This window comes from Phyllopteryx taeniolatus, chromosome 5 (assembly GCF_024500385.1).
Source record: "Phyllopteryx taeniolatus isolate TA_2022b chromosome 5, UOR_Ptae_1.2, whole genome shotgun sequence".
In the NCBI taxonomy this organism is placed as follows: domain Eukaryota; kingdom Metazoa; phylum Chordata; class Actinopteri; order Syngnathiformes; family Syngnathidae; genus Phyllopteryx; species Phyllopteryx taeniolatus.
The window spans coordinates 20,606,221-20,749,941 of record NC_084506.1 but is presented as its reverse complement, the minus strand read 5'-3'; the positions used below and the strand labels follow the sequence as shown (position 1 = coordinate 20,749,941).

The window sequence follows — 143,721 nt, the reverse complement described above, 5'->3', positions numbered from 1 at the left end:
TTTTGGGATGTGGGAGGAAACCGGAGTGCCCGGAGAACACCCACCCAGGCACGGGGAGAACATGCAAACTCCATACATTATGAGGTAGACGCTCTAACCAGTTGGCCACCCTGCCGCCATGTGTTTTTCCTCCATCCATCCATCCATTTTCTGAGCCGCCTCTCACTAGGGTCGCAGGCGTGCTGGAGCCTATCCCAGCTATCATCGGGCAGGAGGAGGGGTATATAGTATTTCATAAAAATGTCGAGCAATAACATAATAAAAATGATGTTAAGAAAACAGTTTGTGCATCATTCTAATTCAATGGGCATTGTGCTGCTCAATCTGGTGTGTGCGCCTTTCCCACCAGGGGGCAGTATAATACTTACAGATACACTATACACATAGATTTGATGATGAAGCTCAGAAGAACATCTCAACTAAGCTGCAATAATATTAGTCGTTCTTCACAGAGGATAAATAACATACAGGTATGTCTGTGTTGTATAATTACCACCACATCAATGCTAGTTATGTTAGCTTCGGTGAGACAAAACACTTGGGCTCTTTTTCGAAGAATTGAAGTTCGCTGCCACCATATCTAGCAGTCATAACTAAAATATTTGCTTGCAACTGGACAAAAAGTAACAGCTGAGAGGTGGCTCATATCCTAAAAAACCCATAAGTCGGGTCACTCATAAGTCGAGGTACCAGTGTAATGGCTGTGGTCATGTAAATTAAATTAAATTAAACTGAAAATAAATTTGAATACCTGAGATTCCAGCTCAGTGACTTCCAGGTTCAACTTGTTCAAGTGCTTGTTCACAAAGGTGATGAGGGACTAAAGTGACAACAGTGGGATACTTTTATTAAAAAATGCCTCATTTTCAACTGGTTCAATTGCAACAAAAACAATTAAGTTTCTCACAGTTTTGACCACATTGAGTTTGTCTGGTGCGTGATCCAGAAGTGTGTCAAAAGCATCTCTTTCTGTTCAAACAGAGAAACAAACAACAATAAGATATTCGCCGATCTGTGTCACATGTTGGCCTTCGTTAATTAAGGGCTATACAAATAAACTTGACATTTTAGTACGAAAAGCCACTTTTATTTATCACATAATATATTTGTATAAACAACCAATTGTAAGCGTTGTTGCGGCTTTATTTGAACCTTTAAAATGTGGTTAAAGTTAGCGTTGCTGTTTTTTAAAAGCATTATTTTTTCTGCCGTCTTACCGGCTTATTGGGTTGCTCAGCACGCTTCGGAAGAGTTGTTTGTCTTCATTTTGGATAAGCTACCCTGCACTAATCCTGAAGTTAGCTAACGTTAACGGATTGAATTGGTATTTATTTTCCTCAAACAGCTGGACCACCCCTTGAATTAGTTTGCGCTTGTCTGGCAAATTGTGTCATTGCATATAGTTATGCTAAACCTTTGAGACAAAAAGTTTAGCTACAATGAATCACTTATAAGCTTCTAATCTACAAAAGAAAATATTGTATGTGTTTTTTTCCCCCCTATGTAACAGCCAATTCAACGGCTATAGAGGTGCATATCAATAAATTAGAATATGGTCGAAAAGTACACTTATTTCAGTAGTTCTATTCAAAAAGTGAAACCCATATATGATATGGATTCATAAAGCACCAATTCCTTCCTACTTTTTATATAAAATATCATTTTGATTGGTTCTTGTGTAATGTAATTTTTTTGAACATGGTGAATTTAGTTTTTTGCTAACTGTAAGCTGTAATGATCATAATTATACTAAACAAATGATGAAATATTTGTGTAGTGAATCTATATATGCGAGATTGACTTTTCTTACTATTGACAGAAACAAATGGACTTTTCCACGATATTCAAATATTTTAAAATGCTCCTGCATGTACATAAAAACTAACAAAGACTATATACAAAGAAGCAATGACAATAACAAAGACAATATACATAGAAACAACAACAAAGACAATAACAATCACAAAGACTATACATAAAAAAATAAATAAGAAAGACTTACCGAACCTTCCCATCATCATCCTGGAATGCAAACAGACAAAAAGAACTATTAATTTTTGCATATCACAATCCAAACACAGTGGTACCTTGAATCACGATTTATCCGACTTTCAATTTTTTTGAAAATCGTCGCTTTGAAAGTCTGCTAGCTTAATGGTAACACACAATGCATACTGCCATGCAAGGGTTAACTAAAATAGCATTATTGTCACGGTAATTATAAACCTTTAAAAACTTTTATATTTGAACACAAGCAGTGCAGCAACACAAGTAGACAGATACTAACAGGCATATATTTAGAGCTCCAACTAACAATTATTGTAATAATTGATCAATCTTTAATCAAGCAAGTGAAGCAAGGTCTCTAAACGATTAATCGGTTATCAAAATAACGGTTGATCAATTTGATAATTGAATAGTTGCTGATCAGTTGATTAATTGTTGCACCTCTACATATATTCTTTATCCTCTGCGAAAAATGACTTATTGCAGCTTAGTTGCACAGTCTTCTTTTGCGTTTCATCATCAAACCTATGTGTAGTACTGTATGTCTGTATGTATTATACTTCCCCCTGGTGGCACACACCAGAATGAGCAGCACAATACCCACTTATCATGATGCCACAAACTGTTTAATTCTTTACATTCCATTAAATTTCTGTAACACTGTAGAGTGCTATTTTTCTTAATAAAAACAAACGTCAAGGCACCACTGTGTTCTGGTACGGAACAAGAGTCATAAAAATATTCAGGTGCACTCATAAGAGGCGGATAGTCGTGCATGGATGCAAAGATGACAAAGGAGCGCTCACTCGGTGGTGCTGGTCAGCTCCTTGTTCACAAGGGCAGTCTGCAGGATGCCCTCTCGCTTCTGCTCAAACAACAACAACAACAGGAGAGTATTCAAGTTGTAAGTCACAGAACGTCATGTCAGTACGACGCCTCACCTTGACCACCACCACTTTCACCGAGACGTGCTCGGGCAGCCTGACGCTCGCCTGGAAGTGCATGGCCAGAGACACCAGCAGGTGCACGATGGCCACCAGGTTCTTGGAGTGGATGGCTGCAAAAACACAAACAGAAAATACATACAGTAGGCTGCCAAGGAGCGCTTTCTCATATGTTGCTTAGCTTATCAATTCGCACGTGAGGGTCAAAATATTAAAAACACGACGACAACCACGATATGAAAACAATATTTTAGTGACTATTAACTGAAACTGCATATAATCATGCATAGATAGACATTTTCAATTAGGGAAATTATACTAGACTTACTCATTTTCAGCTCTTTTCAGTTATATTCTTATACAACTAACAGACATTAGAAAAAGTGATATTTTATTTTCTAAAATATTTAATTTAATTTGAGTAATACAAATAATATACTATATATACTAAACACATTTAAATAAATAAGCCTGAAAGAATATTGTCCGTGATGGGCTTTAAAATACAAACAAATGTGTAGATAGTACATACAATTTAAAAATGTTTTTTTTTTTTTTTGCACATGGATATAAATTTAGTAGTAAATTTATTTGTCCATGTATCTTTAGCATAATTCTCGGCAGCATTATTGACACACCTCTGAGAGTGTTGCTGTACCTAATGAAGTGGCTTGTGAGTGCGTGCGCATTACGTGCCAACATTTTGATGACTTTCCCTTCTTTTCTAACATTCCACAAAGCTAACCACACAGTCTTGGTTGGTATAGTGGTTAGCATAGCTGCCTTGCAAGCAGTTGATCTGGGTTTGATTCCTGGCCAATGCATCTCTTATTTTTGGGCCAACACCCAAAAATATTTCTTTTGGTTGATATATTACTTAATTATTACTTTTATCAGGATTTCTTGTTTGTATGTCATTGTAGATACATGAATTAAATGGCAGTGGTGTACCTATTGAAGTGGTGTGAAAAAAAGTGGAAGTCAAACATCTGGAGGTGATTTTTATACTAAAAACTGTTAATGGTGGTAAAATGTTACTAAAAACATTGTCTGTACTGTAAGTAAAGGCGACAAGTGTGTCTGTGGATATTTGGATTGTTTGTTATGGAGGAAATAATAACCACGCAAACAGATCTGACCAATTTAGACGTGGAAGCGCAGTTTGGTGAAAGCAGCACTCACAGTCCACGCTCCACTCGATGGACCACCCGTGAGGACGCAGCAGCTCGTTGACCGCCTCCAAAACCGTCTGCAGCTTCTGCTTCTGGCCGATCTCCGACTGGGTCACTTCGGCCACGTTCAGCTTCCGACCCGACAGCTTTTCTGGCAGCAGGAGAAGGATGATTTAAATAGATAATAAATGAAAATACATTTTTATAGCATCTTAGCATCATCATCGTGCACAGGCTTCATGGGGATTTTCTCTTTATATGATGTGAGGAAGTGTGATGATCAAAACAGGAAAGTGATGTGTATGACTAGGTTTAATAACCAGATCAGAAATATTAACAAACAGACAGATAGATATTACTGAAAATGAAAATAAATGACAAATAAAAATTTAAAAAGTTGTAATGTTACAATAATTTTTTTATGCCTGAACCAAACACATATGTTTTTCTTAGTCGCCCAAAACCGGACCTGTCTATTATTACGAGAATAAAGTAATATTACAAGAGAAAAAGTGTTAAGAAAAAAAAGAATAATGCAAGAATAATGTCACAATATTACAAGAAAGTAGTTCATTCCGTGAAAATTAGTAGTAATATTTTGTGAAAACAGTAGGAATATTTTAAATGTATATTGTTACTATAATAAAGTTGTTGTATCACAAGAAAAGAAAATCATATTACCCAAAAAAGTCAAAATATTACAAGAAAAAAAATGTGTATTGTTACGAGGAAAAAGTTGTAACATTACAAGAAAAAAAGGTCATAATACAAGAAACAGGGTAATATTACAAGAAAAAAAACAGTTAAAGTAACAACATTACAAGAATAAAGTTGTTAATTTCAGCATTGTATGTTTGTGTACTATTAGGAAAAAAAGTTGTATTGTTCCCCAAATATCCATCCATCCATTTTCTGAGCCGCTTCTCCTCAGAAGGGTCGCGGGAGCGCTGGAGCCTATCCCAGCTATCTTCAGGCAGGAGGCGGGGTATATAGTATTTCATAAAAACATATTTTCCCATTGAAATGAAAGGAAATGGAATTAATCGATTCCAGTGCTCCCACCTAAAAAACAAAAAAACACCACAAACGCTTTTGTAATGTATTTTTCATCCATCCATCTTCTGAGCTGCTTATCCTCACAAGTGTCGCGGGAGTGCTGGAGCCTATCCCAACTATCTTCTGGCAGGAGGCGGGGTACACCCTGAACTGGTTGCCAGCCAATCGCAGGGCACATACAAACAAACAACCATACACACCTATGGCCAATTTAGACTCTTCAATTAACCGACCACACATGTTTTTGGGATGTGGTAGGAAACCGGAGTGCCCGGAGAAAACCCACGCAGGCACAGGGAGAACTTGCAAACTCCACACAGGCGGCGCCGGGATTTGAACTCTGGTCCTAAAAACTGTGACGCAGACTCTCTAAGCAGTCGTCCACCGTGCCACCCTAAAGTTGAAATATTCCACGAAAAAAAACGCGTATAGTAATATGCGGATAAACGCTAATTACAAGAAAAAAAGTAATATTACCAGAATAGTTGCAAATCTACAAGAAAAATAGATTTAATAGTATTAAATGAATTGTTACAAGAAAAAAAATCATAGGACAGTGTTCCCTCGCTCTTTCACGGTTCACCTATTGCGGATTCCGTACATTGCGGGTATTTTTTCATATTCTTATCGGCATGATCGGGTGAAAAAAAAAAAAACAATTGGTGGGGGGTTCACCAAAAAAAAATAAAAAAAACTGAAAAAGAGGACAAAAAACAAGAAGAAAAGTTCTAATGTTATGAAATGAATTGTTACAACACAAATTCGTCGTATGGTAAAATAGTCATTAATTACAAAAGTCATACTGTTGCCTAAATAGAGTCGAAAAAAGTCATAGTATTACAAAAAGGTAATGATAATAAAATAAGTTTACTAGAATAAAACTAATATTACAAGAAAAAAGCAATCATATTTTGAGAATAAAGTTATGATTCACAAGAAAAAACATGTTAATGTTACATGTATTAAATCGTTATTTATAAGAAATAAAGTTGCAAACCAATCAAATATGATGTTTTGACCATTGAGTGTGGATTCTTTTAGCAGTGACATATAATCGACACTCGGGGGAGTCCAAGAGCACACAGTCGTGAATGTGACCTGTTCGCTTCCAAAATAACTCACCAAACAGCTTCTGCAACACTTGCCCATCATAACAGTCCTCCTCCAAGTCTTTCACAATGATCCTGTCCTCCTCCAACTCACTGTTGATCCAGTCAATTAGCACCTGTACACATGTACAGTGGATAGCAAAAGTCTACATACCCCTAATCAGATGCTAAGTTTTTTTGTGATAGAAAAAGATGAGAACAAGATAAATAATTTTTAAAAAATTGCACCATTAATGTGACCTGTAACCTGTGCAACTCAATTACAAAATATATTTTTGAGAAGGGAAGTAAAAATAAACAACTGAGATAATGTGATTGCACAAGTGTGCACACCCTCTTATAACTGGGGATGTGGCAGTGCTCAGAATTAATCAATCACAATTCATATTAATTGGGAGTCAAATTAACCCCCCCAAAAGGTTGAGCTGCTGTTGCAGGCTTTTCCTAATATTTTTGTTGTTCTTTAGCAGAAGCCTGGCGATTTTTTGCCAACACTGATTGCTATTGGGAACTGTTCACAATTCCCTCCAGCTCCAGTTTTTAAGAGGGTGTGCACAGGTGTGAAACCACATTGTTTATTTTTACTTCCCCTCTTGAAAAGAGATTTTTTTTCCCCCAATGTTGTACACGTTAAACATCACATTAATTGTTGAAAAAGTTTTTAAATGATTTATCTCTGACTTTTTTCACAAAAACCTGAAATTTATACAGAGATATTGAGACTTTTTTTATATCCACTGTGCATCAAAGCATTTCCAAACTCTTCTTGCTTCTTTAATCAGTACCTTCAGCAGATCTTTAAACTTTGTGTTTTCCCGCGATGTCGGGTCCAGCATTATCCTCTCGGCGTTCTCCTCTGGTCAAGACAATGTGAGAAAAGGTTTTTAAAGTGTTGAATTTTTTCCCCTCCCATTCACACATGTTGAGTGCAGACATGTTTTCGTCCCTCGTGAGGATTAAGAACTGTCAGCCGTAAAAATGTCCAGAGCCATTTTGGCAGTGAGGGGAGAAAAAAGGCACAGCGTCTTCTTTTCATTTCCTGCTCTTCCACTTTCATCGCCACCTCCTCATCAATCACGCTCTTCTCTGTGACCTCGCACAGTCCACTTTAAATTAACTCAAAGTAGACAAGCTTGGCATGATGAATACATTCACAACAAAAGTTTAGTTAAAAAAAATAAATAAATAAATGAATGGGTGTAGTGGAGCATCCAGTTTATTCAGATTTTAAAATAGGATTCCCATTAGAAAATTTAAATATTAATAATGAAGAGATTTTTAACATTATAAGCCACTGTAACATTATGCGCAGGTTGAACATTAAATGTGCTTAAATTTAGGAAAACAAAAAACTGCACTCAAATAATGGCTCAATTAAAATGTATTTCACATAAAAGTTCAATAAAAAAAATACCTTTATCAATGTTTAAAAACAAACAAAAGAATAAATGCAAATGTACTTAAACTTTAAATATAACTGAGTTTACTTATCAAACGTACTGCACTGGATGAAGAAGAAAAAAAGGTTAAGCCACTGTATAGCATTATACGCACTTCTGAACATTTAATTCAGTGATTTTCTCACATACCGCTAGAGGGAGCCCGTGAACCACTAGTGGGCCCGGTACCACACTGACAACCGATTGTAATAACCATTAATTAGCATACAGGTAATTACTTAAGTAACATTTTAGTATTTCTGACGGTCCGCCGTCCTACTCTTCCATACACATTTACATTCTATCTGCATGTGGGGTGGACCTGACGACTCATTTGAACTCACTTCTGCAATGCCAAAATATGGTGGCCCGAGAGGGTCAATACTGTAACGACTGTACAGTAGTTGGAAGCTTGTAAGTACATTTGTGTGTTCCTACCCAGCAGAGTGTCCTCGGGATGAACATCCGTCCCGGACGGGAGCATGGGAGCGTTGATGGCATTCTTGCCTTCCTCGTGGAGGTCACTCACTAGTCGCACAAGAACGCAACACACACACACACACACATACACAAATACACACACAGGCATACAATGCACGATTAGTAATGTGACGTCCAATTGCAACAGCACGATGTTAATTGGGAAATTAAAATGACCATATTAATAATGATTTAGACTAGTTTCACCAATACTGAAACTTACATTGGTATCCATCAGGACTGTGCAAACTTTTTGGCTCAGGGCCACATTGACTTTTAAAATTTGACAGGCGGGCCAAGCCAGGACCACATGCTTACATATCAAAATAAATAAATACATAAAAATAAAAAAAGGCATTGAAGTGTTAATACTTAGATTTACTTTTAAAGGGAACAGTGTTGTTTTGTTGAGCACCATTTTTTGCCACTGCATCAGTCTGGTGGTAGTTGTGGCAATTCTCAGAACACATCTGAGGAGTTCATCATCAGCTGGGATCTGTAGGATGTTTTGTTGGTGTTCATCACACTAAAAGTCCGTTCACACACATACGTTGAGCCAAACACCACCAGCATCCTCTGTGCCATTTTCTGGATTTTTGGAAATTTCTCTGCGCTTAAAGAAGCATAAAACTCATCCAGTTTGAGAGTTGAACTTTTCTTTTAAGACAGTGTCACAGTGGAGTTCAATCAGTTCCATTTGCAGCTCCTGTGGCACTGTTTCAGGTTCTTGTGTGACTGAATGTTGGATTGCAGTTTGTCAGATAAAGGTGTTTTGCTGAGCCTGCAAGCTTGATTTTAACCGCTGAGCCATAGCCATCAGTTCCTGTGTTGATTGGCTGTGAGCATAATCAGCATGCTTGGTAGAAAAGTGATGGCTCATGTTATATTCCTCTAAACCGCAATGGTTTCTTAACAAATTAGACATACAGTCTTTGACCGGACTTCAGTAAAAAAGTCCACTCTATATTAAACACTCGGCACCCACTGTCAACTTTTCTTTTCTGTGGCCCACTCATGGTTGAAGAAGGGTTCAGAGCAGTAGCAGAGTAAAAACAGAACAGCCAAAGTCAGGTCAATGTATCACTGTATCTACAGCACAACCTGGTGGAACCACTCGGCATTACGGGACAAGGTCAAATGAATGTAGTCATGATTTTGATATGATTTGGGCGATTCTGTACCAATCTTTGGCGGGCCGGATTTAAATGATCTACGGGCCAGATGTGGCCTGCGGGCCGTAGTTTGCTCACTGCTGGTATACATAGTGTGTCTTCTTGCTGCATTGCTTACAGTTTTTTTTGTCCAATTAGATTTAAGCATCTATGTGTTGCCATGTCAATCTAATCTGCCTGTCCTAACACAACGTCAACATTTTTGCGTCCTCTGATTGGTTGGTCAGAGCAACATTTTTTACAGTCAAGTTTGACTAGAAAAACTCATCTGCACACATTAATACATTTGAAAATCTGAATATTTGGTGAGTATGATGTATTTTGTATTATGTATTTTTACATTATGTATGTGTTTCTAGATAAATATGGATTCTGAACTGCTCCAGATGATGCGCAGTTGATATAAAAAAATCTACGCATCCCTGTTTAAATGCCAAATTTTTGTATTATACAGTAAAAGCCAAAATAAACCATTTCAAAACATGACGTCTACAACCCAACTGAAAAAAAGAGAAAGCTTTTCAATCTTTGTGCACAAGTGTGCACACCCTCTTAGAACTGGTATGCAGCTGTGTTTAGAATACATTCAATCTCATGTCAGCATACTCCTGCCACCATGTAAAGATTAACCTCAAATCAAGTTCAGATGTTCTTGTAAGCTTTTCCTGACATTTTCTTTTTTGCCATTTAACATCACAAAAACCTGGCATTTGATCAGGGGCGTGCAGACTTTTCATATCTACTGTACATGAAACAGTTGTGTGCTGTATTTTTCATTGATGTGTAGTATTGATAGTTTCTATAATTGCAATGTGATATTGGTGGTATTAAATGCACAGCCCGCAACTGGTCTTGGTTATATGGTTATGTTTTACGTGTATATAATAAGAATTTTTTTTTTTTTTCCAGAAATGGACATTTTATGGTTATTGGTCCCTTTTTTTCCCCATCTTTATTCATCAGTATTGACATAACACTGATGTTTTCCCTCCACGTTAATGTCGTTGCTTCTGCTTTTTCCAAGGATTTGCAAAAACTGCTGCCAGAGAGAGACACTTGCTCACTTTTTCCACAGCCCACATGATGTTCCATCAACATCTTTATCTCTTCATGTTTCCTGTTTGGCCATAGAAACTAAGCCTTCAGCAATTTTGCTAAAAATCAGGACATTTAATTGCAGCTGAAATGGTGGAAATAAATTAAGTAACTGCGACCGAGACTGAAAGATAATATCGCCTTTCGTTTCTGAAAATTAGTCTTTTTCCATTAATGGACGTATTGATTAAATGATCCTCCATTTCAACCATCAGTTTCTATAGAACACAAATGTGCTTGTATTCGTTACATATTTAAAGTATGCAAAAACAAAAACAAAACAAACAAAAAAAGCATTTGTCAATGTAAATAATGTAAATAAATCACAACTTCAAAGCAGGAACTCAAAATTGCTCAGGGGGGATGGCGTCCCCACCACATTTCCTATCTGATACTGGAGACACTTTTAGCCTGGAATCTCCTCATGGATCGACATTTCGGCTGCATAATTACAGAGCAGGATTGCTGTATTTCATCCTAATTGCTCTGCTTCCTCCCCCATGGCCCATTTGCCTGCATTACGCCCGCTTCTCTGTCAAGTACAACCTGTGTCAAAGAGTTAAACTGTGCAGTGAAATAAAGCCAAATACCCTCCTATGGGCAAAAAAACTCAAATACAGTATATGCTCCCCAACAGCACAAGCAGTCACACAAAATTCCTGAATCAGAACCGACTTCCCGTTTCCACAAAATTGAATCGAAGTACCTGTTTTTTTCCTCTTGGTTCCACAAAGCAGCCCCGCCATGTCCCCCCTATAAACTCCTGATGGAAGTGAGTGCACAATGCAGTAAACGCATGCAGAATATTCAATGTGTGTGTCAATATTGGTGAGAGTGTGGATGTGTAAGTGAGGCCAAGCAGTAGCAGGAGAGGGGGGGCGTGTTTATTTCTGTCACAAACCTCCTCCCCACCTCAGAGGTCCAGTTACTGGAGATGCATTTGTGTGTCTGTGTGTGTGTTGGTGTGTGTATATATACAGTGGGGACGGAAGCTTTTCAGACCCCCTAAAATTTTTCACTCTTTGTTATACTGCAGCCATTTGTTAAAATCATTGAAGTTCATTTTTTTCCTCATTAATGTACACACAGCAACCCATATTGACAGAAAAAAAACGGAATCGTTGAAATTTTTGCTGATTTATTAAAAAAGAAAAACTGAAATATCACACAGCCATAAGTATTCAGACCCTTTGCTGTGATTCTCATATTTAACTCGGGTTAAAATGGTTCTAAACCTTCATTGTAGTTCAACTGTGTTTGATTATACTTCTTGGACTTGATTAGGAAAGCCACACACCTGTCTATATAAGACCTTACAGCGCACAGTGCATGTCAGAGCAATGAGAATTATGAGGTCAAGGGAACTGCCTGAAGAACTCAGAGACAGAACTGTGGCAAGGCACAGATCTGGCCAAGGATACAAACAAAATTCCACTGCACTTAAGGTTCCTAAAATCTCCATAATCCTTAAATTTAAGACACTTGGAATGACCAGAACCCTTCCTAGAGCTGGCCGTCCAGCCAAACTGAGCAATTGGGGGAGAAAAGCCTTGGTGAGAGAGTTAAAGAAGAACCCAAAGATCACTGTGACTGAGCTCCACAAATGCACTCAGGAGATGGGAGAAAGTTCTAGAAAGCCAACCATCACGGCAGCCCTCCACGAGTCGGGGCTTTATTGCAGAGTGGCCTGACGGAAGCCTCTCCTCAGTGCAAGACACGTGAAAGCACGCATGGAGTTTGCTAAAAAAAAAAAAAACACCTGAAGGACTCCAAGATGGTGAGAAATAAGATTCTCTGGTCTGATGAGACCAAGATAGAACTTTTTGGGCTTAATTCTAAGCGGTATGTGTGGAGAAAACCAGGCACTGCTCATCACCTGTCCAATACAGTCCCAACAGTGAAGCATGGTGGTGGCAGCATCATGCTGTGGGGATGTTTTTCAGCTGCAGGGAAAGGACTACTGGTTGCAATCAAAGAAAAGATGAATCTGGCCAAGTACAGGGATATCCTAGACAAAAACCTTCTCCGCTCAGAACCTCAAACTGGGCCGAAGGTTCACCTTCAAAAAAGACAATGACCCTAAGCACACAGCTAAAATACCAAAAGGAGTGGCTTCAGAACAACTCCGTGACCGTTTTTGAATGGTCCAGAAAGAGTCCTGACATAAACCCAATTGAGCATCTCTGGAAAGACCTGAAAATGGCTGCCCACCAACGTTCACCATCCAACCTGACAGAACAGAAGAGGATCTGCAAGGACGTGTGGCAGACGATCCCCAAATCCAGGTGTGAAAAACTTGCATCAACTTGCATCATTCCCAAAAAGACTCATGGCTGTATTAGCTCAAAAAGGTGCCTCTACTAAATACTAAGCAAAGGGTCTGAATACTTATGGCTGTGTGATATTTCAGTTTTTCTTTTTTAATAAAGCTACAAAAACGTCGACAATTACATTTTTAATTGATGAAAACCTTGTTAATCATTTTTTCATGAGATGTTTGGGGGCCCCTGGAAATCTCGGGGCCGTAGGCAATTGCCTGTGTTTGCCCCTGTGTATAACAGCGGTAAGATAAGTAAAAGACTAGCCAATGGAAGTTAGCGTGATGTAATGGAGGAGATGATCGCCACTGACCATAGTTGTCATGCAGCTGACAGAAATTAGTCTGTGACACTTTGTCTAGCGCTGTTTCTGCTTTTATTTTGGTAGATTTCTAATTCCGGTTTTGTTCCCATTACTGATGGCTTGATAGTCAATAGAGACCAACTTTTTTTGTGTTTAAGGAGCACTGGGTGAAGCTATCGACTGCTGTGTTAGCTCCTCGCATTAGCCACTGACTGGCTAGCTGCCATTTGCTTGTCACTTGTGGTTGATAGATTTTACACATTGGAAGCTGATTTATTTTTAGACTAGATGACAGTTTTAAAAAATGAGCTGCGCGAGGTCTGTGCAGGTAGTAAAGATTTCATGATGGTAACAGTTTGGACCCCAGAATTATTATTGCAAATAATAATTGATCTTAAATGGAAATTTGGTTTTGAAAGTCAGCCAAATACAAATTCAACCGGCATCATGGACAGGAATGTGGGCCAGCTTTGAGGTACCATAATGTGTATATCTAAATTTTCCGCACATTACACATGCATGGTCATCATGTTTTAATTACCCCCCATCCCACACACACACAAAACCCCCACGACTCCTTCATCCAAAAAAAACACACCATTTTTCTTCTTATTGTCTAGCTGACTCAAACTCAGCATAAATGTCATGTTTCAATGAGTTGCCAAATGAAACCTTTAATACATCTCACTGCAGCAGGCAATCAATCAGGCAGTGACTCTGTTACCGCTAACACAATTACACTAATTCAATCCAGAGCAAAGCCGGCAACCCAGAAGACAACAGCGAGTTTTTTTGCTGGCTGTGATATATGATAAACCACAGTTATGTTTTAACGGGAGGGCAATCACTCTTTCACACAGGGCCATGTAGGTTTGGATTTGTTCTCAACCCGACATACAAGGCGTGTCTATGACTCCTTTGAAATACTTCCTTGAGATCGGTGTAGTACTTTTTTTTATTAGGCAGAGCTCTGGCGCCATCTTGTGGAATCTTAGGGTGTTTCAGAACATGCACCAAAACTGCAAAAAGGTGAGTTTTTCAACAAATATCTGGAGATATCAGTGAATTTGTTAATAGTCAATAGTTATTTTTGTATTACTTATTTATTACTCAAATGAACACATCACAACATAAGACAAAGATAATGACATTCAAACAAACAACAACACTACAAAGGGGAAAAACAAAACCAACCACAATGCACAAAACAATCGTTTAATAAATATACATAAAAAAGATCAATAAAAAAATAAAAAGTAACTAAATAAATAACACAAAAATTAACAATAGCAGCACAAAACACCTTTAGCATTGTGCAAATGTCTAAATTAAAACCAAAACCAAAACCCAGGCTTGTTCACGTTACCTTTAATCCGGACCTAAACATTTCTTAAAGACTTCCCATATTCCTTTTACAATTTTTGGCTTCATGATTCATTCCAACCATGTACCCCTCCAATGTTTTGTATCGTCTTATAACATTTTGTTGTATCGCGCATTCGCTAACCAACACTAATGCAGTAGGAAACCCGTAATTACAATGAATAATTGTATGCAAAACACTTCTAGGCCATACATATTAATCACTCAAACAGAACAGTAAGTACGACACTAACCGAGTAGGTGTTGTTTTGTGACGTGACGATGTATTGTTACATGCTGCGCAAGGTAGTTCTTTCTACAGCGTTTGTAACCACAAAACGTCTTAAACTGAGGACCCCTATACAAAACACAAAACTTACTATTGGCAGTCGTCATCCCAGACCGTGCAAGCAATATGTAAGTCGTACAAGTGCGCGTCAACAGTAAAGTACGAGATAAGACGGTGAGGACGTGACCGCTCATTCCTTATAAAGCAACTCGTGGATGTGACAGTGTCACTTTGGCCTTGTCACAAAAACGCACACTTCCTGTCAGTTTGTCACAACTAACCAAAGAAAAGTGCAGCAATCTGGGCCGTGTGAGAGAACGTGCAAGTGTTCCCGATCAAGTTGCGTTCCAGATAACTCAAACTCAACAAAGGCCCGAAAACAAGAAGCTGACATGGAAATAAGACTTCAGCAAAAAGTTTCACAACCTTTCCTGACGGAACTCATCATGAGGGTGTTTCCTCTTGAGAATAAAGCCACCACGCCCGACAGGAAACCGTAGTACCAGTATCATATTAAACTGTACAAATTGCACCGGGCCCATAATACAGTGCAAGAGCGCATAATGTAGTATAATCCCATACGATGATGAAGGAACGTTATATTGTATTGGCCCATCCAATAGTGTAGGACCACAGTACAGTATACAGACTCGTTAGTATAGGTCCATAGCCTCGTAATTTAATTAAAAAATTTAAGTTACTGTATTCAATCACATTACTGGTATAAAATGTGATTAAATTATAGTTGCTTTTGGAAATTGTAGTGATTACGGTTTTAATTACATTAAAAAAAATAGCCGTCAAAGCTAGAACTTTTTTTCATTTCACGTCCTCCTCCTAATGCCGTCGCTTGTGATTGGCTCTCTCTGGTCATGTGCCATTCTCCTATAGTCTCAAACATGACATATCTTTCCAAATATGACCTGAAAGCACCACCTTGAGGTGCAATCTATCGGTTTATCTTTGATTTTGAAAAGGTTAGACTCATAGTTACACTTTTTTTAATGGAACATTCCCTTATCTGGGTTGTCATATGATGTGATATTGTCCAAATTGAACACATTTGTCCTTAGGTCAACATGGTATGCAACAAACATTTTTTTTTAACTATATTTACATTTCATCATGCTTTGTGTTTGTGTAAAGAACAAATCTGTGGTTAATTCCACAATAATAATCGATGGTTTTAAACCACTATTTTTTCCCCCAATGAAACATTTAAAGGTCCTGGTGATGCATTTATTCCAAATTAATAAAAGTAATTTAAATGTATTCAAAGTTGTATTACTGTGAGAAAGTAATTAAAAGTTACACTACTATGACATTTTCAAAAGAGTAACTTGTAATTGTAACCAACTACAAAGTCTTTAGGACCATATAGTCGTAGTGACATCTAATGTATGGGACTTTTAGGTGGTCCTCTACCAACTGGTGGACCACCTTTAGTGATTTCACACACACACACACACACACACACGCGTTAAACCTCACAGCTGTCTCTTTTACCACACACACACAGGCACAAAATCACTGCCTCAAAAAAAAGTTTGGACAACAACTGACAAGTGTGTTTAAAATGTAAATAAGTTTAACTAAAGCCAATGTCACTTCCTCTTGACTATACAGCGTGTGCGTCTATTTATGTATGTTACCTCATGTTCAACGCGCGCGCAGCATGCTTTGTGTCAGACATCTTGTTAGCGTTGTTACTAAATGAACGAATTGCAAACCTGACGTTACCAATTTGGGAAACGAGCCCGCATTCAATTAGCGTGCCACGTGATTGCAGCACATCAACGAAAACGGAAAACAAAACAAGGTCTATTATTAGAATAAAATGTGTGCGTGTGGGACAATGTATAATGCAAATAAATGACTTGCCTTCTTTAGCTTTCTTCCTCCGAACCAACGTGCCCCCCAGTCTGCCCAGAAAGGACTCGTCCTTTTTGCTTTTGACCGACTGCGAGCTGGCGGACATCTTCCACACTGTGTGTGCGCGTGTCTTTCTCACACACGCGATTGTGATGACAATCGGGGAACTGGGCAAGCACGCGCGCACGCGCACACACACACACACACACACACACACACACACACACACACACACACACACACACACACACACACGCCGGCCAAGTCAAGGGCAGATAAGCAGGAGCGACTAATGTGAATCACATGGAGCGGTGCGTCGGTTCACAGCGCCCCCAATAGGCGCGATGTGGAACTACACATGCGGTTTGTCCTGATGTGTCCTCCAAAATTTGGGACCACCAGGCAGACACATGATGGAATTCATGTGACGTATTTTAATTTGGTATACAAATCAGCTTGGCGGAGTAGTGCACTGTCAATAAGTCCCATACTCGAGTCTCAGCTCGTAGGATTTTGAAGTTTATTACAAAAACGTGCATGTTGGGAAGAGTGAAGAAAGATTTTCCATTAGTGTGAATGTGAGTGTGAATGGTTGTTTGTCTATAAGTGCCTTCCTCGATAAGTTGGCCGGCGAACAGTTCAGGGTTGGCGTTTGTATGTTCCCTTTGTGCTTGTGTGGGATGAAAATGAATGGACGGGACATTCATATTGAAGCTTCAGTTGTCCTCGCCTCCACTTTTTTGTGCTGTTTTAATAGGAAAAGAGGACAACAAAACACATTTTGTTAAATAAAAATAAAAATACAAAACAATAGTTTTCAATATAAAATACATAGGATAATATGTACAATTTTAATAAAAATTAAAAAGTGTCAAAATTACAACATAGCAAATTTATTCATTTATTTTAATTTGAATTGAAATTAAAACAAGTGAATAAATTCATTTGTTAAACAAGTAATACAATTGATATATATATATATATATATATATATATACACACACATAAATGCAGGATATAAAGAAATATTCAAAATAATATTTAAGATGTATTTACAATTTTATTCTGATTTATTGTACTAATTTAACACAGCGAGAATAAAAACGACTTAAGTCAGAATGCATAGTAATCTACCATTAACCCACACTAGTAGTCATAATTGCAGTAAATATTTGTATGAAAAATAAAACAGTACGACAGTAACTGAGCACACCTTGTGCCGCTGTGCAAATGAGTTTGTCTCTACTTATCGAGTTTTAGGTCTTATGTTTGATTTTTATTATGCACAGTACTCTGGTACAGCTGCCTTTCTTTATTTTTCCTCTGGAAATAAAGTTGAGTGAGTTGTATGGATTAGGCAGGTGTACCTAAAATTGTGGCTGACGGTTATTTTTCATTCACCTGAGGTCCGCAGCAGCAGCCAGTCGACTTGAAGTCGGCGTCTCAATCGCTCCAGTGCCTCAACATCTTCCGCTAGTGGAGCAGGAAGTCGCCCCAGACAGGGCAAGGGACTCCCAGACAGGGAGGCCGACGTTGGGCTGACCAAAGCCTTGTCATCTCTCTAAAATTGAAGCAATAAGTAAATTTTAACAATGCCAGTCAAACATTTTCCTTGCGGTATAACTAGTCATCTATAACAAAGCATTTATAATCATATTTCTAAATGCTCTACATATATTCAGTGGAGCTATCCATCTCTCTACTGTTGCATTGTGAAGACCAGCCTAATCTCTTCACCTGTATGAGAACAAGCATGCGACCCCGAGCCAAGCCCTGCAGCAGGCCGACCAACTGCTGCCACGCACAGTCGCTGGCACCGTCTGTGCCCGGCATTCGCGCCAGCAGCACCAGAGCGGGGTCGTACTCGTAGGCGAGAGGTAGGAGGAGGCCGAATGTGGCCTGCGCCAACCCCGACGTGTGTCCGCAGCCATTCTTCAGACGCACAGGTATGTAGTGTTTGAGCTGGGGCTCCTCCGGCGCTTCCTTGCTGACGTGCACCGCAAGAGCTGTGCTGAAAGACGACCATGTCATGAACATGTTTTAACACTTCATTATACAGTGAAACCCTCTGTCCATCGCAGGAATACGTTTCAGACCCACCTGGTCACTGTGAAAATTTGTGTAAGATAGAGATCATATAAAAAAAAAAAGCATTTTCCTCATAGTTTTACCCCTCCCAAAGACATTTACACTTTTTAAAACAGTCTTTTGAAGCACACTGTAAATGTATTTGAACACACACAAACAGTTCCAAGCACAAAATGTATATAAAATACTGTACATATTGTAGTGTCGATGTTAGATACTCTATGTGCCTTTAAGAGGCGAAGCCTGGTGAGGTGGTGTGCAAAGTTGGCGAGTCAGCGTGCGAGTGCCTGGGTCTGAGCTGTGGCCAACAGCAGCTCGTGTATGAATGTGCTTGTTTTACTGTTCTGTTGTACAATGATTTGCAAATCATGTTCAACCTATATTTAATTGAATACACAACAAAGACAATATATTTAATGTTCAAACTGATAAACTTTGTTTTTAGCAAATAATCATTAACTTAGAATTTTATGGCTGCAACATGTTCCAAAACAGCTGGGACAGGGTCATGTTTACCACTGTGTTACATCACCTTTTCTTTTAACAACATTCAATAAACGTTTGGGAATTCAAGACACTAATTGTTGAAGCTATGTAGGTGGAATTCTTTCCCATTCTTGCTTGATGTGCAGCTTCAGATGTTCAGCCGTCTGGGGTCTTCGTTGTCGTATTTTATGCTTCATAATGCGCCACACATTTTCAATGGGAGACAGGTCTGGACTGCAGGCAGGCCAGTCTAGTACCCGCATTCTTTTACTACGAAGCCACGTTGTTGTAACACGTGCAGAATGTGGTTTGGCACTGTCTTGCTGAAATAAGCAGGGGCGTCCATGAAAAAGACGTTGCTTGGATGGCAGCATGTCTCTCCAAAACCTGTATGTACCTTTCAGCATTAATGGTGCCTTCACAGATGTGTAAATTACCCATGCCATTGGCACTAACACAGCCCCTTACCAACACAGATGCTAGATTTTGAACTTTGCGTCCATAACAGTCCAGATGGTTCTTTTTCTCTTTGGCCACGACGTCAACAATTTCCCAAAACAATTTGAAATGTGGACTCGTCAGACCACAGAACACTTTTCCACTTTGCATCGGTCCATCTTAGATGAGCTCGGGCCCTGAGAAGCCGGCGGCGTTTCTGGGCGTTGTTGATACATGGCTTTTGCTTTGCATTGTAGAGTTTCAAGTTGCACTTACGGATGTAGCGCCGAACTGTATTTACTGACATTGGTTTTCTGAAGTGTTCCTGAGCCCATGTGGTGATATCCTTTACACATTGATGTTGGTTTTTGATGCAGTGCCGCCTGAGGGATCGAAGGTCACGGGCATTCAATGTTGGTTTTCGGCCTTGCCGCTTACATGCAATGATTTCTCCAGATTCTCTGAACCTTTTGACGATATTATGGACCGTAGATGATGAAATCCCTAAATTCCTTGCAATTGTACGTTGAGGAACATTGTCCTTAAACTGTTCGACTATTTTCTCACGCACTTGTTTACAAAGAGGTGAACCTCGCCCCATCTTTGCTTGTGAATGACTGAACAATTCAGGGAAGCTCCTTTTATACCCAATCGTGGCACCCACCTGTTCCCAATTAGCCTGTTCACCTGTGGGATGTCCCAAACAGGGGTTTGATGAGCATTCCTCAACTTTTTTGCCAACTGTCCCAGCTTTTTTGGAACGTGTTGCAGCCATAAAATTCTAAGTTAATGATTATTTGCTAAAACCAATCAAGTTTATCAGTTTGAACATTAAATATCTTGTCTTTGTAGCGTATTCAATTAAATATAGGTTGAACATGATTTGTAAATCATTGTATTCTGTTTTTATTTATGTTTCACACAACGTCCCAACTTCATTGGAATTGGGGTTGTACATTGGCGAATGGGACTCCCTTTTTCCACATGCAAGGGCACGACAGTAAGGAAGTATACTATAAAAGATCACAATAAACTGCATAGTATGGTGTGGGGAACACTGTATAAAAAAGTAGGAATAATATTCACCCATCTTCTGGCAGGTGACTCAGGACTCCAGTGCCTCCAACACATACAACCAAAACACTGCGCGGAAAGGAAGAAACAACTTGCTTTGATTGCTAGTTATAATCCAGTTACAGCTAGATCCACTTTGTTTTACCGCTGTTTGAGAGCAGTTGCGTGCCGGATGACGGGCGCCATCGCCATGGAGATGTCACCTACCAAGGCCAATCCATTGCAGATCTGGGCAGGGCCAAGAGAATGTCAGGAAAGGCAGTGCGGCTCAACTGCAAGTCTTAGCCCCTAATTTTATCCACTTATCAAAGGTAGAGTGTTGTGTTGAGGGAATCCAAATTTAAGGCCACCTCACTACATATGACAATGAGTTGGCTCAATCTTCCATTCATCCATTTTCTATAACGCTTGTCCTCATAAGGGTGGCGGGTGACCTGGAGCCTATCCCAGCTCATTTGTGGGTGAGAGGCAGATCACATATGGACAAACAAGTATTCACACTCACATTCACACGCATGGACGATTTAGAGTTTTTAAAACATCCTGTATGAAAATAAAATATAAAAAACATTTCAAAAATATTATTTGGTTTACAGTGATTGCATACTAATTACAAATAGTTCCATCCATCCATCCATTTTCTGAGCCGCTTATCCTCACAAGGGTCGCAGGAGCGCTGGAGCCTATCCCAGTTATCTCCGGGCAGGAGGTGGGGTACACCTTGAACTGGTTGCCAGCCAATCACAGGGCACATAGAAACAAACAACCATTCACACTCACATTCACATCTACGGGCAATTTAGAGCCTTCAATTAACCTAGCATGCATGTTTTTGGGATGAGGGAGGAAACGGGAAACCCTGGAGAAAACCCCCGCAGGCACGGGGAGAACATGCAAACTCCACACAGGCGGGGCCGGGGATTGAATCCGGGTCCTAAGAACTGTGAGGCAGACACTCTAACCAGTCGGCCACCGTGCCGCCATTACAAATACTTTATAAAGAAAATACAGTAAACTCCCTCCATCACAGGGGTTACGTTCCTGACCGCCCTGCGAGAAGTGAAAATCTGTGAAATAGAAATACCCTATGAAAATACACCCTAGGCATGTTTTTAATAACATTTATGGTACTTAATTTTTTTAAAGGTCTTTAAACACACTTTTAAATCAATACACACACATTAAAAAACATATAATATATTGAAAGAGAGAGAGGGGAGAGAGAGAGAAAGAGAGAGTAGGAGCAATGGATAACACAAAAATATTGTACAAACAGTATTAAAAAAAAAATTGAGTAACAACTGTAATAACACTTACAAAAAAGAACGTGAAATACCGGGACCACGAATACTGAATCGCAAAATAGCGGGGGTTTATTGAAAACAGAGCAATGTTGTTTATTTTGTTTTTAAGACCTTGGAACGGCGAATGTAAGGGTAATGTTATCGTCTTTTAGGCTTTCATCTTGGTAAATCAAACTGAATACTTTTCAGGTGTTCCCTGTGTAGCGTTACCTTAAACTTCTTTTAGACATGTGTGCAACAATAACCAATTCTTAGAGAGCAGAAACACAAGGCACCCTTCACATTTGTAATTACAATTAACAGTTAAATTGTTTTTCTACTTTTATGACAATTAAGAATTGAAATCGAAAATAAACAAATATATATTGTTCACTTTTTTTCATTTCTATTTAATTTCCCTCATGGGATGAATAAAGTACCTATCTAATAAAGGTATTATGATGCACAGTTTTAAAAAATACAGTATGTTCTGACTACCTCGTTATTCTCCATTTTCCCGACAAGTGCAGTTAGACTGGACATAACAGCATCATCATCAAAGTCCTCTCTGGTTGGAGAGAGAGAAAGAAAATGAGGGTTATTAAGGTGGTCAATTTTGAAACTCAAAGAAACAAAGAGAGAATCGCACTCGGCTGAGAGTGAGTCGGCATGCTCGGACAAGCTGAAGCGTTTGCATCCTTCGGGAGAAGCTACGTCCTCGGGGATTACCACCGCGGTGCGTACTGGAGGCGGGACACACTTCTGAGGCTCCGGCCACGTTACGCCGTCTTTGCTTTCAACTCCTTCTCCCCTTTGCAGCTTTTCTTCTCTTCCTTTTTCTTCCAGCTTGATGCGCTTCGTGCTGATGTCTGAGGGGGGTGCTTCAGCTGGAGAAAAGCACACAAAAAACATAACAAAAGGTTGTAAAATAAATTGAGGTTTACCAATAAAGTGTCAAACCAAGGGTGTCAAACTTGTTTGCATCATGGGCCACATCGCAGTTATGGTTTCCCTGCTGGAGACACTGAGGGTAAAGGTGCATGTCTCTAGACCCAAATCCTATTGAGCATATCTGGGTTATCCTAAAAAAAAAAAAAAAAACTCCATACTCAAGAGGGTTAAGACACTGCTGGAAACTAATGTCAGTTATGGGTCTCCTCACTTTTGTTGCCAGCGGTTTAGACATAAATGGTTGTGTGCTGAGTTACTTTGGGTGGACAACAATTGTGTTATACAAGCTGTACACTGTTTTATACCGTAGCAAAGTGTCCTTTATTTAGAATTGTCCCATGTAAATATAAAATAATATATTTACAAAAATGTGAAGGGTGTACTCACGTTTGGGAGATACTGTACAAATTAGCACAAGATGGGCAATGCTAATACTTGATGTGTGTTTAAAAAAAAAAGAGTCAACAGTGAGTAGTGTCATTAATTCCCCTTGAACGGTAATCAAGTTTGTCTAAACAAGAACTGTATTTAAAATGAGCTACTTGTCAGTCCAGTAATACCTGCATGTTTGAAGCAGGACCAGTACTTCCGATGAGCTGCGCGAACACACTGAATGGACTCGAGTGCGCTGAAAGAGAAGCAGTTCCACTCGAAGTAAGGGCGTCGTACACAAACTCATTGATCGGCGACACGGTGCGGCTGAACCTCTGACAGGGGCCTTGCAGGTCAGCGGGCCGGGGCGCTGGATATCCGAGCAGAGTTTGAACTGTGACACACACGGACTGGCTGAGTGAAGTCAAGTTGTATCCTCCCTGGAAAATGTTTGCAGGATGCTGTCAAAAGGTTCACATGTTCAATGATGGCTGGATGGATGGATGATGGATGGATGGATAGATTGATATCTGACCTCAAACCTAGTTAGCTACCCAGATAGCTAACTAGCTAGCCAGGTAGCGATCTAGCTAGATTAGAATGGATGGATGGTAGATTAGGATAGATAGATAGATAGATAGATAGATAGATAGATAGATAGATAGATAGATAGATAGATAGATAGATAGATAGATAGATAGATAGATAGATAGATAGATAGATAGACAGACAGACAGACAGACAGACAGATAGACAGATAGACAGATAGATAGATAGATAGATAGATAGATAGATAGATAGATAGATAGATAGACAGACAGACAGACAGACAGATAGACAGATAGATAGATAGATAGATAGATAGATAGATAGATAATCAGACCTCCAGCACTGCACATAGTTTCCCCCCAGCGAGGTTCATCAGCAGGTGGGTGAGGTGGGCAAAGATTTCAGGGGTGGCACACATTTCACCCTGGAAAATATTAAAGCTACAGTAAGAACAATAGTAAGGCCACTGGATAGGTAAAATGGCTACATACAGTATAACCCAAATTGATGGCACAGCAAAATGTAGTTGTGTACCTCTGGGTCACCGATGGCAGAGTCAAAGCCTGCACACACCAACACCAAGTCTGGGCAAAACTGCGACAAGAGTCAGTAGAGTTCAGTCAACGAGCACTTTGTGTCTGTTACTTTCGTTGAATTTGTCTCACCTCGTAGGCGACTGGCAGAAGGACGTGACAGAAGACGGCAAGATAGTCACCATTCTGCATGCCGACCTGGAAATAGGAATTTCACAAACACAATAATGCACACAAGGTTTTGACAACAAAGACTGGTGGAAAGTGGACTATTTTGAGCTAGAAAATACTAATATTTGTTAAAGTATTGCAATATCGTATGTACCAAAAGACTAACTGAGTGAGATTCCCCAGGCAGGAGAAATTAGCAGGCTTTATAGCAACAACTGGCGCAGGACCATTTTACAGTAGAAAATAGTAGCTTTTGTTGCATTTTTACAAATAGCAATATTATATGTACACAGTACATCAACAAAACAGACTGGAAAGTGAATGGAGTGAGCTTCCACAGGTTAGCAGATTTTGCGTGCCACTGACCTTGTTCCAAGGTACATTTATATTGAAGCCAGCACCTTTGTCCTTGCCAACACTGTCATAGTCTGATTCTCTGAGCTCAGGCCAGAATTTCTGATGTTCGTAACGGTGCCAAGATAAATAAAGCACGCTGTGGAAGGAAACCAATTTAAAATTATGATAAAATATACAGAAACTTAGTAAATGTACACACCTTGGGTCGTCCTCAAAGGCATACTGCACTCCTTGACCATGATGTATGTCCCAGTCAACTATCAGCACTCTGAAAAGAAAACCAAACAAATTTAAACAAAGTATGAAGAAATTACACAGGTGTGCATTTCTCTCTGTAGCCACGCTACCTTTGAATGCCATACTTTTGCTGGGCATATTTGGCTGCTATGGCCACGTTGTTGAACACGCAGAAACCACTGGCTGCACTGCGCATGCTGTGGTGCCCTGGGGGTCTATTGAGAATAAAAGATATGGTTATGCGTGCAAATTCAACAGAGAGATGGCCTAAAAGTTCTTACCTGACTAGAGCTATGCCGTTTCTCACCCTCCCGGTCATCACGCCGTCGACCAGCTGCAGTGCGGCTCCCACTGCCAGCGTCGCACAGTGATAGCTGTTCTGTAGCATAAAGTAGAAGCAACCTATGGTCTTTGACTACTATAAATGGCTGCTAGAATGACTTGGAACTATAGTGAACTTGGAACTGTTTTCCGTGTGTTCGATAAACGGCCGAAAAGCGCACTTGCATCTGTGGCTGTCTTTTCCCACATGCGAGGGCATTACAGTAATTATATTGTAAAAACCCATAAAAACACAATCGGTTCAAAAAATCTGCAACTCAGCAGGGGCGCAAACGATGAACCACGATATAGCAGGTAAACACTAAGTCCCACTAACTGGGTGGAAGTAGACGGCTCCATATTGCAAGGTGAACTCTCTCAGGTCTTCCAGAGTCATGTATGGGGTCTTCTTCACTGCCTCCAGGTACTCCTCGCTAGAACAACATTTTGGTAGTTCTTAAAAAGGGAATCATAAACAACATTTGAACATTGTGGGCTCAGGACTCACCTGTGAATCAGGAGAATGTCGGCGTCCGTGGCCTGCCGGACAGGGATAGAGACACATCGAGCAGCCAGGCCGCTCCTGACCAACGCTTCGTGACTCGCTGTCAGACGCTCGGGTCTCTCAATTTCACAATCTGGACTGGAAGTGGATTTTTATAATTAAAGTTTGAATTTCAGGATTAGACACACATCATTGGTCAAGGGGATTGTAAAAAAAAAAAAATGTCTTTGCTGAGTGTAAACTGAATATCCTTGTGTGGTATAATTAAAGGATTCAAATAAAATACTCCATAATAATATTTTTAAAAAAATAAAATCTCTCTCTCTCTAAACACTAAAAATAATTTTTAAGTAAGTAATATTGAAATTTCCTGAGAATGTGAATGTTGGGTTTTCATTAGCTGTGACAGTGAGCTGTAATCATCAAAATTCTATAATAAAAAGATCCATGAAATATTACACTCAATGTGCAGTGAATATCAATTTCTGAATTGAATTACTGATTTTTTTTACAGTATTATAATTCATCAATATGCACCTCTACATATTATATGAATATTCTTATAATTTTATTTTTAGATTGTTTTTGTCGCAGCAGTTTTTTTCATCTTATTTCAAAGTTATGAATCAAAAAGAAAAAAAATGTACACCATAAATAATATAATAATAATAATAATAATATTTACCTATGCAAAAAAAAAAAAAAAAAAGGGATCGTTGGGGCAATGTTACGATTTGGTACACGTGCTTAGATAAACCGACCAGCAACAACGTACTGACACAAACAAGTTAACCTAAACAGTATAAACATAACACCGGACAATTATGTCCATGTAACACACGTGCATTTAAAATTTTACTACAACTAAAAAAAATACATTATCTTTTGTAAAAAAAATAATATTAATAACATTGAAAAATAGGGTTTCCATTAGGGTGCACCAACCAAACTAATCCGACCAGCAACACCAACTCTAAACATTTTCCACTACAGCATGAACAATGCGTTATTTTAGTAAAGGTACGCTTGTTAAAAAAAAAAAACAATACAAAAACACACAGATTAGCGCTGCATTTTAAACTGTAATGTCATTTTAATCAAAGATCCGGCTAACTAAATAAAGCTCCGTGGGGAAAATAAAAATAAAAATCCGTCAGTCATTCATTATGTTATGTTGTGTTTGTGGACCATAGCGACCAGCAGTAAATTATTAGCTACACATAGCAAAGTTTCCATACAGACTTGTTCGCCTAGCTAAATGGCGGTTTATTTGTCACCTCGCACTTACTCTAACCACAGCAGTTTGTAGCGAGTCATCTCCTCGTCGTAAACTAAGGCTGTTTCCATCTTGGGAGCGCTGTTTAATGTCTGCAGGGAGGGAAAAACTTGAAGACAGCCAGGCAAAACCTTCCATGACCGCTATGAAGGGTCACAGCGCCTCCTGTGAAAATTAAACGGTACTGCCTTTTGCAGCAAATGTTTTTGTAATTTAAAAAAACCCTCTTAATTTTAAAATGTAATAACAATACAATTTATATTGTGATTGTAGTTTTTTGTGTTGAATTTGTTTATTGATTTTTCACTTTTTAAATTTTAATTAGGCCATTCTCACCAATTTCTATTTGCCGAGACTCTTAAAAATTAAATAATTTAAATACAATATAAATACCACGTATACACAAAATATAATCATAAAATCCATCCATCCATCCATTTTCTGAGCCGCTTCTCCTCACTTGGGTCGCGGGCAATCATAAAATCATAATATAAATATAATGTATACTGTATATACAGTACATTCAAAATAAGAATACATGATTCACATTAATTATATTACGTGTAATATAATCTAATTACAGTACTTAAGATATTCATAAAACATATAAAGACTATTATTACATAATATGTATACAAAATATATAACTAAAGTAGATATTCAATATTAATATACTATAATGCAATTAAATAAAACAAATGTAAAATAAAAAAATACTATTAACATGCACATTGTGAGGGTATTTTGTCAGCTTTATTACTACATTTTATATTGAAACTAGACTGGAACAGCTTCTTGAAAATACTGCGCTGTAATCACTATTCCATGTGTTCTCAATACAATTCATTAATATAAACAAAACAAAGACATTCTCAAGGCATCTGTGAGTTCACACCATTTTATTTTTCATACAAAAAATAGAGTGCAAAGTAATATTTAAAAAAAAAAAAGGATACATTTACACTGATAAACAATGTATATTTTCTGTATAATACTTAATTTTATATTTGCAATTTAATTTAATATTTAGATACTGTATACGCAATGTTTATTGGGGTTTTTTTTTGGGGGGGGGGGGTAGGTGGGGTGGGGGGGGGGAGGTCTCTGACACTTGGAGATGCTCAAACACGCCTCTGGTCAAATTGACCCAGTGACATTATTGGTGTTCCTGAGACAGAGAGGGTTCTGTTTGAGTTTTCTTCCATAGAAAGAGTTTGTCCTTGCCTCTGTTGCAAAGTTCTTGCTCATGTGGGGTTCATTTGTTAGTTTTCAGTTTTTTTTTAAATGTATGAGAACAGGGGCGGAGCCAAAGAGAGGGCTGGGGTGCCCATGGCCAACCCCGATGGCCACCCCATTGTATGTTTTTGTCCAGAGTTGTGTTTCTTTGAGAGGCGGCGCATCTATAAAGAGCTACAAGACACCAAGAAAGAACGTGAACGATACCATTTGCACCCCTGGTGGCGTCTGTTTTTTTTCGAGAGGCATCATCAAAATGTTGGCCACCCGACAGAATATTCTCTGGCTGTGCCTTTGTAAGAGGAGTGTGGTTCTTGACATGCTCAATGTTTAAAGTGCCTTGAGACAATTTTTGTTGTGAATTGGTGCTATATAAATGAAATGGACTGCTTTAGATCTTGGCTGTTTCCGCTCACTGTTCAGTGACCATCTCTGCCTCCTGCGTTTTGTCTGCCGTTTCCTCCTGTGTTCTCGTAGGGCCGTCTAAGCTCCCCTCCTGGTCCTCCTTCTGCGCCTCCCTTCGTTCCATTTCCTTTCTCCTCCGTGCTCCGCACAGCTGCAGGAGCGTCTGCCTGCATCTCTTCCGGAAGGACTGGTCGCAGGCGGCGTAGAGCAGCGGGTTGAGGCAGGAGTTTAGGTAGGCCACGCAGGTGACGTACGGGTACGCCGCCAGCAGGATCTGATCCAAGGCGCAGGAGTACGGCAGGAACCCGAACTCCAGGAGCAGCGACAAAGTCTTGTTGACGTGCAGAGGCAGCCAGCACAGGAAGAAGGCCAACACCAGAGTCACGATGACCCTGAGTAGCCTACGCTGGCGCCGGGGGTCAGGTCGAGGCCCGCGGCCAAAGTGTCTGCTGAGGAGGCGGGCCAGGGAACAGTAGCACACCAGCAGGACGACGAGGGGCAACAGGAAGCCAAGCAGCGTGGACTTGAGGCTCAGGACCGCCGCCCACCACATCTGGGCACGCTCTCTCTCGTCCTCGTCCGGCTCGTCTCTGATCAGCATGGAGTAGTCCATCTGGCACGCTATAGAACCTGACTCATCCGCCCAATCGGCCACCTGGACGGAGCGCAGCAGCAAGGCGGGCAGCGCCAGGAACCCGGCCAACACCCACAATCCCGCCAGCGCCCTCGGAGCCCGGGTGGAGGGCCGGCGACGCGGGTGTCCGGTCAGGACCCAATAGCGCTCCACACTGAGCACGCTCAGGCTGAAGATGCTGGCGTACATGTTGAGGGCAGTGAGGAAGCTGCTGAGCTGGCACAACGTCTGCCCGAACGGCCAGTGGTACCCCAGGGCCGTGTACGCAGCCCACAGGGGAAGGGTCACCAGGAAGCAGAGGTCTGCTAAAGCTAAGCTGGCTATCAGAGAGTCTGTTAGGGAGCGGGACGGGCACGGGGTCCCGGCAGACGAGGAGGAGGAGCTGGAGGAAGTGTTTCTTCTGGACGGATACCTACAATCCTTCTGGTCGGTTCGGCAACAGGGCCTCAGAAATCCTGCGGGATGACTTCTCTTCCTGTCGGCTCGGTCCAAGTAGGCCCACAGCACCAGACTGTTGCCTAGGCAACCCAGCACAAAGGCTAGCATGTAGACGGACGGAATGATGGAGAAGGAGGGAGACCAGTCGGTGTAGTCGCATTGGAAGAAAGGAGAAGGCGAAGGGGAGGTTAAGGACTCTGCATCTGACATGTTGGACTCCATTTAAAAGGTTTTTCAAACTCGGATTAGATGTTTGCTCTTCTCGGCTTTGATCTGCTGATCTATGCAAGCACAAAGTTTGTAGAAACATTAGTTCATCAGCTTTGTCACGTCTTTAATCAGCTTTTAAAACAGACTTTTTTTTTTTACACAGGGGTGTGGTCTGGCCGAGGTTATTGGGAGAGCTGATGTAGATATGGTTGCAAAAGTGTGCACACCCTTTTATAACTGAGATGTGGCTGTGTTCAGAATTAACTTGTCACATTCGAACTTATGTTAAATGGGAGACAACACACACCTGCCACTGTTTAAAGTGATTACCCACCAAAAAGTTCAGCTGTTCTAGTAGGCTTTTACAACCTGTAGTTTTTGTACTAACACTATCTGCTATTTCGAACTGTATGTAACTCCTTCCACCTAAGACCCCAGTTCCATCTGAAGAAAAACAGGTCCAAAGCATAATGCTGCCACCACCATGCATCACTTTAGGTATGGTATTCTTTTGATGATGAGCAGTGTTGAGCTTGTGCTAAACATACCTTTTGGAATTATGGGCAAAACGTTAAACCTTGGATCATCACAAAACTTCCGAAACGTGGGAAAATGTATTATGGTCCGATGAAACCAAGGCCATTTAAACTATTTAATGTGTTGGATGTGATTGGTTAATTCTGAGCACTGCCAGATCCCCAGCTCAAAGGGTATGCACATTTGTGCAGCCACATTATCTCAGTTGCTCATTTTTACTTCCCCTCATGATTATCATTATTTTTTTCCCAATTGAGTTAAACAAGCCATGTTACATTATGGTGAAAAAAAATGGTCTAATTTTTTAATAACACAAAAACTGGTATTTGAACAGGGGTGTGGAGACTTTTTATATCCACAGGTTTGATTCATTAGCTGTGATGATAACCAGAGAACAGGGAATGTCACTTACTGCAACATAGGAAGGTTTTGTGTCAAACAGTCATTTTCCAAAGGTGAGTAGTTTCACTTTGTGGTTTTATCAGTGGTTAACGTCTCCTTATATTTGTGTGATGGTTAGCAATGTAAAAACAAAACAAAAAAAGATAATGATATATACTTTAAGTTACTTGTCGCTTTTACTTTGGCTTTTTGTGGTCTACCAGTGACAGCAAGAATGTTAAGTGCGATAACAATAGAACAGGACATTAACCCTTTAACTACCCACTTTACCAACTTAAGTTAATTATACTTTTAGTATTATTTTATGATACTGTGGCTTACACCTCTTCCATGACTGCAATGTTAAAATGGAAATAATTTTCACTGCTAGTCACAAACCTTTCTTCTTCTTTGGCTTTTGGCGGCCTATCAGTGATGGCAACACGATTAATCATTTATCAATTACATTAATAAATAATACTAAGCAGATGTTAACGTAACAGGCATCCTGAAAGGGTGAGGGGGTTTGCTTTATTATGCAGAATTAACCTGAAGATCACTTACCTGCAGACACTCCATCAGCTTGAATTAAAATCCAGTGCGACAGAGAAAATTCAGCTTCTCTTTGGTTATCTAGTTTTCTCTCTGAGATGTGCACGGTGAGTCTTATAAACAACCTATGCCCTCCCGCCCATAGACAATCACACACCTCCTCTCACTTGTCCTCACAGTAGACCACACCAGTGGAGTTACGAGACCTGCAAACATCCCCCCAAACCCGAGCACACACACCTCCCACGAGACACAATAAGCTCCCCCCACAGTCTGCTTGCAAACACACACAGATGCAAAAGGATAATTCAATGTATCCAAATGCACATCCATACAAATATGTGCTCACTTTGTTGATTGTCTCTCCCGAGCAGCAAAACGCAAAAGACAAACACTAAAAGTCAACACACTCACTCAAGAGCACCATAAAAGGGACCTCCTGAGACCCGACATCATTCTACAGTGTAAGAGGCATGAGAATTCATTCCCAAATATTTTACCCTCACCAAATGGTCAAGTATATAGTTAAAAAATATCTCTACAGTACTCTGTCAATATGTATTGTTTATTTTCACACTGAACTTTAAAGACTAATAAAACCTTCATTGTTTAATTTGACAAAGATTTTTTCTAGGATTTTACTTGTTCTGATAGCCTTTTTATCGATGGTAAAATTTTAACTTAAAAAAAATATCTCGGGGGGGGGGGGGCATTTAAATAAAATTACGTTTGTAAAAGAAATCTCAAATACATTTAATTTAAAAAAAACCTTTCCAAAGACAACTTTGTTTTAAAAATTCAAATTTTTTTCCACGACTCCCTCCAAAATACATTTTTTAAAGATTAATCTTAACATATTTTCAAATATTTTTTTTCTCATCATGGCTTTTTTATCCATTCCATCCATCCATTTTCAACACTGCTTATCCTGGTTAGGGTCACGGGACGCTGGAGCCTATCCCAGCTGACTTTGGGCGAAAGGCGGACTACACCCTGAACTGGTCGCCAGTCAGTCGCAGGGCACATATAGACACGGACAACCATTCGCACTCACATTCACACCGTCGCTGAGTGGGAGCTGAACCCACGCTGCCTGCACCAAAGTCAGGCGAGTGTACCGCTACACCATCAGTGACCCTGGCTTTTTTATATTCTTTAAAAATCGTTTACTTTTCATAATGGCTTTTTAAGTTAAAACTTAAAAAAAAATAAAAAAATTTAAATCAATCTATTGTAACTGTGCCTTGAAAATAAAAACTTTCATTTTTTTTTTTATATTCACATTTTTTTTCTTCAAAATACACAACTCAAGAAAACACTTTTCCTCTATGACTATTTAAAGGAGTATTAGGACCATAACAATAACCCAAATCAAGAAAATAAAAAGTTATTTTCTGGTAAGATTCTAACTTCTAAATTCTTGTAACACACAGTATAGATTTTTTCTGTTGCCCTTAAACGTTATCCTGTAAAACAACCCTGAGGAAGGATTGACATGTGAGGTGCAGACCGTGCAGTGCTTGATGGACGACTACACTAGCTTGGAATGGGGTTGCTATGTAAACAGCCGAGATACGGCAACAGTAAATAAGGAGTGCAAAGGTCATGTTAGCATCGAGATGTTGTTACGGGAACAGATGTTTCCACATACATTCCCATCTTTTCTCTGGCTACTCAACACACGCACGCACAAACAGTGTAAAAGGAAATAAAGGTAGAGCAAATACATGCGTTTCCATGGTGCAGAAAAAGGTTGGGCATTGGAGGGAGAAGCAACAAAGCAGAGATATGTTTCTAATCCATAGTTTGAATTTTCTATTCATTCTAATGCGCAATTGGAAGAAAGCACAATTAAATACATGTTACAGATGAGAATGGATTAGAATTTCTTGGACTAACTGTTTCTTTGTCACAGCAAATGTCTTTTATTCTTGTAGTTATTTATAGGCCTCCCTCATCAAATGCCGCTTTCTATGAAAAGCTGGAAATGTTACTGAAACAACTCAATCTTTCAAAAGAGGTGATAATAATGGGTGACCTAAATTTTAATTGGGAAGTTAACAAAGTTAGGAAAAAATTGAAAAGGGTTATGCATGATATGGATATGACTGAGGTTATTAATGGCCCTACGAGAATTACAAACTCCACCCGAACTCAGATTGATCTAGCCTTTACTAATAGGCCAGAAAGGATCTTGAAGCCATACAATATGCTCACAGGATTGTCTGATCACAATCTTATAATGGTCACAAGAAAATTAAATAAAAAGCGCTTCAAACCCTTGGCCACCACTGAATCCAATAGGATACCAAAACATGAACGACAAAATTTCCAAAATTCTATCCAAGAAGTAAACTGGCATGTATTACTCGCTGGTAAAAATTTAGATGAGGATTGTTCTAAATTTGCCAACAAAATACAAGAAATTATTATACAATTTACACGGATAATTAAACTAAAAGCTAGAAAGAATGGCCTTCCTTGGTTAAACACATTTATTCTGAAACTGATGAAAGAACGCGATCATTCCTTGAAGTTGTCGGTCAAATCAGGATACAATAGACAGCACTTTATTTCACTGAGAAATAGGGTAGTGAAAGAAATAAGAAAATCTAAAGCTGACTTTTTCATTACTGCTCTGAATAGTGCGAAGGGAAATTCAAAAATAACCTGGAATTATATTAAAAAACTATTGGGTGATACACAAAATAACAAAACAAAACTAATGCAAATTCAATTCAATGGAAACATCCTGACGGAACCTCAAGTGATGGCTGATGCTTTTAACAACTACTTCATTGAATCTGTGTCAGAAATCTCTTCTAAGTTTGCAGTAAAACAAAGGAAGGAATACCCTGCATTGTCTGCAACGCAGTTCTTTACTATTACAAATATTACTGAGACCAAAGTTATCGATTTAATTCATTCACTCAAACCATCTAAGGCAAAGGATGTTTTTGGAATGGACACGAGCATGCTCAAAGATCTAGGTTCAACTCTTGCTACTCCTATTGCCTCAATCATTAATCTTTCAATTTCATCTGGTCACTTTCCAAAGGCCTGGAAATCTGCTTTTGTTACCCCTGTCTTTAAATCCGGTGACTCAACTTCTCTGAATAACTAGCGACCGATAAGCATTCTTCCGGCCATTTCCAAAGTTGCAGAAAAATGGGTGTCAGAGCAGATTGTCCATTATTTAATCTCTCCATGCCATGCAGTTTGGTTTCAGATCCAAGCATTCCACTGAAATGGCTACATGCCTCTTCATTGAGAAAATAAAATCTTCTCTCGACAAGGGTGGAGTTGTAGGGGCGGTGTTCTTGGACCTCAGGAAAGCTTTCAATACAGTAAATCACTCTGTTCTTCTTACCAAGCTCTCAAAATGTAACTTCTCTCGCAAAGCTGTGAGCTGGATTGAATCATATCTGCATGACCGAACACAATCTGTATCAGTTAACAACTGCAGATCAGAGTCTCTTAGGCTAACCTCTGGAGTCCCTCAGGGATCGATATTAGGCCCCCTTTTATTTAGTCTTTATATCAACGATTTGCCCACTGTTTGCTCTGAAGCAGAGTGCGTAATGTATGCAGACGACACAGTTTTCTTTGTTCATGGTCGCTCCAAAGATACTGTTGCTGCTAAACTCACTAATACAATGTCCTGTGTCACAACTTGGTTGCAGGAGTGCTGTCTACAGCTAAACGTTTCTAAAACTGTAGGCATGTATTTCACTAAAACAAATAGAGTATTACCTGACCCCGACATACTTGTTAATGGAGAAAAAATGCAAATTGTCAGCCAATACAAATATCTTGGGTTAATAATAGATTCACAGCTTTCCCTTAAAGCCCATATTGACAAATTGTGTAAAAATATCAAATTAAACCTCGCAAATTTTCGTGCAATTCGGAATGAAATGTCAACTGAAGCTGCAAAAATTTACGTGCATTCAATGATTCTTAGTCACTTTAACTATTGCATAACCAGTTGGTCCCAGGCTGGTCAGAATGCAAAAAAAACATTGGAAGTTTTGTACAAACAAGTAATTAAAGTGATGGATAAAAAACCAAGGCACTATCATCACTGTGCAATTTTAAAAAAATACAGTCTTTTAAACTTGGACAGTCTTCACATATTTGCAGATTTAAATTTGATTTATAAAGTACTGCATGATTCGGCTCCAGCTCCTCTGGCTGAGTTCATCAGCCAAAGAAACAGCTCTGAGCGTGTCACTCGAGGCTCTGTCAGAGGTGACTGTCTCATTCCTCTGCGCAGGAGCACTTTCAGTCAGTCAGCCTGGTCAGTGAGGAGAGCTGGTGAGTGGAACTCAGTACCTGAGGAGGTTAAACTGCTTACAACATACAAGGCCTTCACAAAAAAACTGAAAATGTGGCTAGTTAACACCTATAGCTGCCAACACTAAAAGACAAGTATGTTATGTTGTTTTTTTGTTATGATCAAAAAAATTCTGGTTTTATTCTCTCTTAATAGTATAATTTGATTATGTATCCTGTATTATATTGTCTTGTAGATGTATTTTACTGCTTTTTTACATCATGGCCAGGGGACGACAGATGAAAACTAGCCTTCTGGCTAATTCTGGCTTTTTTAACCATGTGTAATTCATGTGTTTTATGAAATTGCATTGTCCCCTTTCAAAAAGAAACTGATAAACTGATAAAAGGAGTTCTACCAAGTGGGGAAGTTGGTGAATTAGTTTTGTTGACTCCTGGTAGTAGAGGAAAATAGACAAAATTGGGGATATAGGGCCGCCCAATTAGAAAAACACATTTTTATGTGTATGTAAGTCAAAATGCAAACAGAGGGGTAATTCTAGAAGAAAAAAAAGTTTAATTATAAGGATACTAATCTTTTCCTTTCGGCTTGTCCCTTTAGGGATCGCCACAGCGCGTCATCCTTTTTCATGTAATCTCCTCCATCCTCCTCTCAAACACCAACTGCCCTCATATCTTCTCTTTGGTCTTCCTCTGGCTCTCTTGCCTGGCAGCTCCATCCTCATCACCCTTTACCAATATACTCACTTTCTCTCTTCTGGATGTGTCCGAACCATCAAAGTCTGCTCTCTCTTAGCTTGTCTCCAAAACATCTAACTTTGGCCGTCCCTCTGATGAGGTCATTTCTAATTTTATCAAACCTGGTCACTCCGAGAGCGAACCTCACCATCTTCACTTCCAGCTCTGCTTCCTGTTGTCTCTTCAATGCCACTGTCTCTAATCCGTACATCATGGCTGGCGTAAACACTGTTTTATAAAATTTGCCCTCATACATGTCCTGTATTATTCTAACATACTTCTCTACCACTCCAGACTTCCACATGCAGTACCACAGTTTCTCTCTGGGTACTCTGTCATAGTCTTTCTCTAGATCTACAAAGACACAATGTAGCTCCTTCTGACCTCTGTACTTTTCCATCAACACCCTCAAGGCAAATAATGCATCTTTCTAGGCATGAAGCCATACTGTTGCTCGCAAATACTCACTTCTGTCCTGAGTCTAGCCTCCACTACTCTTTCCCATAACTTCATTGCGTGGCTCGTCAACTTTATTTTCCTCTATAGTTCCCACAGCTCTGCACATCACCCTTGTTCTTAAAAATGGGCACCAGCACACTTTTCCTCCATTCCTCAGGCATCTTCTCACCCGCTAGAATTCTATTGAACAAGCTGGTCAAAAACTCCACAGCCACCTCTCCTAGGTGCTTCCATACCTCCATAGGAATGTCATCAGGACCAACTGCCTTTCTATTTTTCATCCTCTTTAATGCCTTTCTAACTCCCCCCTTACTAATCATTTCCTTATTCATCAAGTCCTCAAAGTATTCTTTCCATCTGTCCAGCACACTATCGCCCCCCATCAACACATTCCCATCTCTATCCTTAATCACCTAAACCTGCTGCACATCTTTCCCATCTCTATCCCTCTGTCTGGCCAACCTGTAGAGATACTTTTCTCCTTCTTTAGTGTCCAACCTGCCATACATGTCATCATATGCCTCTTGTTTTGCCTTTGCCACCTCTACCTTTGCCCTGTGTCGCATCTCAATGTATTCCTTTCGCCTCTCCTCGGTCCTCTCAGTGTCCCACTTCTTCTTAGCTAACCGTTTTCCTTGTATGATTTCCTGTACTGTGAGGTTCCACCACCAAGTCTCCTTCTCTCCTTTCCTGCCAGAAGATACACCAAGTACTCTCCTGCCTGCTTCTCTGATCACCTTGGCTGCAGTGGTCCAGTCTTCTGGAAGCTCTTCCCGTCCACCGAGAGCCTGTATCACCTCTTCCCGAAAAGCTGCACAACACTCGTCCTGTCTCAGCTTCCACCACATGGTTCTCTTCTCTGCCTTTGTCTTCCTAATTTTCCTCCCCACCACCAGAGTCATCTTACACACCACCATCCTATGCTGTCTAGCCACACTCTCCCCTACCACTACCTTACAGTTGGTAACCTCCTTCAGATTACATCGTCTGCACAAGATGTAATCCACCTGTGTGCTTCTACCTCCGCTCTTGTAGGTCACCCTATGTTCGTGCCTCTTCTGGAAAAAAGTGTTCACTACAGCCATTTGCATCCTTGTTGCAAAGTCTACCACCATCTGTCCCTCCAAGTTCCTTTCCTGGATACCGTACTTACCCGTCACTTCTTCATCACCCTTATTACCTTCACCAACATGTCCATTACAATCTGCACCAATTACGACTCTCTCTCTGTCTGGGATGCTCAGAACTACATCATCTAGCTCCTTCCAGAATTTCTCTTTCACCTCTAGGTCACATCCTACCTGTGGGGCATAGCCACTAATCACATTACACATAACACCCTCAATTTCAAATTTCAGCCTCATCACTCGATCTGATACTCTTTTCACCTCCAAGACATTCTTAGCCAACTCTTCTTTTAAAATAACCCCGACTCCATTTCTCTTCCCATCTACACCATAGTCAAATAACCCTGCCCCTAAATTTCTAGCCTTACTGCCTTTCCACCTGGTCTCCTGGACACACAATATATCAAGCGTTCTCCTAATCATCATGTTAACCAACTCCCGAGATTTTCCTGCTATAGTCCCAACATTCAAAGTCCCCACATTCAGTTCTAGGCTCTGTGCTTTCCTCTTCTCTTTCTGCCGAAGAAACCGCTTTCCACCTCTTCTTCTTCGACTTTGACCCACAGTCGCTGAACTTCCACCGGCGCCCTGCAGGTTGACGGCGCCGGTGGTGGACGTCGTTAACCCGGCCCACGACCGATCCGGTATGGAATTCTTTGGATGAACGCTCATATTTGTTTGGCAAAGTTTTAAGCCGGATGCCCTTCCTGACGCAACCCTCTGCGTTTACCCGGGCTTGGGACCGGCCTACAGTTTGCACTGGCTTGTGCCCCCCATAGGGCTGCATTAAATCATAAGGATACTAATAATACAAGAAAAAAAAGAGATTAAATCAAGTTGTATTATTACAAGAAAATGTGAACATTCGAATTGATAAAATTGTGAGACTAAAGTCGTAATCGTATGAAAAAAAGCTACACTTTTATGTAAATGCGTGTGTTTTCTCCGGGCACACCGGTTTCCTCCTACATCTCAAAAACATGGGTGGTTGTTTGATTGAAGACTCTAAATTGCCTGTAGGTGTGAACGTGAGTGCAAATGGTTGTTTGTTGATATGAGCCTTGCAATTGGCTGGCGACCAGTTCAGGGTGTACGCCCGAAGATAGCTGGGATAGGCTCCAGGGGCCTCATGTACAAAAGGTGCGTACGCTCAAAAACGTGGCATCCGTTCTTTTTCACGGCAAAGTTCAGATGTATCAAGAGTGACATGACCGTGGAAATGTGCGGTGCCTCACGCCAACTGCATGGCTGGCGTATGCACGCTTCTGCAGCTTTTGGTGCTTCGGCGCCACTTGGAGGTGATGCTGGGAAACAGTTATCATAAATCTGCACATCAGAAAGACATGAACAATTAGCACTGATGAACAATTCATGTCCGGCAACATTTGATTTCAACAATGCAATTGAGGCAAGGACTCAGAATTCATTTGTTAACCAGTGTATTTAATGAACCACTGAAATTTGTGAGGACACCTATTAATTGATCAAGGCATTTATGCCGCCTATTGCCCTCCCAATCGCTTTGTGACTCCAGCACATGCACTGGGAAAAAAAGTCCTTTGAATGTACTTAATTTGAACATGTACATCGGTTGCACATGATTAAAATGTTTGAATTGACATAATTTACCCCTCTTCTCCTAAAAAAAAAAACATGATTTTTTTTCAGCGTGCGTGTCCTCTCCTGTGTATTAAAATAATAAATTGAGTAATCAAAAAGGAGTCAAAGTTTTTGATATCCTCTTTGATATGCTGATGTGCTTCTATTTGAATTCAAAAGATTACAAATACCACACATACATTTACGCATGAACCTTTATCTCACATGGCTGAGCGTAGGCTACTGTATGAACACATTTGTTATGAGTTCAAAAAAAATAAATACACGATATTAACCTTGTGGGGTGATCATAGTGAGCCATGTGTCCTCCCATCACCTCTGAGAGAGCAGCGTCACCCATGATCGCAGCAATTCTCTCCTCGAACGGGTTGAGGCCCTCCGCGCCGGTTCTTCCTCCTTTTTTTGGCCACACTTTGGCGGTGGGCAGCTGTCCTGCGCTTCACATCCACCTTAATGTCTGACCACTTCTTTTATAGGTCAGCGTGTGCACGCTATTCTGTCTCCACAGCATTGACAGCCACACACCCGCTGTCCCATTCACTCCTCTTTCGCGTGTTAACACCGGAGGTCAGCCTGCTAAATAGGATTTTCTTGCGTGCCTCCACTTCATTGAGCAACTTCACATTCAGAATTTTTTTTTTCTTCATTACCTTGCTCATTTTCCTTTTTTTCTGATCATGCAGCTATCGGCATCTCAGGTGCAATTCATTTAAATATGATTTGCATATTCAAATGTCGGCGTGGACAGGGAGGAGTCGGCTACTCCAACATGTGGGCTCATTTCCGTTGATTGGAATGTACGAAGGAAATGTGCTTGGATTCATGAGTACGCAGTTTCATATATCTGAATATTTTTGTGCATACGACGTTTTCTGGATTTGAGCGTACGCCATGTTTTAGTAGGAGATCCACGCAAGTCTTTGTACATGAGGCTCCAGCAGGCCAGCGACCCTCGTGAGGATAAGCAGTATAGAAAATGGATGGATGGATGTATTTATCTAAAATTACAAGAAAATATAGAATGTGTAAATTAGTGCCACCCTTAAAAAACCACATTTGAGAATAAAGTCGTAATGAGAAAATTTCAAGTTGTCATTTCACAGGAAAAAAAGTCATATTACAAGAACAATATGATTTCAAGAAGTTGTAATATTACCAGAAACGCAGGAAAGCACAGAAAAAAATACAAGCAATTACAAGCATAAAATAAAAACACTTTTACAAAAAAAGAAGTGTCCAAAATTTGTCACTCCCCCCCCCCCCCCACCCAAGTGTACTCCTTTGTATTTGTATTGAGTAGTTTCACCCTCCTGGGAACACTGGGATAGTGGGTGAAATCTTCCTTGATGACCAGTGTAGCAAATGTGCAGTGTTCTGTTCCAAAAATACACAGACTCAGCTTCTCAATTATTTTTATTCATCCTCTCCCCCAGAGTCGTGTGTACATTCAGTCGAATGTTATTTTAAAAAAGAAAGCAGTCTCAAATTTCTGCACAAGCAGATAAAACAAAATACTTCTCAAAGTTAAAACATCCAAAATGTAACACTGTCAGTGCTTTTTGGTGGTTAAAAAACAACAACAAAAAAGCCAGTCACACTCGCACCCTTTAGTTGTGCACGACAAGAAGGCGCCGCTATAGTTTTTGCCAAAGTCACCGAACAATTTGTTTGTGCAGGTGTACCTAATATTGTGGCGGGGGCCCCAGCGTCAGTTGAACCAGGTGGTGTTGAGCTGCGTCTGTTTCTTGATGCTGGTGTCCAACTTGAGCACTTCCCGTATGGCCATGGTGGCGTACGTCGAGGGCGGCAGCGAGAACTCCAGCCGGAGAGCACGGTACTTCCCCTCTGTTAAGAGGGTGAGAGAAGACAAACGAAATGCCTTCAACACACACTAAAATGTTGATTCTACTTCTACAAAGCCATCTACTGTGTGTGTGTGTGTGTTTTCGTGTTTGCAGCAACTTCTGTGTTTTTGATAACTGACCTTTGTTGAATACTGGCGCTGGTTTGTTCTCAATTTTTTCAAAGTCAGTGTGGACCAGAGATATCTTGGGATCGTCGTACTCGATCACCTCCCTACACACAAAAGACACCCAGGTCACTTAGGATGGGGGGGGGGGGCTAGTCGAGTGATTCCCAACCAGGGTGCTGTGGCACACTGGTGTGTCGTGAGAAATGATTAGGTGTTCCGTTGGAAATTATCCAATTTTACTGAATGGGTCCGAAAATTATTTCTTTACGGCACATAATGTGCCTTTGTTCATTTATCTATGCCAACGGCGTAAGGTAACATGCAGCAAGGTACAATTAACCTGTGTATCCAGTTTTTTGTGACATCTCTTTGGTGCTGTGCTGTAACATTTGTACCTTGCCTCAATAAAGTTTGGGAAAAACTGGTCTCATCAAACCCTGACTAAGACAAGTTAATATGTAAACAGTGGTAGGGTTTATCCTGCATATCAAATTTGGCGGCAGCCCAAATATGGTGGAGGCGGCTCTTAAAACCTCTGACATCTTAAAAACTGTTACTGGGCCATCGCTGCACTACAACGGGTGTCATTTTTAACTGCAATTGCTGTTCTCCTCAGAGACGAGGCACCACTGTGTCAGAAACAGTTGAATGTTAAGGTAGTGCAAAAAAAACACCTGTGTGTAAAAGTTATAAACAAAACAGTTGTTTGAAAAGAAAAATTGTCACAGTGAACCCCTGTTCAACAAGGGTGATAATTTCCAGACCCACCCACAACAGGTTAAACTTTGCAAGAACATAAAATATTTTTTTTTGTATTGTATTGCATTGCAAAGTGCGTTGCTGAATGTGGCCCTCCTCTCCCTCATGCAAGTATAGTATTCTGTAAAAAAAAAAAAAAAAAACACAAACAAAAAAAATCAATATAAACTAGATAGATATTGTAGGGATTTCCACAATAGATAAGTAGATCTGTTGCACAAAAGAATCCACGATGTGGTGGTGGAGCGATCGGTGGACACTGTATTGTGTTTTTACTTTTAGGGAAAACACTGCACCAGATTATAAGGAGCACCAGAGGACATTTTGTCAAATGAATACTGGGAGGCTTAAATGTTCTGCCACTGGATGTGAAAAGTGTGAAAGAAATGACTCAGGCCAATGTTTAACTACCATTTAACAGGGACACATGTACCCAAGTTACGTAAAGTTAACTTTGCTGTTTAACTGTACACACATGCACTTTTGTTTTATCTATTATCAAAGAAGGTTCCTGTATTTTTATTTTGTATATTTTAGGAAAAAGAAAATGCTAAACAATATAATGCTTTTAAATAATTTACAGAAAAAGTGTTAGTTTGAGCGTGGCACACGCACACATAAATGATCAGAAAGGTACCAACTCGGCCTCAATTCGAGCCAGGAAAAATCCTGAGTGGTTAAAAGGAGCACGCACCAACTGACATCGCTGGGCCTGATGAGGACCCGTCGGTAAGCTCCTGCCAGCGAGTAGTCCTTCACTTTGTGTCGCATGTTGTCAATGTCCAGCCCGTCTGCGCTCAGCATCTCTTTGTAACCTTTACCCACTGACACACACATACACACACACACATTTCACCATGTTTATTTTTAAAAACGCCAGGTGTGGCATTCTTACCGTGGTGAGAAGGGTAGATTACGTCAAAGCCAGGAAGCGGCATCACGATGTCATGGATGGAGTGGCTCGTCGCCTCCTCTTCTGACAGGATGTGTGCTTTGGCTTTAGGGAAACAATCACATTGATTCTAGAAAATGCCTGAATTAACACTACTGCCAGATATCCATAGGGACAGATACCAACTTCCTCGGAGCACTAGGTCACCCTCCACGGCTGTGAGCCCGAAGGCGTCGATCCGGCGGCTCACCATGGTGTTCCACACTACACTTTGGTAGCTGTGGATGTACATCAGGCGGTTGTTTCGGGGGATCTGCACAAACGGACAGAGAACAGTGATGAAGAGGGGCCTTAGCTCCAAATTTAACACAAAATTGTTTTTTTTATGTTTGAGGCAAATGGCTTCCCCACACTATTAAGAGTATTGATAGGAAGGGAGAGAAATCATACATCTGGACTGATGTAACATGGAGTTACAGTGAACCCTTGCATATTCGCGATCCAGCATTCAGATTTTTTTTTTTGGGGGGGGGGGAATCTATCATTTATTTGCTGAAAAACTCACTTCTAAGTCTAATATGAAAACAAATACTTATTTGGAAGCATCCTAGAGCCAAAGAACTGTTGGGGGGGCTACTTTGAGTCAAGCCATAGCCTTGTATAATAGTAAAAAGTGCTTTACCGCAATCTTGTGGCATACTTTGGCAATTACAAACTTTTTTGGGTGGTCCTCATTTATGCGTGTACTTTCACTGTTTGCTGCAGGGCTCTGTCCCTACTCAACTGTATTTCTTAATATTAAACTTAAATATAAAGTTGAAAATCTGGGAAAAGGTATTTTACATGGATAAATAAAAACAAGATATTTTTCTACACAAATGTCTGGAAATTTCTGATAACACAAAAAAATTAAATAAAATAAATAAAAAAATATACAAGCCCAGGCCATGGTTTGGACACCCCTGACCTAGATAGTAGAGCACTAACCAGTCCAAAGGCAGTAACAATATTATTTTTGCCGTGCTGGGAAAGGCCCCGCAGCAGTTGGCCCTCCACACAGCGCTTGTTGGGCAGCTTCTTCAGGGCTGCCTCGGGGTCTTGAGTCTTGGCCCACTCCTCCCTGCAGCGCACCAGGAATTCTTTCTCAGCTGTGGGGAAACGTACGACGAAAAACATTAGCGGGACCACGAAATCCCATTACAGGCGGATTAGGAACGCCTTAGTACCTCCGGGACGAGGTTTGAGAATCAAATCCACCACTTGCTTCCAGTCATTCTTTAAGATGGCCCTTGTCACAACAGAAGATTTTAGCAGCACGTAGCGAGACCGAAAGTGGCACCTCTGTGTGCAACGGCGTTACCTGCCGACTTGCTGCGTGGGCACTGCCGTGGTGCCGAAACGCTGCATGCCGTAGTAGTTGATAAAGCCCGTCTGCTTGAGGGATCTCATAGCCTGAAGGACCTGGGCGTCAGTTCCTGAGATGTTCCTGTTGTGACGACATTGATGGTGGTGACTTTCAAGTGGTACAATTCAAAATCATGCATCAAACAGCTAAATGTGCAATACAATTGTATTTTAATGTCATCACTAAGAATACAGAGGTATCCATAATACAATTTATGGGAATTAACTGGAATATGTTGAATTTTACACGTGTTAATGGAAATTCACTGTAAGGTTACAGGTTTGTCTGTAAAGACCTTAAATTTGTTGGAAAATAATACCTTGCAAGATATAGTTATATCTTATATAGTTATATATTGTATAGTTAATAATGTTTAAAAACATTATTAATCTAAATAAATAAAAATATAATTAGGTATTCTACAAGAAAACAAAAAGTAAATGTCTTATATTTTAGTTGAAAAAAAAAAAAGCCCAACTTAATTTTTTTATTTGAATTCTATAAACTAAACTCTTCTCATTTAAATACATAAATTTCCACTCCTGTCAGCATGATGGACATGATAAACACGTCTGCCTCACAGTTCTGAAGTGCTGGGTCTGAAATTTGGCACAGGCTTTCCTGCAAGGAGTTACATGCTCTCCCCATGCTTGTGCAAGTTTTGTCCGGGTAATCTGACTTTCTCCCACATTCCAAAAATAGGCATGTTAGGTTCAGCGAAGAGTCTAAATTTCCAATAGAGCAAGGATGTCCCACTATTTATGCAGCAGATGCAGATACCAACATATTGACTACTCATAAATATGGGAAACCGCACAAAATTCATTATACCTAATGACCACAGTGAAGTGGTTCCCCTGCAGCTCCCCAAGCTTGAGAGGGTGATTTTTGTAGGAGAAATTGCCCAGCTTGAGGTTCATCAGGCACTTGTTAAGGTGGGCCAATCTCTCTGCTGTGATCCTGAGACAGAGACAGAAGGCTCCCGGCGTGAGTGACACATCCAGCAACATCAGACGTCCTGCTGCCTTTTTCACACTCACTTGAGCACAGCGATCTCCTGCACAGTAATGGCCCTCTTGTCCTTAGTGCCCATGTAGGAGAACATGTTGGGCCTGAGCCTGACAAATCATCATACACAGGTAAGAAAATACACTAATGCCAGATTAGGTTAGGTTCCCGCCTCACATCATAGCGGATAGTGTCGTAGCAAGAATAGTTTTATTTGCGTAGCACATTAAAAACACGTGTTTCCAAAGTGCTTTGACACAACAGAGGAGCATACATAAAACAAAGGGAGACAATTTCAAGCAAGAAACAGACAAATAGTAGTAAACTGTGGTCTAGAATGTTCCACTACAGTCTTTAAGGTAGCAATAATGCACATCATGGTTACTGGAGACAGTGTCTGTTCGAGCTATTATTCACTATTTGAGGAAATACAGTAGGTTGAGATGTTTTCATAATGAACAACAACAACAAAAAACTCCAGCTGACTATGCATTTGGCAGAGGTAATAATAAAATATATTAGTGGAGAAATTCAAGGACATTCATACCTGAGGAACTTTGACAGCACATTGATGGCGTCCATCGTGTCCTTGTTCTCCTTGTACAGGACAAAGTGGCAGAAGCTGCCGCGGTTCTTGGGCCAGAAGTGTTTCCTCGGTGCTTTTAAAAGGACACAGAGAAAGAAAAAAAAAAAAAAAAAAAACACACATAAGACCATATCTGCGACCATTACTTCGACAGAATATAGTTCTGCACTCACACCTTAAACGGTTAGACTGGCAAAACCTGCTATAACACCTGGCATCACTAGTGCTTGTTTGTGTGGAAAGGAACTTCTTACCTGCAGATGTCTTCACCTCTATCCCAAGAAGAGCAAAATATAGACAATAGAAGAGTGTTACTTAGCAAAGGATGCTTGCGAGCAAGGAGCTGAGCCGCATGCATAAACGCATGACTGGACTGGATTGGGATTGAATGGATTGAAAAGGGATCGAGAAGGCATTCAGTGAACAACATGGGTCATGAGCCTGATCAGAACCTCAATGAGGAGTTTACATCCTGAGAGGACTCATGCAAGTGTCTTAGGCTGGATTTACACTGCAAGGATCAAGTAACAATTTTGATTTCTTCTTTTTTGCTCTCAAGTGGCACAATTAGGATATGCGTCATGGCAGCACGACAAAATTAAAACAAAACGCAGGGAATCTGATATCTTCATATCGTAATCAGGCCTCTTCCAAATGCTGAAGCTATCGAATACTTTTAGAATAAAATATTCTACCCATTATCCTATCGATTAATCAAGTAAACAGAAAAAAATATATTTTGCATTATTAAACAAAATAATGTGCATGTGAGATGCAGGTATTATTTTTGTCCACTTGGGGTCGCCATCCTCATGTTCTACTGTGGTATCTGTGACTTTGAGCGTGTATGGCTTGTCCAGGTAAGTGACATGGGCGTCAGCGAATGAGCGGGTAGAGTTGGCTGGCTGCGTGTTGAGTGACTCGGAAGCTCATGTATGAATGTGCTTGTTCTGGTGTTTCTTTTCTCACCATTTGTTCTATAAAGTTATTGAAAGTGCACCAGTGACCATGTCTATCCTCGACCACGTCTGGGGGCATTATAATACTTTCTAACTACCGATGGTAGGCTATATTAAATTAGCTAACGTCGATACGTTCCCTTGTGTTGGCGATCGTATACGTGCTGTTGTGGTACACATTGCACTTTATCTTGCTTGTTAAGTGTGAAATGATGATCCCAAACTTTTATGGACTCTTCTGGTAGCTCTGCACCATCGAAATTCTAATTTTTTAAGTTATTCGATCACTTGATGCAGCCATTTCTGGAAATATACAGTATATGGAAATAGTCAAAAAAAAATCGTCATTAAATTGGGATTGGACACTTGGACCTGCAGTAATCCAGCCTTACGGTCATGCACATGCCGTTTAATTTCTTAAAGATATTGGTAAATGTACACGTATTGTACATTAAAACCCCAAAAGTCAAAGACACGTACATTTTTTTCATTAAAAATAGTAAGTTATAAGTCACACAAAACTTAGTTGTGCATACCAAGACCTCAACGTACCTCAAGACCTCAGTTAGGTGAGAAAGTGATTTTATTTGACTTCAGTTTTTTAAGGTCTACCATTTAATTGTTTTGGTTAACTTTTTTTTACCGGCACGGTGGACTACTGGTTTGGACATCTGCCTCACAGTTCTGGGGACCGGGGTTCAAATCCCGGCCCCGCCTGTGTGGAGTTTGCATGTTTTCCCCGTGCCTGGGTGGGTTTTCTCCAGGCACGCCGCTTTCCTCCCACATCTCAAACACATGCATGGTAGCTTGATTGAGGACTCTAAATGTGAGTGCGAATGGTTGTTTGTTTCTATGTGCCTTGCAATTGGCTGGTGACCAGTTCAAGGTGTACCCCGCCTCCCGCCCGAAGATAGTTGGGATAGGCTCCAGCAGCCCGCGACCCTAGTGAGGATAAGCGGTAAAGAGAATGGAAGTTCTTTTTACGCTTGTGTGACTGTTAAATAACACGTGAGACTTTGCATTGCCCCTGAATCTTTCCCATTTTAAGATTAGTTTTGATAACTTATTTGTACACTTGTATGACCTAATAATGTAATTTAAAATGTTTCCTGTAGATTTAAAAAAGTTAACACTTGACCAGATTTCCATTATTTCCAATGGGAAACAGTGTTTTGAAAAATTGTGTTGGACGTTGGTGGTTACACTTTATTAGTGATTTCAATGTCTCCACTCACCAGCCAGGGCCTTCTTTCCAGCAGCATGGTAAGCCACTATGAACTTTCGTCCGTCTTTCTCCTCTGTCTTAGTCTCCAGGCCAGGGAATTCAGTTTTGATGGCTTTGTGTACCAGTGTCCGCTTATCCTTTGACTCGCCCCCCTGTAAAATTGATAAAAAGGGGTTAAAGACATGACGCTAACTCAACATAAGTCTCCAGCGAGCGTAAAGTCACCTCGATGGAGACGAAGCTCTCTTTGTTCTTGAACAGCTGCAGCTCCCCGAGCTGCTTCTTCTGTTCCTCAGTCAGTACGGTGCATTCAGTTGTTGTATTTTCCTCTACTGCTGCTGCTTCTTCCTGATGGGACAAACGCACACAAAATAAGACCGAGCCAAGCAACCACTGCACTGACAGTTTTAAAAATGAATTTATTTATTTTTAAACAAAGTCACCAACACACAATTGGACAATAAGTGCGAGGACACATTATGACACATTTACTTTTTAATGGTAAATGGTCTGCACTTATGTAGCGCTTTATCTACACCATCACAGTGCCAAAAGCGCATTATAAAGCCTCACATTCATCTACTCACACACACATTCATACACTAATGGGTGATTGCTACCATGCAAGGCGCTGCCAGGCCCACTGGGAGCAAATTAGGGTTCAGTGTCTTGCCCAAGGACACTTCGGCATCCGGACCCTTCGGTCACTGGACAACATGCTCTACCTACTGAGCCACAGCCCCCCAATGGCTTGTATACAAGTAGTATTGAATCTCTGGAGTGCACGCCCACCCATTAAGTGTGAAATTCAACAACCAAGTATATATTTAGCTCCCGATTTCTGAAAATGGGTCTTCAAGCGAGTTGTTCTGAATGTTAGCGGATTTTGATGTCACAATATGGATAATTTACATAACAACCTCCCCAACAAGTTCTTCCACCCATGACTTGGCATCTAGACTAGCTGAACAGCTGCCATTTACAAGCGGACTACACAGATGTACTTATCATGTTAAAGTCAACAGGTAAGAAGAGCTGCAGTGTTACCACATATTAGCCTTAGCTAACGGGATTAGCTCTTGATAAAAGTACCTAAGCAAACCCTCAGCTGAGTAGTTGATGTGCGGGCTGGGGAGTATTTTTGTTTGGCCATGTGTCCGCTGCATGTGCCACTCTTAATAGACAAAGTTATTTGTTGGCTTGGTGATGAAGTGCTACCTCCACAAAGAAAATGACAGTAAAACCTTGAATTAACATTCCCGGAACCAACGGACTCCGGATCCGCAGAAATGGTGGTGTCTGGCTGGAATTCAAAACGCCTGCTCGAAGCGAGTAAAGTACGTTAGTTCCTGAATTGGCCAGTTCGGGAGTAGGCGCGGTTGTTTACTTGAGTGCCTGTTGTGTACTCGCATGCATCGTCTCTCCAATATTTTAAAATGATTACGGTACAGTATACATTATAAGATTGTTTTTGTATTATGAGTGGATGTTTTGCTTACCGGAACATCTTTGGGAATTGAGAGGTCATCTAAGTGCACTATCTTTCCTTCTTTGCTGATTTCATGGACCACAAAATCCGAGTACCTGAGTAAAAATAACAAGTCGATGGTTGCGTGAGGAAAATGGTGGTGGAAAAGGGAGTGATTTTAAAGGACAAACCTTTCCTTCAGGATTCCTGAGAAGCCCTCGTGGTCGCTGACATATTTGCAGATACCCACATCCAGCTCAGTGAGGCCGTGCTTCATCATGTCGGCAAACGTCTCGCCGCTGGCATCCTCCTCTTCTTCTTCCTCCTCACCATCGCTTGTTGCTGCCTGAGGAGGTCCATTCTCGAGTTCATCCTTAACTTTGGCTCTCTTGGACACAGTCGCTTTGTCTTCCTCATCCTCCGGACAGCCTCTCTTCTCCCCGGAGTGCACTGGCGCTGGAGCAGGCATGGATTCATCCATGGTAAACAAGCTGTGACACATAGAAAGGTTTTTTTTTTGTTTTGTTTAAAGCGAACACAGTGACAGATCACATCAAATTCATTTACTGTAGTGATGGGCGAGTACCGATACCAGGTTTCGGCCCATACCAGCCTTATTTCAAGGTATTGGGTAATCGTGTAGGCTGCCGATACCAGCCACTGATAGTAAGGCAAAATAAATATTACAAGAGGTCCTCCACCCCAGTAGTTGGTGCTACACAGCAGCAGTTTGACAGTGACAGAAAGAAAGGTCTTTGTTCATAATTATACAGTCGTGCTCAGCATTATTGGCACCGCTTCATTTTTTGCATAACCAGTAAAATATCTTCAGAAATGTGTTTTAAATGTACCAAACTTATATCATCGGGATCTTTTAATTGGAGTGCCAAAGTAATTTAACTAAGAAACGTGTTTTTTTTTTCAACTTATTGTAATTAAAAAGAAAAAAGAAAGCAGCATTTGCAGCAATATTGGCACACGTCGTTAATATTTAGTTGCACACACTTTAGCAGCGATGGCAGCCTCCAAATGTTTCTTCTATCCATCTATAAGCTTTTTGGACTTCTCAGGTGGTATGTTCTCCCTTTGTTCAAGCTCTTTAACAGTTGCAGGGTTCTTTTCCCCAATGGCAGATTTCAGCTCCCCACATAGATTTTCAATTGGATTGAGATGTGGATAAGATATTTCACTCTAAAATCTCTTGATAATTTCTTTAATTTAATGATACCTGTGATACAGTCATGACCTCCACTACCAGATTCTGCAATGCAGCTCCACAGCACGGTGGATCCTCCACCATGCTTGACTGTTGGCAGGGTGTTCTCTTCCTTAAAGGCTTCATTGTGCAATCTGTAAACATACTGTTTGTGTGCATTGCTAAAAAGCTCTATTTGTTTCATCTCTCCATAAAATACTGTTTATCATTGCACTTTTTGTATCAAACAAGTTCTCTATAGAAAAATGTTTCACAATGATTCATTTTCTTCAAGAGACATTCCACATTTAGTACTTAAACTTCATGGGTGCCAATAATGGTGAGCACAACTGTATATCATTGGGTTAATTGAAATTGTATGTGACGAATGTACTCGTGGTACTCTATCGGTGAGTACTAGAGGTACTGGTATCGATCTGAAAAAAAGTGGTATCCAACATCCCTAAATAATTATTCCCCCAAATTATTGGGGGAATAATTGGGACGAAACCAGGAATTTACAAACTGTCGGTTGGCTCCAATAGGGAAATTCAATAGGAACGTTCGTTTTACGTTATAGTGACGTAATTGTGCACATGCGCATAAAATTGATTGCCAAACGGAGGCAACCACTTTTTCTTTGGGATGCCGTAAAGCTCTTAGAATCATTATCAAATCTGTATGTGACGTAACATTACAGTCGTTTTTCTAACGTCTAATGTTCTACAAATGATAGTTGAACACAATTCCGTGCAATCTCTAAAAGGAGCTTCCCACTTACCTTTTACGAAGTGTTAGGTGTCAATTTGCTTAGCATTCGTGAGGTTAGCACAAGATAGAAAAACACGGGGGAAATTGTATCTTATGGGGTAGCTAAAGCCTAAGAAGCGTTATCTGTTCGTTAGCAATATTTTGCGTGGCCACGAACGGAGCTAAATGGCGAAATTAAGTGAATACAAAAAAAGCTTTATCCATCAAAGGTGGTGTGTGGAGATAGCAAAGCATCAGGTGAGCCAATCGCCTACAGAACACGTGCGTGTACGTATGCGCATGCGCCTATGTACTTCCGGATTCTACCTCAAAACCCCGCCCACTGCAAGCCCCTCGCTCGCTCAGAGATCTTATAAAAGGCAAGATTAAAGCGCGCGCCGTCCACGTTTCCTCACATGACGCAAACATATTTTTCTATGACTAAGCCACTTGACCAATTGGTGCAAAATCAACCAGATTACGTTTAGCGTGATCTCGAGTATACGACTCACGAGCTATGAGGCTATACGTGTTTTTAAAGCAGTAGAATATGCATCAACGGGTGAGTCAATCTATTTGCGACAGAGGACACTCGTTTACGGCCTGCGTGTATTATTTTGTATCCTTTATGAATATTTAACGTGTTTCCACAATATTTAAAAGCGTTTAAAATATTATTTCAACTTACTTCCAAATATAAGAACCTGGTAGTAGAGTACTCCACCGAATAAAAGCGATCAGAATAACTCGTAAAAGAGGCTGGCGACGATAAGAACTACTACGGCAAAGTTGACATTTTTCATATTTTTTGGGTTAGTATACTCGTATCAACACTCATCCATGCCTCGCAGTTGGCAGATATGTTCAGATATATTGGGAAGTACGAGCTGGGTAGGCATCGGCGCCGTGGCTTAGTTGGTTAAAGCGCCTGTCTAGTAAACAGGAGATCCTGGGTTCGAATCCCAGCGGTGCCTTTTGTTTTTTCGTTTGAATCAACAAGACACATTTGAACTTGTTGAAGAAGTGTCATAATAGTGAATGCGGTTGAATTTAGCAATTAGTAGAAGTAGTGCAGCAAAACAGGAAGTATGGTGTACATTAGGGACCAGATTTGTTTTAGCAACACACTATTGTAAAACATCTTGCATGCATTCTCAGTCAGGTAATGGAAAATGTGTGTGTGTTTGTGTATATATGTACATACACACACACACACACACACACACACACACACACACACACATATATATATATATATATATATATATATATATATATATACACACTGTATTAACATTACATTGATTACCTCATGAGTGTTTTTTCTTAAACACTTCACTCGGCCACATGACTGATGCAATGTTGATTTTGAAAGTGTAAACATCATCTACCACTATTAATAAAAAAAAAGGTTTTACTGTGTACAGTACTGTGTAAAGGTTTTAGGCCACCAACCACTAGCTTTGTTTTTTTTAATGTACCTTTTTCTAGAATTCATATTCACATGTAAACCACTTAAGTAGGTTTGGCATCACTGCTGTACTGACTGACATTCTAGTTCTCTAAAGTCATTACAGTAATACAAGCCCTACGGCGAATCGTGAAAAAAAAACTTGAATAATTGATGGACCTCTTACAAATGTTTATTATCGCCGATATTCATAGTTTACATCGTAAATATAAACCATGATCCTAAAACAGTTCAATATAATTTCAAACTCATCTTACATTATCCTTAAAACTAAACTTACTTACCTCGAAGTTTATGAGGGGGGTTTGTAAATTTGTGAAATGTTGTCAGTGTATTATGATTCATGCACTTGCTCTTTTCAAGAAAAGTTGTGATTAAAACTAGAACACGTGTTCTATGGCATCAGTAGTGGTGTATAATGATAAGGTGAATTACGCAAACACAGTGAAACACAGAAAAGAGCGGTTCCATTGGTACTCATACTGCACGATCAAGAGTGTAAATTGAGTGACCACTTCCGCCAGCTAGCTGGTGACAGATAGACATGATTACACACTACTGTGAGCTCTCGCATATCCACTATTTGGCATTCATAAATTTGCATATTCACACATTATTTGGGGGGCGCCTATCCAGGGTTGTTTACTGAACTACTCTCCTGTGTGCTGTTTTTGCGTTCAGGCGAAAGCAATAAAACTATTGCTTTTTTGCACCATGGCATCTTAGTGCCAAGGATGTATGATTATTTTAGACTTAGACGCCATTTTGTGGCATCTGTAGTCAATTACATTTTATGAGGGGCATCAGTTACTTGCAGACTTTTGCTATTGGCGGCCAGGCTCAGTCACTCTCACGAATTGTGAGGGTTCGCTGTAATTTTTGTTTAGAAATGACTTCCCGATGTATTTTAGTGTGCACAAAAACTGCAAATAGCCACATTTTTCAGCAAATACCTGGTGATAGGTTCTACATCAAAAAAATAAAATGCTGTAGATGAAATTGTGAATAATGAACTGCTGTGGCGGATTACTGTATGGCATTGATGAAACAGCTAATCAGATGTTGGACTTTTGCACAATACTGTATATGTTTCACAATTTGGGATAGTTGATCTGTTAATGCAACAATCTCTTCGGGGGTTTGGCACCCCTAAATTCCAGATCCTACAATCGCCCCTGGATCATACTGGAGTCGATGAGTTGTTGCACGCAATTCCCGTTTTGACCTACAGAGGGAGCCAAGAAAAAAAAGGAAAAAAAAGAAAAAGCACAGTGTGGATGTCTGTTCTGGCCGCTCCTGCCCAGAGAGGAAGAGGAGTAAAAAGATGATCTCCAGGAAAGGTGCGTTGATCCCCGGCAAAGCCCGTCAACTCCAAACCCTGCACCGCTTCCCTGCTTTTGCGGCAGCATTTTTGCGCCGAATCGAACCGGAAGTGGCGCCGCAGATTCATGCCTCGTTCTGACGTGTGTCCTCTCCTCTCTCATCCCCTGCTTCCTTGCACCCTTTCCCCCTCGGATCGGGACGTCGCTCATGCCCTACCCGGCGTCAACTCTCTAGTGTTGGCCATGCAGTCCAGGAAGAGGAGGCTGAAGGGGAAGAAGGAGAAACCGGGTCATCATCGGAGGTAAGCCCGGGCTGTGGGCTTCGGGGGTGGGGAGCGTTTGTTTGCCTGCCGCGGTTGGATGTGTTTGGCATCTTGTCAGTGCTTGACGCCCGCCGGTATACACTGTGTTCACGTTTGCATGCGTCAGATAAGTTGCAACTGGGTTGACACACGCTACAGCTGCGTGTATTGAGCAGAATTTTGCGAGATGAATGCATTTTTTTTTTGTCAGCATTGATCTTGGCGTGTGAGGTTCTGGTGTGGACAATCTTATCAGTGTCTGCAGTGGCTGTGTAAAGTGCATGCGAATTGGAGTGCGAGTGAGTGTGGGCACTCTTCATGGCGGTTTGGGATTTGCGCGACGTCACCCAGTTGCACACACAGGAAGCGTTCAGATTTGGTCATTGTGCCGGAATCACCCCCAAACGTACCACGTCAATTAAAATATTGCCGCAACAACACGCAAGATGAAAACATTATCGGAACTTCAGAATGGGTACAAAAATGCAACGCCCAACGTGGGGCTCGAACCCACGACCCTGAGATTAAGAGTCTCATGCTCTACCGACTGAGCTAGCCGGGCAGTGACAAATCGCGGACGGTTATCATCTAAAAACATTACGTAATCAAGTAATCGAATTCAAGCAACCATCCAACGTTTAGAATAAAAAAGTCTTCTGAAAAAGACCTTGGATGAAGGAACCTCAGTGATAGGTTGGAGAAGTTTTGGTAACTAGACGATTGGTTGGATGGATTTTGGTAGGAAGGCCGGTCAGTGATTGGCAGAATCTTGACAGGAGTCTGCTTGGTGATTGGTTGGACGAAATATGGTAGAATGCAGCTTGGTGATTATAGTTTTATGAATTTTTGGAGGAGGCAGTTCTGTGATTGGATGGATTCATTCATTCATTCAAAGGCTGCACAGTTATTGTCAAACTCTTGATAGGATGGAGTTCAGTGATTGATTGGAGGAATTTTGTAGTAAACAGTTCAGCGGTGATTGGTTGTACAAATTTTGTAGGAGGCAACTTAGTGATTTGTCGCATGAATTTCCAAAGGAGCAGCTCAGTGATTTTCCGAATCCTCAGCAGTTTAGCGACTGATTCGACAGATTTAAGCAGCACAGTAATTGACGATAGACAAATATCGGTAGCTCTGTATTTAGTTAAATTTGAGTAGAAGGCAGTTCCACTATTAGCCAATTCTTGCTTGTTATCTGCTTGTCGATTGGTTGGATGAATTTTGGTAGCCCAGCGATTGGTTGGACGAATTCTGGTAGAATGTAGATCCGCTATATGTGGAACGTCACGTGACCAGACCAGGGAAACGGGAAAGCTGCCTTTTTGTGTATGCTATGCTAACATGCATGACTACGGTTTGATTACATGATTATTTGAAGCTGGACTTGATAAAAAAATTTTAATGGCTGGTGTCTTCAGACAAAAGTTAAATACATGTGTATCATTTATCTCTACAAATATAATATTATATATTTAAACACGAACATCTCAACAATTAGCCGGTTCAATATCAGTAGCAGCTCAAACGCAATTAAAGTGTACTTCAGTTCTAAAATCTGTTATGATGGAGTTTGCAATTGCCAACAAATTATAGGCATCAAGTTTGCTATGACTGCACTAAATGGCAGATCTCTCCCGATGGTGATGAAATCAGGCAGGTACTTTTGATCTACAGTTTCTTATTCCAAACTAATCCCATCTGTTTTTACTGCATTAAGACTGCTCCCTAAAATAACGTCCCGCCATGCCCTTTGCTGTGTGTGTGTGTGTTTTGCCCATTACCGTGGAAACATGTCTAGCAGGCCAAAATAACGCAGCAAGCCTCAGTCATTCGCTGTGATTGCACTTGTTAGTCAGGAGAGGGGAGTCATTGCGCCTCATTTTTTATTTTTTAATTTTTGTTATCAACAGCCCTTCCGTTGGCCCGTTGAAGATTTAGTGGCGGTAAGTTGATTTACACCCTTTTAGAAATACACTTAAAATAATGCTGGTATGGCTTTTTGATGTGATTTCTATGGGAGCCCATTTAGGCAGCCAACTAGTTGGCCAATGGAGTAATATTGATCCCATTCCCAACTTGAAGTGCTGCAATTTAAAGCCATACGAGAAAAACTAAATAAAACTATTTATTGCTATAAAAAACAATGTAATTCAACTTTTCTTAAAACCAAGCAATTACTCAACATTTTTGTTTAAGAAAAAAAAAATCTGTTTTATCTAACATCTCTTTAATAAATCTTGAAAGTCAGAAACTCAGCAATGGGTTGGATGAATTTCAGTAAGTCATTGATTGGTTGGGTGAATTTTGGTTGAAAGGACGCTCTGATTGGTCGAACCCTTGCAGCACTCTGCTCGCCAATTGGTTGGAAAAACTTTGGTAGAATTTAGCTTAGTAGTTGGTTGTATGAATTATTGTAAGCGGCCTATCCGGGTAGGGAGGTCGCTCGGCGATTGGCGAAAGCTTGTTAGTCAGCAGCTCAGTGATTGGTTGGACGAATTTTGTAGGAAGCAGCTAGCAATTGGTGGAATCGTGTAGAAGGCATTTCTAATCTTTTTGATGGGATTGCTATCGCAACAAATTTTGGCAGCAAACTAGTCTGGCCTGAATTTATTGTGTTCACAATGTGTGGAATACTGGCATTCGAGTTTAATTATGCCTTGCGATGTAAGTCTTAACATAAAAAAGTGACCTTAGAAATTGGTTGGATGAATTTTCATTCAAATACACTCAGAACAATGTTTTGATTGTCTTTCGGTTGGGATTTCTATGGCAACCCATTTAGGCAGCCAACAACTGGGGCCTGAACTGACTGCGTCCATAATGACTGAAATAAGATTCCTTAGAGACACCCAAAAATGTTATGCATCGTCACGGCACTGCAATGGCAACTGCAGAATAAGCTTGACAAGTTTTTTGTGTTGCGTCTCATTCCATCATGTTGTTTTATTGATTGGACCACCACACATTTAAACATTTCTTCCCCGCCGCCGACCAATACTGATGAATGCCGGTGCGGGTACAACGCAGTCGATAGTCATTCCCCTCACTTTGAACTGCTCAGTCTAGGCTGCCTCCTTGCGAGCAGCCTACTCAGGTTGTACATGTGAGTGTGTGTGTCCTTTGCAATCTATCAGCTTTTTAGCTGGCTGCTGCCATAGTAAATAAAACAATTATTGTGTAAAAACTACAGTTATGGCTGTTTAAAAACATAACATAAAGCTATTTGTGCGGTATAGGGTCCTAGCCCTGCCGCAAATAGTGGAGAACTACAATTAACTGATGCCCCCCCCCCCCCCCCCCTGCATAATTTTTTTTAGAATTGTCTATGTAATAGATTAAACTGTAAATATATCACAAACGATGATCCCAAAACGGTTCAATATCATGTCAAACTGATCTTACGACATTGCTCTTAGAAATAACTGCAAAATTCAACCAGCATACGCAGTATAATTGCTTTGAAAGGTTCCTTTTGCATTTAACATGAGAAATGAACATTAAACATTGTAATGACTCTGACATCTTGGAAAACCACCTTAATCTTTTCTTTATTTGTTGCAGCAACGAGCATTCATTGATAGGCAAAGAACATGTTGAAGTTACTTTACTCTTTCAAATAAACTGATTTTATAAAATAAAATAAAAAGGGGGGCATTTCTTTTACTGGTTATAAGTGCTTGTATTACTTTTACTGACCGTTCGGGGGCAGCAGTGTACTGTAGACTGCAGGTAAAACTGCACTGCAAAGATAAATGACAATTTTCTTTTGGTGTTTTGTCACCATTTTGAAATAACACTTTAACAATATCGTGTGTGTCCCCCATATTTGGACATTGGAGACCTACCCCCCTATTTCATTTTGGTATTAGTGTTACTAGTGTTATTAGTGTGTGTGTAAACAAACTCTTGTAATGGCATCCATCTTGAGTGAGGTAGAAGGAATACGTCCTTACTCAGCAGGTGAAGTGCGATGACTCTCTCTCACCTTTTGCTGCTGCTATCTGCAAGGATAGTGATGACCCACATTTGTAAACAGACGAGGACATTATGTCTATATTCCCTGCCACTGCAAGCAATAGAATTCTGTATACAAAAGGGCAGAATGGCATTGGGCTGATGGGGTACACCCTGGACCTGTTGCCAGGCAGCGATATAGCCGTGGGCTAAAAAAGTTAGCTGCTCCCAGGCTGACCATTAAGTAATTCATCCATCCATTTTCTGTACCGCTTCTCCTCACTAAAGTCGCGGCCGTGCTGGAGCCAATCCCCACTATCTACGGGCGAGATGCGGGGTACACCCCGAACTGGTCGCCAGCCAATCCATTATGTCATCAGTATACCAATTTCGATAGCCCAGAGGTGTCCAAACTATGGCCCATGGCCCATTTAAACTGCCTCCCCCGTCCATTTTTTTAGTGGCCCACAGCGCAGAATCAAATTTACAAGGCAAGAGAAGAAGAAATCCCTTCTCATTTGTCAGTTCCTTGTTTTCCACCAATCACACATTATTGGGTAAAATGCAGCCCGGAATCAGAATTTTTTGCTGCACTTTTTGCTCCGTGTCAGGGTTAGCTTAGTACAGATAGCTGTTGTTTGGGTTCTGAATGTGAAGATGTGGTGATGCGGCTGCTTACTACAGGGGCGGATCTATTCACTTGGGACACAGGGCCGCTGGCCACCCAAAAATCCAGAAAAAATAAATAAATATATTTGAAAAAAATAAATACATATATTTGTCCAACCAACATACATAATATAAACAATATATATAATTGCTCCACATATATTTATTTACAGCAATGCAATGGTTTTAGTGTGTTAAATAAATTGAAGGTGAAGAATGTGGAAGTGACCGTCCCATCCTTCGATTTTTCTGTATGCGGCCCTTGGAAGAAAAAGTTTGGACACCCCTGCTCTAGAATATTGAACACACATAATTACTCCCACCTTGTTTGTGTGTGTGAGACGCGTCTGTGCCTTTTCCCACTTGATGGCAGTGTGTGGTAATTAGACATTACAGTCGCTGAGATGAGCGCGCTAAGCGTTACAGGAAGCAAAAGAGAAACGCACATTCTTCTCTGTTTGCTTTGCTTTGATCCATTGCAGCTTTGTGTGCGAGTGTGTGTGTGTCTGTGTGTGTGTGTGGATCCTCTCTCCTCAGCCAGCATCTACCAGGCAGTATGGAGAAGTAGGCCGCTTAAAGATAGCTCGCGGCAGCCTCAATACTGGCTCCTAAAATATATCTGCTCATGAGAGTCATCATCTCCCTCTCCCCCCTCATGCCTCCCCTCTCCTCTCTTTCGTCATCTTTCAAAGTGAAAATCATCCTCGGAATTTGCACATGGACTTACATACTAGGCTGCATGTGTGCGTTTCTTACACATGATTGAGTGTATGCGTTCTTAAATGTCATTTCTCCTCATGGGGAATTTCACACAGCAACCGTGTCCCTAAAAGCCCCCCACCCCCAACTCCCTGTCCGCTACGACCTGACCTGACCCAGGAAATGCTTACATCTGTGCTCCTCACAAACATGGAGGGAATTTAAAAAAATAGCATGCTGCAACCTGAAGGTTACAGTCCAGTTTTATTAAATGACACAGTTAAAGGGCTTGTTTTTTTCTGTTTTATTTTTTAAGTGAAAAAAAAATTATACAGTCCATCTGGAAAGTATTCACAGAGCTTCACCTATTTCACATAATGTTATGTTACAGCTGTAGATTCGCTTGCCTGCCCAACCAATCCAGGGTGTAGTCTGTCTGGGATGGGCTCCAGCTCACTGTGACCCTGAACAGGATAAGCGGCGGAGAAAATGGATGGCTGGATGGATAGTGCACTGACTCCATGTAAATGAATCTTTCTTAATTCATATGTGCTCATTTGATGGTCAACGACTTTTATTTACTCAACTGCAGAGTACCAGATGACCTTTAGGGACAAGGTGTTAAATAAGGATGATGCGCTCATGTACAAAATGTGCATAAATTGTGTGCCTTAATGAATTGAACACGTTATAAATTCTTAATAAACAGCTGTAAGTCATACATGAGAGAAGCTAGTTTGCTACCGTCTACCAAACAGTGAGTCTGTCTTTGTTAAAAGGTGTTTAATAACTGTTTATTAATGACTCACATAGCATACAATCATTATTAAAACATTTTTAAACCATATCCTTTTATATGGACACCCTTATTGTAAAGTGTACAAGTGTATATATATTAGTATAATTTCAGTGTCCGGGTAAGTATCGATCTTTTTTTTTTTCTCTCAGGTTTCCCCCCACATTGCAAAAACATGGCAAATTAGGTTCATTAAAGACTCTAAATTTTCAATTGTTGTAAATATGAATGCTCATTTGTCTATATGTACCCTGTGATTGGCTGGTGACCAGTCCGGGGTGTACCCCGCCTGTGACCCCAAGGTCAGCTGGGATAGGCTCCAGCTCCCTCGCCACTCTAATGAGTACAAGTTCCCACTGAAGTTACTCCAATTTTTTCATCATTAAGTCATGTGACCCCCCCCCCCCCCCCCCCCCAAAAAAAAGTGGATGTGTGAAAATAGAGGCAGAAGAAACAGCTCGAGTGTTCCTCTGGTCGCAAAGATCCAGTGTGTTCATTGTAGCCGTTGGCCCACATGAGCACAGAATGAGGACAATAGTTTGGCTCCGAGATATGATGTCGTCCTTTCATGTCGGAAAGTGGAACTCATGCTTTCTTTTTTTCTTTTCTTTATTTACTAGCATGGGTATCGTTGCTTTTAGGCTGGCAGTCTTGTAGAAAAGCTTTGATTGTTTGTTTGATTGTTTTTCTGGTATTTCACGAGATAAAAAAACAAGAAGGCATTTGTAATTGTAAAATGGGTGGTAAATGAATTGTTAATTGCTGTTAATTGCTGCCCTACTTCCTGCCCTTTTACAAACGTTCTGACATTCAAACCAAGAGTTTGTGCAGTAGAACACGTATTTCACATGCTTGATTAAAAAGCTCAAAGCTTGTTTGTGAGTGAATGCTATGGAAATAGTAAACCCTAATCACCTTGAATTGATGTTTATACAGTGCCATTTGGACACACTCTCATTGAGTAAACTGTGAGACTTGCAAGAGCCTAGATGAATGTAATGTTAATTTACCTAAACAGGCTGCTAAATCTGATCAGATAATTATGTTTTTAGACGTATTGACGCAGCATGTACTTAATGATTGTCCAAAGGTATTTTTGGACATGCTGTTCCAAGTAACAATAAACAATAAGACACCACACACGACAAGATAATCATTCAGGACAGTCTTTTGAGACAGCCAATGAGTGGACCTTTGCTGACTTTGATCAGAACTAAGGAAATAAAATGCTTAAATTCAACCTAATTATCGATACGTTTACCCCGCTTAAGACGAAAAGTCATTCAAAGACACCACAAACCACAGGATAATTGCTCAGAAATAACCTTTTAGACACATCCAAAACACGGGCCTTTGCTGACTTGTTTCGAAAGGGGGAAACCAATTTTCACTCGGGCCCACCGATGTTATCGGCTAATATTAGCCCTTTTCAAATCTGCAAAAATCGGAAGAATTTTTGCATAATTTTTAGGGTTTTTTTTTGTACACATTAACACATTACAACATAAGATAAAGATAATAAAATAAAAACAGCCACGATGCACAAAACAAACAAGCAGCATATCACATGCACACACAAAAAGATTTTTAGTGTTTAACTCTGTACATCATATATTTAAATGCAAAGCTGTCAAAGATTTTTTATATCTGAGAAAGGCGTCACTGTCTTTTATTTTAAGCTGTCACTTCGTGACAAAAACAATAATGAAACAGAAGAAATGTGATTCAGTGTTCAAGGGCATCACGCATTTTGCCAGTAACTTCACTCATTCTATTGCTTATATACAGCATAGAATTATGGCCTAAATCGATAGATAATTTTAACAGTTATTGCTTTTTTGCATGTTTTTGTGCTCGTAAATTCCTCTCACAGTTCAATATTTTGCCTGTAATTCATATCTTTGTTGTTGTAAGCATTAAGGGAAAAAAAATACGTTATTTTATTCACTAGATATTTAATCGATTATTGGGATTTTTTCCTGCCAAATATCAGAATCGGTGTACGTCTAAAAAAATAAATAAAATAAAATCCATATTGGTCAGACCCTAGTTGTTACCAACATAGTAGTCCCCTCAAATTCACGCTTCACTATTTTGAAGTCCCCTATTTCTGTTTTTTTTTTTTTTTACCTATCGTCCATTTTTTTGCTGAAAAACTTACTTACCCGCAGTTTTTTGCGCTCTTCCTGTAACACATAAAAATACCACAAAAAGGCGCAAATGCCTTGTCTAAATAAATAAGCAGCAGAGTTTGTCCAAGGAGTTATGTTGCAGTGATAAATCTTGATTCAGAGACAAGTTTTGTATCTTGGTGAGGATTAAAGTTTAGCCTGGGTTATTACAGAGTCTTTGTCACATGTGCATGTATGTATTAGTGCGCTTAGGTGCATTTTTCAAAATGAAATCTAAGCCATTTATTTTTAAGGGTGATGTTATAAAATATGTTTAAAATTATATATGAAACTGTTTTGGGATTATTGTTTGTGGTGTACAGGTATTTACTGTTTAAACTCTTAATATAGGCAATTATAAACATTTTTATGTAGGGTGTCATTTACTTTCGGTTTAAAGAACATTTAAGGCAATCCATCAAATATCTGACAGTTTTCAAATCTTACTGTAGCCAGTTTACGCACTGCATCAATGCAACTCTTGTTTTTGTATCCCCCTCGCATTCCTACTCTGCAGACCTTCCCACTATGCAAGTATAGCATTAATGTCAGGCTTCCTGCACAACTCCCCATACGCACACCTACATAGAAATGCATCGGTGCATCCACAGACTAATATTGAGGTCAGACTGAGGGATCGAGACAGACACCCCCCACCACTCAATAACATCATGGCAACGCCCTCTGGCTAACACACAGTGAGCTGACAACTCATGTAGAAGCGCTCCCATCTGCTCAGAGATGGCCAGAAAATAAAGCCCCCCCAATAAAAAAAGGCAGAAATGAAGATGAGGTTTAAAGAAAAGGCAGTGAGGATGCCAGTTAAAGAGGAGAGGGAAGAAGACCGAGGAGGGGAGGAGGAGTGATGGCAGATCTGTGTCGCGTTGCCCTGAGATACAGGATGTCGTAATAAGGCAATCGGGAGTGAGGGAGAGCTAGTGAGAGAGGTGGGGGAGGGACTAGGTCGGAGGTGGTGGAAGGGGAGGGGAGAGTGAGTGCGCCAGAAGGAAAAAAATGCATTTATATTCCTGTTGCTGTCATAAGGCGACACCCCCCCCGCACGCGCACGCAGTGGAATGTTCCGCCGGGCTCTGGGTTCTGTTGTTGTGCAAAGCTGCAGAAGGCCTGACACAGGCAGTGGGGAAGAGAGCGAGCGAGAGTGAGAGAGGGTGGAACACGGCCACGCAGGCAGGCACGCACACTTGGACCTGGACGGTCTTTTTTTTTTTTTTTTTGGTCTCCTTTTCATCGGCCTGGTGATCCAAGGTCCCCTTGGGAGGACGTGGTGAGGAGAAATAGGGTGCTGGGACGAAGCAAGGTGGAGGAGGTGAAGGAAGGAAAGAAAGGTGGGGAGGAATTAAGGTGGTATTCCTGCCATCATCTCCAGGACATTGCTCGTTTTTGTCCTCCATCCTCCTCAGAGACAGAGGACAGAAGAGGAGGAGAAAGAGGAGGGGGAGACAGTAACCCTCTCCTCTCCTTTCACTCAGACGCACATCAGCAAGATCCAAACACCAGGGGAAAAAAAGGCGCCTCCTCTGTTCGCTTTTCGTCCCTCGGCCAGCGAGCGGCTAAAAGGCTCCGCTCATGTCAGTGAACTCGGAGAAATCCTCGTCCCCGGAAAGGTAACGTCGTTGTTGTCCTCCTGCCTCTCCTTGTGTCCGCCAGCATGTCCTCATGTTTCCGTATCGGCACCTTGCATGCTTCAGGCCTTCTGGCTTCATATCCCTGGTCGTCTGCTTTGTTTCTTCCATTGTCTGGGTCACAAAAAAACAAAACAATGCAGTGTTGCATGCTGCTGATGAAACGGAGCATCCTTATGCAACACACACAAAGCTTTGTCTCCCTCATACACGCATAAACACACCAACCATCCATTTTCTACTTGCCCTGTTCAGGGTCATAGGGTGCTGGAGTTTCTCCCAGCTGAGTTAGGGCGAGAGGCGAGCTACACCCTACCAATTACAGGACAGTCACATACTGTACAGCGAGAAACAACCTCACCTTCACACCTACGGACAGTTGCGTCTACTGTGAATCCACTGTACATGTTTTTGTAAACATTGAAGACTTCCAATTGTCTTTAATATGTCCTATGTATTAGTAGACACTGAAGACAATTTGTAGTCCGTCTGTGTTAGCATGACTGAAGACTAAATATATTAATTGTTCACAAAAACAGGAAGACTAATGTTTACAAAAACACAGATGTTAGGTTATTTTAAGACTACTGATAACAAAAACACGTTAGACTCACTGAAGACTAATGTTTGCAAAAACATGTATGGGAGGCTCATTGAAGACTGTAATGTTTGCAAAACGTATTGTATGTTAGGTTAATCGAATGACTGATGCATTCAATGTTCAGAAAATCACGTACGTTAGGTTCATTGACTCCTGCATGTTTACAGAACCACATGTTAGGTTCAGACTGTAATGTTTACATAAATACATGTTAGGTTCACCGAAGACTAATATTTACAAAACATGTATGCTAGGATCATTGAGGAATGCAATTTTAGCAAAAAACAGTTAGATTCCTTTAAGACTAATATGTAGAAAGGTTCCCTAAAAACTAATACTAACAGAACCACATTAGGTTTACTAAAAAGTAAGACTAATGTTCACAAAAACAAGCACAGTATGTTGCTAGTTTTATTAGATACTAATGTTTACACACAGACAGGTTTGTTGAAGACTGTTTACAAAAACATGCATGTTAGGTGCACTGAAATGTTTACAAAAACACAGTATGTTACTTTCATTGAAGACTTTACAAAGACACGTTAGCTTAATAGATTACTAATGTTGAGAAAAATGTATGCTAGGTCTATTGAAAACTATTCACAAAAAAAACAAGTATGTTAGGTTGATGGAAGACTAATGTTTACAAAATCACGTTAGGTTCATTGAAGACTAATTGTTGCACAAACACGTTAGGCTTGGAGCCATCCATAAACGTAACATGCGTTTTTGTCATCATTGAAGAGTCATAATTGTCTTCCTTCTATGTAAGTAACTGAAGTCTCTAAACCCAACATGTTTTGTGGACACTGAAGACATTTTAGGTTTTTTTTTAGTGAACATGCTTTTGTAAACAATCAAGACAATGAAGACTACAGTGAACCGAGATGCCGTGTATTTCGACAGTGGAACACAAAGGCATTGCGACAACATCTAAATACACAAACTGTCCTTGGAGGTAGCACAGAGACATAGCCCAGCACGACTGTCAGCACAAGTCAACATTAGGGCTCACCTGTTCACACACGATCCCCCTTCACCTAGCATCGGCCAAACAACGAGGAAACTCCTCAAACGCCTTCGTTCGTATGTGGCACGAAGCACCATGAGGCGAACAAAGCGGCTGATTGAACATTCTCAGCTGCTGTATTTCATAACAGACAAAGACTGTAATGAAGGAGAATCTCACAATATGTGGGGAGATTCTATTCACACTTCTTAAGATTGACCAGTCCAGGGTTTAGACCTGCCTCTTGCCCAAAGTCAGCTCAGAAAGGCTCCAGCTCACCCACGGCCCTAACGAGGATAAGGGGTATCGAAAAGAAATGGATATTTAATTGGTTGTGTTGACATGACCTGGAAGTTTGGTAACGAGCATTAGTAAAGCTACATTAGCTTGTTAGCTGCCACAATCCGTCTAGACAACGATGCATTACATGATCCATCAGCCATATCAAGGACAAACATGTCTGAAGCGTGATTGTAATCAGTGTTGTGCATTACATCTGACACAGAAGATATGCTTTTACCACTGTATTGCACTGTATGTTATGACTGTTTGCTTTTATTATAGTATAATAATAATTATTATGTATATCTACAATACTGTAGAGTACTATTCTTCTTCGACATTTTTTTAGTTTTATGTGGGTTTGAACAGATGAATGGAATTTCTATTTTTTTTAACAGATACGATCATGGTCATGGAACGAATGAAACTTGTAATTCAAGCCATCACTGTATTTCTGACTCACATTTAGATAGACGCAAGCTGACCAAGGCCTTAAGCGTGCGAGCGTTGAAAGCCCTCGATCTGACGGGCACCGCCGCAGGCTGAGGAGCAGACAGGATGATTCAGGTAGCTTCCGATGGCGTGCCAAGTACAATCAGGCGGGCGTACGCCAGGCCCTTTAGAAAGGCAGAAGCACAGTGTGCACAAATATTCATATCTATCATCTAATGAGATACAGTGTACTGCATTGACGCAGTAGACTCTCCGATCGCCACCTTGTTCCACAGCCATCCGTCCATTTCATACTGCTTATCTCGTTTAGGGTCACTTGAGTTTATCCCAGCTGAGGACGCGAAAAAAATCTGCAACATCGCAAGAGCGCGAAGAATAGATTGCTAGATAGTGGGGGGAACACTGTAATCTGAGTGCGGGATGTCCTGCCACATTCTTCAGTATTGCACGTTCACTGGTTTCAGCATACAAGGCAAAGACGGAGTAATGACGGAACTTCACAAGAACTTAAAACTAAATTTGGATCCTCAACGACATACAAAGCTTGTCTCTCAGTCGAGATGGATCACTTCAATATGCTTCAAGTCGACACCAATCGTGATTCAGACAGGGCTTTGACGGCAACTTGTGACATCCTACGGTGTTTCAGAAAGTGCACAAAACTGCAAATTGGCAAATCTTTCAACCAATAGCTGCGAAAAAATTCCATATAGGTGAGTTTGTGACTAGTGAACATGAATATGCAGGGGATTACAGTATTAGGCTGCCGTTATCGAATAGTTTTAGACCGGTTATTCGACCGATTATCCGACAGATTCATTGAGTAATGGGATAAAAATTTGTTTTGTCCACTTGGGGTCACCATCGTCACATGCCACACTCATATCTGTGACTTTTGAGTGTGTGTGGCTTTAAAAGGTGGGGCCCGGACTGCTAAATGATGTGGTACTCAACAAATGAGAGTATAAATTTGTGCTGTCGTGAGGTCAGATTAGCAGCTTGTTGTTAACTGGCTAATTGTTAGCCAGTCTGCGTCTTGTTAAATGTCTGGGAGTCAGTTGTGGACACAGCATGTATATGAATGTGTTTATGTTTATTTTATTACAGTTTGTTCAGTAAAGCGATTGAAGGTTCACCGACAGCTGTGTCTATCCTTGACCACTTGTGGGGGCATTAAAGTATGGTCTAACTAGCATTGGTAGGCTATATTAGCTAACATTGATAGGCTACCTTGTATTGGCGATCGTAGACGTTCTATTGTAGTACGTTAGTTCTGTTTTGCAGAAGACACATTGCGCTCTATGCTGTTTTTTTAAGTGAAATGACTTCCTGGGGCGGCACGGTGGCCGACTGGTTAGAGCGTCAGCCTCACAGTTCTGAGGTGCGGGGTTCAATCCCCGTCCCCGCCTGTGTGGAGTTTGCATGTTCTCCCCGTGCCTGCGTGGGTTTTCTCCGGGGACTCCGGTTTCCTCCCACATCCCAAAAACATGCATTAATTGGAGACTCTAAATTGCCCGTAGGCATGACTGTGAGTGCGAATGGTTGTTAGTTTCTATGTGCCCTGCGATTGGCTGGCAACCAGTTCAGGGTGTACCCCGCCTCCTGCCCGATGACAGCTGGGATAGGCTCCAGCACGCCCGCGACCCTAGTGAGGAGAAGCGGCTCAGAAAATGGATGGATGGATGACTTCCTGGCTTCATCTTGCGTCCATGTGATGATTATGGTGATGAGTGGGTTCTGTTAGGGCTCTGGCACTGAAATTTTTGCAGGATCTCTGTGTAAAAGAGGCTGTAGGTTAATCGGCGTAATCACGGCCTCATCCCTCTGTCCCGACATTGTTTAGCTCACAGTCGTCTGGTCAGACTGTAATTAAGAGTTAAGCAGTGCTCCATTGTTGCTCGGCTGCCGTTGGCCAAGAGCAACACTCACAGTCGCGACGGCATCCAACATATCAAGTAACAACACAGCCCCGTGTCTGTTTTCTCTCCGCTTATCGACCAGTTTAGGAGCAGCGTAACAGTGTCGTGACTGCGGGGGGTCATGAGGGCTCATCCCCAAGAGTTCTTCCTAAAATACCCAACAAAGATTTATTCATATAGAGCAGGACCAGAGGGTGTTGTGTGTGGATCATTTGGGTTGTTGTCTGCTGATAATCAAATGGAGACCATTTTCAGTTTATATAATAAAAACAAGCATACATTGTCAGAGGGGAATTGACACGGGAAGGAGCTGAGACTCGAGCCCTGTTCTGAATAACAAAAAACTGTTGATCCCACCATAAAAATATTTAGAATCTATCATCCCAAAACAGTTTAATATCATAAATGGCGTACAGATTATTTGATTTTGAAAAACGCACCCTAAGTGCGAGTGAACAGCACATGCGGCGAAGACTCTCCGCAGTAACCCATGCTAAACGTAGCTCCTCCACGACATAAAAAGGTTTTCTCTGAGTCATGATGTATCACTACAACATACTTCTATAAAAAAGTGCACCAAAAGAGCAAGTGTACATGCACATAAATTGAAAACTCTGTAACACTAAATTTAGTTCTTCCCCCACATACAAAGATATTAGTCTTTCAGTCGTATCACTTCAACATGCTTGGGTCCATGTGATGATTATAATGATGATTGGGTGTTGCTGGGATGCAAACCTCTTGCCATGGTGGCACCTTGTTCAACACATGCAGTTAAGGTTGAAGATTCAGGTCTCACTAGCAGAGATGTTGCTACAAGACGAACAGCCCGTTAGTGGTCATTACAAGAAATGTAAGACTATGGTTAGTAACTGATAATTATGTGGAGAAGGGTACTTCTTGAAGAAATGCTGCTTGAGCATTTTTGACGACATGCTTTACCGCATGATTGCTGATGCTAAGACGTGGTCGGTAAGCCACCGTTTTCACCTGTTTACTGTCTGTAAGGCGAGTACTTTGTTTTTCGACATAGTTCTGTTCCTGTGGCAGCGACGTAACCTGAAACTGTACATACGCGCTTTCACTAATTTAGGCTAGCGTAGTGGTAAATGCCGAATTAGAGTCAATATTTATATGACAATCAGTTTTAGGCCATAAATATAAAACGAATGAACAACAGTAAGTACAGTGATAACAGTGGATTTCTCACCACAGCTGAGACCCCCTTTGATATGGTTGGTTTAGTCCACAACAGTGTTTGGTTACAACGTTCAAACCAGACCAAATTAACCACACCTACTGAGCCATTCGATCAAAACAGATCAGCTCACCCTTTGATACTTTTGAGTCCCTGTTGAACTTGCGATGAACTTTACATTGGATGTTTTCTTTTTGGGGGTTATATTCATCACAATGCTTTTGTCTACAATTCCATCTGGTCCTGAGACGCTCGCATGGAAGGTTTGTTTGGTGAGAGTTAGGCCGAACAGATTGGGAGACTTGTGTTTGTCGGAACAAATGATCTGATGGATGGATGGACTGAGTTGGGATTAAAAGCAGCACAAGATTTATCTTTGGAAGTTTGTGTCCAAAAGAAGATGATGACTTTTGGGGTTATAATGGCAGATATATTGTGAGCCTGCCAAGGTTCGGATTAGGGCCGCCACACAGAGAGTGACGTGACCGAACATGACTGTACTGTCGAGCGGTGTGTGGGGTTCTGCAACTAGTTTTTATAAGTGGCCAGCCGTCGGCAACTAGTTTTGCTGTGAATAGAAATTGCAACGGCACAAATCAACGGCCAATCAGAAATATTTCACATTAAAAATGTACGTGTCAGAGATGTTCAACAACTACTACTGCAAACATCAACCTAATCCGATTCAACAATATTTGTTATTTAGGGTCTGAGCACCAGGTGGTTTATGTAGGGGATTGTAATATCTGTAAAAAGTGAAGAAAAATAGCAATTTTGGGACAGCTTTTCTGCTAAAGGAAATAAGAAGTAGACACAGTTTGCTTCCTTAATGGGCCGCAAAAAAGGATGTGATGTGCCGGATCTGAGACCTGGGCCTTGATTTTGATGTGAGACGTTGGACAAACGTCAACGTGTTTGAGCTGCTCTTAATTGTGTGTTTGTGTGTGCATGTGTGTATGTGTGTGTGCTCTGTCAACACAGTTGAGCAATCGGTGCGTTTAATGGAGTGCGATGTTCAGTTCAGGTGAAAGGTGAAAAGAGCTCACAAAGTGAGGGGGAAGAATTGAGGGATTAAGGGCTTAGATTTATTGTCAACCATTAACTGCAGATGACCAAATAGCGCACGCACACACACACACACACACTAGGTGTTTCCAACATTGGTCAAAATGTTCCATCTCCTCTTTCATCTACTTGACACCGCTTGAAACACAAGTTGCACATGCTGATACACCGCCTCATTCCCATGTTAACCGCTGTTGTCTTTTTCATTTCCAACCTGAAGATGAAACTGATTAACTTTGGATTGGAGGGTGAAGGGATACAACAGATTTCTTTGGGGTGAGGGGCCATATATTACAGGGAGAACTAATGGCTTTAGCTCAACCCCTGATTGATTAGTTAAGGTCTGTGTCTTCAAACCTTTTTACAAATAGTCTAACTCCAGTTAATAGGATTATTCATTTATCATGGTGTTGATCTGTTGGTGTACAAACAAGGTTATATTTAAAGGTCGTTTCATATGTTTGTTTGATTAAATTGCTGCATGTTCCAATAAAGCTGAAGGGATGAAGGGATGAAACGCTAATAAATCAATCATGAAAAAAGGGGGGGGGGGGGGTACAAAAATCACAAATAGGGGCATTTTTCAGTGAAGAAAAGAACAGGTTTCCCAAAATATGAATAGGTGAATTCATGAATAGTGAACCCTGTGGTAAGAACGCCACTAATGGTACACGGGCTCCACCTAGTTGTACATTAAGAATCATTCAATTAAATGTTTAAACTGTGCATAATGTTACAGTGGCTTATACTTTTTCTTTAATCCAGTACAGTACATGTGTTGAGTACAGTTCAGTTGTATTTAACTTGTAAGTACAATAGAATGGCATTTAATCTTGTAGAGCTGCTTGTTTTTAAACAGTTATTTAGGGACAATTTTAACTTTAACTTTTGTTCAATACATTTTTATTGAATCAACTTTGAAGTATAGCTTTTTTATTTTCTTATATTTAAATGCAGTGTTAATGATCAATCTGTGCAAGATATTACAGTGGCTTACAATGATATTAATAGAATTTCTATGGTAAATAGCTTCAACTGGCTTATGTGGCCACCACCATCTTCTCTGCCCTGACCCTCATTGCTACAAGCGCATACATGACGCACAAAAACAAACACACGCACACAAAAGTAGGGAGGAGTCAGCACCCAGCCTAGCTGCAACACGACAATATCTAATTAAGCAAACTAGCCCTCCTGCCCCGCTCGCCTCTTGCTCCATGTCCTCCCTTACACCTCCCATTTATGGCCCACACTCCACCTCATGTTGGAGGAGAGACACAAATGGCCATTGTCCTGCTGCCTCCGTTTTGCTTATTTATTTGCTTGCAGTCCTCATTCATTCCGTGAATAAATAAGCAGAGCAGGATGTCTCTTTGTCCCTCTTAGGCTTTTCAGTGATGCAGTAAAACAAGACAATAATTCATCTGAAATAAGTAAAAGGAACTTAATTTATTACAAATATATATATAACAAAATGTCATAAAGATAACATTGAAATAAAATTTAATACATTGGCATCAAATAGATATACTTTAAACTAATGTAAAAAAGCAAAACGCAAATACATTGACAAAAATAGAAATAGAAATAAAATACACTTGATGTAATTATAAAATGTAACTGGAATCCATTAAAAGTTTATTTAATTCAATAAAATAATAATGTAAATCTAATTGAACAAAATGTAAAGAACATTTATTTTGATTGACTTTAATGTAATTAAAATGTAATAAAAATACAAATACTTTGAAATAAATAGAAATAACATTTCATGTAATTATCTAAAGTATAATTAAATGCCATAAAAAGGAGCAAAATGAAATTAAATATAATTTAACAAAATATAAAATGAAAATTAATTTAAATTAAAAACATTGAATGCAATCATTTTTAGTAGTACAAGTAGTAATTGTATAAACTATAACAGAAATGAAAAAAAACAAAATGTCTATTTAAATAAATAGAATAAAATACATTTAATTATATCAAATGTAATTTAACTGACATACAATAAAAGGAGGCAGCACGGTGGATGACTGGTAAGCACATCTGCCTCACAGTTCTGAGGACCCGGGTTCAAATTCGGCCTTGGCTGTGTGGAGGTTGCATGTTCTCCACGTGCCTGTGTGGGTTTACTCCGGGTACTCCCGGTTTCCTCCCACATCCCCAAAAACATGCAGGGTAGGTTAATTGAAAAACTCTGAATTGCCCGTAGGTATGAATGTGAGTGCGAATGGTTGTTTGTTTCTATGTGCCCTGCGATTGGCTGGCGAACAGTTCAGGGTGTACCCCGCCTCTCGCCTGAAGATAGCTGGGAGCTCCAGCACGCCCGCAACCCTAGTGAGGAGAAGCGGTACAGAAAAGTAAAGTAAAAGTAAAATGGATGGATGGACAATAAAATGAAAATTAAATTAAATAGAAATTATTGAAATGTACTGAGATAAAAATTAATTGAAATAAAATAATGTGCACTAATTGAAATAAAATTGGAAATTAGAAAACTAAGTGGAATAAAATAAATAAATAAAATGAAACAAAATAAAAAGGTAATGAATTGAAAAAAGTTTAATAAAATAAAATTGATTAAAATAAAATTAAACAACTTAAATGTATGTATGACTACTAGCAGCACAGCGTGGCAACTTCAGAATTAAAGATGATGCTTGGTTGTTAATCAGTAATGGGAATAACTGCGGGAACAGGACACCCTAGCGAGTCGCGCACGGTCGCCATGGTGATACAACTGATCTAATGCACTGGGCGCCTCAGCTGGGACGCCCAACTGGGTTCAAAGGTCACCCCCTCGGCCATCTTGATGTAAAAAAAAAAAAACATACTGTATGATGGTATGCAGGAAAATTCTTTCACATTGATGGAAAATAAATTACTCTCAAATGACCTTTTTTTTCCTCTTTTTTTGAGAGAGAAAAAAAAATTACTCTCAAATGACCTTTTTTTTCCCTCTCTTTTTTTGTTGGTTGTTGAATTTGCTTAGTGTGCTGTCTGTTAGTAACTTGGGATTACATATTTTCCGAAATTCTAGATCCACTTTGTAGTTAAAAAAATGACATAATACATTCTCATAATTCTAGAGTCGATCCTGACAAGACACAGCATAAATAGTTGAAATGCTTGTTATTCTGTTGCTGTCTGACATTTCCTGTTTGCATTTGAGGCATTCCAGTTTTTTCTGGTGGCTGCAATGTCCCATTGTTGATCCCCCTCTGTCCTCTCCATCTAATCACCTCAGTCGTTTTTTTGCAGCCTGTCATCATGTCGCCTCATTTTTACTGTGCGTTTTAACAGCAACGCAAGCTGAGGGACGGAGCCATTCATTTAAAAAAAATGTCAATTTAAACGCGTTCAATCGGCGCTATTTCCTGTGTGGTAGCTTTGATGTGAGATGATAAAGAGACTGAAGGAGGGGAATAATTATGAGACTGAAATGATAGATAGCCTTTGGGTAGAGAAATGATAATGAAACCAAAAGGAAGTTGAAGGCTAGAGAGGATGAAGCAGAGATGTACGCGAGATGAAAAAAGGGGAAGATGAGGGTGAAATAAGTGAAGATGGAGGGAGACGATAGGAGAGTCTGCAGACTCGGGTGACGTCGGGTCACCGCTGCATAGAGGCGGTGGAATGTTAATGACCTCCTCGTTTGTGTCTGTGTGTGTGTGTAGTGTTGCATAATGCCCATGTGAATAAGAAATTGAATGTGTGAATTCAATTTAATTAATGTCAATTTGCTGATGCTGTACATGTGCATAAAATAAAGTAAAATCGAATGCAGACAATGAAATATATAGTATTAAATTAAATTGAGAATCCCTTTTGGTGCACAGGCATGTAAAATAAAATGGAATGCATGAAATAAAATACAGAATGAATTGCAATAAAATAAAATGTATTGATTTAAAATAATTTTAAATTCAATTAAACCAAGGAGAGTCACTGGTTGTGCACATGCATAGTTTTTTTCCTTCCCTTTTTGCATGCATAAAATACAATTATTTATTTGTTTTTATTTGAAATTGTTTAACTAGTAAAGCCTCACTGAGATTACAAATATTTTACAAGAGTGTCCTGGTCCAAGACTACAAGTAGTCATGGAAGTGACATATAAACATAAACAAACAAAATAAATACATAAGGGACATCAACATATCCGATAAAATATCCAAAGATCAGCCATCAAAGCATTTACAACCTGTTGCATCATCATCAGACTCTTTTAATTCATTCATTCGTTCATCTTCCGTAATGCTTATCCTTTCAATTTACTTTTAAAAACCATTTCAATTTAAAATGTATTATTTTTTTAATTAAATGCATGGAAAAAATAAAACAAAGTGCAATAAAATAAAATACATAGAAATAAAATAAATTTAAACTAAATTAGATTCAATTAAATCAAATTTCAAGGAGTCAGTGATGGTGCAGATGTGCATCAAATCAAATTAAATTGAATGCATAAAATGAAAATAAATACATTCAATGTATATAATGAACTAAAGAAATCATGTTAGTGGAAATTAATTAAATTCATCAACTTAAATATAGACTAATGTAATGAAAATAAATGCCTACAATTAAATGAAAAATAATGATCTAAATTAAATTGCATTAAATTTGAAATAAAATTTGATTGAATGAATAAAATTACTTAATACATAATGTGACATTATGCATGTGCGTGAAAAGACAATTATGTTGTCTTTTAAAGGAACCACTTTTGTCTGTCTTTCAAGCTCAGTTGGTCGGACAAATCACAAATTGTCGCGCGTACACGCACGCGCATGCACACATAGTATGTCAGGCTTAGTCATAGTCTGTTGGAGAACAGAGTCCATGTTGTGTCTGAAAACACTCTTCCAACTGTTGGTGGGTCTTCTTCCTGCAGCACACGTACCTTTCACACAAACCTCAAGTCACTTACTGTGATCCAAATCCTAGTTCTTATTACCTCCGCCAAGGAAGTTATGGTTCCCTGGACAAGAAGGGTGTGATTACAGCGTTGCAAGTTTAACTATGGCATCAGCGTGCTCATCTTTTTCCTGCTGTATTTCCTTTTACATACAAGATTACATCAGCTGCTATGCTGGCTATTACAATCCTAACAGGGACAGTTAACAAAAACACTAAACAAAAAAAACATTGAAATACCCCTCCACATGATGTAATCACATTGAAACATATTTAAAAACTTTTTAAACACACTGTAAATGTATTTGGACCCAAAAAAGTGATATAGCGGGGATTACTACATACAGTATGTATTACTGTACAGTATGTATTTGAACCTCTGTGATTCCACACATCCAGCAGAGATGGACATTGTCAAGGATCCTTAGCGTGTGGGTGTCACAGCATCATGTGACTCAGGAGTGCCACTCAAATTCTCAATCCTGTGTCTGTGCACAAAGGAGGAGAGTAAACGTCGCGTGTGTTTTCCTGCATTGTTCTTGCTCTATGGAAAATAACTTGGCCTCTAAGCATTTCATTTCCCCATTGATGCCACCCATTCAGTCCGCAGTTCACAGTCTCGTAGCCAGCTGCAGCTTTCACCCTATAATCTTAAAAACGTGAGGAAAAACTTGAATTTGAAGGGTCTTTTTTAAAATGATGAATTAAAACAACAATGGAACTTTTGTCCTTATTGTGCAAACAAAAACAAGCAGCACAGTATGACATGAACGATGGTGAATGGACATTGATAACTTTGCATTCCTCGCAGCTCTGCCTGACTACTGTATATTAACAAAATATTTTATTTGATCTATTCTTATTTTACAAAACAAAATAAATTCCATATCATATCCAGTGATCGTACAGAGTTTTAACTAAAGCATTCTGATACAAATGATAATTTTCCTAGTAATGAATTTTTACAACGATGTACTGTGTTACAAAAGAACCACAGAAGAACACATTCACTCCCATTTACACAATGTCCCTGAACGCACCTCACGTTCTCACGCAGCTGCGACGTGCCCGCCATGAATGGCGCCCGTGGCCACACTGAATCTGAATCGGCCAAATACAGCGTTTATCCGCCGACATATGAAGGCTATTGTGTGTTCGGACGGGTTTTTCCTGGAAGTCACTAACAAAACCTGCCACTGCTTAATGACAAGGAACTTTTGTTCGAAAACCGTTCTTTGACGCCAGAATGAGCGCATTTTCAATGACATTCATCAGGCAGAAATGAACTAAGTTAAGTTGATGTTCGCACAAAATATGAACTACTTCATGAACTTTCGTTCATTGAACTCGTTCAGGTACAACACTGATGGTTTAAACCCAACCAATCTTGCTACTAAACTTTTGTATGGCTCACGTGACATTGGCAACACAAGCGAGAGAGACGTGACGTTAATTTTGGTCAACAGCAAGAGGGCGATATTGCTAAACTTGGCGGCCCCCTGAGATGGATGAAAATTGACGAATTAATCTGTTTTTTTATCCCACAAACATAATATCAATCAATACCGTGTTTAGACGAGTGGTGGCACATACAACGTATTCTTGCAAAAAAAGGTATTGGGGTTTAGTTCTCCTGTATGACTTTACATCATTTGCAAAATTGTTACTGTGTCCGTATTACCACACTACTGGATGCTTTATATTGCTTAATGATGCTCTGTAGTTAAGTGTTTATGTCCTAAATGCATATTTTCTTATTGTGGCTTGTTTGCTGTAGTGGTAAAGCGGCACCAACTACTAGAGACATTCACTGTGTGTTTAACATACTCAGCCAATAAAGATGATTCTAATTCTGAATCTGACAAGCAGTAGTAGTGTTAGTTTTAGTCGCTTAAATGTGCATTTTGGTTTTTTTAATTTTTCATTTCTGAGTTTAAAATGATATGTTTATGTATCATTCTTGTTCCATTTTTTATATTGTGGACCACCACACCCATAGCAATTTCGTCAATCCCCGATCTAAGGCGAAATAGGTCAATAAAATTTGTGGTGTGGTATCACAATTTATCTCAATGGAATCACATAATTAGCTCAAATACCAACATCATGTAGGCCAATTGGTCATGCTATACATTATAGCAAGTCACCCCAACTCTAGTATGTTGTGTTTCTTGTATGTTTGTGTTTGCATTTAACACGCATGGCTTCCCGCTAGGCGTGAGCGGGCGGATATCATGTTAGAATATGTGAATGCAGAATGTCCAGTGAATGAATGAGTGTGCTATGCAGAGAGCAAAGTGCGACACACAATGGAACAAATGGCGGATACCCAGCGGGTATCTGTGCTGATCGCCTGGCTGCTAGGCTAATGGGTTTTTGCACTATTGCTGCATGCAAAGTACTGTGCAATAGTCTCAGGCTACCACTACCTCTCTTGTTATAAATACAGTTATCGGGGAATATGGACCAATCTGAAAAGTTATCCACTTACGCTAGTTCAGGAATAGCCTAAATCCCCACATCATCAGTCAGCAAATTCACCAAACGCCCTCCTGTAACAGTGAAAAGACAAAAAAGAGTCTGCTTACACAACAAAACGAAGACGAGCAGTGCTTGATCAATAACATCTTTATGTGAAAATGAATGGTCAATGTCGCCAATAACTAGTGTTTTGCTCAAGCCTTCATCCGGCAGAGACAGCAAACACATCGTTCTTGCAGACACCCCACCGCCTGACTCACTTATCCAATCACAAATGACACTCAAGATACCTTCATGGCCTTACAGTTGGATCCTATAAAACTCTCTCAACAATACACGTAACACATCTACATGTTTGGTATAGTACATTTTTGTAAAGCATTCCCCTCTCCTATATTTTTTAAAATTATGTACTAATTAGTTCTGTTAAGGGAATTGGCTTTACAAGTTTAACTGTCTGCGAGACCATGAAGGTATCTGAATGTAATTGGATGAGCAAGTATCTGAATGTGATTGGATGAACGAGTCAGGGAGTGGGGCCAGTGGAACCGGGGACGGTGAGTGAGCGAACTTGAGTTTGGAGGCGAAAGCACGCACAGCGAATTGACAACTGAAAAAATGTTTAATGAATTCATGGGTTAATCGACGTCTACTTGACTATTATCACCTAACATGGACCACAAAACCTGTAAAGTTGTTCAACCGCTAGAAACTGTACATGTCATAAATGCAGTTTTTATGGGACAGTAGTAACAATGTTCAAAATAGCTTGAAAGAGTCCCAAGAAGTGTTTGTGTGTACATTATGTTTCCATCACATTTTCACAGGTTCCCGTAGAAACTTGGTCTTTGAAGGTTCATGGGGAAATGTTGAAAGAGTAAAACAGCATTAATAATGATTTTGAATAGGTGAAATTAAATTAAATAGGCGGCACGGTGGTTGACTGGTTAGAGCGTCAGCCTCACAGTTCTGAGGACCCGGGTTCAATCCCCGGCCCCGCCTGTGTGGAGTTTGCATGTTCTGCCTGCGTTGGTTTTCTCCGGGCACTCCGGTTTCCTCCCACATCCCAAAAACATGCATTAATTGCCCGATGACAGCTGGCATAGGCTCCAGCACGCCCGCGACCCTAGTGAGGAGAAGCGGCTCAGAAAATGGATGGATGGATGGATGAAATTAAATATTGAACCATTAATAAGTGGGGTATTAATATAGTAGGAAACTGCCCTGCAATTGGTTGGAAACCAGTCTAGGGAGTGCCCTGCCACTCACCTAAAGTCAGCTGGGATAGGCTCCAGCTCACTTGCGACCCTAATGAGGACAAGCACAATCGAAAATGGATGGATGAATAGTAGGAAACATGTCATCAATTAAAGTGTCCACCCCCTTAAAATCATAATGACACTATATGTCTGTTCATCATCCTTCATAAACCAGGAAGTAGCCTGCTGATTAACAAACAGATGGACAAACAAAGACAAACACAGCTTTTGTTTGGCCTTGGCAGAGGTATGTGCTTTTATGGGTCACAGAAGATGGTCAAGATAGCGTTGTTGAAAAAAAAATACACATCAAATGGTGGCCAAAGACCCCGTCAGTCTTGTGGAGCTTGTTTTGTTTTCTTGCCATGGCAACATTATTCCCAGTGAGCAGGTTTTATTGCACAATTTGAGTAGTGTCAGTCATTTTTGCATGCGCCACAGGGTTTTACATGGCTCTTGCTAATGATTAGATTGTGTGTTTTCATAGCCTCTGCAGAGTTAAAAGTCGATGCGTCCCACCACGTGTGGTCTTGTATCTGTCGGAGTCTCGCGGGGTTGGGGAGTTCAGCATCAGTCAATTCAGCCTGTATAGATCGGTGAGGCCTGGACTCGGCGGAAACAAAGCACGGCCTATTTGTTTTATTTACAGAAGTCTGCAACACGGCTCACTTTTAACTGTAGGTTGAATTTTAAAGTTCAAACAGTGGTGATTTGCCTTGCAGATAAAAGATGAAGGTAATCCGCAGGATGCCTGTTGAGCTTGATGTATTGTCTTCAAATTAAAAGATTGGAGAATCTCTGGGAAACAGCAGCAATTAATCTCTGTAAATCCGCTGGTAAAGAAAGTGCTCGATATATTAACAATAGTATGTTTTGATCTGATTGGCTCTAATGCCACCAAACGCCATAGACGGTAAATTTCTAAGCCTTCCATCCGTCCATCCATCCATCCAATCAAACATTCATACTCACTCGACAATTTCGAGTCTTCAATGAACTTAACATGCATGTTTTTCAAATGTGGGAGGAAGCCGGAGTACCCGGGCAGAGAGTAGAACCCCAAAGCTCAGAAAAATTGAGGCAAACATGCTAAATATTGATCGTTGGGAAGAACTACGATTGGCTGATGAGCAGTTCAGTGTGCACAGGGTACCTCTTGCCCAACGTTAGCTGGGATAGGCTCGAGCTCACCCAGGACCCGAATGAGGACAAGCGCTATATAAGATGGATGCAATGGAATAAATTGATGGATTAGTATGTGTGAACCTCAGTCAGTGATTTATGGTTATGTACTTAGCTTTGAATTGAAGGAGGAAGAAAATATGGAAATTGATTGGGAGAAGTGTTGAAGTGTCCTTGAGCATGCGCTATACACCTCTGGGGTGATGCACTAGCCTCTTTCACACGTAGATCCCTTGAAATAGTTGCAACTGAGCCTGATCTGTCGTTTTTCGTATCTGGCTTTAAGTTTTACACAGAACCCAGCAAAGACAGGATATTGGCGCAGCTTGGGGGCCATCGTAGGGCTTAAAAAGATAACTAAAAGTGTTCTATCCGAGAATGTTACCAGCAGCCAATCACAGGCAAGGAGAATGGAAATTGCACCAGACTGCTTAAATGTTCATTGTTTTGTATACATATTGATTTATTTTTTTTGACTTTATTATTTTTTTTACTGCATTTTAATCAATATTTATATGGTTTCAATACTGTATAGTATCAATGATCCATGAAGCAGATTTCCATGATACATTCCACCAAAGAAAATAATCCAACATAGCGGGCCCGGCCTTTGTAGGTGAACCGCAGTATAGCAGGGGAACACCGTAATGACAGGACTATTTCATACTTCCATTCTGTATCAGAGCATTTCAAACAGAACAGTGACCTCGAAAAAAACTGGGGGAAAAATCCCATCTTTAGAAGGCAGTGTAAAAGAAGATGATGTGTCTTTAGACATCTGTGCTCAGACAGCCACAGGATTCACAACAGGCAAGTGTATCAAAAATGGATGCGGAGAGCTTTTGAGGGGGAATTTCATCCTGAAAATAGTGTCAGGTCTCAGGTCTGGAGTCAGACAAATGCTCCGGAGCAGAGCAGGGAATGAGTCAGCTGTCCTGCCGACACAGGCCAAGATGGAGACACCAGGGGAATGAAAAATGGCTGGCACACAAATCAATCGGAGACCTTTGGAATGTTTGGCAGACCTGAAGGACGACACAAGCTGTGTGAATCCCACACTTAAGACTGAGCACGGATGATGATGCTCTTGTTACTGATGGAATATACCTCAGTTACCAAGGTGATAACAAGTTAAAGGATGAGTCATCACATTTGACCCAGTAATCCGAAAAACACATAGATCCTTCATAGCGGGCGCTAAATTCCGTGTTCATTCTCACAGATGTGCGAGCTGATGTGTGTGTGTGTGATCTACTAATATTGCTTTGTAATTGACAACAGGTTTATAAGTGGTGGAAATTGCCCTATTTAAAAGAGGCTTTTGCGCTTTAGTTAGCGCTGATAGTTTTCACCCAAAACATTCGCGAGATCACCGCTACACAAACTCACGTTTGGAGCGATATAATTGAAAGTGTCAGTAAAGTTATGTTTTTAACTAAAATTTAACTCGCCCCGAGTGTGTGTCAATTGGACGTATCTGCCCAGCGTAACATTGTGTTTAAAAATTGGGAGAACACACCCAGAAAACTGCTCAGGGCGAGGCCAGCACCAATTGCCTCAGTGCGCAGAAATGACCCAGACGCAAGGAAATGCAGTTTTGTCATAGGTAGAATAGACGATATGTCTCGATATTTTTTGTTTCTGGCATCTCAAAATATGCCTTTATGATAGTATACTCAATACAATACAGGAAGTACTCGAGTTACGACGCACTCTACCTACGGCGTTTCGACTTTACGACGCCCGTGCCTCGTCCGCCATTTTGTCCCAGCACCATAGTGTTTCTGCTTAGCTAGTGCATAGTGCTTGTCTGTGTTTGTGCACCGGAAGTATCTTTGCCTTTTTCGCCCTCCTTTTTTCCCGCTCTCAGCAGTAATGGTAAGTATAGCATCTTATTTTTTTTATTTTAATGTATTTTAGTTTCTTTATACAAAGTGTTAACCTTTCCTGCTACGGTCACCTGACCGTGGTCGGGAGACGCAGGGGTTAACTCCCTTCGTTGCACAGCTGAGCTGGGTGGCGGCAACAATAAAGGCACGAAGCACCGATTTGCTGCTTTAATGGCTTTATTAGCTCCTCTTCACATTCAACGTTAACGGGTCCTCCGCTAATCGCGACTCTTCCCCGGTCGCCGTCACTTCACTTGCTACTGTACACACTCGCTCTGGCGCGCACTCCTTCCTCCTTCGCAGTCCCGCCGGACGACGCCTGCACAGTCCCGTCTCACTCACACATCGACGCACACGCCCACAGACACTGAGCTTGCTGTCACAATCACCTAGGACAATACCCGTAACAGAAGTATTTCGCCGTAAATTTCGACTTTCACGGTGAAATCCGACTTACGCGGAAATTCGTGTTACGTCGCCAGCTTTGGAACGGAACCTGTTCGTAAATCGAGGACTTCCTGTACTCAGTCGTCTTCTGGGCATAGTTTTTTTTTTTTTTTTAATGAATTGAATGGCATTCCCTCCACTATTTGGAGTAATGTGTAGGTACTATGGAAATATCTCCATGTATGTATAGTTAGGTAGGTGGTTATATAATATGTACTTTTTGTAGATATAGGTGAGGTGAAAATCCTTAGAAGTGAATAACTGCCTGGAATCTGGGTGCCTATGAACTGTGTACGGTATGTTGATACAGGTTGATAGGCACGTATATAATTTTGAGGGGCTGTTAGTAGGTAGGTAGGGGTACAGTAGTAAGTGGTACTCGGTAAGTAAAGTATACCTTGGTTTATGTGTAGGTTAATTTCTTGGTAGGTAAGTAGGTACAAGGCAGGTTGCTATTGGTAGATCGTTATATATAATGGAGGCATTCTAACGCAAAAACCTACAAGCCATTTAGACAAAAATAAAGCCACGCCCACTATCAGTCTGCCTATCACGGCATCAATAGATGTTGCATTTCCTCAGTCTGAAAAACCAAACAACTCCTATGTAAAACTCGTTAAAGTTTTTTTCTTTTTTTCTTTCCAGAAATCGACAAGTGCCATACACATTTTCTGATTGTGCAATCAATGTGACTTGTCTCTCAGGGTTTGGATTAAGAGTTAATTTAAGTTAAGGTTTAGGGGTGAGTTCAAGGGACTAATTCTTAGTACACTCACCAATTATAACAATTTGTTTTCAAAAAGCATAATACTTACCATTTCAGTGTAATTTTATAGTCATGCGAAATGCTTTTCCATTTTTGAAGAAAATTATTTTCTTGGAGTTCTTTGGTCTTGTGATGAAATGACATCAATTACCTCTTTAAAAGACTTTTTCAATAAACGTTAGAATTTTTCCAAATTTGCCTCTTAATTGCTTAATTTATATTAACGACAAATACCTTTTAAAAAAAATTATTAGCGCTAACCTGGAAACCAGAAATAAAAAAAAACAAATTTTACTAAATTCATCGACAACTGCTTTGGTCTTTAAAGTTGAACTGTTCAATTATGTTCTAGTTACGTACGTGGTTGTGGTCGGTTGGCAGATATAGATAGGCATAAGTACAATATATGTATGTGCTAGCTGTGTAAGTAGTGAGTTATAAAACATAGAACAGGAAATAATAAAAATGTTTTTCTACTGACAATCAAACCTGCCGGACAAAAACATATCAGTCAAGGTGACAATGCATATCTTGCATGTATGCTGTATTTGTGTTTAAAAGGACTGCCTGTTTAGAGGGTAAATCTTGGAAGTTGTTTTGACATTTTCAGCTGTGCCCTGTCGAGTCAGCAGTTTAGAGCGGCCAAACTGCTCAGATACAAAGAAGCAGAGCGCTGTGCAATGGGATTCTAAAGCAGGATGATTGGCAAAGAGTCATTTATGTCCATGTCATCATTGTCACACCCCCTTAGATTTAGCCATCTCTTGAAAATAAGCATTTACTTTGGCAAGACATTGTTTTTCCTGTAAAAATCTAAATAGTGCATGCTCGGTGCCAGGTTTTGAAAACTCTTTAAGACTATGTCAGTAGCTGCCTTTGCAGGGTGTGTCTTGAATCGACTTGTCGGTGTTCATTCTGTCCTGACTGACTCTCATGAAAAATGTGATTCTCATCTTATCTGTGGTCATAAACATTCATCATGCTTCATCGTAACATCAAGACATAAACGACAGGTACCGCAGACAACAGTTTGACCTTGTCCTTGACAGATGGCTGAATCTCATTCCTTGATCATAAAAACTATTTCTCCTTGGGTTTTTAGTCATGTGGGTAAATATTTGAACGTCTGGAGGACTCGATGATGTGTGTTGTCTCTTGTCTGTCGTCCTCAGTGGGCACTGTTCCAGTTCAAAGAACGACTAGTTCTCCAGCGATCACTCCTGATTTCGATAAACACAGGGGTGTTCCAGAAAAAATTTCATTATTTCAAAAGTGACAATCAGTAGATACATGTCCTAGGCAAGTGAAATTAAATAGGCTCCACGTTGAAAAATAAAACATTTATGTATCAAAATTCCAACAACATATTTAAACAGAAATTTGTAACTGATTTTGCAAAGCTAGACATAATAAATATTATTTAAAATTGGCCTTGATATTACACAGTGAAATTATGTAATTTTTGGGGGGACACCTTGTATTTTTTAATCCCAAGGCAGTTCCTTCAAGGTTCCTAGTCCTTGATGAATAAATCTACATGGCTCAACTGTTCTTTCCATCTAAACATTCTTATAAATTAGAGTTTCAGTTCTGGAGAACTTCGGTCAAAAGAAACCTCTTGCTCTTTTTGAAGGGATGTTTTTTTTTTTTTTTTCTTTTTTCTTTGTTCTTATCCCTGATGAACACAGGTGCCGAGGTCACTGAATAAATGTAAACTTGATATGGCCCGTACTCTTAGAAGGTCAATCATGATGATAGTTACGCTGAAACTGGAGCCAATCACAGTAGCTATGGCGACTATGTACACACATGCAGTTGAGAAGCAAATTGGTTCTCCTAATGTGAAAATGAGTCCACATTAGGGGATGAGGAAGTATTTAGCGCTCCTTCAACCAGAGGATGAGGGCGCGGTCATCACAGCTGATTGGCACTGCTTGATGTCAAGCATTAATGCCTTATCTCTGGTATAAAATGGATAATAAGAAACATCGGAGAGGACATGTTCTGGGCTTCTGTTGTGCCACTATACAAAAGCGAAAATGAACTTTCCATACTCACTTGTGAGTGTTTTGTTATTATCTGCCTCTGATCCAGACCCAATTGCAATAGGTGAAAATTGAATAAGTCAAATAATTCCATTACGAAAAAAGTTGCCATGTCACTCACCAGGCCAGGCCCTTTTAAAGCCATACACACACAAAGTCACAGATAGTACAGTAGAAGATCAGGATGGTGACCCCAAGTGGACTAATTCTAGTACACTCACCAATTATAACAATTTGTTTTCAAAAAGCATAATACTTACCATTTCAGTGTAATTTTATAGTCATGCGAAATGTTTTTCCATTTTTGAAGAAAATTATTTTCTTGGAGTTCTTTGGTCTTGCAATGAAATGACATCAATTACCTCTTTAAAAGACTTTTTCAATAAACGTTAGAATTTTTCCAAATTTGCCTCTTAATTGCTTAATTTATATTAACGACAAATACCTTTTTAAAAAAATTATTAGCGCTAACCTGGAAACCAGAAATAAAAAAAAACAACAACTAATTTTACTAAATTCATCGAAAATGGAGACAACTGCTTTGGTCTTTAAAGTTGTACTGTTCAATTATATTCTAGTTATGTACGTGGTTGTGGTCGGTTGGCAGATATAGATAGGAAGTATCTATGAAGTGTGTATATATATATATATATATATATATATATATATATATACGCCTTTAAGAGGCGGGACCTCTGTGGGTTTGCTTGTGAGTGTATGGGTGTGAAATGTGGCCAACAACAGCTCCTCCATAATTGTTCTCATCGCAAACAGCAAATTTCCGCAATGTACCAGGGATTTTGTTTCAGAAAAAAAATCTACAAAATAGCTTGGGTACGACCGATTAACTGCAATAATAACTACCTCTAAATGAGTGATTCTCGAAGTGTGGTAGTGGTACAGGGGCCCTCTCTATTGGTATGCAAAGTAATCACTGCTCAAGTACAGTTCAGTTGTATTTAACTTTAAAGTTCAACACATTTGCCTTTAATCTTTAAAAACAGTTTTTTTTAAAACATTTAGGTACAATTTCTTATCTTGTATGTGGATTACGTTTCAATTGAAGCATTCAGTATTTTGTTTCATTGTCCCAAATTTAAGCACAGTGTTAATGTTGAAACTGTGCATAATGTTGCAGTGGCTAACATCCATCCATCCATTTTCTGTACCGCTTTATCCTCACAAGGGTCGCGGGCATGCTGGAGCCTATCCCAGCTATCTTCGGGCGAGAGGCGGGTTACACCCTGAACTGGTCGCCAGCCAATCGCAGGGCACATAGAAACAAACAACCATTCGCTCACACATTCACACCTACGGGCAATTTATAGTCTTCAATCAACCTACAATGCATGTTTTTGGGATGTGGGAGGAAACCGGAGTGCTCGGAGAAAACCCACGCAGACACAGGGAGAACATGCCAACTCCACACAGGCGGGGCCAGGATTTGAACCCGGGTCCTCAGAACTGTGAGGCAGATGTGCTAACCAGTCGGACACTGCCGCCACAGTGGCTAACAATAAAAATAAATACACATTTTAGGAATAAAACGTCTCATTTTTTATGAACACTTACTCCTCTAAAGTATTGTAATGTTAGCACTTGGAGAGCTCAGTATTTCTTTAGGTGGTACTTGATGTAAAATGTTTGACATCCGTTGCCCTTGTCAACCATCCACAGTTTAACCTGCTCATTTTTTCCCCATTGTTTAGCATTTTTGTTTTTCTCATTAAATGTCACATGACCTTGTATGTAATTACTGTCTCGCTTTCTCACTCTCTCTCTCATCTATCTATCTATCTATCTCTGTCTTTCTCTCTGCGGCTGGTTTTGCCTGTCTCTCAGGCTGCGGCGTCTTTCCTGGCCTCCTGTAATGTTCTAGAGGGGCTTGGCTCATGTCCAGGATTGTTATGAGGGGGTGGGAGGTGTGGCTGAGTTGTGGTATCACCAATTGTATCAGAAAAAAAAAAAAAAAAAAACACTGAGCGTAGATGTGATGTATAATGGCCTAAGTGACTGCTTTGGTAAAGATGCAGCATCCTGTAGTGCAAGGGCACAGTGTCGGTTGTTAAAACATAAAAATCGACAATAAAATCGCAATGCCGACCATGTCGGGAAAGCCGACTATGTTGTCGTCACTTTTAACGCTTTGTGTCCCGGATTCCCCAGAAACCACCCCCTAGCCCAGCACCCATTCTTGCGCTGCAGTTGCCACGGCAACGCACCGAGAGGCTCGATCATGTGTCTGCGCTTGTGACCGCCGTTAATAGCAGCTCTCACCCGCTGGCTTTGTGTTGATGATTTTGTTTCAGTACTGTGGGGTTAATGATAAGGATGGTGCGGTTTCACCAGCGGCGAGTAAGGAGTGGGGAAGGGGGCGGTGGCCCTGGGCATCCACCTCTGGGGTGGCATCCAAATTGCTTTGGGTGGGCATGAAAACGGTCCAACCCCTCGTCGACAATGGTTTTTAAGGGGGCATCACAAAAGCCTTGTGCGCCCTCTGCATCAAAAGACCTTTGCACGGCATTGAGATTTACACTACAGGTCGAGGTGCCCTATTTACCAATTTAGTGCCATTAATCCACCCCAAATAATCAGCACGTTTGTTACTTTTTTAATAAAGAAAAATCACATATTGTTTCAAAACGTAATCATCAAAACATAAACGATAATGTAAAGAAACAACCTGGTTTTTAAAAGTGTATTTACTGTATGTACAACCCCAATTCCAATGAAGTTGGGACGTTGTGTGAAACATAAATAAAAACAGAATACAATGATTTGCAAATCATGTTCGACCTATATTTAATTGAATACACTACAAAGACGATATTTAATGTTCAAACTGATAAACTTGATTGTTTTTAGCAAATAATCATTAAATTAGAATTTTATGGCTGCAACACGTTCCAAAACAGCTGGGACAGGGTCATGTTTACCACTGTGTTACATCACCTTTTCTTTTAACAACATTCAATAAACATTTGGGAACCGAGGACACTAATTATTGAAGCTTTGTAGGAGGAATTATTTCCAATTCTTGCTTGATGTACAGCTTCAGCTGTTCAACAGTCCGGGGTCTCCGTTGTTGTATTTTACGCTTCATAATGCGCCACACATTTTCAATGGGAGACAGGTCTGAACTGCAGGCAGGCCAGTCTAGTACCCGCACTCTTTTACCGCGAACCCACACTGTTGTAACACGTGCAGAATGTGGTTTGGCATTGTCTTACTGAAATAAGCAGGGGCGTCCATGAAAAGACGTTGCTTGGATGGCAGCATATGTTTCTCCAAAACCTGTATGTACCTTTCAGCATTAATGGTGCCTTCACAGATGTGTAAGTTACCCATGCCATTGGCACTAACACAGCCCCATACCATCACAGATGCTGGGTTTTGAACTTTGCTTCCATAACAGTCCGGATGGTTCTTTTCCTCTTGGGCCCGGAGGACAAGACGTCCACAATTTCCAAAAACAATTTGAAATGTGGACTCGTCGGACCACAGAACACTTTTCCACTTTGCATCAGTCCATCTTAGATGAGCTCGGGCCCAGAGAAGCCGGCGGCGTTTCTGGCTGTTGTTGATAAATGGCTTTTGCTTTGCATAGTAGAGTTTCAAGTTGCACTCACGGATGTAGCGCCAAACTCTATTTACTGACATTGGTTTTCAGAACTGTTCCTGAGCCCACGTGGTGATATCCTTTACACATTGATGTCGGTTTTTGATGCAGTGCCGCCTGAGGGATCGAAGGTCACGGGGCATTCAATGTTGGTTTTCGGCCTTGCCGCTTACATGCAGTGATTTCTCCAGATTCTCTGAACCTTTTGATGATATTATGGACCGTAGATGATGAAATCCCTTGCAATTGTACGTTGAGGAACATTGTCCTTAAACTGTTCGACTAATTAGTGTCCCAACTGTTCGACTATTTTCTCACGCACTTTTTCACAAAGAGGTGAACCTCGCCCCATCTTTGCTTGTGAATGACTGAGCAATTCAGGGAAGCTCCTTTTATACCCAATCATGGCACCCACCTGTTCCCAATTAGCCTGTTCACCTGTGGGATGTTCCAAACAGGTGTTTGATGAGTATTCCTCAACTTTCTCAGTCTTTTTTGCCACCTGTCCCAGCTTTTTTGGAACGTGTTGCAGCCATAAAATTCTCAGTTAATGATTATTTGCTAAAAACAAAGTTTATCAGTTTGAACATTAAATATCTTGTGTTTTCAGTGTATTAAATTAAATATAGGTTGAACATAATTTGCAAATCATTGTATTCTGTTTTTATTTATTGTTTAACACAATGTCCCAACTTCATTGGAATTGGGTTTGTATGTACGTACGTGTACATGTGTGTTGGATGTGTCTCTTTACGGGGTGTGGCCTAGGAGTGACGTCACAAGCTGGAGTCGGATTCGCTCCTTGTGAGTGTTGCCATTTTGTGTTGTGTGTTTGACCGTTTCACCCGTTCAATAAACGGATGAAAGTGCATTGGCATTATAGTGCCTTAATTGCTCCTTTTTTGTCACTTCACTCGAGCGGTGGAGTATCTGAAGCTTGCTTGTCACTCAAATTTTCACACACAAGAGAAAGCAAAACAATGGACCAAGCGACTGTTCATAATTCAAAATACTCATAACTTGGGGCACTCATAGGTCATAATTTGCCACTGAATACTGTTGAGGTGCAATGATTAATTGATTAATCTACAACTAATCGATTAATCGTTTAGATATGCTTCAGCCTATCAACAGTAACTATTGATAATTATATTAATTGTAAGAATAAAGTAGACTGATTATCTTGTGTCATCAAAATAAGACATTTGTAAACATCTTTTGTTTTTGGAAAACAATATTCAACATTTTTGCCTATTTTCTGACAGATGTTACGGACCAAACCAGTAACTGAATCGTAATCAATGTATGGTTTTGTATTTTCTGCACTGTCAATTTGAAATGATGTCCTGCTTTTGAATATGATGAACATTTTCTTTTAAAAAAAATATGATTCATTGATTAATAAAAAAAAAAAGCCAGATTACTCGATTAATAATCATTCTTTACATATAGTTATATCAATATACATATATAACAATGATGTCATCTGAATTTACTTGAGTTTTTGCAGTTTCCTGTTTATTTTGTTTTCGAGCTGTGTGTCGTGGTATGCGGGCTCCCTCTAGTGGTATGTGAAATAATCACTGAATTAAATGTACTAAATAAAATAAAATACATTGAAAACATGAAGTACAATGAGACATATTCGGATGAATGAAAATATCTCCTGATAGCAAGAAAATGTAATACACTGTGAGCCTTTTTAAAATGTTTGGAGTGCATTTAACCTTAGTCACAGTAGAGAAAGCAGGCTAAGTACAGTGAAGTTGTATTTAGCTTTTAAGCACAACACATTTGCATTTAATCAACATTTGTATGGATCCAATTTTTCAATCAACTTTTATGTACAATCCAAGACCCTAGTGAGGTCACTAGTGACCCTAGTACATTGTAGAAGATGGATGGATGGATGAACATTTTAACTGAGTCATTATTTATTTATTTTTCTCATATATTTCATTGCAGTGCAAATGTTCACACTACAAATGTTCAAACACAATAATATAAATACACTTCTTATGAGTAAAACCTCTGTCTCTTTTTTGATGACATGTGGGCCTACTATGTTACTGTATTTTAATCTTTGTCAAGATGGTGGTACTTGGAGTGCCAAGTATTTTCTTTGGTGGTACCTGGTGAAAAAAGTTTGAGAACCACTGCCTTATAGCATTTGCAGAACATTAAGTGACGAGGTGATGATAGGCATGTCAAGATGTTTCCTCAGATTACTTTCATAAATAACCAGCTGTGGCTTCCACTTAGCCGGTTCCAAACAGAAGCTCTTAATGACATCACTTCCTTGGCTTTTTTTAACTTGTTGGGATCCCTGTTGAGAACCACCTGTCAGCCGCACACGCTTCCACTGCTGACATAAAAAAGAAGTATATACAGGAAAATGTCACAAGTTATTGTTCGAGTCTGAGTCACACTCGCATCTCACGCACCCTGCTGTGAGTCACCGGCAGAAAGACCAAAAGACACTTGAGGCCAAGGTTTATATTGTCGCCTCGTTTGTCGTCGGCAGGCCTGAGACGCAGCAGAAAGCCTCGCCGAGCGTACCCCCTCCCCCGCCACCCCCTCCGCCTCCACCGGAGCCGGCGGGGCCCCCGGAGCCGGAGGAGGAGATCCTGGGCTCCGACGATGAGGAGCAGGAGGACCCAGCGGACTACTGCAAAGGTCAGGACAAAATACTGTCAGAACATACATATGACACCACTCCTGAGCTCCTCTATTTATGTAATAGTCGTCTGTCTGCCTATCTATCTATCTATCTATCTATCTATCTATCTAATATAAAATAGATAGCTAGCTAGCTATCTCGCTCGCTAGTTATCTAACAAGCTATCTAGCTAGTTATTTAGCTACATAGCTAGCTAGCTAGCAACCTACCTACCTATCATAAATAGATGTTTTACATATTTTTTCCCCATTTTTCTTCTTTACTTCCACAGTTATTGGGATGGATTGTAGGTTAAGTCACTTATCTGGCTACATTATACAGTTGTTCTTTTCTGGGCTTCTGTGTTATAAACTTTATCATCTGTTTTTGTTCAATAAAATCCACCTACAATAAATTTAAACCTGGCAAAGAAGTCTTGTATTGGTGCCAAACGCTCGTGTTGGAAGACCAACAGAATCAACATATGATGTAGAACTTTTGCAGAGCACCACTTTCCTCTTCTTGTGTCTCTCAGGAGGCTACCATCCGGTCAAGATCGGGGATTTGTTCAACGGGAGGTACCATGTGATAAGGAAGTTGGGGTGGGGCCATTTCTCTACAGTATGGCTGTGCTGGGACATCCAGTGAGTTAAATACACACACACACAAACCCGTTGACAACAACTGAATTTTCACCTTAAGAACACACTACATTGGCACCAAATCATCTGTTTGCACTATCATCATGTTTGTTTTTTCCCCTAAATTGGAGGATGGAGATGGAGGAGCGTAACATTAACCCAGTGTCAGCTTACACACACACACACTCACACACACACACACACACACGCACACACATGCGTATTTACTCATACTGTCGGTGTTAATTACAGTAATGGAACTCTAGTGAGCTGGCATTGGGTTACATGAAGCGTGCTAAGTAATCAGTCTTTATTGTCGATAAGTATCAATCTGCATTTAGATTCATTGCGTTCGTACTAAGTCCTTCACACAAATAGTGGAACCTCTAAGATCATCCCCCCCCCCCCCCCCATAGGAAGCAATGTAAGTACTGTAGAATGAACCTATAGCTGCAGCATCGGAATGGGTCTGCTATTCAGTACAATATTAATCAATTATGTACATGATTGATATACATACACTTTTCTTATTTGAAGAGCAAAATTTTCCAAATGGAATGTTTATATACCATGTGACAAATAACAAAGCATTTTTGAATATGTGCATCATTAGAAGACAGCTAATGAGTTAATGACGCATCATCATTACTGTGTTTATGCGTCATTATTACTGTGTTCTTCTCGGACACGTTTGCCTACTCGGTGTCAGTGTGGGAGTGTGATGAAGGTGATGAGGCACATTTCTTTCTGTACAATCCAATTAATGACGTGTGTTTGTGTGTAGAGTGAAGAACTTCGTGGCGATGAAGGTGGTGAAGAGCGCCCAGCATTACACCGAGACGGCCTTGGATGAGATCAAGCTGCTGCGATGTGTGAGAATCCGACTGGCTCTCTGGTCTTTCTCTCGATGTTTCCCGTCCGCTTCTGCTTCCTTCATCTATATATATTTTTTATGTTCCAGGTGAGGGAGAGCGACCCCGCCGACCCCAACAAAGACATGGTGGTCCAGCTCATAGATGACTTTAAGATCTCCGGCATCAATGGCATTCGTATCCTACTCAGAATAGTGTGTATGTGTGTGTATGTGTGAGTGTGGGTTGGTGGTTGTGTGTTTTTGTGTGTGTCTCCATGTGGGGGTTTGCCTGTTTTTGTCTGTGGTCCTGTGTGCATGTGGCTGTTGTTATGTGGGTTTATTGTGTGTGTGTGTGCGTGTGTGTGTGTTTTTGCGTGTTTGTGCATGTGGGTATGATGGTGCGTGCGTGCGTATCGGTATGTGTGAACCGTCACGCGCATCTTTAACTCTTGGTTCAGATGTGTGTATGGTGTTTGAAGTGCTGGGTCACCATCTGCTCAAGTGGATCATAAAGTCCAACTACCAAGGTCTGCCACTGCCGTGCGTCAAGAGCATCATCAAACAGGTGAGGCCCTACACCAACTGTCCGCTTTATTTTCAATGTAAACGTAGGCGTGATTTGGTTTAAGTTCCCATGACATCAAATTATTATTATTATTTTTCATAAACTTTGATGTCCTTTTATGTTTGAGTTGAAAATGGCCAGAATGCCCTTTTTTAAGATACTCTAGTTGGTCTTTTTCACCTGGCAGCTGAAATGGCCAGAAATCTGATTACATTCAACGTGTAAATAAGCTTTGCTCTGATTGGATCGCTTATCTTCTCAATTTAAATATCGAAAACAGGTTTGCTCTGATTGGCCGCTGGGGATATCTCCGCGGCCAAGTATTCATCGCGGCGAATTCTCCGATAAGGGGTCTTACTATCATTGAGAAGCAGAAATCACCAAGTGTTGGATTTTGCGCCCACTAATAGAGAACATGAGTGAAAATGACAGTTGGCGACAGACAACCCCACAGAAGAGGGGATGTCGGTGAAAATAAAAGAGGGAGATATTTTCAGAGGCTGGTCCTGCGCTCCCATTCAATCACTTCAACGTAACTGGTACGCAGCGTTCATCGCTTGCGGGCATTTTGCCGACAATGTCCGCAAGTTTGGCTATTTACCCTACAGTTACATTATGATTTAGAAATAAAGTATTGTAAAACACAACACAAGTATGTTACTGTATTTGGCGGCGGCCACCCGGCTGGTCACTCGTTCAAAACCCGAAATGCACTTCCAGCAGTGTGCGGGATTTTTTTACAAAGTCATCCCCCACCAGATGGGCATGAACACAGCACAATTGTGGTTCTGAAATGCTTAGGAATGTCTCCAAAAATAAATTGAAGCCATTTATTCCTCAAGATTTGCAGAAAGACGCTTGCACATTGTCACTCAGCTGTTTTTTCCTGAGATCAGTGGGTGTGTAGCAACCAAGAAGTCAGCAGGGACTTGAAAATTAATTGGCGCAACTACATCACAATGTCGGCGAATACAAATCCACGCATTTTGCAAGCAGTTTGGTGCTCAAAGGCTATTGCATTCAATCGACAAACCGCAAAATTAAAACAAGTCAGACTCATTTTGACCAATGTTATGCATAAAACAGTGGAAAAATTCTGATTTTGATGGCATGGCAATAGAAGCAGCAATAGAAAAAAACAAATACATGGAATCAGTGTAAAGAAGCCCGGAGGATACTTAGTTCTAAGCACGGAATGTAAAATCATGGAGCTGTTACAAAAACACACACACACACGCGCACACACACACACGCACACACACACACACACACACAAAGCTGAATCTGAATCTGAAAGCAGTCTCTAGTAAGCATAGAACAAATATACAACTTGATCCGACCTTTTTGTCTTGTGTGTGCAGGTCTTGCAGGGGCTGGACTACCTGCACTCCAAATGCAAAATCATCCACACAGACATAAAGCCTGAGAACATCCTGATGTGCGTGGACGACACATTTGTGAGGCGCATGGCCATGGAGGCCACCGAGTGGCAGAAAGCTGGAGCGCCGCCCCCTTCCGGGTCGGCAGGTAAGGGCGCCGGGTCCGTGTTTAAAGTCTCGAAGAAATATACATAGGGGCTTTTTCTCCCTCCTACCACACATCGCATTATTACACACCAAGGTTGGGGGAAACAAATGTGATGGCAGCATTTCTATCACAGCATACGTGAGGTTGTATGTTTGTTGTATTGCCTCCTGGCTCCCCCTACAGTTTTGAAGTGCACTTGTCCCAGTATGCTGTTATTTGAGACTGGATTTACCTGCTATTGTAGCAGTAAAAGGACTTTGCATATGACACTTTTTAATCATTGATTAATCCTTTTTACAGCGGCGTATGGAACTTAGACCTCTCTCAAGCTTCAAGGCTAAATCCTACTTGTATCAACATAAATTACTAGTTTGTTTCTGAAAGGAATTAAGAAATTAAATATGCTCTCTGGAAATACTGGTCTATTGAGATGTGGTAACACATTTCTTTCTTCCAACAGGAATATTCTTTAGTAATATTGCCTCATTATATGGCCCAGGAATTAAATGTCACACCATTAAATTACAAAAAAAAAGTAAATAATGCATAAGTACAATTGAGCTACATTTAAAATTTCATTTAGTTTATCAACCAAGTTGTGTGTCATTAGCACATTTTTAAAAATAATATTTTTTAACACTTTTTTATTCGGGTTCAAATTTAGATGAAGTGTCTCATGTTCTTTAAGTTATGTTAAAATTTGTAGTGTTTTTAATTAGATTTATAAATATTTTTAAAATGTATTTTTCATATTATTATATATTATTTACAGTATTTGTTTATTCATAATTGATTCTAATCTGATTTTATATTATATTTTTATTATATAAAAATATTTATTAAAATATATGATTTTAAATGTATATATAAAGATAAAATTACATTTTACAATAGCGTGGGTGTTGTAAAATATTCTTAAAATGAGACGTTGTCATGGACATAATTCAGGATTCTCTCTCATTCCCAACTACTGAAACGCTCTCATACACACATCATACTGAAATCTGTTTGTATAACAGAATTAGAATTTACACGAGTGTTTAAGAGAGTTCCAGTAGTGTATATGAGTGAGAAGCAATTTAGTAGTTTGCGTGAGAGCATGTCAGTATTGTGTGTGAGAGGTAATCATGTATTTTGTCCCAGTTGGCCCCTCGAACCTCCTGAAGTGGTCTCAAAAAAGCGAGTGCTGCTTTTCGTTTGTGTTTGTTGCACACTTTAAACCTGTCTGATGGTTGTTTCTCCTTGTGTGTGTGTCAGTTAGCACAGCCCCGCAGCTCAAACCGGTGAGTACGACTGATGTGAGTATGACATGAGAGGACACACAACACACACATACACACACACTTAACACTCACACACAATTTACACTGTATACTTAGAAACGCATCTCTAACCTGGAGTTTAATGAGTTTCTCCCTTTTCTCCCAGGTGGGGAAGATCTCCAAGAACAAGAAGAAGAAGCTGAAGAAGAAGCAGAAGCGTCAGGCTGAGCTGCTGGAGAAGAGGATGCTGGAGATTGAAGCCCTGGAGAGGGAAGCTGAGAAGAAGGACGAGCGAGCCAATGAAGAGGGCGACGAGGTAGATGAAGAGGAGGAGGGGGCGAATGAAGACGATGCGCCGGAGCAGCCGAAGCGGGAGCAGCTGTCCACGCCGACCTCAGCGCTTCCTCAATTGACGCTGCTGGGCCCCAGCATGGCCCTAGGAGAGAGCGATGAGGACGACGACGATGAGGAGGAGGACGGCGAAGAGGAGGAGGAGGAAGGTGGCGAGAGGCCCACCAGGTTGACCAATCATACATGTGAGTGTAATTGAATTTTCTGTTGCTCGGATGAATAGCACAGCTGTACTCTTTTGATGCTGGAATGGATCCATATCAAGATGCTTGATTAAACAGCATGATTATTGCATTATTGCACAGGTTTGCCTCAGGCTGCCTACAATGAAAAGCCACTCTAAAATATCAAGATTGATCCTGTAGCAAAATGTCGCAAGTTTTGAGGGAGCATCCTAGGGGTTGAACCGACTACTCGAATGGTCGATGCGTCAACTTTACCACTGCGCAATGACAGCTTGAAGTCAGTTAATCTCCAATCACATGTTTTCACATTAACAACACAGATGCCTCGCTGAACTCAGCAAGTTTTTCGTCATCGCAGCAAACTAGCAGCGGTGTCCCAAGCATGTGGAAAATTTTAGTGAATAAGAGACTAGTAGAACTGTCACTTGCAAAGTATGTCTAGAGTGTTACAGGTTTCGACTGTCTGCGAGGCCATGAAGTTATCCGAATGTGATTGGTTGAGCGAGGGTCTGAATGTGACTGGATGACTGAGATGGACGGGGTAGGGCCAATGCAAATGTGGACGGCGGGAAAGTGAGTGAGTGAAATTGTGTTTGGAGTCGAAAGTGCACACAGCGAGTTTACAACTCCAAAAAATAGCTCGGATGTCATGATTAATCGACGTTTGACTTGACTATCATCACCTTAGCATCGATTAAAAAAGTCTGAAGTTGTTCAACCTCTGCAGCATGCAATCTACATGGTGATTGCAGGATGGTCCACCAGAGCTGATGCTTGTAAATTGAATGTTCATTTCTCTATTGTAAGCCACCACTTATGAATGACATGTTCCTTTCCACTTTTTCAGGTGCAGCACACAACGAGGAGCCCGGCGAGGAGGAGGAGTCTCCCCGCATCATCGACGACGATCGGGACGATGAACAAGAGGACGAGGAGACCACGCCCGTGGCCGAGAAAGACACCCCCATCCCTCCCGGTAATGGAGATTTCACACAGACGGAGGAGGGGGAGGGGGAGGAAGAGGAGGCACTGAAAGGATCGCAGTTGGAAGAGGAGACACGGGAGAGAGTCAACGACGAGGAGAAAGAAAATGATCTTGAGGAGAAGGAAACAGAAGAAGAGAAGGAAGATGAAGAAGAAGAGGAGGAAGCAGAGGATGACGACGACAACACCACCACCGACCTCCTCAAATACAACAGCTCCCCCGTCAAGATGCACGCCAATAAAACCAACGAGGCCAAAACCAACGGCCACATCCTTCTGGCTTCAGAGGGGCCAGACGCCCACCTGCTCCCCACACCTGAGCCTCACCTTTGCCCCCTGGTGGAGTCTGAGCTCAGCTACACCGACAGGGATCTCTCGCTCAGCTCTGGCTACGAGATGTTCAACGGCGAGGCGGGCGAGCCGGGACTCACCAACGGCTCGGGCGAGCGCCCGAGGGTCACCGTGGCGCTCTTTCCAGAGTTGCCTCTGGATCCGGAGCCTGGAAGTCCCGTAAGCGGGGGTACGGGCGACACTGGAGGGGGGAAGTCGCCCGACAGCCCCGCGGCAGACCGCAGCCGCACCGTATCGTCATCCAGCACGGGCGACACGCCTAAAGGTACGAGATTTGTGGCTTCCCAGAGTTACTACCCACTCAGCAATTTCACTAGCTATAACTTTGTTGTTGGATAATTATGTTTAGTATGATTATAGCTAGATTAAAAAACTAGACCCTACAACTGTTTTAAATGTAAATAACCCCTGTGCACACACAAAACAGGACAACATAAATGTTTAACACTACAAGAACCACCACACATTTCAGACTTCTGAGTCAGAACCACCACACAGACTTTGGTGAGTCTCTTTTAAAATAGGATAGAAAAAGAAATTACCTGCATTTTAGCATTGCACTTCAGCTGGGCCATGTCTGTACAATCAATTGATTCATCCACAGCAATAGACATAAATTCTGCTTTTTCCTGAAGTTTTCCTGCAACATGTTTTGCAAGTAGTTCCACTCTCTGAAGAGTTATTGTGCCTGAGAGCACGTTTTTAATAGCTGAAGTGACAAGCTGCTTAGTTTTGCAGTCAACAATCACTTCATCAATGACAGCAAGCGTGCAGTTTTTTACTGTTTCCGCCTGGGTAAAAGGTCTCTTCTATCTGGTTAGCGTCCATGCTACACGCAGGGATGCATTGTGGCTCTCTTGCTCTGTTCAAAAGCGACCAATTGCCCCCTGACTCCACTGAAAAGATGCTAACTGGGTTTGCACTTTATTTCTTGTTCTGCCGAGCCCTCTGGAAAAGTGTGAGAGAAGGAGTCGTGCATTGTTTTGTGGTGGCACTTAATGTTATATTCCTTCATCACAGCATTGCTCTTATTACACAGTGAACACCGGTTTAATAGTTGTTTTAGAGTTGTCAATTAACCTACCACGCTTGTTTTTGGGATGTGGGAGGAAACCGGAGTGCCCGGAGAAAACCCACGCAGGCACGGGGATAACGTGCAAACTCCACACAGGCGGGGCCGGGAATTGAACCCCGGTCCTCAGAACTGTGAGGCAGACGCTCTAACCGTGCCGCCCTATTTGAAAATGTATTTAAAAATAAGTTTGAAAGAAAGCAGTTTTTTTTAATGAAAATAAAAATATAACATAAGTTGAATGGTACAAGTACATTTTTTTATATGCAAAGGTTCAAGAACAGTTTATTACACATTTTTTAATTTAAGATAAAAAATTGAATGTTATAAGATATCACACTATTGTTTGTTTGATATGAGAAAATTATTGGTACAACATAACATGCAGTAGTTTTGTAATTTTTTAAATCCATTTTGCAAAAAGGAGAAAATATTTTTCCACATTGTCATTTTAGAGTGTTGTGTGCAGAATTTTGAGAAAAGGGTGTAACATAACAAAATTTGGAAGAAAACATAGTGCTGTGAATATTTTCCAGATGCACTGTAAAGTTGCAATAAAAATACCAATATGACATGACTAATATTTAACATACTTTACACTGTCCAATGGCAGCGCGAGCCCGAGCTGCAGACCTCCTGATCAACCCACTTGACCCCCACAACGCCGAATCTATCCGAGTGAAAATAGCTGACCTTGGAAATGCCTGCTGGGTGGTAAGACCCAAACTTTACTTGAATGCAAGGATATTCTTATTAATGCCGGTTTGATTTATTGAAGGAATTTATGAGCACAATAAACTGGAAAATAAAGTGTTATTTTGTTTTATTGTTCTCTGGTTTAAAAAAAAAAGATGGGAAATCTAAGTTTTTCTATATCATTATAATTTTTAGAAACATTTTTATTTTTTATTGCGATTTCATAAAAAAAAATACAATACTTTTTTGGGCATTAAAATGATAGTTAGCAAGGATTTACAGTTATAATACATGTTTCTGTCATTATATTTAATTCTAATATGCTCACGGTTTGGTAGAATTCTGGTATTAGCCCATGTATACAATATATATTAAAGGAATAATTTGGTGTAATAATTTTTTTTTTTTTTTACTCTTAGCTGTTTTTATTTTTCAACATTATCACATTTCTTCACTAATTGGCTGGGAAAAATCACATCTAAGACACTATAGTGAGGATTTGAGAGCATTCTTTATGAAAATGTATGGCTAATTAGTAGGCTATTGACTTGAAAAAAATAATTACTGACTCTTAATTGTAGAAAAAAATGTAATTTAAAATTACTGACCGACTATGGAATTCATCTAAAAAAAAAAAAAAAAAAAAGCTTATGCTTTGGACTAATTGCTGTATACAGTACATTATAATCCATGTAAATAATTCATAGTAAACATCCCTGTGTATCGAAAAATCCATCCACTCCTGCATTGCAGCACAAGCACTTTACGGAGGACATCCAGACGAGACAGTACCGCTCCATCGAAGTGCTGATAGGAGCTGGTTACAGCACTCCTGCCGACATTTGGAGCACCGCCTGCATGGTGACAAAATACTGGAGCAACGTACAAGGCTTATGTACAATGCCCAGGTGCGATTTAACAAGGGCGTCCCCTTTTGTGTCTCGCAGGCCTTTGAGCTGGCCACGGGGGACTACCTGTTCGAGCCCCATTCTGGCGAGGACTACTCGAGGGATGAGGGTGAGGATGACCTCAGCACAACTACTTTAATACACGAAACTGCAGTTGAAAGGCAGTGTGACAAATGCAAAAACAAAGTGCTAAAGTTTTGCAAAATGCCTGAATATGTGTGCCCATTAAGTGTTTCCAGACAGGGCCATGTGTTCTCTAAAGCGGGGGTTGTCAAACTTGGCTTCTCTCTCTCGCACTCTCTTTCTCTCTCTCTCTCTCTCTCTCCCTCCCTCCATCCCTCTCTCTCGCTCACAAAAGGTGTATTTTTTTTACAAGTGTAGTCCCATTTTTTTCAAGAACAAAAGGCATATTTTCTTTGCGAAAATGGTATATAGAGTGGGTACGGAAAGTATTCAGAGCCCCTTAAATTTTTCACTCTTTGTTATATTGCAGCCATTTGCTAAAATCAGTGGACCCCCGCATATTTGCGGTTTGGCACCCGCGGATTCACATATTTGCAGATTTTTTTTCAAATGTTTTAATTTTCTTTTTTTTCTTTTTTGGGGGTGAACAAACCCTGAAAACGCTTAAAGAAAAACAAATCAATGTGATTAGAATGTATTTCAATATATGGTATTGTATATCCCTTTTGTGACATTTTTGTTTAGTGGTGTGCCGTGAAATTTTTCCAACGTAAAATATGTGCCTTGGCTTAATAAAGGTTGGAAAACACTACTTTAGATGCTCATTGAGCTGAAGCCTCGCTCTGACTTTGGAGGGTCCACTTTGATGTAAAGTACAACAGAAGAATAATAGTAATACTAGTGAGTCTTAAGTAGCCTCCCCATCCCCCAAAATCCCACTGTCCACTTGCCACATGTACTCTACTGTAAATCCTGTCCTTGAATTCTTATGCCTTCACTCATTTTCAACCTATACTGTAAACCAATGAAGGTCATTTACATGGGAGGACCTTTGATGAGAGACGATAGACAGACTAGGTCATTTACTGGAGGTCAGAGGTCCTTAATCTGTGGATTTTTGTCCCAGTCCGAATTGAAGACGGTTTTTACGTTATTTTTAACATGCTCAACTTTCACCTTCAGGGATTTATGGTAGTTTTATTTTAATCTACAAAATTGTTACGGGACTGTAGATTATTTTTACCTGTTTTTTTTTTTAATTGGAGTCTTATTTTAACCTATGCAACTTTTTTGGTATTTACAGTTTTTTTTTCTTTTTTTTATAATCTTGGCACGTTTCGTGTTTTTTATGTTAGTCAAATTTTGACCTCCGTGGCGTTTTTTTTCCCTGTAGTTTATTTTTCCCTGTACATTTTTTTAAAACTTGTGTTATTGTAACCTGTAAAGTCAGAAATCTGATTGGACGGCGGCTCGGCACTGCATTATGATCTTGTGGACCTCTTTAACTATGAATTGCAGTCAGCTACTAACAACTGTTTTCTCTCCTTTACTATGTGTGACTCTCTCCCTTTTTCCCACCGTTTGCCACCAATCATTTCCCCTATTTCCCGTGTCTTCCCCTTTTTTTTTTGGTTTCAACTCGACACCCTCCCGCCCCCCCTTTCCAACTCGACACACACATCCTTGTCTCCACCATAGACCACATAGCCCACATCATAGAACTTCTGGGCTGTATCCCAAGGCACTTTGCGCTCTCCGGAAAATATTCCCGAGAGTTCTTCAACAGAAGAGGTAGCGCTGGCCGTAGAGCCGGCGGGATTGACACACATGGACGTCAAAATGCGGACACACACAAACACAAGGAGTCCCAAGTGACCCATGTGGCTTCGTCCTAGGCCGAAGTGTGTGTCAGTCCCATTTATGTGTGTGTGTTTGCATGCTGTAATGGTGCCTGTTCCCTCTATGTGGTGGTGGTGGTGGGCATGCAGACCACATCGCTCTGATCTCGGAGCTCCTCGGGAAGGTCCCACGCAAAGTGTACGCTGCCGGGAGGTACAGCCGAGAGTTTTTCTCCAAGAAAGGTAAACGGAAGCCTGTGCTCATTGGGACGAGGCGCAAAGGACACATGATGGACAGGGTGGAGATTCATAATAATAATAATAATAATAATAATAATAATGCGGCAGGTGGAACAGTGGATGACTGATCAGCACATCTGCCTCACAGTTCTGAGGACCGGGGTTCAAATCCCGCCCCACCTGTGTGCAGTTTACATGTTCTCCCCGTGCCTGTGTGGGTTTTTTCCAGGTACTCCTGGTTTCCTCCCACATCCCCAGAAACATGCAGGGTAGGTTAATTGAAAACTCTGAATTGCCCGTAGGTATGAATGTGAGTGCAAATGGTTGTTTGTTTATATGTGCCCTGCGATTGGCTGGCGACCAATTCAGGGTGTACCCTGCCTCTCACCCGGAGATAGCTGGGATTGGCTCCAGCACGCCCGCGACCCTAGTGAGGAGAAGCGGTACAGAAAATGGATGGATGGATAATAATAATAATAATAATAATAGTAACAATAATAATAATAATAAAGCAAAGCGACTCATGTTCAGATGCAAATGACTCTTAAGATGATGAATATTATTTTTTAATATGTATACTACAATATATCTTTCATTTCATGCCAAGGTCGTTCAGCTTGGTATTTGCCTACAATAATAAAATGTACTACACCACTATATGTCAAGGTGGTTCAGCTTGTTAAATAAAAAACAGAATAAAATAAAAACCTAGAATATTATAGGACAGGCAAAAAAAAGAAAATGTATATGATTAATTATAATTGTATTTTTACTTATTTCACATGAACATTCATAGAATTAAAAAAGTAATCATAAAATAATTTCAGCCAAATTAGGTTTATTTATTCAAATGTATCTTTAATCATTTTTGAATGTCACCATTCAGTTACCATTTAATAACTTTTTTTCTATGCATTTGTAGTCTTATAGTATTTTGAATCTTCATATTAAAAACAATATAAAAATACATACGGAATATACTTTATATTTTTACATGCGATCTGAATATTTAAATCCCATGAAATACTTTGAATAATTAGATTATTTTATTTATTTTTCTGTGTATTTTTTTAAAATACAAAAAATAACCAGGTTTGTTCATCTTATGTTATCAAAACAGACAGGTAAATTCAAAGAATGTAAAAAGTTATTTAAAGACAACAAAAACAGCTAAAATATAATAAGTAATATAATAGAATAAAAATAAAATGACATCAAATTAATATTAAATTGTATTATGTGATAGGAAGTTAAAAAAAAAATCCTAAAACAGAACAGGTCAGAAAAAAAGCCTTTCTATTTTTATTAAACATGGTTTAATCCTAAAAGCGCAAGTTTGGAAAATTATCTTTAAATGATCCACAATATCATTCCCTTTTTTTCTGTCACATCTCCAGTCATAACAACCCCCCCTCGTTACATTTGTTTTCCAACATTTTGGGGTCAAAAACTCCCCCCACCATTACATGGGTGAACTGATTGTTGCTGCAGGACTCAACCAATCAGTCAAACCTCCTGCATGATTGTGTCAATGTAAATAACCAATAGGAAGCAGGAAAAAAAAAATGCTCTCTTACTGATTGCGCAAGTCTGCACATCAGTCACAAACAACATAAGGTTCACAATCTAATATGGTTACTGATTACATTCTACTGGTGTAGCTAATAAAGCCTATATTAGGCTGTTACTAATGACTGAATGTACACACAGACTACAGTACTGGTTCATTGTAATGTATGGGCAGTACACAGTAGTCTAAAGGCTTTATACACGACGATGTTCTGTTTTCAAAGCAAATCAGCAGACTTTTGTAGGAAGTAAGAGAACAAGAGTTTTTTTCAGAAAGGTGCTTTTTTTACGGAGGAGTGTTGCGGCCACGCTGAGGGGAAAAAAAAAAGATTTTACCATGAGAAAAAAGTCCTAATCTTACAAACAATGTTGTGAGAATAAAGTTGTATATATATTTTTTTAGAACAAAATGGTAAGGCATTAGAAAAAAAGTCTTGTTTTCAAGATAAAAAGTAGAAAAGAATTTCTCAAATAATTACAACCATTTATCAACTAATACACATTAAAAGACCATTCTTGAAAAACATACTTTTTGTTTAAAAAAAACTAATGTTCCTCCCCGAAAATACATCTTTTCCGAAAAAAAACAAAAGAAAACACTTTTTTTTTTCTTGAAAAAAAATTATTTTCCCAAAACTTGCAATTTGAAAAAATAAAACTGTCCACATAAAATTAACACTATTCTTGTAGGATTCCAATTTATTTTTGGGATGGAAAAATACACATTTAAGAAAAAAATCTAAAACACTTTGGTTCTTTTTTTTTTATTATTCTAAAAGAATACATAAATTGTTCTCCCCCAAAATCCAAGACTCTTGTCAAATAACATACAGTATTCTAGAAAAAAAGTTTCCCTCATAAGATTACAACTTTATGCTCGTACAATTAAATATTTCTCTTGAAACAAAATTTTCAAATACTTTCTTTTCCAAAAATCCTGAAAATTTTTTTTTTTCCTAAAACAATTCTTGAATAAATACAACTTTTACAATTTTTACTTTTACAGTTTTGGGAGGAACATCTCAAACTAAATTACTGTTAACATTCAACACAAAAATATAATTTTCAAAAGAAATCTGACCTAAAAAAAAACAAGTTTTCAAAATATATTTCTTTCTAAAAAATAATAGATTTTCTCTCATGAATAAATAAAACTGTTGAATGAATAGGACTTCTTTCTTAAATAAATAGGACCTTTAGAAAAGAAAAAAAACTACAGGAATCAGAGAAAATCCAATTAATATTTATTTTTTGCTTGAAAAAAAATAAGCAGTGTGACCGTAATACTCTTACATAGTTTGTGGTTTTTCAATAAGGACATCTTTAATCATGATGAACTATGCTTTCTACTTTTTTGTTTTGAATGGCGGGCCGCCCCTCCCCACAGGCGAGCTGCGGCACATCACCAAGCTGAAGCCGTGGTCTCTGTTCGACGTGCTGGTGGAGAAGTATGGCTGGGCTCACGAGGACGCCAGCCACTTCACCCAATTTCTGCTGCCCATGCTGGAGATGGTGCCTGAGAAGAGGGCGTCTGCGGGCGAATGCCTCAACCACGCGTGGCTCAACTCCTAGCCACGCACACGCACATACACCCCTACTCACCCCTCCCTCGCTCCTCTGCACCCCTAACACTCCCCCCTGGTGAGACAACGGCGAGCTCCTCCATGATGTCCTTAATGGAATGTAAAGACAAGCGTGTGGATAAAAAAACTTTGTGGCCGTCTTCCGAAGTGACAGCTTGTTGAAAGGACCCGATCGGGATTATCAAAGATGCTGAGCAAAATCGGAAATAGACCTTATATTGGACAATTACTGCCCAGAGCTCCTCCTGCCATGACCTTTCAACCCTTCAATCGTATCGGGGACCTTCACTGGACGCTCTCGGCGGGGCCCCGTATTGTTTCCTCAAAGAGCTGCACAGTCACCCGTGCTTCAGTGAGCGCCATTGCAGAAAGCGCGAGGACAAAATACAAACAAACAAAAAACATGCATGGTGAATGGATGCAACAAATGGAGGTACGATTTTCGCCGATTATTCCTAAGTTGGATGAAAAGGAAGGCGAGTGTGTTCTCACCCGCAATAGTCAGGTGTTGTCGTGACCCCCCCTCAATTTTAATGCTAACTCCCCCTTTACCCTTAATGACAAAATGGACATTTGTGGCAGAGGTTGCACTTGTCGTCCTTCAGGAATTTGAACACTTTGTACATAAAACAATAAGACACGGGAAAACACATGCATACACACACCGAACATGGAATGAGGCTGTGACACCCCCCCACCCCTTTCCTGCAACGCCACACACACCTGTCTCCCCCTTAATCATTTATCACAACTAGTCCGGTTACCTATTTTTTGCAATTAAAAAAAACAAAAAGTATAAGTAAATGGCGATATTTTTCAAAAAAAAAAAAAAATCTAATTCATTTAAAAAACAAAAACAAGGACAAAAAAGAATTCCACTTCTCTCTGGTTGTTGTAACCGTGAACGAATCTTATTCTGAGGTGACTGTGTTTGTCTATTAGAGATTTTTTGCTGTTAATTAATATAACTATTATTATTAGATTTTTTTACACCTCTCCTCTCCTCTCGTTAGCTGATCAATGCTGCTCTATCTGGGCTCCTTATGGTGGTTTAACACGCAAAAAAAAAAAAAATAGAATAAGTTTTTGCAATAAAAGGGTATGTAATTTATTTTTATTGCAACAAAACCTCCTTATTTCATTGACTTTCTCTCAGCCATGCTGACTGTTCTTCCTGATGACAAAAGTGCGTCTGTTGTCTGTGTTTTTCATTGACAGATTTAATAAAATGCTAAATGATGGACTTCGATACAGTGTCGTTGATTTCTTTTATTATGGGTGCATACGTCTCATCACACACTAAAATATAAAACGATCTTAAAGGACATAGTTACAGTACGTCGTAATGTAAACAGTTCATTAAAAACATGCCCCACCCCCCCAAAAAAAAACCATGACAAAACTCACAGCATTACCACATTTTCTCAAATAGTTGCCTGCACTCTAATAGATGCTGTACCCCATCTATTACAGTATGAAATAGATATAGTGGTAGGTAGATGGCATGACCACAACACAGTCTGCCGGCCAGACATAGCATATGTAAAGCTGAAGTTGAAGGAGAAAGATGAAAAGAACAACAGGGCGGGTAGCAGTTAGGGGGCATTTCCACAACGCACAGAGTGAACATGGTCGCTGTAAAGCTGTTTACAGAGAAATGATGACAGTTGTCATCATACGATATAATTTGTTTCATATATTACAAAACATAATATCCTAATATATAAGCTTAGTAGCAGAAAAAAAAACATTGTATTATAAAAACTATGAAGAAATGGTTTTTTTTCTCTTGTAGCACTTGGACTAATAGCATTTCTCCAAGAATGAATCCTCCATAGAGTGTCAACAAGACAATAACAATCAAATCCGACTTAGTTGAGGTATGTAAGCGTCAATCAATGAATGTGTTGGTGTTTGTTTATACGAGCGAGGCACAGTTTTTCAGCAGCAGCGGTTTGGCCAGCTCCAGGATGTCCAAGTTTGGGTCCAAGGAGCGGCCCAGGCCCTCCAGCACCATGATGGCAAACACGATGGATGCAAAGTTACTCTCCAACTTCACCTGAGAGTATGCGAAACAAAACGGTTCGTCATAAAAAAAAAGCTTACATGAATAGACCTTTTCACAGTGATGATGTCACACGTATTTCTGCGTGGCAAAAGCACCAGTTAATACGTAATACTTGCGTTTGGTAATATTCTTTACCTTGTGTTTGATGAGTAGGCCAAAGACTCTGGAAAGCAAGTCAGCAACTTGGATCTGTAATGCACAACACGTGAAATGACATCACAAAAATACACTGGAATAAGCCAAAGTAAAGGATCAATTACTTTTCCCAGTGAGAGGGTGCTGCTGAGGGCTACGTCCACCAGCTCCGCCATCTCCTTCTTGAAGCGTGCCACGTCTTGGCACTCGTTGGCCCGAGCGTGATGGAGGATCAGCTCTGCTACTTGCTCGCCCTGAAGAGACAAAGAAAGAGTTGTTCGCCGACAAGAAAACAACACAAAGACGTGAGCACAAGTGTCGCCAGCGGTTCAGAGGGGTCAGAAGAATCGCTAGCGGCTAAGTAACGCGCCTCTTATCTTACCTGCCGCTGCACCACGGCAGTAAAGACGGCCTTGAAGTTGTCCAGGTCGTGGCTGCTCAGCTGGGCCACGATGCCGGCGTCCAGCAGCACCAGTTGGAGAGGACACGGCTCGGGTCTGACGCTCACCACCACCGTGTCCCACAGGTCGGTTAGGGTGGTCTTACCGCGGTCTCCTCCGGGCGCGTCTGAGGAGCCGACGGGTGGGCCGCAACGCTGCACCAGGATGTTGCCCGGATGGAGATCCGCGTGGACGAAGTTATCCACAAAAACCTGGCATAGGAAAAAAATACAGTTGTGTTCAAAATGACACCACTGTGTTTAAAAACATGATCAAAATTCATAAACAGTCAGATATGAAGCGCTTAAAAGGTGGAAGCACTTTGCCAGACAGTCAACAATTCATCAAAAAGGAGGCCAAGTATGTCTATTATACTGTACATATACTGTATCAGTTATTTAAACTGCTTTAGCACTTCTGACTAGATATAATCTGCATTTTGTTGCCTGGTACTTGTGAAATCTGCAATGAGAAAGTTGAATCTAATCTATATAAACCTATAACCCTGACCCTATATATGTAGTCTTTATTTCCATGGGGACACAGCACATTATATTCTCCAAAAAATGAAGCAATCTTTAAAATTCTTGAAAGAAAATGAAGAAAAATGAATATTGGGATGTTAAAAAAAAATAGCAGTGTCATATGACTTCAGTGTTTGAATTCTGTGCGGCCCTTGTACTCAAAAATAATGATCTCACTTTCATCAGTTCACTGTTTTGCCGTTTCTCTTTCGGCTGTCGATGCATTCTTTGGCAAACTGTAACCTATTAACTACGGGCTGTGCTAAGGCACGTCTTTTTCTTTTCAAAAGAGGGACTTTGTGGGTAAATTATTTGCAATGGTTATATAATTTCTACCAAAATAAGTGATTGCTCAGGTTCGTCATGTTGGATTGCTAATTATTTTGTACACAACTGTACAAAAAGGTGGTTACCTCGGTGGGGGCTCACCATTTTTAACAGGGTGTCGACTCCCATTCTGGCAATCCTTTGTTTCACCTCCTGCGGCATGTCAGCTCTCAGGTAATCCGAGATGGGCTCACTCTCCTGAATGACGGAGAAAGACAACTCGGCAAGATTGTTTCGAGGTGGAATAATTGTCTTTGTAGTACGTGCTTGTGTACTCACTTCAAATGTTTCGACTAGAATCGTCCTGGTGACGAAAGGCCGTAACGGAGTGGGGAACTTCACGTAGTCCACTTTGCGGAAATTCTCGCGGAAGTGTTCAATGTTCTTGGCCTCGAAACGGAGGTCGATCTGTAACAAATAAATGCAGCTCGACTTGACTGCGACAGGCTGTGTACAAACAGTAAACCCCCGCTATTTACATGAGATAGGGACCGAGTCCTGCCGAGACGAGCAATAAACCACAAGTAAATTAATAATTGCCTATATTAATAGTTTAAATATACCACAAAACTATGATCATGAAATCCTTTAATATTTCAAACTCATCTTACATTACCCTTTAAAATGAATGGCTTACAGATGATTTCCCGGTAATTAAAAAAAATAAAAAATACGCTGGAGGTACGCATAAACATGCACATACGGCGAAGATTCTCCGTAACCTGCACTAAAAACCCAGGCCACACTTATATACTCCTCCCACACATACAAAGATATTAGTCTCTTGGTCAAGATGTATCACTTCAACAGACTTCCTTGATCAAAACTATTTTCAGGGCTTTGGTCCCATCTGGTGGCATTTTAAAGCTTTACAGAAAGAGCACAAAAAAATGTCAATGTTGTTCTTCAGAGAATAGTCGAGGACAAGTTCCAAAGGGAAAATAAACCAAAAAACGTGAGTGAATTTGCAAGTAGCGAAATGCGAATAGGAAAGGAATCATTGTACTTCCTTGACACCAATTACTGCTTTCTCACTTTATCAGCCTGGGCTTTGGCGCCATCTTTTGGCATCATCGGAAAGAGTATGAAAATCTGCAAATTAGTTACTATTTCGATGGAGGATAGTTTCCCCAGGGGAAAAAAAGTGCATAGATGACATTTGAACAGCAACTTGTGAATAAGCAGGGGTTCACACTATATAAATGTATCTTAGAGTACAGTAAACCCCTGCTGATTTGTTCATCACCATTCACAAACTCACCTACTTGCAAATTATTGTATTGAACTATTTACTGAAAAATATTCCCACCTATCTGCGTAATAGCGAGGGTTCACTATACAGGACGTATATACCTGTTTGGTCATGAGCTTCTCAAACTCGTCGACGATCTCACGCAGGCTGAGCCACTTGAGTCCAGGCAGGCATTGCAGAAGGCAGCTAGCGACCTTCATCAGTAGCAAGTCCATCTCCACCTGCCGTCTCAAGCCTGGATGGAGCACCTTTGGCACAACGGCAAAGGGTCGTTCGACACGTGGAACGCTGCGGTTAGGTCCAGCTTCAAAAAGTATGGAGTTGTTGTTTTTTTCTATAAGTACTGCATTCACAGATAGTATCAGAGCCGTAACATAAGCCGGATGGGTGAACAGGCAGGAAAATGACTTTTAAAGGCTGACTTCTGGCAATGACTTGGCCATGTCAGCATATTCTATATTTTGGCCTTCAAAAAAGTCAGCTTCAGCAACTCAAGACTTTCTGAAGGCAAAATTGTAATTGGGGCCTCTGTCTTCAGCACGTGAAGGTGACTGACTTAGCTGTTTACGACATTTGATGCCATGTCTTTGACGTCAAAAAGTCTTGAAATTGAAATGTGACTCAAGACTTTTCGAAAGCTAAGAAATGGAACACAAATTTTACAAGATGTGTTAAAGGGGCCTCTGCCTTTTGCTACTGTCCAACGACTTAAGATGGGAACCGACTCACCTTAATAGCCACAGGTATCATGTGATCCTTCTGTGAGGTGTTCTGCTCATGCAGCGTCTCTTCATCTTCCTTCCTTCCTCCCTTCCAGAGATTCCACACCGAACTTGCCACTCCACTCAGACCAGGAATCTCCCACGCTTCCCGGAGATCCTCCCTCTCCATCTCCTCTACCAGCGTCTGGAAGTCCGGGTCCTCCACCTGATCCTTGTTGGCCCAGCCGCGGTAAACCTGCGCCACGCACCCCGAGCCCACCGGCTCCTTGCTCTCGAACATGAGCACCTTCTTCCAGCCCTCCCCGAAAGCCCTCTTGAGACACTGCTTGGTGTGGGCCCAGGAATGAGGATGCACCTTCACGTGGAGCCTGGAGAAGCGGTCGCAGAACTCGGGAGGGAAGATGTCTCGCCTGGTACTGGCCCATTGCCCCAGCTTAATAAAGGCCGGGCCTGAACTTTCGGTCGCCCACAGCAGGGCGTCCAACCAGCACGAGGCCCAGCGAGTGGACACCAGAACCAAGGGGTAGAGGAGCAGGATGGGGGAGAATTTCAGGAACAGCACTATTGCACGCAGGCCCAGGCGGAGGAGAAAGACCAGTTTGTGCACTTGAACCTTGGCAAGAGACTTCCTGTTGGTGATGTGGGCTTGCAGAGCGGCTTGTTGGCATTTGGCTGAGGATGCACTGGCTGTGCCCCAACACAGCAAAGCAACCTTGGGGATGTTGATCAGAAGCTGCCTCCTCTTGAGCAGACAGGATGACCTGGAAGTCTGGATGAGTCTGGTTCGACCAAAAAGGTTTCCTCTTTGGAGATTGGACCTCATGTTGAGAAGAACCGCTCTCGCTCCTAAAACGGCTACTGCCATTGTACCGACTCAAGCAATTACTGTACGGCGAAAACGTCGTTTAATGAGCAACTAACATAATAGACGACAAACTAAGAGAAAACCTGTAATCATAATTCCACGTTAGAAGAACGAGGCCACCAACATTCGCTACCGTTAACATATAAAAATATGTACCAATAAGAAAGACAAAATAATAGCATAACTGTACTTGTCGTGTTGTAATACCCCGCCTGTGTCCGAAGTATTCGTTAATATTAATTTTGTTGATCTCGCCATCGCCACTAAGTAACAGACGAATAAACCCAAACAAATGACAGAGGCTATACTTCCGGGTATGACGTAAGATTTTTCAGGACACGTGGTTTGTCCTTAAAGGGACCCCCCCAAAAAAAACAACACGACAAAAAAATACATTACAATTGTCATTTTTTTATTCGTCGGAGTGGTTTCTACTTGTGTTAATGTTGCTCATACGTCGAACTTTCTTGTTCACATTAAGTGAAAACGTCTACAGTAAAAACAGAAAGGTATAAATTGGGGCTTGCTTGCCTAATTTGTTCAACGCGACACGTAGTGGACAACGTACGAGCCATGGGATGCTCACGAACGTTTTCCTCGAAGGTATGTCAAATAAGCACAAACATTATATTCAATAATACTCCCCCCCCCCCCCCCCCAAAAAAAAATAAATAAATAAAAACTACTTCAAGTTGCAGTGACGACGACTGTCCGACAGATAGCGACATAATACGCGTAATTTCCTGCAAGGTCACCGCATAATTTTACTAACTTTCCTCCTTCCAAAACCGTCTATTGTTTGGAATTGGAAATTCAACTCAAAAAATAAATCTAAAAGAAATATTTTTGAGAAGTACACGAAGAGGAAGGCTTGTTGTCAACGAGTTGTAGCAATCCTTGCTATGTTATTCCCATGCTAACCATAATAGTTACATGAATAGGTCATCGTTATGGAAAAGCCCGTATGAGTCATATTGTGAATTATTATTAATTAGTATATTAACTATCTATTTAATTACTCACGTCTCTTCATTGGGGCTTTGTTTTTGTTTGTATGTTTGTTTGTTTAGTCTTTTTTGTGCTTATGTGCACAAAGTGTGCTTATGATAAATGTTTGTTCTTTTATTTTTATATATGTTCGGGGGAAAAAAACTTTGTTTCACTCCACATTTGGCTTAGAGGGGACATACTATGGAAAATTGACTTTTTAATGTTTGTATGCAAATAGTTGGGTTTCTGGAGTTTCTGCCCATCCATCAAGTGTTAAATTAAACAACCGAGTAAATCTTATCAGCCTCTTTCTGAAAATGTATCTGAACCTTCTGCACTTCCGGCCCATTGTTACCTAACAGTGGTGCTAATTAACATAATAACATATCAGACCGAGTTTCTGCATCAATAACTTGGCTGGCTGAAGTTCCAGAAGGTAACCATAGCTGCACTTTTGTCACAAATTACCATGATGGCAAGAAATATGCTGTAAAATATTGATATCATTCTTGATCTTTGGGGTTAGATGAAAGCACGCTACAGACATGTGGGAACCTTATGAATGAATCCTATTACTTTACTATAAATCCTAAAGTCACAGTGGCAAATACAATTTAGGGGTAAACATATAACTCTGTGGTGGTCCAAATGTGTTTTTAAAAGGACAATTATGGTCCAAATGATTGTAGGTGTATATTGGTCATAAAATAGCAGACCCTTTGTAGTTCCATGTGTTGTGGGTATGAATGGAAGTAGCACAACTTCCTGAGAGGATACTCCTTTTTCTTGAGTATAATTCCCTATGAAGTCCCTTTGGTGTGTGAAAGCAGTATTGGTATGGCGGTGAAATGCTTCTGGGTCATTAAGGACAGGAAATGAAGAGGCAGGGCCCAAAAGTTGATTGTATTGTCTCCTGCTTTAACAGGAGCTCTTGCATGTAACCTACAAGGAGGGAAGGGAACCTGGTCCTACAGTCTTCCCAGTCACGGGTCGTTCCCCTGGACACTGCGCTCTCCTGGAAACCCAGCTGTAGGCCTGGTCAAGGACACCGCAAGACAATAAGGTGGGATAAACGCCAAACAGATGTTATTCTCACCACCCCTCCCCTCCTTACTCTTAACTCTCCCCCCTGTTCCCACCACAGCTATTGATGGACACGCCAGGCTTTTTTTTTAAAGCTCGCTTGCATTTCAAACGCGGGGTCAGGGTTTTTTGGCTCAGCAGAAATGGAGACTTTAATGAAGCGGCTCGATTAAGACCCATTAACACGTTCAGAGATGCTATTTCTATGCACAAAGGCTCAGTGAATTGTGACCCAGACGCATGTGTCTGTACAGTACAGCATCAAATCCCAATTTACTACCATCGTCATTCATACATGTGGTGCGATCCAATACAGCTGCACCAAAAACCTTCTAGGGTGCCCAAATCACAGCTACCAGGAAAACTACAGTATGCCTACTGTCTGATGTGATTTTAGACTTACAATTTCTCTTGCAAAGACCTAATAACACCACACGAACGCTGTCCCAATTCAAATACGGCTCCTGCTATCCTTCACAGCCAATCATGTCCTAAGATTCGTCCTGAAAGATATTTCAATATGGCAACAAGCAGTGAGAAAGTGGATTTCACTTTTAAAAGTTAAGTATCGCAATTTGAACTCGCTACTTACATACCGAGTATCGGGCCAAATATGAGCATTTTATCCCGCTTCAGCTCAAAGTTAGCAAAGGCCAGATTCTCGGTTGTCTCAGAAAGATTATCCTGAGCAATTATCCTGTGGTGTGGGATGAGCTAAAAGAGATTTTTTTTTCCTGCATGATCTGCTCGGAAAACAATCGGGGCTGACAATCGGCAGAGCTGCCAAATGTTAACACAGGGTCTGTATTTTGTTACAGAAATCACTGAGTGTTGACTTGTTACGGCCATAACACTGATTGTTCCGGATATCGTTGAAAAAAAAATCCAGCTTCTGACATTTCCGGCGCGTCCACATCGAATAGCTGCTTGGTACACACGATTTTATTGTGCCCCCCGGCTGCCGAGCCGCGGAGGTGATGTTTCTTGTTGCGTCCGGTGTCAACGCATTGTAAGTCACCGATCACCGCCTTCTAGGTAGCAAATAAGCTACACTTCTTAGCATGCTTCTTACAAAATTGTCACAAAAAGAAGACGAGGGGTGGATAGGCGAAGATGATGTCAAAGTTAATTGCTAAGATATCGTTATAAGCAGTCGAAAAACATTGAAATAAGTGATTTTGTGACACTTGTCTCATAGGTCTGGCTGGAACTGCATTTTCGCAGAGAGCAACCAAATTTGAACAACAAAATAACAGGCCAATTGATCTGTGTTTAGAGATATAAATATAAGCTAATACACGTCCAGACAGGACGCCGCGTCCGAACCGGAAATGTATTAGTACGCCACTGCACGTCACTTCAGAACGTGGGCAGGTTAAAAGTATATTATTGTTAATAATACATATTTGTAATATACGATAAGATAACCTTTATAAGTACCACAATTCGGAAAGTTGCATCGTTTCAGTAGAAATTGTGGATACAGGAAATATAAATTAATATAAATAGCATACAAGCGAAGACATAATAATATTTCTTCTCCTTACATGTACTTCTTGAACACGTACAAGAAGTACATTGTACAAAATAGAAACCCAAACTATCGTCTGTACATCCATCCATCCATCCATTTTCTGAGCCGCTTCTCCTCACTAGGGTCGCGGGCGTGCTGGAGTCTATCCCAGCTGTCATCGGGCAAGAGGGGGGATACACCCTGAACTGGTTGCCAGCCAATCGGAGGGCACATACAAACAAACAACCATTCGCACTCACAGTCACGCCTACGGGCAGTTTAGAGTCTCCAATTAATGCATGTTTTTGGGATGTGGGAGGAAACCGGAGTGCCCGGAGAAAACCCACGCAGGCACGGGGAGAACATGCAAACTCCACACAGGCGGGGCCGGGGATTGAACCCGGGCCCTTAGAACTGTGAGGCTGACGCTCTAACCAGTCGCCCACCGTGCCGCCCGTCTGTACATGAACTATCCAATTCAGTCTATCAGCAATGTTATTTGTTTGTTTTCAAAATAGAGTGCTGAGTTTTAAGTTTGACATTTGAGACCTGACTAATCTGCTTGAATAGAAGTGCTTTTTTTTGGTTACCAAGGTTGAAAACAGAAATGGCAAAAGTGAATTAATCCATAGACACAGATATATATGATGATAGAACGTCGAAATCTCCTATACTGGTACTTTGATTCAGGCTGCACCAGAGAATGTATGAGACATGTTTATTTATTCAAATTAATTTGGGAAATGGACCACTTAATCATCCATCCATACATTTTTTTTTTCACAGCTTATCCGCATTACTAATGACAAAAATAACTAAGGCTGAAGCGACCCTCATGACTCATTAGGGTCGCGGGTGACGTTGCATATTTTGCATATTTTTATTTTTAATTTTTTTTACACAGCTTGATCGCTCTTCATGGAGTTCCTTTCTATTGTTCTGAGTATTGGTCGATCCAATAAAAACAAATATAGATAGATAGATAGATAGATAGATAGATAGATAGATAGATAGATAGATAGATAGATAGATAGATAGATAGATAGATAGATAGATAGATAGATAGATAGATAGATAGATAGATAGATAGATAGATAGATAGATAGATAGATAGATACAACTCACAAGTGCATGTTCCTTACAAATGGGGCACCATTTGGGAAATAAACCAGCTGTCCAACAGTACAGTTTAAGATGAATTGTCAAGAAGCATTGTTACGACAACGAAATGATCTACCAAACACAAATTTCTTTACGTTTTGTGTTATGTTTAGATCGACAGATAAGCGAGGAATTCCCGCCGTGCCTGCTGTGGTTCATCAAGGAGCGCCCTGTTTTCTGTCCCGCCACTCAACATTCAGCACTTCACCAGCACTTGTCACTGTTGTTGACCAGTACAAAGTAAATAAGACAAACATGTAGGAAATAGGAAGGGCAACTTCTTCAATTGGCTCCCATAGGAGGAGGTTATTTATGAATGTAATTGTGCCTCTTCCTGATCTCTATTGCTGCTTTTTTTTTTTAAACAGGACACTTTGGTTTCCTTGACGACCTGTGCTCCAATCCCCTGTCCAGCTGCAGATTAGTTCAGCAGTGGGGGGTTTTGGTTTTGGTGGGAGGAGTTGAGGAGTAGGGGGGTGATGATGGAAAATAGAGCGGGAGGAGAGAGAGAGAGAGAGAGAGAGAGAGAGAGGGAGAGGGAAAGGGAGAGAGAGAGAAGGGGAGGGGGGTGGCCTAAGGAACGCAGCATTGGGAAAACCTTGGGGAACTGAAAGAGAGAAAGCGATAGGGAGAAAGGGAGGCATCACCATTGAGAGAAATAGGAGACAGAGTGGAAGGAAAATGAAAAAAAGCTGTCAACATCTGAAGCTGCACTCTGGTAGGAAGGAGGGATTTTCCTAACTTTTCGTGCCTTTTTTCTTCAAGACCCGGCGGGACAGGCTTTGGAATGCCTGCCGAGAGACGCCGGGGACAGCGGCGTACGGAGTGAGGAGAACCATGCAAGACATGGATGCTGCCTTCTGTCGAGTCAGGTTACGCAAAATGAGGGACGGTCCATCAGGGCTCAGCCAGCTCGGAAAGGTAAGAGGACTTTGTCCAGTATTTTGTTTGAGCTGAGACTGTTGATAAAGAAATGAAAATGGGACCCAGGTGAGGTCAACGTGGATGGTAGTTTCTGCTTTTGCTTTTGACTTCAAGTGAGTGTTTCATCCTCATTCAGGCAACTTTGTGCATGTGATCCACTCACACTCATCTCAATGGTTGGCCGCTTACTGTTAATGAAAACATTTGGATAAAAGTCAGAGCGCATGCTGAAGCCATCACAAATTGGCAGGTTAAAGGAAGGAGGAGGAAGGGAAGGGTTGGTGGTGGGGGGGGGGGAGCATTCTTCACAGGGAACAAAAGCAGCTCTTCAAGCAGGGCCCCTGCCCCTGCATTGTTGTGAGGAGACACAGCCAGGCGTGGAAACCTCTCCCAAGGAGCGCACAGGAGTTGTTGTTTCAGGTGAATCGACTTGCATAGAGTCACTATGGCGTGGAAACTGGTAAAAATGGTGGTCCCACCCAATTGGCGCAATGTCTCAGTTCATCGCCAAGTGTGTTGTGCACAAATAAACGCCTCCCATTCTCTCCCCAAGAATGCAAACTTTTGTGCTTAAGGGCCACATCAGATTTTTTTTAAAAGGACAGATTTGTCAGGTTATTGGTAGATGACTTAAAATGTGTATGCAAAATATTTTATTGCAAATCATATAATAATACATTCTGTTTTTTGAATTCATGTATAATTAATTATAATGAATTTACCAATTATTGAATCAAACATAAAATTACTAAAATTGTGTATTCTACTAATATTTTTTATTTACAATAAATCATTAACACATTATTGAATGACTTGCATGAAGAATTGTTTAACCAATTTCAGGACAAACATCTACTGTACATTTAAGCAACAATTTTTCATAATGTAAATGCATATATTACCTACCCCTGGTTTATACAGTGGAACCTCCTAAATTGAACACAATTTTTCTGTTATGATGGTTGTCTTCAAAGGAGTTGTAATTTCATTTTCCTATAGGAAATAATGTCAAATGTGTTAATTTGTTCTGGGCTCAACCCATCATAAAACCATTACAGGGGTCCTAGGTTTGAGATGGTCTCAACATCCATTTTCTTTACCGCTTATCCTCACTAGAGTCGCGGGCTGCTGGAACGGGGTGCAGTCTGAACTGGTTGCCAACCAATCACAGGGCACATAGAAACAAACAACTCACAGTCACACCTACGATTTAGAGTCTTCAATCAACCAACCACGCATGTTTTTGTGATGTGGGAGGAAACCGGAGTGGCCGGAGAAAACCCACGCAGGCACATATCGATGCTTAAAACGCAAAACCTCCTATCTGAATATATATGGATAATTTTGCTGACAGATTGAATAGGAGCATTATTCCCTGTTCTCATCATCCAAAGTGAAATCCGGCAAATTCGGCCATTGATATGACTTTTTGATGTTATGGTAACTTGTTTGGGAAGAGAGAAAGGAATACAACGGCATGCGGCACAAGAAAGCACGCTCAGTTACCACCATACTTAACTGTTTTTATTTGATTTTTTTTACATTTATGGCCTACAACTGCTTTACATCCAAATATAGTATAGTGACTTTCCTACCGTGTTAGTGATAATATATGATGCATTCCTGTCCACGTACAAATTTGGGTTACGGCGATGCTGTAGAAACGGAACTCCGTCGTAAACCGAAGACCCACTGTTTGAACTGGAGAGGGATTTATTTATTTATTTATTTACGGAACTCCGTCGTAAACTGAAGACGCACTGTTTTAACTGGACAGGCATTTATTAATTTTTTTTTAAATGTGCTTCTCATTTTTGTTCAGTTTATGTTTTACTTCTTGATACAAAGACAACAACTAACAATATTAATTAACACTACAAAGGTCAGACAGTTAAGAATTATTAAGTGCCAGCAAATTCTGCTATGACACACATTGACACATCTGTGCATCTAGCGTCCATCTTTGTGAATGTTAAGGCATGCTGTGTCCCCTGTTATCTAGCTATTAGGAATGTCTGCTATGTCGTATAAGTGCTCACCCAGACCAGATTCTTATCACTTAGCCAACATAATCCATTTCTTTGGCTGTTTTTGTGTGATTTTTAACTACCAAGAACAGGAGCGGAACAATTGATTTACTACTCCAATGCGTCAGCAGCGAAGGCGCTCTTTGATTTCGGGACACAAATTTGTACTCCCTTTCAAATGTGAGTTGAAAGCCCAAAAAATAGTGGCTTTTGCAGCACACCAAGGGGTATACTAAAATTAGGTTGGAAGTTTACTGTGGAGAGATGGTTTACAGAGGAGGAGATAAAGAGCCAGGGACTGTCTACTCTGCTCGTCTGCGGGGTTGTAATAAAGGGGCTTCAATCTTGTCATGGCTCGCTGGAGTGGAGCCATTGTGTGTCAGAGTGGGTCTGTTGTTTACATTCAACTGTCTGCAGTGTATACAGATTGTTGTGTGTTCATCACAATGTTCCCGTATTTATGGCCTCCAAGATTTTCAGCATATACAGTGGGTACGGAAAGTATTCAGACCCCCTTAAATTTTTCACTCTTTGTTATATATTGCAGCCATTTGCTAAAATCATTTAAGTTCATTTTTTTCCCTCATTAATGTACACACAGCACACCATATTGACAAAAAAAAAAACGGAATTGTTGAATTTTCTTGCAGATTTATTAAAAAAGAAAAACTTAAATATCACACAGCCATAAGTATCCAGAACCTTTGCTGTGACAATCATATATTTAACTCGGGTGCTGTCCATTTCTTCTGATCATCCTTGAGATGGTTCTACACCTTCATTGGAGTACAGCTGTTTGATTATACTGATTGGACTTGATTAGGAAAGCCACACACCTGTCTATATAATACCTTAGAGCTCACAGTGCATGTCAGAGCAAATGAGAATCATGAGGTAAAAGGAACTGCCTGAAGAGCTCAGAGACAGAATTGTGGCAAGGCACAGATCAGGCCAAAAAAATTCTGCTGCACTTCCTAAAATCACAGGGGCCTCCATAATCCATAAATGGAAGACGTTTGGGGCGACCAGAACCCTTCCTAAAGTTGGCCGTCTGGCCAAACTGAGCAATCGGGGGAGACGAGCCTTGGTGAGAGAGGTAAAGAAGAACCCAAAGATCACTGTGGCTGAGCTCCAGAGATGCAGTCGGGAGATGGGAGAAAGTTCTAGAAATTCAACCATCACTGCAGCCCTCCACCAGTCGGGGCTTTATGGCAGAGTGGCCTGACGGAAGCCTCTCCTCGGTGCAAGACACATGAAAGCCCGCATGGAGTTTGCTAAAAAACACCTGAAGGACTCCAAGATGGTGAGAAATAAGATTATCTGGTTTGATGAGACCAAGATAGAACTTTTTGGCCTTAATTCTAAGCGGTATGTGTGGAGCAACACAGGCACTGCTCATCACCTGTCCAATACAGTATCAACAGTGAAGCATGGTGGTGGTAGCATCATGCTGTGGGGGTATTTTTCAGCTGCAGGGACAGGATGACTGGTTGCAAGCGAAGGAAAGATGAATGCGGCCAAGTACAGGGATATCCTGGATCAAAACCTTCTCCAGAGTGCTCAGGACCTCAGACTGGGCCGAAGGTTCTCCTTCCAACAAGACAATGACCCTAAGCACACAGCTAAAATAACAAAGGAGTGGTTTCAGAACAACTCCGTGAATGTTCTTGAATGGCCCAGCCAGGGCACTGACTTAAACCCAATTGAGCATCTATGGAGAGACCTGAAAAGAAAGTTTTCAGCTCTCCTTAAAGACCAACGTTCACCATCCAACCTGACAGAACTGGAGAGGATCAGCAAGGAGGAATGGCAGATGATCCCCAAATCCAGGTGTGAAAAATGTGTTGCATCATTCCCAAAAAGACTCTTGGCTGTATTAGCTCAAAAGGGTGCGTCTACTAAATACTGAGCAAAGGGTCTGATTACTTATGGCTGTGTGATATTTCAGTTTTTCTTTTTTAATAAATCTGCAAAAAAATTAAACAATTCCTTTATTTTCTGTCAATATGGGGTGCTGTGTGTACATTCATGAGGGAAAAAAATAACTTCAATGATTTTAGCAAATGGCTGCAATATAACAAAGAGTGAACAATTTAAGGGGGTCTGAATACTTTCCGTACCCAATGTACATACAGTTCATACATGCACATACATCTATAAATCTGTGTGCTTGTTGCGCAAGTGTGAATAAACAGCGGCAGATGTTTACTCACGTGACAAGTAAGTAAATCATCTTTTTTTGGGGGGGGGGGGGAAAGTGGATACATGGATTTTGTTGATGAATCGGAGGACTTCACAGTCATCCAGAAGACACTCAAAATACAAAATACTGTAAATCATGAGAAACTTAATTCAAAGTAGTTAATTCAGTTTTAAAATGTAATTCTAAATTTGAAGATTATGGTTCTCAAAACCATGGATAAATCCAAGAAGAGAAACGTTTCAGAAGAAAACAGCGTTTAATGCTACGTGCTCCACAAACTATATTAAAAACAAAAACAAACATCATAGATAACAGCTTACAATCATGTGTGAAAATGAAGGTGATGACTTTGTGCTGGCGCTGTATGCTGGGGTTCAGGAGCAAAAATAACAACCAGGCGAAATAAATATTTTAATTGGGTATTTTTTGCAAATATATATTTTACACTGTTAAGTGAAATATCCATCCATCCATTTTCTGAGCCGCTTCTCCCCACAAGGGTCGTGGGCGTGCTGGACCCTATCCCAGCTATCATCGAGCAGGAGGCGGGGTACACCCTGAACTGGTTGCCAGCCAATTGCAGGGCACATACAAACAAACAACCATTCACACTCACATTCACACCTACGGGCAATTTAGAGTGATCAATTCATGCATGTTTTGGGGATGTGGGAGGAAACCGGAGTGCCCGGAGAAAACCCACGCAGACACGGGGAGAACATGCAAACTCCACACAGGCGGGGCCGGGGATTGAATCCCGGTCCTCAGAACTGTGAGGCAGACGCTCTAACCAGTCTTCCACCGTGTCGCCTTAAGTGAAATAGTCCTCTTTAATTCATATTGACAGCTGACTGCATGCTCCACGTGATAAAACGATGACTGAACAGACGGCATTTTTGGTTTGCATTTTTGGTTGGCTACAGGTGGATAATTTAATTTTGATTTAATTTTATGAATATGAGATTTAATTTCAAAACTTTAAAACACTTTTGTTACATGCAGAAATAAAATGTGTTCTCTGTAGCAGTTCATTGATTTCATAAATGCAACACACTATAGTTTTATTATACATACAGGTAAAAAAAAACAACAACATATGCAATACATTCTTACTTTAGCTGACAAAAGGATTTTGTGGCTCTTTGAGTGTTTAAAGTTGCCGACCCCTGCCTTATTTCCTCTGGAATCTAAATTATTTGGACATTTTTGGACAAGTATAGCCGGCACGGCTGGTTAGCACATCTGCCTCACAGTTCTTTCTGATTTTCAAAGTCGCTATCCATCAATTTGTGTATATGTAATAATATGAAGCGATCATACATTCATATGGGTTCACAGCCATTACGGCTCTCCAAGAGAAACCATAACTATGATGTGGCCCGCGATAAAAATGAGTTTGACACCCCTGCCTTACAGGAATTGGTCATTGACAGGCACTCAGTGGGGTGGCCCGCCGCCATCCTCTGTGCTAGGTTGTGCTGTTGTTGCCACGGCGACACTCTGAAAAGCCCGTGTCCTGCAGTGACGACGAAAGAATCCTTGTCCCTGAGCAGATATTTTTGGGGTATTGTCCATCTGTCATGATGGCAGATGGCCACGATTTAAGTCATGATCAAAAACACCCCAAATCCTCCCCTACACACACATGCATGGATAATGCACACCATAATACACACAACCAAGTCTGAGTCCAAAGAACACAGATGCATTGATATAAACATGCCAGTGGAGGTGTTCATGAAGTTTGAAGTGACTTCTTTTTGTCAGCAGATACACTTTTATCCTAACACGTACACCCATATGTGCATGCACAGACTGCTGGGAAGATGTAACCTATACTATCAACCATGTAATAGTCTACCTTACAGCTTTGAAACAGAGTCCGTGTACATCATGAAAATTCCTGGTTGATTAATTTTCTTCTCTTAACGCTACTATTTTTGGGTATAATAGCCACATAGACCCAAAGAAATAGCAGAACACAAAAAGCAAGTTAACTCTATGGTAGGCTACTGAATGGACATCTTGTAATGTGACAATTTGTAGTCCAGAGTTTTGTGCTTTTTCTTTGAATTCCCACTTAAATTACCTCAGCGGTGTTTAATGTTTGGTCGGTCCACTGGGTCAGGGCAATGCTTGGAGAGAGATGCAAAGACAACGTCACTTACGTATGATGGCAGGAATTTCAGTGTAGTGTGCCAGAAACATCACACAAACAAACGGGATGATGATGATCACAGCCACTGAAAATATCAGTTTAGTTTCTCCACATTGTGACCCAATTTGGCAGCAAACATACGCCATTAAACACTTGTATGCAACTTGGAGGAGAGAAATAGGATAGTGAACATGCATTTATCCTTTGCGGAGAAGCCCAGTCCTGGTTGTGGAGAAGAAAGGCTGCCATCTGGAAAGGAATGTGGCCATCTGGGTTCAAAGTGGACCTCAAACGTGGCCGCACAACTCTTTGATTTAGTCCTGGTTCGCCATATTATGGAGAGAGTTCCAAACAAAATGGGAAAAGGTTAACGCACGCTTTTGCTAGTTTGGCTTTGCTCAGTGTGTACACCACAATGTTTGAGATGGAAACACTAAATTGTTTAAGTAGTTCCAGACACACTTTTTGCGGATTGAATGCATAGAATCAGTTGCTTGAGAAGGCAAATAGACAAATAGAAACTAGAATGACACTCTGTACAATACAGTACAGTAGAGTACAGTACAGTGCAGACTTCCACCACGGTCAAAATGTTAACAAAAGCCATTGCCCATCCTTGTGTTATCAAGCAGCGACGACTTGTGCTGTACCGTTTTAGAAATTAGAGGAGGGGGAACACTTTCATTCCTTATCAAAGAGTATATTGATAGACTAAATTCCTCAAACAAAGTTGGAATACGTGTGCATGAGAATATATGTGTGTACCGTTTACGTTTTGTTAGTTAGGGTTAGGGTTAAAACTGTCATGAACGGAACAGAGGATAGGACCCAAAAATGCACGACTCCAAAACAAATTGACAGTTTCCAAAAAGAGAGGTTTAATAGACGGGCATAGGTCGGTACACAGGCAGGCAATCCAAGAGAGGCAACAGTATCCAAAAACATGAGGCAAAGAGACAAGGTCGATAATCGGAACAGGGTCAGGTCTTACTGTGAATCTATGACGTGGAAACAAGGAATGCTGGAACGCGACGACAAGGTACAACGAACTGGCAACGAGAGGAAATGAGACACGAGGTTATATACAAGGGGTAATTAGGGTGAACGAGGCACAGGTGATGAAGATGCTCACATGAGCAGGTGTGTGTGAAACAGGGGGGGAAGACAAAACCCGGAACACACACACATATGACAAAAACTGCAAAAGGTGGGTTAGGGGTTAGAGGTTAGTAGGGCTGGAATAGAACTGAAAAGTGGGTTAAGATCAGGATAAGAACTGCAAAAAGTTGTTAAGGTTTGGGGTTAAGGGTTTGGTTTAAAGAATGCAGGTCTGTGTCAGGAAAACTAAACCAGAAATGTCTTTAATATTTGAATGATGAAGTCAAATAGCAAAAACAATCCTGAAAATTCTTGCTTATCTTTCTTTCTATCTATCCGTCCATTTTCTATAATTCCCTATTCTGTTCAGGATCAAAGAGGACCTGGGGTTTTAATCAAATTAGTGCCCAAAATTGACATTTTTGACATTAAACACTCTTTGTCCTCCTATTGTTTCCTGCAAAGATGGCAGTGAACACATCTTTAGATCAGCTTTGTTTTATTTTGACATGACTATCTTTAAGCTTGTCCTTTACTGTTCAGTGTTGGCAGAGGTCTGACATTGTGGTAATGTCTTTGATAGAATCGTTATGACGCTCTTATGAAAAGAACCTCGTAGCAAGACGGTTAGCATACTGACACTTGAGTTTAGTCATAGTCTCCAGCAAGTTAGTCACATTCGACAGAAATTAAACACAGGAACACAACTCAGATTGGGCTTTATTTGAGGTAATCACTTGATAGTGAATGAAGAAAACCCCAGGATGTTTTGACTCGGGTTTCCCAGCTGTAAACCGGGGCATTCCCTAACAAACCAAGAGGCATGCTAACCATATACTCAACACCATTCTCCATTTGTCTCAGTCCAATTGTTTTGGCTCAGCCTCGCAGATGTCGGTCACCGGGTGTGTGGAGGTCAAAAAAGTCGCCTCTGACTCTGGAGTTTACACTCCGGAAGTGCACTTTCCCAAGCTCTAGCCTCATCGGGCTCCCCCGGGATGCTGGGTGGGAATGACAAAAATCTGTGTTTTGGCTCAGGCATGTAGGAGAACAGCGATGGGACCGTGAGGGAGCTCTGGTGGGAATTTGCAATGAGGAAGCTGTTAGAAAGAGAAGCAGAGGGTACAGCAAGTTAGATGGAGGAGTTTGGCTCTGCAGCTCAGTTCAAGAGACTGTGGCTTGGAGGAGAAATCTGATCTGGAGCCCAGAGGATAATGTTAGCAAGCAGCCAGGTTGTTGAAAAGATCTGGAGGTCTACTTTCAGGTCTACATCCACTGTTGCTGGGGAGAAAAGTTTTACCATTTTTTCCAAAATTTCCAGATTTCCAAAATGTGCCAGTACAATGTAATATGGGTTGGCTTGACGTACTGCGTGGTGCATTTCTCACCTGGTTGTAACATTCTGGCTCTTTAGCCGTTGTTCAGCGCATAGGTAGTAAGATGTGTCATGAGGGTCTTTAATGCGGTCATGTGGGTGTTGAAAGGCACAAGGAAACTGTTTAGAAGGAATCTCTAGCACCCAATATTTGTAGAGTTTACATTAAAATTTATCACCGCCTGCTAAACAACGAGGTCATTTGCCAGGAAAAGCGAGACATTCTTTTGATTGGCGAGATTTCCTGTTAATGGCCACGCTTACTCTGCAGCTGCATGAACATGCAGGGATCAGCTAAAGAATTGGAATAGCCAGAGACCAGCGCACCACAGTAGACTTCATTTCACCCAGCATCAAGGGAGTAATTCTGCATGTTTTTTTTTTTACTTTTTGAAAACAATGCTTGTGGTAAGAGACGAATATTCACCTGAACTTAGTATGAAGAAGGTAGACTGTGCTAATGTCCCAGTACCTCAGTCCAAAATAATTTTTTTCAGTGTCCTGGTAGTCGGAGATGATCATCACTAGTCATGTGGATGACTGAAAGTGTTGTTTCTTTTAAGCGAGTTTAGCGCTGTTACTGGTTTTTTTTGGGGTAGTTTTTGACTTCCTGTTTTTGTTCCATTGCGGTTCGCTTGACTCTCAGCCACCATTGATTAGGTTTGACTAGCTTTATGCTTGTGATTTAAGATCACAAGTGTTTTATGTGTATGCATGATATTTTAACCTTTTACACTACACCAGGTTTTATGATGGCGACAGTTAGGACCCTGCAATTGCAATATAATTGATCTCAATCGGCAATTTTTGTTCTACCAAACTGAACCATTACAGCAGGGTGTCCAAACTACGGCCCGGGCACCATTTGCGTCCTGCCGTCCATTTTTAGCGGCCCTTGGCGCATATACTAAAAATAACATTTGACACAGCCCATGGTCAAGTATTGTGGTTTTTATTTCTTACAGGGGTATGACCCTGACAAATATAATAAATTATTTTTTTGTTGATATTTTATGCAAAGATCCAAAGAAACGGTTTACAACTATCCATCCATCCATTTTCAGTACTACTTGTCCTCACTAGGGTCGCAGGCATGCTGGAGCCTATCCCAGCTAACTCTGAGCGAGAGGCGGGATACACCCTGAACTTGTCGCCAGCCAGTCGCAGGGCACATATAAACAAACAACCATTCACACTCACATTCACACCTATGGGCAATAATAAAAAAAAACATTTCTATTCATAAAGCCTCAATAAATAGAGATCTGTTTCAGATGCAAATCACAAATTCCAAATTAATTTTTACTGCGTGTCACACTAATCATCTTAATGAAGTAAATAGTCCTTTAAAGGTTGTCACCTTCCTTTCTAGGTTGCACTTGTTTTGGTTCCGAATGAGGAGTTGTGATCAGGCTAGGGGCCGACCTATTCATGTGGGATACAGGGCCACGGGTCACCCCAAAATGCTGAAAATCCTAAAGTTTTTGCCCTATCACCTTCAACAGAAAGCTGTGACGCAGCTGTTTTTAAAAAATAACTATAATATAAACAACATGTAATTGCTTGATGGATTGGTTTTAGCGTGTGTCATAAATAAAAAGACGGTCAAACTGGCCCTTGCATCGTTTGAATTTATTTATGCGGCCTTCGGAGGAAAACATTTGGACACCCCTCCGTTGCAACATGGATTGTGGTCCAACTTTGATATACAACTGTAGTTGGTTTTCAGGTTCTCGAATGCATTGCTTTTGGTTGAAGCCTTAATCTCTGAAGCTTTTTGCCTGCGTATGCCTCAAAATGTGGAGTTGTTTAATTCTGACACAGACAGTGCTGTTGGATGAGGATAAGCGGGCCAAAATAAGAGCGGTTTAGAGGAGGGCCAGAAAAACCGTTGGCATGAGGCCCCAGTTTGTGGAGCCAGTGGGATAATTGGGAGCAGACTGGGGATGAGTTAACGGATCAGCCGATGGGATCTTTTCTGACAGTCAGGAGGAGGAGTCAACTCCTCATCTGTGAGGAGATGTAACGTGATCTCTAAGATGGAGAGCAGGAAGAGATTTGTTTGTTTTGCCGAAAAAAATTGTCCTCCTCATCTAACTCTCCTTCTATCCTCATTGGGTTTTTTGTTTTAAAGATGTTTCTCATCTATAAAGGAGCATTTTTGTATTTGTTGAAGCACTTGTAATTGCAAGGTTTTACAAATTCTGTGTGTTTCTTTTTCTTCTTCCTAACTGTATTTATCTCTCCAAGGTGCATCATTAGCCAGCAAGTGAACCGTTTGTATTCAGCGGACTTTGGAATAGAAGCTACGAAGTCCAAATAGAACACGAGCCAGCCATTAAATCAGAATCAGAATCATCGTTATTTTGCCAAGTATGTCAAAAACACACAAGGAATTTGTCTCCGGTCGTTGGAGCCGCTCGAGTACGACAACAGACAGTCAATTGACAGAGAATACTTTTGAGACAGAAAGACATTGAGAAAAACAGTCACTGAGCAATAAAAGTTTGCTAGTAATCTGGTAATAACGGTACAATTATTTTTTTTTGACAATTGTGCAAAAAGGTCCTCTCGCAATCAGAGCACTTTAAATGACTAATAGAGCAATAGTCCGGTGCTATGGCCATTGGGCAAAGGGTGCCGAGACTTTAAGAAAGGTATGCAGTTTAAAGTGACTAGTAGTGCAATAATTTGGGACAATGTCGATTGTGCAAATGTTGCATATACTACTCAGTCGATTGTGCAAATGGTGCAGATGCTACCAGGCACACGAGTGGCCAGTATTGATCAACAACAGATATTCAAATAATGCAGCGTGGCGAGACTGCTACAGTGAGTGCACGAGTAATGTATAAGTGGCCCGACAGAAATGTGACAACAAACTCAAGAAAAACATTTTTACAGCAATTTGCAATGGAATTGGAAGTTAACTGTTTAAGAAGTTAATGGCAAGAGGGATGAAGCTGTTGGAATGTCTTCTAGTTTTAGTTTGCATTGTTCTGTAGCGCCTACCAGAGGGAAGGAGCTGGAAGAGCTGGTGACCAGGATGTGCAGGGTCCAAGAGGATTTTGCATGGTCTTGTCTTAGTTCTGGCAACGTGTCCTCAAGGGTGGGTAGGGGGTTACCGACAAGCTTTTCAGCAGTTTCAATTGTCCGTTACAGTCTGAGTTTGTCCTTTTTTGTAGCGGCACCAAACCAGACTGTGATGGAAGAACACAGCTCCTGTGGCAGGCCGCGCTTCCTCAGAAGCCGCAGGAAGTACATCCTCTGCTGGGCCTTTTTGAGGATGGAGTTGATATTGAAGGCCTATGGTTATACTATACTATACAGGATGACCATTTGTAAACTCTGACAGGTGCAAAGGCATCTCAGGAGTTACTGAAGTTTGCTTTCCGTTTTGTGTAATTTTAATCTTGTGGTAACTAGGCTTTACACGATCAGGATTTTTGGGGCCGATCACCGATCAGCGAGTCGATCACATGATGGAGGAATGTGTCTATTTAAATGACCTGTTCATTTACTGTATATACTTGTGTACTTAATTGCTCAAAACATTATATTTACAATAAATAATGAATCTTTCTTCTTCTATGCCAGTGAGGCATAGTGACAGACAGAACAAATGAATGGTCTTCTATTAGAAGTAAATTCAATAATTAATGTATCCACTTTTTGTGACATTTTTGTTTGTTGGTGTGCCGTGAGATTTTTTAATTATAAAATATGTTCCTTGGCTCCATAAATGTTGGAAATCACTGCTCTAGTCAGGTCATGTATTCTAATCAGTCAGGTCAAACCAACATTACAACATGACAGAAATAATGGGTGCTAACTTACTGTTATTAAATTACTTTATTTTTAATTAAATTACTTCACCCACACCGAAACTTTAGAGCATGATTCAACAGAACGGCTGCATGTTTACGTACAACCGTTCGTGGTACCACTAGCTTGCTAGGCTACATAACGTTTTGTTGCCCGCTTGCGAGCCGTATCGTATTAAAGGTACGTGAACATACCTCAAGCAAGGCTTAAACAAACGTCCTCTCCTCTCCTGAGCACCAGTGACCACCAACACGTTTTTCCCCATTTTGTTCTTACAAACACACGGCACAATCCATTATTGTTGTCGTCGCCATGGTAACAAGTGTATCCGGTCGCGTTTGAGTTGACAAGATGAAGCCCAGTGATCGGAAAAAATGGGATGCTGTGGTATCGGAATACAAGATTTTATTGCAGTAGTCTGACATGGTGCAATCGTGAAAGAGCAAATTTGTCTTTTAGTCTGACGTGTTGTCTGTTCCACACCGCCGACATGTTTTTTTTTTTTAAATAACTTTATTGGCCGTCAGATATTTACAGGACTACACCAAAAGACGCGACAAGGCTAAAAATAAACTAGCTTTTGGATTCAAATACACTGTGCACAATGGCGACGCGGAATAAATGTCTTTTGCAGACCTCATTGATCGGATCGGCGAATTATGATAAAATACTCATTATCGGCCAATACCGATAATGCCAATAAAATCGGTGTAAAGTCTAGTGGTAACTAGCGTGTATGAATTAGAGGTTAGCACTAAGTTAACAAGTACAATTGTGAGCAATATTTGACTTAGTTTCTCTCTTTGCAGCTTTAACTTCCATTTCCTACAAGACACAAAAACACATCCGTTGTGTACTGGTATAAAGGCAAACAAGAAAATAACTAGTCATTATACGGCGATCATGAGAAGCCTGCATTGGTGTGGTACTTGGTTAGATCCGAGGCTCTGAAGTATAATTTGGTGTTTGTTTTAGCCTACTCCGAGGTAATCATTTAGCCCATTCTTATAAATCTCTCTGGAATAGACTAACAAAAACAGAAAAACACTATATTATGTGAGCTCAGAAGTGCAGCCATTGTGTTGGAGTTCCTGTCTGTTTATTCACGACCAACCAGGTTTCGGTGCTGTCTCACGTCTATCCTTTGCTAACAATGGAACTAGATGATGGAGAGAGCACAGTGCAGTGGTGCACAAGGGCTATTAATGGTTTTGGACTGGGCCTTGGCCTGCAGAGTGCATCAATTGATGGAATACAGCCAGTGCAGTACCAATAAATATCCCAATTCCAATTGCACTCATTTCCAAGAGTTGGCCTGTTTGGCTCATGGCCAAAGCCTTGCTATGAAATCAGCTTGGGAAAGCAGCAGGGGCCCTCCGAGCAGGACAGAAACCCAACCAGAGAGAGTAAAAGAGAGCGGGAGACTGCTGAGCTGAGAGAAAATTCCATTGTTTATTTGCCTGACCCCCTCCTTCTCCTCCATACGTCTCTTCCTTTACCATAAAGCTTTTCTTTGCTCCCTCTTCAGGAAGCTGAAGCAAAGTGGTGTGCAAGAAAGACTTTAGAAGAGACAGTTGGCCAAACATTCGGAGTTGTATTAAATTGATAACAGTCAAGGATTTGGCTCAGGCCAAAGTGGACCACATCATTGAGGGATTGGGTCATCTACTCAGTGTGGGTGCATAAAGAAAGTAAAGAAAATAAATCTTTTCCCCTATTTTACATTATATAAATTCAATTATGGCCTATCATGTTGCTCCACTTTTTAAAAAAATGTAAAACCACACTTTTTTGCTTTCCGTGTGTCGTGCAAGTCTGCACCCTGACCGAAAGTGCTGAAACGCAGCCAGTGACTTTTATCCTTTTTAGGCATGTAGAAAACAGAGAGCAACGGTGCAGTTTGGGGTGGGTGGGTGCGCGGGACGATGAAGTCACGTTTAGCTGTTATTGCATGGCTGGATGGTGCGATGGAGCTTTGGATCTTTATGAGAAGCAGCTGTTAGGGAGAGAGGCAAATCACTGACAACAACCCAGAAGCCCGATAAAGCCAGCTACGAAGTGAATTGTGCAACAACAAGAACTCCTTAAACAGCAAAGCCTTGACATGTTATCACCAAACATTAACATCAACAGAAAAAAATGTGGTGGATGGTGGTTAAAATCCATGACACACCAGATCGACTTGAGTCGTGTATGTGTGCAACACATTGGCACGAGTCGGCTCTTGCCCTCCCTTTGTCAGCAGTGTCTACAGCCAATGGACCATGTGGAATCTGTCAGGGAGAGTAATCGCTGTCTCAGGTGATCGCTGGGTGAGTGTCAGTGAAGCGAAGCAGAGCTTGAGCAGGTGAAAGGGCACACATCCAACTTTTCCTTTTCATTTCTCAACCTTATCTCCTGTAATCTTGTCACCCGAGGATGTGTTGTTTTCATTGCCATTTGTTAGATCACTAGAAGGATTATGAAAAAAAAATGAATTCCAGGAATCTTAGGCTGGATTTAGTTAAAGTTTCACACGTGATTTTTTTTTGGGTCACAATTCAGTCATAGAAGAAAAAAAAAAACGCATGAAATTGTCTATCCTTATATTTGCATCAGGCCTCTTCCAAATGTGGATACAAATCAGATATGAATGAGATACCTGCCAATGCGATTGCAGCGCTTCTCCCATCAATGCAAGCCTGACTTCATGAAAATACTCAGATCGGTGATGTGTACACACCTGTATCTGCCCAAACAACACATATAAACAAGACAACGGAGACCCCGGACTGTTGAACAGCTGAAGCTGTACCGTGACAGAGGTGGAAACATTTTTCATTAAAAAATAAAATAAAATAAAAAAAATTATGCTGTACCAAATAGGGCTTGAAACTAAATATGGGATATATAGACCTGATGACTTTATTAGAAAAAATAGGTCTTATGTCACCCTCACTTTGTTGCCAATTTTCCATGCTGGCCATTAGAAATGTTAAGAAACTCTAATCTCTGCTGCCAGTTAGACCTCGCAGGGCAATCAGGATGAAGGGGTCAGACCGTGTCGAGGTCTTCTGGGTTGCAGTTTCCTGTGAAGTTTTTATTGGCCTGAGCAGATGGCTTCCCTCTCCCCTTTCTGCATTGTTATGGTGCCCATCTTTCTGCAGGGGTGAGTGGGTCACCGTAGCTGCAGATAGCCACAGGACGCCGAGCATTCGCTGTCGTTTCCTGAGCAACCGAAAGCGGTAAAACTGGCCAATCGGATACATTTGGAGGCACTCTTTGTCAGGTTCAAGCAAGTACTGGGAAGCACTGTGCAGTTGAATGAGTCTGAAGTCTGAAACATGCTCAAACTTGGTTGTATTTATCCTGAAGTGCATTTAACAAAATACCTTTTAAGGCGTTTAGGTATCTATAGAAAGGCACATTTTCTTTTGGCCTTGGGGCTTAAAACATAGAAGCAGGACAGCCTGGAAGTGTGTACTGTTTTTGTAGTGCAACAGTGTACTTGTATTATTTTTTGCAATATCCACTTTCCGCTTTAGTTTTGACAACTTCAGTTGCCCCCATCTCTCTCTCCGATTTTCAGTTTCTCCCATCTTTCCACTGTCCATATGATCACAAAAAACTTTCAAGGCTCTATATACATTCTTTAGAGCCCCCCTTGTCAGCCCCAGTACAGTATTTATGTTATTGATGTCATTTAAGACGGAGAAGGGGAGGGAAAATCAGTCTATGTTTCCCTTCAAACATGTGACCTCTGCCCAGCTTACATCTGAAAATAATTTGGGTCTACAGACCAGTCAGTGGATGGCTGACACAAACTCTTGTCAGGGGTGCAATGACAAAGCAGTGAAGAGTTTTTAGTTGAGCCTCAAGCCAAATGAGCTGTGGTGTGGTTTAGCGATAATAATCAGAGCTACCCTCTCAGGAGGAAACAATTGTATGACGTACAGTTATGTTTGTATGTCATGGAAAAATTCTACTATTTTGACCTTGTTCTAAAATGGAAGCATTTTGCAAAGTGATCACTTTGCCAATTGGAACAACAATGTATGGGATTTGACTGAACGTTGGGTTCATTTCCAATGTCATCCCTATAGCATGTTCACACCATTCATTAAAACGAAGTATGGTGTGATTTATCCAGTACTGCGGTTCGTTTGATCAAAATATTTTCATTTGAATCCGGGTGTGCACCAAAGAAGTGCAGTGAGACCACTTTAGAAGTGGGTCTTGGTCTGTTTACAAGTTAAGTGGCCTGAAGTGTGAACACTCTTGGACCAAAGACACAAACCAGTGTTAGGATGACAGTGAAATGCATTATGAAATTCTAGCAGATATGCATGGTAAAGTAATCAGAGCCACTGTTTCCTCTATGAATATCATGGAAACAAAGAAACTCCTGAAGCTTTCTAAATAAGTATTTAGATTTCTTCAAGTCTGCGATTGGCTGGCAACCAGTTCAGGGTGTACCCTGCCCCCTGCCCGATGATGGCTGGGATAGGCTCCAGCACGGCCGTGACCCTAGTGAGGAAAAGCGGCTCAGAAAATGGATGGATGGATGGATTTCTTCAAGTAAGTAAGGCTGTGTTCACACCTGTCATGTTAAGTAATGTTAAAACAAAATGGTGCAATTGTTCTACATTATTGGTCTACATCCTTCAGTCTGAGGTTAAATAGGCCAGTGCTGTGAATGCAAAGCACCAATGTGGGCACCACGTACAGTATAATTTTTTTATTTGGTCTGTACCAGAGTACTGAACTAAGTGTGAATAAATCCTAAGACACAAACCCTATAACCGGAAAACCTTTGGTCCGGGTGGAGTATGGACTGTAGGCGTAAGTAGGACTGCTTGTAATATGACAGCATGCAACCAGTCAACAAAACATTGTAGTCTACTTTAAGCCTTACCTGTTTTGCTTTAATTTGTTGACATTTTTGCCACAAAAAAAAATCCTCGAGTTCAAATCACTGATGCTTGTGCACCACCGGCCTCAAATTTGATGATTTGTGTGGAAGATCTTTATTGCTCTCCAAGAGGCTCTGGTTTCATTTTGCTCTGACAAATGGACCAAGTAATAATTTCAAACTGGCGAAGCACTCCCACTCGCACTTGTCTTGGCAGCCTATATCCCCAATAAAGAACACAGAGAATTGCATAGACCTGGAAAACATTAAGTTATTTTGTGGATCCATAGGAGATTTAACGTCTCCCTATCATTTACTTAAATTCGCTGATGTCATTTGTATTCCCTGCTTGTGATAGATTGACATGTAACTCATTCGGTCTTTACTGTGCTCTCCTCACGTTGTAAACAAATCCTTAGTTTTAGTCAACTCTTTTCCTCCTCTTGTCTACTCATGCAGGATGCCAGCTGCTAGCACAATGACTGGTGGGAGGGCGCTACTGCTCTGTACAAACACTGACAACTGTATCTACCAATCAGTCAACGGGTAAGTCTCTCAAGTCATTCTCAGCTATTGTATGAGTGTCATGTACTAAGGATGTTAGATAGTTTTATTCGATGATCATTTGAGATTGGTGTTTTAGGGTGGAGACACTTGATCCAATTGATGCAGAATGGTCATCTTATTTGTAACTCAAAATCTCTAACATACAACGGGACTAAGGACAAGAGAAGAGCAGTTGGGCATCTGGTTACTGTTATTGTCCCTGTCCTGTCACTGTCTAATGACGTCTTGCCATAGGACCATATGTCATCTTTTTAATGTTCATTAGTGCTATTTAGATTACATTGAATACACTGTGTATTGAGTTGAATGTCTGTAAGAATTTAATGTTTTGAGGTTTTAGCATATTTTGTACTTTTCTCTCTTCAGTGCGCTTTTTTCTTTAACTGTCAGAGGTCTTCTCCTCCACTCGTTAGATCAGTGTGTCCTTATTTCTTCTTCCCTCTCTTTCCCTTTGATAACCCTCATCGCAGTCCTCCTGACAAGTCGTTGCCCCTTTTAATATCTTCCTCTTAAGTCGCTTGCCTGATCATAAACAAATTCACCTTCATTCAACCCCCCCGCAGCTCCCATGTTTTTCTTGGATTTTCTACTTGACCTACGTTTTCCCCCTCTGTTGCTTCATCCTTTATGAAAACTGCTGTTTTAACCGAGGGAAAAGGAGGGGGGACAAAGCTGGGGAAAGGAACGAAGGAGAGCGAGCCAAACTAATAAACCCAAATGCAATTTGGGTGAGGATTACTTGGTTCCATGTTCTTGTTGGACATAGTTTCTTTTACAGAATCAGTCATTTTCCCAATAGATTTCCTGAAGATAGAATAAGCGTCACCCAACGCAAGGCTATGTTTCCTCTGTTTGTTGGGAATTCAATCATTCTAAGAATGGGCTTTGGGATTTGGGGTCAAAACTTGGTTGTCTTGCTGTAGAAAAGATCTACACCTCGCCCTCTTCTTTTGTCTCCTCTATCGCATACATAGATTTAGCTCCATGTCAAGCTTGTAAACTTTGACCTTCTTACAAAGGGTTCAAAGAGTCATGACCCAGTAATCTTTTCGGACTGACTTACAGGCACCGTGCAGATGTCTGAGCTTTTTTCCTTGAACTGGAATTCTTGTTTACCCAGTAAAGTTCAAGCAAGTCTGTTTCAATGGACAATGTGCCACTAAATGATATTGACATTTGTCAAATCTATTGTGGAGACAACAACTGAACATTCTATGTAAGTAATTTTCAACTGCAATTGTAGATCTACTCTAAAATGCGAATAGTTCTGGACTATTTTTCACAACAACGATAATTAATTTGTAAAAAAGTACCTGGGTACTTGGTGTTATCTTTCTGACAGACAAACAAACATAACCTCCTTGGCCTTAAAGATTGTTTTGGGCCAAGTGTGAATCTTAATAGGGCCTGAGTACACGGTGCGAAAGCCGTCTTGAAATGTCTTTGTTTCTTTGTTGTTATTATTCTTAAGCCAAACAAATCTTGTGGGGTGTCCAACACTCAAAAACTAACAATATTTTGCAGGCGTGCTTTTCCTAGTGAAAATGTACATTTGGTAGGAAGGGTGGTGGAATATAAAAAAATAAAAAATAAAAATACCCAGTAAATTGATGTGATGAGAATAAAGCCTTATTTTATCACGATCTGTTGTATTTTATGTTTTTTTTTTCTTTTCTTTTTTTTAAAGGTTGTAATAGAGTCACTGATGGTGTAGCGGTACACTCGCCTGACTTTGGTGCAGGCAGCCTGGGTTCAGTTCCCACTCAGTGACGGTTTGAACGTGAGTGTGAATGGTTGTCCGTGTCTATATGTGCCCTGCGACTGACTGGCGACCAGTTCAGGGTGTAGTCTGCCTTTCGCACGAAGTCAGCTGGGATTGGCTCCAGCGCCCCGCGACCCTAACCAGGATAAGCGGTGTTGAAAATGGATGGAATGGATGGATTAAAAAAAAAAAAAAACATCCCCAGAATCTTATTTCGCTTAGCGCCATGTAATTCAGTAGACAAATAAAAAAAATGTCTGAAAAACCCATGCCTAAAAAGATACAGGAAGTCAGCATTTTTGTTTGAAGCAGCCATTTTAGTGTCATTGTGGCCATTTCCCGGAGTCTTTCAAAGATAAACTTGTCCAAGAAATGGATTGCTACTAAATTTGAGCAGCAAAAATCCTGGAAGTTGCTCGGGCTGTATTGAAAAGTATACCTTTATTATTGTTCCAGCAACTACATTGCTTTTTCTGGGCCTTAACATTGACACAAAATCTGAGATATTCATTATGACAAAACCTACGCTGTGAAATTCAAATATAGTTGACCATTTTGATTTCCATCCATCCATCCATTTTCTGAGCCGCTTCTCCTCACTAGGGTCGCAGGCGTGCTGGAGCCTATCCCAGCTGTCATCGGGCAGGAGCCGGGGTACACCCTGAACTGGTTGCCAGCCAATCACAGGGCACATAGAAACAAACAACCATTCGCACTCACAGTCATGCCTACGGGCAATTTAGAGTCTCCAATTCATACATGTTTTTGGGATGTGGGAGGAAACCGGAGTGCCCGGAGAAAACCCACGCAGGCACGGGGAGAACATGCAAACTTCCACACAGGCGGGGCCGGGATTGAACCCGGGTCCTCAGAACTGTGAGGCTGACGCTCTAACCAGTCAGCCACCGATTTGCTGATATTAATTTATGTTTCTGTTACTTTTCTAGGCTCCAGTGCTGTGGCTTGAAGATTGGGGAGGCTCCGTCGTCTGTGGTGCCCCAACGCCAAGAGGTGTGTGGGCTACCAGGGGACAGAGACAAGAGGGACACTGCTGTCTGCGACATTCGTCCAATCTCCCCCCCAATCAGCCTGAGGGACAGCCCGTGTCCTCCTGGTAACATGCTGACTCACAGAAGAGCCGCCAGCACCAGTGACCCAAGGACTCCCAACATGGAGAACGGACAGTGCGGCAAGCTGAATAAGAGCCAAACGGGAGTCAAGACTGCAAGCATCCGCGATAAAATCTCCCAATGGGAGGGAAAAAAGGAGCCTAGCCAAGCCATTTCTACGGACACTTGTCCACTTAGCACAACACAGAAGGAAATTGAGTCAGTGAGAAAAAAGGAATTCAAAGCTTCGGAGGTCCAACGGACGAACAGCAAGAGGTTTGTAAGCTGGGACAGGCAAGACTCAGGAAAGGAAAATGCCGGAAAGCTTGGGGATGTGAGAACTAAATCTCCTGAAGCCCCCTCAAACAAGGACAAAGAACTGATTCTAGAGCGAGGACTGCGGGCTACTAAGGCAACAGAGCAGCCCCAAGACAAGAAAACTGTTTTAACTCACGTTAAGAAACTGGAAAAGGCAACAAAAGAAGTTCCGGGTGGAACAACGCTGGCTTTTCCAGGGAATTACTTCTGCCCACCGTCAAAAGAAGATGTGGAAGAAACAGAAAAGCGTGTCAATGAACCCATTTTTGGTACTTTTGATGTGTCTCGGCCTGTTGGCTCGAGGTGGAGGAGAGAGGGGGATCCAGAGAATGTATACAGCGAGCCGGGTGCTCCCTCTATTAACCCTTTGCCAAAACCTCAGAGAACCTTCCAGCACCACACACCGCCTTCGACCCCAATTTCAGGGCCGGGCTCTTGTAAGGGCAAGAGGACTTTGCCGCCATTGCCCTCCATTCCCCCTCCACCTCTACCTACCTGCCCACCTCCCGGAGTTTGCAGGAGACCATGGACGGACAGATCCCACGACAACAACCACAGGTAAGACAGGATGGGAAATATATTCAATTCAGAACATTTTGGCCACCAATGAAGTGGGACAACCCATAAAATACAGCAAGTGATTATACAAATATAATGGAGTTAAAATGAGTCAAACTATGGTCAGCCACAGTATGAGGATTCTTCTGTCGTAAATGTTATGCAAGACTGCATTTTAGCTTCTGAAGAAAGAAAAATACTCTCTAGAGCAGAAATGTCTTCATTTACAAGAAAATCCAGTCATCTACATTCCCCGTATTGTTTAAACATTGCAAATTACTTCCATCCAACGCCGGTATTAGGAATGAAATCACACACGTTGCGCAATACTGTGCTTGGTTCTAAGGCTAAATAGGATGTTTCGATCACAGTTAACCCGTGCAGCCCAACCAAACAGCGACGTGAACATCTCCCAACATCTGCTGTAAATCCAAGCACCAGTGCAGTGACATCACTCAGTTTCTTTAACCCACAGAATTAGCTAACTGCTTGGATGTGAGGAATGTACACATAACTCATTCAGTTTTCTAAAGCTTCACTGGAAGATGTAGCTGTGTGAGCCATGTCAAAAAGAGGCCCCTCACTTTTTTTTTTGAGCATACACTCAAAAACCTCATATGTAACGCCTTTTTCCACTTTGCACATACGTTACGAAAAATTGATTTTGCACAATAAGGAATTGTGTAAGCAAAAGCCCTCCCTCTCTGTGACCTGGATTCTTGTGAGCTTGGCTCGGATCGGTTACATTCCACAATGTAACCGATCCGAACCGATGTGATGGTTGCACTCTCTTCAAGTGTGCTGTGTTAAGTCTCCCAAACTTTTTTCACCTTGAGAGATAAATTGGGAATTTTGCACACCAATATTTGGCAATCGCTGATAAAGACTCTCTTTAAAAAACTTAAAATATGTCACATATTTAGTGAACAAGAGGTCTTAAATTTGATTGAAATATGAAGTCGTCATGATCTATCCTAATAAAAAATCTTAAAAAGCAATGGATAACATTTATTCGTCAACATTTGAACCAATTTGTTGTCACTGGCACATGACTGGGAGAACCAAAATCCAACATTAGTGTCTAAGATTATTCCGGCCATTTTCTGTCGCATTTCATTTTTATGAAATATCATTCATTATTAGGGTCACGGCGGAGTCTTCAGTGTACCTAACATGCATGTTTTGGGGATTTCAGAAGAAGTCAGAGTACCTGGAGAAACTCCAGATAGGAAAGCCTGAGCTGAGATTTTAAACCAGAGCCTTTAAACTGAGGCAGATGTACTAACCACTAGGGCTCAGTGCTGCCTGTAGCACCATTATAATACTTATTTTGGTATATTTCATAAGCAAAGCAGAGCAAATATATTTATATAGCGCATTTCATACACAAGGTAACTCAATGTGCTTTACATGATTAAAAGCATTTAAAAACAAAGAAAAAAAACTGCTTCTAAACATTTCAAACAAAGAGAAAAAAATAAAATAAAAATACAATTGAAACAGCATACAGTGCAAGAAATATCATTTAAAAGTGGAAATGCTCTAAAAAGCATGGGAAAAAAGGAGAGTTTTTAACCTGGACTTAAAAACACGCACACTTGGGGCTGACGTCACTTCTGTTGGTAACTTATTCCATTTGTGTGCAGCATAATAGTTAAATCCTGCTTCACCATGTGTGCTTTGGACTCTGTGCTCCACTATTTGACCTGAGTCTGTCGATCTCAGAGCCCTACTGGGTTTATATGCCATTAACATTTCATTCATGTATTCAGGACCTAAATCGTTTAGTGATTGACAGACCAGTAGAATAACTTTAAAATATATTCTAAAGACTTTAGAATTGGAGTAATATCCTCTGACCTCTTTGTTCTGGTCAGAACCCGAGCTGCAGCATTCTGAAGAAACTGCAGCTGTTGAATGCTCTTTTTAGGGAGTGCAGTCAGAAGACCATTACAATAGTCAAGTCTACTTGAGATAAAAGCATGGATGAGCTTCTCCTGGTCTGCTTGACACATGCAAGCCTTCACTCTGGATATGTTCTTCAGATGGTAGAAGGCAGTTTTAGTTATTGATTTGATATGACTGTTGAAAGTCATGGCGGAAACTATCAGATCACCAAGGTTTCGGACTTGGTCTTTGGTTTTTAAAGAGAGTGACTCCAGGTATTTACTAACAGTAATCCTCTTTTCTTTATTGCCATAAGAGATATTCATGTTTCCTTGTCCTCTTCAGGAAGTCGTACGAATTTGAGGACTTGCTCCACTCGTCTTCAGAAAGCTGCAGGGTGGATTGGTACGCTCA

The 143,721-nt window shown here is 40.7% G+C and overlaps 7 protein-coding genes and 2 non-coding genes across 23 annotated transcripts in view; 3 read left to right on the top strand and 6 right to left on the bottom strand.

Moving 5' to 3' along the window:
* Positions 1-16,118, bottom strand: part of parvb (parvin, beta) — a 19,094-nt gene extending 2,976 nt beyond the window's left edge. Inside the window, exons 1-10 of one of the 2 annotated variants that reach the window (XM_061773643.1) lie at positions 14,839-16,118; positions 8,166-8,255; positions 7,074-7,144; positions 6,302-6,404; positions 4,134-4,274; positions 2,949-3,064; positions 2,814-2,872; positions 2,003-2,022; positions 908-969; positions 752-820 (exon numbers count right to left, since the gene is read on the bottom strand). In XM_061773643.1, the coding sequence (XP_061629627.1) occupies positions 752-820; positions 908-969; positions 2,003-2,022; positions 2,814-2,872; positions 2,949-3,064; positions 4,134-4,274; positions 6,302-6,404; positions 7,074-7,144; positions 8,166-8,255; positions 14,839-14,941 (834 nt within the window). In that variant the 5' untranslated portion in view covers positions 14,942-16,118. Of the gene's footprint in view, positions 1-751; positions 821-907; positions 970-2,002; positions 2,023-2,813; positions 2,873-2,948; positions 3,065-4,133; positions 4,275-6,301; positions 6,405-7,073; positions 7,145-8,165; positions 8,256-11,180; positions 11,367-14,838 lie in introns of those variants that run through there. The other variant, XM_061773644.1, reaches the window with a different exon arrangement.
* A 1,004-nt stretch (positions 16,119-17,122) lies between these two features.
* Positions 17,123-27,415, bottom strand: hdac10 (histone deacetylase 10). Of its 3 annotated transcripts, none has more exons than XM_061773639.1 (19): positions 27,273-27,415; positions 25,988-26,122; positions 25,817-25,913; positions 25,440-25,537; positions 25,269-25,373; positions 25,121-25,189; positions 24,931-25,057; positions 24,526-24,591; positions 24,395-24,454; positions 24,195-24,284; positions 23,645-23,772; positions 23,500-23,567; positions 22,638-22,875; positions 22,487-22,556; positions 20,851-20,933; positions 20,718-20,774; positions 18,357-18,630; positions 18,021-18,180; positions 17,123-17,364 (listed from the first exon to the last, which is right to left on the bottom strand). In XM_061773639.1, the coding sequence occupies exons 1-19, from the start codon at positions 27,329-27,331 to the stop codon at positions 17,336-17,338; spliced, it is 2,013 nt and encodes a 670-aa protein (XP_061629623.1). In that variant the 5' UTR covers positions 27,332-27,415; the 3' UTR covers positions 17,123-17,335. The 3 variants fall into 3 exon arrangements, with proteins under 3 accessions (XP_061629623.1, XP_061629624.1, XP_061629625.1); XM_061773640.1 differs by having other exon boundaries at positions 23,645-23,751; XM_061773641.1 differs by lacking the exon at positions 17,123-17,364 and having other exon boundaries at positions 18,042-18,180; positions 18,357-18,625.
* Positions 27,416-28,307: 892 nt separating this feature from the next.
* On the bottom strand, positions 28,308-31,819 carry aplnr2 (apelin receptor 2). Its single transcript, XM_061773182.1, has 2 exons — positions 31,666-31,819; positions 28,308-30,254 (listed from the first exon to the last, which is right to left on the bottom strand). The coding sequence occupies exon 2, from the start codon at positions 30,193-30,195 to the stop codon at positions 28,909-28,911; it is 1,287 nt and encodes a 428-aa protein (XP_061629166.1). The 5' UTR covers positions 30,196-30,254; positions 31,666-31,819; the 3' UTR covers positions 28,308-28,908.
* A 9,469-nt stretch (positions 31,820-41,288) lies between these two features.
* On the bottom strand, positions 41,289-52,431 carry pus7 (pseudouridine synthase 7). Of its 2 annotated transcripts, none has more exons than XM_061773625.1 (16): positions 52,144-52,431; positions 50,359-50,658; positions 50,199-50,283; positions 48,925-49,047; positions 48,710-48,851; positions 46,477-46,588; positions 45,962-46,039; positions 45,753-45,881; positions 44,877-45,002; positions 44,743-44,804; positions 44,504-44,664; positions 43,703-43,829; positions 43,520-43,621; positions 43,319-43,448; positions 41,878-41,969; positions 41,289-41,738 (listed from the first exon to the last, which is right to left on the bottom strand). In XM_061773625.1, the coding sequence occupies exons 2-16, from the start codon at positions 50,646-50,648 to the stop codon at positions 41,602-41,604; spliced, it is 1,896 nt and encodes a 631-aa protein (XP_061629609.1). In that variant the 5' UTR covers positions 50,649-50,658; positions 52,144-52,431; the 3' UTR covers positions 41,289-41,601. The 2 variants fall into 2 exon arrangements, with proteins under 2 accessions (XP_061629609.1, XP_061629610.1); XM_061773626.1 differs by lacking the exon at positions 52,144-52,431 and adding an exon at positions 51,396-51,418.
* A 113-nt stretch (positions 52,432-52,544) lies between these two features.
* srpk2 (SRSF protein kinase 2) lies at positions 52,545-108,774 on the top strand. Of its 8 annotated transcripts, XM_061773618.1 has the most exons (17): positions 52,545-52,674; positions 54,744-54,923; positions 55,141-55,207; positions 92,802-92,953; positions 93,472-93,580; positions 94,362-94,449; positions 94,539-94,626; positions 94,889-94,995; positions 96,357-96,522; positions 97,780-97,820; positions 97,951-98,320; positions 99,168-99,920; positions 101,341-101,441; positions 102,177-102,284; positions 102,371-102,440; positions 104,284-104,376; positions 107,330-108,774. In XM_061773618.1, the coding sequence occupies exons 2-17, from the start codon at positions 54,908-54,910 to the stop codon at positions 107,512-107,514; spliced, it is 2,514 nt and encodes an 837-aa protein (XP_061629602.1). In that variant the 5' UTR covers positions 52,545-52,674; positions 54,744-54,907; the 3' UTR covers positions 107,515-108,774. The 8 variants fall into 8 exon arrangements, with proteins under 8 accessions (XP_061629602.1, XP_061629601.1, XP_061629606.1 ...); XM_061773621.1 differs by lacking the exons at positions 52,545-52,674; positions 54,744-54,923; positions 55,141-55,207 and adding exons at positions 64,510-64,842; positions 64,987-65,121; XM_061773617.1 differs by lacking the exons at positions 52,545-52,674; positions 54,744-54,923 and having other exon boundaries at positions 55,017-55,207; positions 97,780-97,805.
* Positions 53,013-53,086, top strand: trnat-agu (transfer RNA threonine (anticodon AGU)). The gene has a single exon. It is a non-coding gene; the product is annotated as a tRNA-Thr (tRNA).
* trnak-cuu (transfer RNA lysine (anticodon CUU)) lies at positions 55,697-55,769 on the bottom strand. Its single transcript has one exon. It is a non-coding gene; the product is annotated as a tRNA-Lys (tRNA).
* Positions 108,775-114,185, bottom strand: adck2 (aarF domain containing kinase 2). 2 transcript variants are annotated; one of them, XM_061773624.1, is made up of 8 exons: positions 113,001-114,184; positions 112,373-112,519; positions 111,299-111,427; positions 111,122-111,217; positions 110,111-110,380; positions 109,854-109,982; positions 109,729-109,782; positions 108,775-109,584 (listed from the first exon to the last, which is right to left on the bottom strand). In XM_061773624.1, exons 1-8 carry the CDS (start codon positions 113,856-113,858, stop codon positions 109,444-109,446), a joined length of 1,824 nt encoding a protein of 607 aa, XP_061629608.1. In that variant the 5' UTR covers positions 113,859-114,184; the 3' UTR covers positions 108,775-109,443. The 2 variants fall into 2 exon arrangements, with proteins under 2 accessions (XP_061629608.1, XP_061629607.1); XM_061773623.1 differs by having other exon boundaries at positions 111,122-111,427; positions 113,001-114,185.
* A 5,002-nt stretch (positions 114,186-119,187) lies between these two features.
* si:dkey-82f1.1 (DENN domain-containing protein 2A) overlaps positions 119,188-143,721 on the top strand; it is a 40,445-nt gene continuing 15,911 nt past the window's right edge. Inside the window, exons 1-4 of one of the 3 annotated variants that reach the window (XM_061773685.1) lie at positions 119,188-119,526; positions 137,566-137,652; positions 140,383-141,420; positions 143,653-143,721. The exon at positions 143,653-143,721 is cut by the window's right edge and continues 59 nt beyond it. In XM_061773685.1, coding sequence (XP_061629669.1) covers positions 137,567-137,652; positions 140,383-141,420; positions 143,653-143,721 — 1,193 coding nt within the window. In that variant the 5' untranslated portion in view covers positions 119,188-119,526; position 137,566. Of the gene's footprint in view, positions 119,527-119,860; positions 119,950-136,114; positions 136,773-137,565; positions 137,653-140,382; positions 141,421-143,652 lie in introns of those variants that run through there. The other 2 variants (XM_061773686.1, XM_061773684.1) reach the window with 2 other exon arrangements.

What these genes read in the sequence shown, in the direction of transcription:
- hdac10 (XM_061773639.1), bottom strand. Translation starts at nt 27,331, where the DNA reads ATGGAAACAGCCTTAGTTTACGACGAGGAGATGACTCGCTACAAACTG. An exon ending in CAAAAGTATGGCATTCAAAG is followed by an intron (nt 25,190 to 25,268) that starts GTAGCGTGGCTA and finishes TTTTCTTTTCAG; the next exon opens with AGTGCTGATAGTTGACTGGG. An exon ending in GTCCTGCTTCAAACATGCAG is followed by an intron (nt 22,876 to 23,499) that starts GTATTACTGGAC and finishes GCTTTTCTCCAG; the next exon opens with CTGAAGCACCCCCCTCAGAC.
- aplnr2 (XM_061773182.1), bottom strand. Translation starts at nt 30,195, where the DNA reads ATGGAGTCCAACATGTCAGATGCAGAGTCCTTAACCTCCCCTTCGCCT.
- pus7 (XM_061773625.1), bottom strand. Translation starts at nt 50,648, where the DNA reads ATGGATGAATCCATGCCTGCTCCAGCGCCAGTGCACTCCGGGGAGAAG. An exon ending in AGAGCTTCGTCTCCATCGAG is followed by an intron (nt 48,852 to 48,924) that starts GTGACTTTACGC and finishes TCAATTTTACAG; the next exon opens with GGGGGCGAGTCAAAGGATAA. An exon ending in TCTCAAACCTCGTCCCGGAG is followed by an intron (nt 44,665 to 44,742) that starts GTACTAAGGCGT and finishes GTTTCCCCACAG; the next exon opens with CTGAGAAAGAATTCCTGGTG.
- srpk2 (XM_061773615.1), top strand. Translation starts at nt 55,032, where the DNA reads ATGCCTCGTTCTGACGTGTGTCCTCTCCTCTCTCATCCCCTGCTTCCT. An exon ending in TCAAGAGCATCATCAAACAG is followed by an intron (nt 94,996 to 96,356) that starts GTGAGGCCCTAC and finishes TTGTGTGTGCAG; the next exon opens with GTCTTGCAGGGGCTGGACTA. An exon ending in TTTGGAGCACCGCCTGCATG is followed by an intron (nt 102,285 to 102,370) that starts GTGACAAAATAC and finishes TGTGTCTCGCAG; the next exon opens with GCCTTTGAGCTGGCCACGGG.
- adck2 (XM_061773623.1), bottom strand. Translation starts at nt 113,858, where the DNA reads ATGGCAGTAGCCGTTTTAGGAGCGAGAGCGGTTCTTCTCAACATGAGG. An exon ending in GCACCCTCTCACTGGGAAAA is followed by an intron (nt 109,783 to 109,853) that starts GTAATTGATCCT and finishes TGTGCATTACAG; the next exon opens with ATCCAAGTTGCTGACTTGCT. An exon ending in GCCTACTCATCAAACACAAG is followed by an intron (nt 109,585 to 109,728) that starts GTAAAGAATATT and finishes GCATACTCTCAG; the next exon opens with GTGAAGTTGGAGAGTAACTT.